The 140,548-nt window shown below is 39.7% G+C and overlaps 12 protein-coding genes across 25 annotated transcripts in view; 5 read left to right on the forward strand and 7 right to left on the reverse strand.

Moving 5' to 3' along the window:
• Positions 1-493: 493 nt before the first annotated feature.
• On the reverse strand, positions 494-10,354 carry LOC137136168 (TBC1 domain family member 10A-like). The gene is made up of 9 exons (XM_067521301.1): positions 9,624-10,354; positions 8,178-8,277; positions 6,288-6,395; positions 5,827-5,933; positions 5,607-5,721; positions 5,081-5,146; positions 4,336-4,525; positions 4,081-4,235; positions 494-3,387 (listed from the first exon to the last, which is right to left on the reverse strand). The coding sequence occupies exons 1-9, from the start codon at positions 9,803-9,805 to the stop codon at positions 2,905-2,907; spliced, it is 1,506 nt and encodes a 501-aa protein (XP_067377402.1). The 5' UTR covers positions 9,806-10,354; the 3' UTR covers positions 494-2,904.
• A 331-nt stretch (positions 10,355-10,685) lies between these two features.
• sf3a1 (splicing factor 3a, subunit 1) lies at positions 10,686-15,650 on the reverse strand. The gene is made up of 16 exons (XM_067521293.1): positions 15,512-15,650; positions 15,322-15,404; positions 14,639-14,748; positions 14,341-14,548; positions 13,989-14,246; positions 13,816-13,890; positions 13,575-13,725; positions 13,288-13,484; positions 12,963-13,080; positions 12,564-12,871; positions 12,191-12,439; positions 11,894-12,101; positions 11,602-11,756; positions 11,323-11,424; positions 11,159-11,230; positions 10,686-11,060 (listed from the first exon to the last, which is right to left on the reverse strand). Exons 2-16 carry the CDS (start codon positions 15,367-15,369, stop codon positions 10,959-10,961), a joined length of 2,361 nt encoding a protein of 786 aa, XP_067377394.1. The 5' UTR covers positions 15,370-15,404; positions 15,512-15,650; the 3' UTR covers positions 10,686-10,958.
• ccdc157 (coiled-coil domain containing 157) lies at positions 15,538-20,321 on the forward strand. Of its 4 annotated transcripts, XM_067521294.1 has the most exons (10): positions 15,538-15,936; positions 16,034-16,184; positions 16,275-16,923; positions 17,000-17,077; positions 17,186-17,358; positions 17,484-17,660; positions 17,747-17,915; positions 18,175-18,311; positions 18,453-18,547; positions 18,672-20,321. In XM_067521294.1, the coding sequence occupies exons 1-10, from the start codon at positions 15,689-15,691 to the stop codon at positions 18,919-18,921; spliced, it is 2,127 nt and encodes a 708-aa protein (XP_067377395.1). In that variant the 5' UTR covers positions 15,538-15,688; the 3' UTR covers positions 18,922-20,321. The 4 variants fall into 4 exon arrangements, 3 of the variants coding, with proteins under 3 accessions (XP_067377395.1, XP_067377396.1, XP_067377397.1); XR_010915554.1 differs by lacking the exon at positions 18,175-18,311 and having other exon boundaries at positions 18,672-18,810; XM_067521295.1 differs by lacking the exon at positions 18,672-20,321 and having other exon boundaries at positions 17,747-17,919; positions 18,453-18,548.
• Positions 20,322-20,595: 274 nt separating this feature from the next.
• On the reverse strand, positions 20,596-26,804 carry slc7a4 (solute carrier family 7 member 4). The gene is made up of 5 exons (XM_067521297.1): positions 26,651-26,804; positions 24,469-25,527; positions 23,639-24,345; positions 23,330-23,438; positions 20,596-22,645 (listed from the first exon to the last, which is right to left on the reverse strand). The coding sequence occupies exons 2-5, from the start codon at positions 25,448-25,450 to the stop codon at positions 22,428-22,430; spliced, it is 2,016 nt and encodes a 671-aa protein (XP_067377398.1). The 5' UTR covers positions 25,451-25,527; positions 26,651-26,804; the 3' UTR covers positions 20,596-22,427.
• A 533-nt stretch (positions 26,805-27,337) lies between these two features.
• On the reverse strand, positions 27,338-30,387 carry dgcr6 (DiGeorge syndrome critical region gene 6). Its single transcript, XM_067521303.1, has 5 exons — positions 30,103-30,387; positions 29,812-29,972; positions 29,035-29,135; positions 28,799-28,939; positions 27,338-28,677 (listed from the first exon to the last, which is right to left on the reverse strand). The coding sequence occupies exons 1-5, from the start codon at positions 30,204-30,206 to the stop codon at positions 28,600-28,602; spliced, it is 585 nt and encodes a 194-aa protein (XP_067377404.1). The 5' UTR covers positions 30,207-30,387; the 3' UTR covers positions 27,338-28,599.
• Positions 30,388-30,570: 183 nt separating this feature from the next.
• LOC137136160 (rasGAP-activating-like protein 1) lies at positions 30,571-45,588 on the forward strand. Of its 2 annotated transcripts, XM_067521291.1 has the most exons (21): positions 30,571-30,959; positions 31,239-31,295; positions 32,707-32,820; positions 33,109-33,170; positions 34,243-34,372; positions 34,962-35,043; positions 35,224-35,364; positions 35,487-35,578; positions 36,146-36,263; positions 36,410-36,563; positions 38,166-38,230; positions 38,511-38,623; positions 39,376-39,568; positions 39,751-39,888; positions 40,760-40,904; positions 41,545-41,717; positions 42,558-42,695; positions 42,925-43,060; positions 43,583-43,703; positions 43,915-43,991; positions 44,103-45,588. In XM_067521291.1, the coding sequence occupies exons 1-21, from the start codon at positions 30,895-30,897 to the stop codon at positions 44,249-44,251; spliced, it is 2,463 nt and encodes an 820-aa protein (XP_067377392.1). In that variant the 5' UTR covers positions 30,571-30,894; the 3' UTR covers positions 44,252-45,588. The 2 variants fall into 2 exon arrangements, with proteins under 2 accessions (XP_067377392.1, XP_067377393.1); XM_067521292.1 differs by lacking the exons at positions 40,760-40,904; positions 41,545-41,717.
• A 1,854-nt stretch (positions 45,589-47,442) lies between these two features.
• dtx1 (deltex 1, E3 ubiquitin ligase) lies at positions 47,443-83,156 on the reverse strand. Of its 2 annotated transcripts, none has more exons than XM_067521299.1 (10): positions 82,689-83,156; positions 81,656-82,287; positions 62,961-63,708; positions 56,229-56,290; positions 55,908-56,039; positions 54,384-54,445; positions 54,072-54,230; positions 52,693-52,854; positions 51,843-51,932; positions 47,443-51,236 (listed from the first exon to the last, which is right to left on the reverse strand). In XM_067521299.1, exons 2-10 carry the CDS (start codon positions 81,912-81,914, stop codon positions 51,012-51,014), a joined length of 1,899 nt encoding a protein of 632 aa, XP_067377400.1. In that variant the 5' UTR covers positions 81,915-82,287; positions 82,689-83,156; the 3' UTR covers positions 47,443-51,011. The 2 variants fall into 2 exon arrangements, with proteins under 2 accessions (XP_067377400.1, XP_067377399.1); XM_067521298.1 differs by having other exon boundaries at positions 55,908-56,069; positions 82,689-83,154.
• Positions 83,157-84,815: 1,659 nt separating this feature from the next.
• slc20a1a (solute carrier family 20 member 1a) lies at positions 84,816-90,869 on the reverse strand. Its single transcript, XM_067521300.1, has 11 exons — positions 90,700-90,869; positions 89,353-89,947; positions 89,114-89,254; positions 88,910-88,995; positions 88,290-88,386; positions 86,923-87,042; positions 86,490-86,699; positions 85,883-86,354; positions 85,608-85,793; positions 85,441-85,525; positions 84,816-85,287 (listed from the first exon to the last, which is right to left on the reverse strand). The coding sequence occupies exons 2-11, from the start codon at positions 89,699-89,701 to the stop codon at positions 85,132-85,134; spliced, it is 1,902 nt and encodes a 633-aa protein (XP_067377401.1). The 5' UTR covers positions 89,702-89,947; positions 90,700-90,869; the 3' UTR covers positions 84,816-85,131.
• Positions 90,870-94,417: 3,548 nt separating this feature from the next.
• vgll4l (vestigial like 4 like) lies at positions 94,418-98,386 on the reverse strand. The gene is made up of 5 exons (XM_067521626.1): positions 98,193-98,386; positions 96,380-96,503; positions 96,017-96,260; positions 95,351-95,432; positions 94,418-95,202 (listed from the first exon to the last, which is right to left on the reverse strand). Exons 1-5 carry the CDS (start codon positions 98,257-98,259, stop codon positions 94,901-94,903), a joined length of 819 nt encoding a protein of 272 aa, XP_067377727.1. The 5' UTR covers positions 98,260-98,386; the 3' UTR covers positions 94,418-94,900.
• Positions 98,387-100,419: 2,033 nt separating this feature from the next.
• On the forward strand, positions 100,420-110,494 carry syn1 (synapsin I). Of its 2 annotated transcripts, none has more exons than XM_067521624.1 (14): positions 100,420-100,686; positions 100,991-101,372; positions 102,269-102,326; positions 103,362-103,453; positions 103,621-103,777; positions 103,885-103,974; positions 104,451-104,513; positions 104,596-104,738; positions 104,878-104,952; positions 105,054-105,156; positions 105,263-105,412; positions 105,978-106,047; positions 106,174-106,672; positions 107,381-110,494. In XM_067521624.1, exons 2-14 carry the CDS (start codon positions 101,059-101,061, stop codon positions 107,514-107,516), a joined length of 1,950 nt encoding a protein of 649 aa, XP_067377725.1. In that variant the 5' UTR covers positions 100,420-100,686; positions 100,991-101,058; the 3' UTR covers positions 107,517-110,494. The 2 variants fall into 2 exon arrangements, with proteins under 2 accessions (XP_067377725.1, XP_067377726.1); XM_067521625.1 differs by having other exon boundaries at positions 107,419-110,494.
• A 4,920-nt stretch (positions 110,495-115,414) lies between these two features.
• On the forward strand, positions 115,415-123,210 carry unm_hu7912 (un-named hu7912). 3 transcript variants are annotated; one of them, XM_067520534.1, is made up of 3 exons: positions 115,415-115,872; positions 116,001-116,096; positions 118,570-123,210. In XM_067520534.1, the coding sequence occupies exon 3, from the start codon at positions 118,622-118,624 to the stop codon at positions 121,832-121,834; it is 3,213 nt and encodes a 1,070-aa protein (XP_067376635.1). In that variant the 5' UTR covers positions 115,415-115,872; positions 116,001-116,096; positions 118,570-118,621; the 3' UTR covers positions 121,835-123,210. The 3 variants fall into 3 exon arrangements, with proteins under 3 accessions (XP_067376635.1, XP_067376636.1, XP_067376634.1); XM_067520535.1 differs by having other exon boundaries at positions 116,001-116,086; XM_067520533.1 differs by lacking the exon at positions 116,001-116,096 and having other exon boundaries at positions 115,416-115,872.
• A 1,453-nt stretch (positions 123,211-124,663) lies between these two features.
• Positions 124,664-140,548, forward strand: part of gapvd1 (GTPase activating protein and VPS9 domains 1) — a 25,640-nt gene continuing 9,755 nt past the window's right edge. Inside the window, exons 1-14 of one of the 6 annotated variants that reach the window (XM_067520526.1) lie at positions 124,664-124,830; positions 129,869-130,087; positions 130,639-130,906; positions 131,010-131,582; positions 131,665-131,748; positions 131,831-131,965; positions 132,894-133,086; positions 133,680-133,760; positions 135,413-135,570; positions 135,895-136,024; positions 136,303-136,428; positions 136,559-136,732; positions 138,966-139,103; positions 140,292-140,426. In XM_067520526.1, the coding sequence (XP_067376627.1) occupies positions 129,903-130,087; positions 130,639-130,906; positions 131,010-131,582; positions 131,665-131,748; positions 131,831-131,965; positions 132,894-133,086; positions 133,680-133,760; positions 135,413-135,570; positions 135,895-136,024; positions 136,303-136,428; positions 136,559-136,732; positions 138,966-139,103; positions 140,292-140,426 (2,380 nt within the window). In that variant the 5' untranslated portion in view covers positions 124,664-124,830; positions 129,869-129,902. The remainder of the gene's footprint in view (positions 124,831-129,868; positions 130,088-130,638; positions 130,907-131,009; positions 131,583-131,664; positions 131,749-131,830; positions 131,966-132,893; positions 133,087-133,679; positions 133,761-135,412; positions 135,571-135,894; positions 136,025-136,302; positions 136,429-136,558; positions 136,733-138,965; positions 139,104-140,291; positions 140,427-140,548) is intronic. The other 5 variants (XM_067520527.1, XM_067520528.1, XM_067520530.1 and 2 more) reach the window with 5 other exon arrangements.

Below are 140,548 nucleotides of genomic sequence, written 5' to 3' on the forward strand. Positions count from 1 at the left end.
TATGTGCTGGGCCCACTAATTAGGACCACAAAATAGTCCATCACATGGGGTAACCTGTGGTTTTTTTCGATTACAAATGAGATAACTTATAAGATGCTGAAGAAACTTCAAATCCAACTCTCCAAATGTGAATAAGCCAATTTGCCCAAATACCAAAACCTTATGTCTACCTACACAAAAAGTGGGTCTTCAATGCTAAATAAATTCCCTAAAACAAAGGCAGTAAACGAGTAAATAAGGTTAAGCTGTCACCTTGCAAATAAAGATTGAACTTTGAAAAACCCTTACTTCTTCAATATGTTAATTGATTAAATGTATTTCTGGTATTGAAGAAATGCGAAAGAAAAAACATTTGACAGTCAAGGCTGTTTGAGAACCATGGGTTCATTTTAAAGTGACTGTTGCGCCATCTAGTGGTAAACAAGTGAGACTGCACATAGACAGCACAACATTTATACTAAAGGTTTACAGTATACAAAAAACATGTTTCAAGTTTGATTAAACACATTTTTATTTGTAAAATTTAAACTCATGATTATGAATAGTGCCCATGGATGTTGACCATCTTTTTAACCCTTATTGTAAGTTGTAGAATAATACCAATCTGACTTTAAAGTAAGAAAACCATTCTGTGGCCGAAGTTACCCTGAAATTTAAAAGGAACATTTGTCTAGTGTTACAAATATTAGTCTAATATACATTGTCCTGAACTGCAGATTGTTTAAAGATGTTGCCTCTGCAGTTTCTTTAACTGCTCAATAAAATATAGCACTATACATTGAAAAATAAATTTCATTACAAAACAAATTGTTATTTTACAAGTCATATCTACACAAAGAGCATTAAATTAAAATATAACACCAGTGAAATATGAGGTGGCCTATACAAGCACCCAAAAAGCTATTGCATACAGGTGAGTCATTGCTTGGAAAAGTATCCTTATGACGCTCACAGCTTTTTTAACTATATATTTAGAAATACTTAGAAAAAGTATTACACATTTTACATATGTGCTTATGCTTGTTAAAACTCCCATGGCTGTAGTAGTTAGACTTGTACTGTCAGAAAACAAAAGATTGTCCAGCATGTTTTGAAAATTAGCCTCAGCCCCTGCATGTCTTCATATTTCCCAAAAAGAAACAAGGCTGGTATGAGTAAAAGGCTATCAATATCCCAATAAATCTTAAAATCCCATAAACTTAACTAAATAAAAAACAGACTTGTCACAGGTAGCAGTCATAGATCATCTACAACAACAGTATTGGTTTGCTTTGGAAATTCTAACAACAACATACAACCAATACGATGTTCTTGGCCCCAACAGGATATTTGAGCAATACGAAGAAGGTCGGCACCATTAAGTTATGTGCAGGTAAAGGAACAGGAAAGACATGCACAGACTAACACACAGCCTACAGAGTTACATTTGGCAAGAGACAGTCTTTAGACTGTAGCTTTTACTAAGGCAGGAATCTGTCAGAGTGAGGAATTTTCAAGGGTCCCTCCCCTCTGTGGACCATAACATGAATTACTGCTGCTCTAAAGTGGGTGGAAATGCCTGGCACAGCAAGTACTGTAGTCAAACCACATTCATTCACCCAAGTTGAAAAAAGTGATCATTTGTGCACTAGTAGGCCATCCACAAGCTCTGTGTTTAAAATTTTTTTTCAAATAAATAGCGCCTGTAGAAAAGGACAGTTCAGAAAAAATAAAGGGCAACATAACAACTTTCTCTATAGAGCTTTCATTTAGGGTGTAAATGTACAGTAATGCTTTTCACTTCCCCTAACCTCTTTATTCTAAAGTATTATTTCTGCTTCCAGCTTAAAAACTCCTCCACACATTTTGTTATTTGACATTTTGATGATGTCATCTGGGGAAAGGGGCCTGGTTGCCTGTAGAGCATTGGGTCGGGAAACAGAAGGCTGAATCAAATCAACACCTTCTGCTGTGGTGACCCCCAAGTGATCATTAGATGATGTCATCTGGTTGACCATGATTACAAACTCCATAGTTCAAGCAACGAGATGACATAATCTAAACTGAAGGTTCCTCCAACTGATGCCATCTGAAGGCAATTTTCAGCTAGACGTAGAGAGATATATTCTTATAGGGAAGTCAATGGGAAGCTTAATGGCATTTGTGTACATGTACTACCGAAACTATAACCAAAAGAAGAAGTTCAAAATCAGAGAAGGGGACCTTTAAGTAGAAAACAAGGAATGCACAAGTTACCCTACAAAAAAAAAAAAAAAAAAAAAAAAAAAAAGGCTGTCAGAACAATATTTCTGAAACATAAGAAACCTATTAGCCTATTATCTGTGTTGTGATCAGCTTTACTAAAAAGGTTATTTAATAGGACTTATGATTGGAACCATCTGAAAGGCTGCCCTCTAGTGAATAAAACCTGACTGAAATATAGTAATGCCTCAAACTGAGAAGCACTGCATTTGTCTCAGGAGTTCCATCCACTGCTGCAAAGACTTACCAGTGAACAAAATAGTGTTGAAATTAAGAGGAATTGTACATAATGACTGCATACACTCTGGCATTATTCTCCAAGTGCTGTTTACACCACACTTGTCTGAAAAAATGACTTTGTTCCCAGTAAGTCAGTAACATGTCTCCCTTGCACACGGACAACTAAGACTTACAGTGAATTAAAAATACAAAAAAGGAATCACCAGGTTGATTCACATGAAGAAATGGTTTACACTTAGCAATGATGCTTTAGTGTATACCAATAGTATCACAAGCAAAGTTGTATCGAAAACGAATGCAAAAATGTCCAATGTTAGTATAAGAGTGATGCTGGTGAGTCAGAAACCTTGGCAAGGCTGATTTGTTGCTGGCTGCAGGGTGCACAAATGCACATTTATGCACAATGCACACACTGCTGTACATTTACAGATATGTATCCTGCTCTGTGCTGCTAAGGCTCTGTGTAGATTGCTGAAGAGGAGATTCTTTGGCAGGGGGAAGGTCAGGAAGAGGGGCTTGCTGGTGGTTAAGGGAGTCCATTTGTGGCATGGTGGCTGGCATATTGCTGTAGTTGAATGGACGCGAGGCAGCTCGATCTGAGTGTGAAGGTGAAGTGTCATTTAGGAGTGGGTATGGGTTGGGGATTTCCACAGGGGGTTGAGATTTCTTCACGCTCTTCTTCTTGCTCTTTTTCAGCTGCGGGGTGGGCTGAGGCACCTCTAGCACAATAGTGGGGTTCTGCTGCAGGTCCTGACGCCTGGGTGGCTCGGCCAACATGATGAGGCGTGCGCCATGCATTCTAGGAGGCGATTTGAAATTGAGATCTCCACGATTCTTCTTCCAGCGCTTTAGCTGGGTGTGATGCTCTCTTTCCACATCTCGTGCTGTCACTGGCACCTCCACAATCTGCAACAGGAAAAGATCCATCAGCAGGTCACAGCTGCAGTCATTCATATTGAAAAGAAAAAATGTGAAACAAGGACAGCACTCGCTGGCAAATGTGTCTCACAGTTTTCAAATGTGAACTTTGTTAGTAAAGGCCAAAAGGGCGTTGGGGTTGCTGTGGATGCACCCTTATCAACAGTAAATACAGCCCTGCTTATAACACAGGGTATTGTATCATGGAGAAATGCTCACTCACAAAAGACTCAGACACAGGAACCAGACATTGGCCAGCAAGCAATCTGGCAAATTTATCTCTGTATTGCTTCAATTCTCTTCACTCTCTCAGATTCTCTGCTGTTCCCTCGGTGACATTTCAGAATACTTTTTTCCCTCTGTCCATACTATATCCACTGCTTCACTTCCTCCTCAGCAAACTATGCCACATTGTTGCACTAGCATTGCAGAGTGTCAGACCACTTCTAACTGGACTCTACAATTTCTCATAAATTTAGATTTACACTGTATTGGTAGCATATAGCATTAGCAATGTACATCCAGGTACATTGTTACCCTTTAACAGCAAGACAGCAAATCAGTAGATTGACACAGTTAACCAGCTTGGCTATATAAAAAGGGGCTAGTGAAACGCAAGCATTCTGTTCAAAGGATTGTCTATCAAATCTCTGTACTATATTGCTGCTCCTCTGCTCTTACCTCATGGACAAGGAAGCCCTCCTGCATGTATCGTGGCTCTATGGCTTTGAGAAGCTCCATGGTCTCATACTGGCCCTGGCAGGACTTTAGCTTCTCCCGGGTCCCCAGCATGCACTTAAGCAGCACCAATCCCACACGGAAGATTATCTTTACTCCTAACAAAGGGAGAATAATCAAGTCTGTGTCAAGATTTTCTGATGTATCACTTGAAAAAATTCTTTAAAATGTTTTTATATTATTGTTAACCATAGTTACCATCACAGAGGAACATGTCCCAGACACGCAGCACTGAGGCCCAAGGCAGTGTTCTGGAGAAGGCACACATAAACCATTCAGTCATGTAAAGGATAGGGTCGATCTTGTGTCTCTCCAGATGGCGGAAGGCTAGGGGGGAGATGCGTCGCAACAAAGCAAACAGGATCTCTCCATCTAACTGTATGGCTTCCTGAAGGTGAAACACAGGTAGAAAAGCACAGAGTGATCAAAAGCTATTGTATTCTGTGATGTCAGAGCCAAAACCTGATATGAATGTGATTGTCAATCAAATGCAAATGCTTAGTGTTTCTCCAAGCTTAACCCGTTTCCCACAATGCATGATTCCCCAGGTTCATAATGACTCCTTTTGTAGCTCCATGCTATACTTTAATGAGGCAACATATCACTAGCAAATCTTAGTTCCATTAAAATGAATTCTATAAAGTTGAGCCCCCAGGCAAATTAATTTCCTTTGAGGCAAAGTTTACCACTATTTCTGCAAGTAAATTACTCAGTGTTAAACTGTGGTTTGGCAACGCCTCATTGGTTTCATCAGTAACTTATACCCACAGAATTCCTGTGCCTGCAAAAACAAAACTGCATACCAGTTTTGCTGTAATTGTGGTGAAACCCCAGTTTCTTACTGTAGATTATAGTTTTTGTAACATCGAAGTCAGATAAAGTCTCTACGTATTTCCAGACCTAGTGATGTCATCATGCATGCTTTCATGTGTTTCAGTCTCACCAGACCAGGGCTGTAGTAGCCAGGAAGATATTTCTCACAAATCTGGACAAGCACCCAGAAAGCCTCCTGTGCAAACAAATACAGATGATGTCAGAAAATGTCATGTGTTCATTTTACCGCACACTTCCACTGCTTAGATGGAATTGAGATAATAACGTGAAGGTTGCCTTTTATAGCACAGATAATTGAGATGTATTTTTTGGAACATCTGTTGTCTAGTGTCTTGCTCTAATTGAATTTAGCAACTGAGACTGCTCCGTGTTTCATTTGAATACGTGTCTTACAGCTATGAAATTTGCATACACCTGAATAAAGTCACCATTATTATAATAACTTTTTATTTGACTTTTTGAAGGTTGACTTTTTGAAGGTTGCAACTTAAATTTGAGCTAACAGTACGAGAATTCTATCTTAAAGACAAAAATAATAACAAGCATTCAGAAATTTGTTTTTTAACAAGTCATCTAAAACAAACAACATTTTTAGTTTTTATGGTGTTTGTGGTAGAAAGAAAAGTTTACTGTACCTCAGCAGGCATGTGCATGAGCAATACAGCAGCAATGGGAGCCTGAGCCTGGCAGTACCCCTCTTCTGGTCTGTATAGAGTGTAGGCCTTAAGAACACGAAACAGGTCCTGCTGCCTGTGAACGACAAAAATACGGATACACACAATAATCCAACAAATTGAATTTCAAACTATTCATGGTTATTTGTTTAGTGATGTCACATAATATCAGACAGCTTACCCGTGTCCTCCCCGTAACACAAACATCTCATGGAAAGGAAACTGTCGATGGAGGTCTTTCTCAATCACATCAACCCATTTTGTATCGCCTGGCTGGCTATCCAGCTCCTAATCAAAAACAATGAAAAGATGTAGAGGTTTTTTTAAAAACAGTAACAGCAATGTGGCGTTTCAAGTAAAAACAATTCAGAAAGTAGATACGAGCACAAGAATGCTTGAAAGAGTTATATTTCATTATCCTAAAAAATGCAAGTTAAATCATTAGCTATTCAACAACAATACATTTTTAACCGTAAACTGACTGAACTTAAAGTGAACTGGCTCCAGACCTGTGCACAAAACAAAGCTTAAGAAAAGCAACAGCAGCAGTAACAATTTCAAATGAAATTCATAAATGGAATAAGCCCAAAATACAACATGAAAACAGTGGTGAGGAGGAAGTGGAAGAAGAATCTGTCAGACCTGAAACTTTTCTGGGTTCTGCTCTTTCTTCACCTTTCCCCCTGACAGGTAGAGCCACGCACGGCCTCGGAGAGAAGGTGGGATTCCTTTCTGGCAACGCAGCCTCACCTAAGCCACAGGGAAATGGGGATTTACAAAGTACGGCATTACACACAGTGAAAAAGTGTGAAAAAGACTTGGCACAAGACACACATCAGTGGACCCGTCACTTGGTATTAGTTCCTTTTTCTTGGACACATGTGCAAGCAGTTATCTGTTTAAACTACTAACAACCGACATTTTAGAGGAAATGTGGATATATCATCGCGAGTCTACAGAGTTCTTCCACTAAAGGCTGCTTTAAATCATTACCAGCCAAAACATTCACGTGGCCTGAAGTAAAGTTAGCGCAAATGATATTCAGTTTGCAGAACACGGTTTAATAAGAATTTTACCATAGAGAAACATTACCGGTAAGGTGCTAGATCACATATAATTCAGTAGGTAGATAGAACGAAAACACCTTTGGCCAAAGACACCAAACTATCTACACTAATATGCTTTTGCTTAGTTTTCTTTTTTTGCCATGAAAACCAAATGCAAGAAGAATAATGTGACTTTAATGTAATGCAGATATATTAAAATTAGCCACCTTGAAATAGCATAACTCTCTTGATGTTTCCAAAATGTATCTTGGTATATTCACACTGATGTTGGCTATAACTAAGCCACTTTCTAGAATGCTCTGGTTGACATTAACCTGATGGCAAATGAACAGGTTGACTTCAGATCTTAATGACCACCCTGGTCACTTTTTGATAAAAGTTGCAACCGCTAATGTTACAAGGCTCTGTTTCAACAAGGGAGAAGTCTGAATGCCATGCAGTCGCATTAACAGTAGGCAACAAGGTTATTCACAGTCTGTTTGTTTCCTGTCACTTTAGGGTTAACAGTCTCTGTGGTGTAGAATTTGAAGAGAAAGTCCCACAAACCATAAAGTAACCTTTTACAGTCTGTGTAATAAGTGGCTTTTCCTAGGCACAAACAAATTGGGCCTATTGTTCATTTTACTGAAGTTTAACGATGAAATATTGACTAATAAACATAAAAAAATAGATTAATAAACAGAAAATAAAATAATGTTGCATTTATTTTAATATAAATTTTGATGAAGGCAGCAACGTTACACATGCAATGTCTGTAACAGACTTCAAATTACTATTGCTGTACACTTTAGTAAGTTTTTCTGATATGAAGCTGGCACACTTTGCTGAGGAGGGGACACTTTTTTGGAAAGTTATTATAAAAAAGCTTTTAAAAAGGAAGCTCTGCTTCACTGTCTAACTTTTAAACCTACCCGAACAACAAGCAAATGAAAACTGCCTCGCTCCAAAAAGCTATCAAAAACGTATGCTTCAGTAGACCCACTTTTTATATTCGCAGCACATTCATTACAGTTACTTCACAGGAAGTAAACATAGCCCCACCCTGAATATGAGACTGTCAATTTCTCACATGGTTTATATCGTGATTAAGAGATGGGTTGTGACCTGTCTTACTCCTGACGCATGGAAATGAGAAAAGTTGCACGTCTGTGCTAAATCCCTGACAGCATTTCCAAAAGAACCAGCTAGACAAGTGAAGCTGCAAACAATGTGTCCACACAACTCACGTCTTTGTGCAATCAAATAGTTCAGCCACACTATTTACTTTGTCTGATCATGTGTACAAAATTACTCAGGGCTGCAAAAGTGTTGCCTGAAGACAGTGGTGTCAAAGCTCAGATACCAGCGTATGACAAACACACACAAAAAAAAACCGAACCAATTTAGATATGAACAAACCATATAGCCACTAATGCAATCAAACCACCTGCCTTTTTTTTTAATGCATTAAACACTTTAGGCTGACCTTATCAAATCTCTTGAGCATCCACTTGTCCCAGTGAGTGAGCATATCTAGCCACTTCACCTCCCTTTGTCTGAGCACCTCTGGACGCACATCTTGAGCTCTGGAGACACCAGGAACAAGGATAGAAAAGAACAAGTTCATTTATTCCAGTTTAAAAACACACAAAAAGTACTTTTTTTTTTTAAATTTAGTTGGAAATAAACTTTAATATTAGATTAACAGTTGTAAGCAACAGACTCTTGTATGCTGGACGCCCTCGGATTAAGATGTGTGGACTCTTGCTCATATGGCGTCAGTACACTGTACACAAAGAGCCAAAGACAACACCTACTAGACTGTTTTGAAGAGATTGTGAAGAGATACAAATTCAGATGTAGCTCATTTAAAAGCAAGAAGATGCAGGCAGGATTTGTCGGTTATTATGGTTTAATTTTTATGCGAAATATTCGCAAGCAAAAACCCTTCAAGTCTTCAGGTTACATTCTCCAACTGAAAATGAAAACATAAGCAAGTCTACCCTACATTATGAAGGACGTCTGATGTTTTTCAAAGCTATGTAATTATCTCTTCAGCACAACCCTGTAATTGAAGGTTTTACACATCTTCAAAAAAAAACACCACTTTATAAACTGTGGACTGCCTTCTTTCTCTGTAAGCTATATGTTGCAGATCAGTACAACAATCTGATATTTAATTTTGAGTTTCCAAGGACCGTAAACAATGATTAGTTACTTTGGCTGCCATACAGTGTAAGTTTAACTCAGAATTTGAGACTACATGTAAAATTCTAGGCCAAAAGAGGCCCTCTAGTAACAGGGCACCAGATCTGTGGCTCCCAGTCTGCCAAAACTACAGAAAACAGGAAGCATGCCAATGCTTGGCACAGCTTTCTTTTACTTATTTCTTTAATTCTGTCTTTTACAACTATTTCTGTGCTGTAAAGTAGGATCAGGCGCTGATGGAAATGGAAAGAAAGGAGGACGATCTTAGGGGAAAGAAAACATTGCAACTTGCCGCAAAGGCATTAATTCAAATCGAAATGTGACCAAAAAAAGGCATGACAAAGTTATTTTTTTTCCGCCTATCCCTACAAAAAGTTTGTGTGATGAATCACTTCAAGATAAGAAATGTTTAACCTGGCAGAATCAGAAAGAGTGACTTTAGCTGTTTTTAACAGCCAACTAATACTTTTATTTTAACAATGTTGAGTAAGGCAAAAAGTGGGTGTTATACTATGCCACGCAGCTGGTTGGGAGCACTAGCTGCGCATAGGCTCCCACACAACAACACTAACATGTGACAAAATTATACCATAAAACATAGATTAGCTAGTTCCCTGCTACACTACAACCAATTTGACGTGGATTACAGGCTTACTGCTCACAGTTTAGTTAGTCCAAGCTGAAGTCGATACAAATGAAGAACCGAGAGTTGAAACAAACTTACGAGTCCTCAGAGTACTGCTGCGCCCCACCAATAAATCCATATTTATCGGCTGCTCTGTCACTGGTGAAGCCGTTAATCTCTGAGTCGGATCCGAAAGAGCTTTCATCGTCGATGTGGCTGCTGCTGACAGTCCGGATACTCCTTGTGTCCACTGTTTGACGGCCGTTCTCTATTTTGGCCATGTTAGCAAGGAGGCTAACTGGCTAGCCCGAACAGCTAACGTCAGCGAGCTTGTTGACAGCCCGAAGTCAAAACTGCTTTTTTGCATATGTTGTCGAGTCAAACAGTATCGACGCCATGATTTCTAAAACTAACGAAAACTTTAGAACCAGTTACTGTTACCTAAATGTTATCTAACGTTACGCAACAACTGTGAGGCCACATCAAATATGTTATGCTTCAGCTAGAAAGATTCCATTTAATTCTTAATCGCGCATAACCTTTGCTGGCCAGCGGTGGGTTGCTAACATTAAGTTAGCCTTTACCTTTCGTCACAACGCTTCAAACCGATTTCTACCTTTCAAAACACTAAGGTTACATTATCCTTTTTTACATATTTATAGTAAATAACTATCTTTGTTAGCTTGCTGATATTCTAGTCCATTATGATCTCAGTAATGGTGTCCCGCTTCGCTGTCCTGTCATCCCGAGTGCGCTGGACTGATTTTTTTCACCTCGAGCAGCAACTAAGCGTCTGTCCTTGGTTGGTTTTAGCGTCTTCATGTTACTGCTACTCCTAGTGACGATCTGACGAAGTACATCTGATGTCAGGGTAGAATAAAACTGCTTGTTGTGTCTCTTGCACTGCAACGAATCTGAGTCATCTACTACAGAGCAGGTTTCATTAGTAAATTACCTATTTCATCTAGACTAACAACTCCCTGTCCTATTTTGTCTGCATAATACTACTGGGCAAAGTCCCAGTTTCTCATGTGCAAAAACACACATGACAAAAAAGGCCTATTCTACTCAATTTAGCATTCATCATGTGGCCTGTAAAAACCCACATTACATTAACTAGTTTCTAAACTTACACATCAAAATAAAACAACAAAAGAGAGATTTACATTTAAAATGTCTTTATTTTAATGAAAGAACATCATAGTGATCAACGTGGTCTTACAGGTTACCAAATAAATCATGAACAAACTAAGAGCTGAACCAAAAGTGAGAGATGTCATGCCTGCAACCCAGTGCATAAGTCATTTAGCATTCCGAGTAACAGAGTTGACATTCAAAAACATGCTCTTCCCCCAAATAACAATTCTAAATACGATCATGATTGAGTGTCAAAATAACTACAAGTTAAAATTTTGTCCTTCTTGCTGCCATGGCTCACTTCTTTCTTCCACCTCTTTCCTTTAGGGCCAAGTGAATGACTGAACCATTGCTCATGTTGTAATAAGCCAGGGAGTTGGAATCCTTGATGAAAATGCCCTGAAAGGAACATAAATAGGTACACAATGTTAATCCAACATTTATATTTATACAGATGACATGTCACATGTTGTAACAGGTTTAAAAGAAGAGCTTACCTCATATTGTAACTTCTGCTTTCCAGCTGGCATGCCCGTGGCTTCATGGATTTTGACTTTAATAACAGACACCTGTGTAGAAATCGCATTTGCAAAGTCTTATGAACAAGGTGCACCAAAATATTCACTAGAAAGGGGCAAACAATGTGTCAACATTCGGATACCTGGTCTGTGAGTGGAACAGTGAAATTCAGCACTTGGCCATTCAGCTTCCATTCAGTCTTGTCCTGCATGTTGGGGACCTGCACTTTAACAGCAACTGGGCCCTGGAATTGGGGGAAAAAAAAGGTTAAGACAAAGCAGCTTACAGCAAGAGAGAAGCAAAAGTTGAGATGTATATACATTTACAAACATTAAACTGGAAAGACTTCCTACATCTATAACTATTATTGGGCTATTCTCTATTAGAAACAAACCGATGACATTTCAATGCACTAACAAACCTTATTTCTACGAAGGAACTCCTCCTCTGGAATAAGGTTGTCCTCTGTTTTCATCTTCTTGCTGACTGGCTCATCGTCATGAGGTGGGGGTGGGTGGGACGGTGGTGCAGGAGCAGCACTTGGTGGTTGTGGTACTGGAGGAGCTGGGACAAATGCTGGAAGATAAAGCAGGATAGATGTATTTAAAAGGATAAAATAAGAAAGGCTAAATGAAAAGTTCAGTTAACAACTATGCACAACTTTGACATTCATTTAAGCAAATTAAATAAAATGATGCAAACATTTCCCTTACCAGTTGGAACAACCATGGGTGGTGGTCTTGGGGCCACAATGTGTGGTGCTGATGGAGGCATAGGAACAACATTGATACGTGGAGCAGGAATCATAGGAGGCATTGATGTTATAACTTGTCCAGGGGAAAGGCGCACCACAGGAGCCACAGGGGGCCTTGGTATTACAGGTACAGCAGACAGGAGTGTGGTGCGTACTGGAGGTGCCACCTGTTTAACACGTTATTGGATTATTACTTATATATGTACTTTGAAATTCTAAATTTGGAATATACTCTTTTTTTAATTTGAAGACTCACAGAGGAAGGCAGCCGAGGAACTGCAGTGACCGGAGGACTGGGCTTAGGCAAACTGGACATAGAAGACGAGATGGGAGGCTGGTGATGAATTTCACTTGGCTTGCTTGGACCAATTTTTTCCTTAGTATCATCCTCTCCCACCAATCCTTTAGCCTTGTGAATGGCTTCGATCTGCTCTTGCAGGGTGATGTTTGCCTGTGCTGCCTGCTGTGTACGAGCCATACTTCCAGAGTGGCCATCCCACGTAACCTGGTAGGGAGGGAGGAACACAAAATGTATTTAAAACAAACCAAGTTATGTGTAATCTTTACTTCTTTCACTTAATTTTATTCACCTGCGCACCTTTGTAAATTAAACTGTAAACTGTTCTCACCTTTTCTTCTGGCTTCTGGATTTCTTCTTCGCCGATCTTCTTACCGATGGCCGTCTCTTCCACACCAAAGATATCTGTACGTCTCTCAGCAAGCTGTTTCAGGCTGCTTTCGATATCCAAACCAGGAGCATAGACTTCGTCCTCTATCTGCCTCTCTTTGATGATGCGGTCTCTTTGCTCCAGCCAGCGCGGATCCAGCAGGCCAATACGCATGTGCTCTTGCATCTTACTAGCTGGGATTTTCTCACCAGTAATTGGTGAGATGAGGTACTCATCTGGAGCTGCAACTGAGGTCTGAGGCTTGGAGGCTGTGAGGACAAGTAAACAAAAGGTCAGAATACATTCTACCTAGTCATTTTATGCAGTAGGGATTACCATATCCAAGAGAGCATGAGTTACCTTTGGGGTCATAGTCTTTGCGAATAATAACCTGGTCTGGAGTCGGGGGCAGTGGTGGTGGCATAGGTCGGTCTGGTGGCAGGGGAGCCTTCATGCCCTCATCTTCTTCATCAGATCCCTGAATAAAGAAGGAATGAAAGAATTATATATCAACCCTTAAAAATGGTTGTTTCTTTTATCACCAAACATAGGTTTAATGTTTTATGTAAAATAAAGAGAGAGAGGCAAAGTAAAGATATCCCCATTAATAAAAATAAAACACCATAGCAACCCACAGTTAGTGAAGAGAAGACAAGGCGCAAAGTTAAATTACTTTGTTTCTTACCTCATCCATATCCTGCACTTGTGTGTCTTGATCAGGCTGTGAGGGCTGGCCTTCATCCCGATTCTCCCTTCCATCCTCTTCATCCTCACTCTCTACCTCCATCTCCACCTCCTCACTCTCTCCATACTTCTCGTAACGTTCCTGGATTAGGATGCGAGCACCAAGCTCCTCTGGTGTAGTGGGTGGGGGGAAGTGCCCTGGAAAAACAGAGATGATAATTATAAATTATTTTAAATACATTAAGGGTTTTACACATTTACATGTTGTAATATCTGTGCTTTTATTACCTTGTTCATTAGGCTGGAAATCCACCGTCTCAACCACTACGAAGTCATGCCAATCAATTTGGGCATATGCAACTCTTTCCTTCTCTCTTTCCTCCTCCTCCTTTTTTCTTTCACGCTCCTGGAATTTAGCCCACTCAACACGGTACCTCACCTGGTGATTTTGCAGTAGGACAGATGATTAACATGCAACGCATGCCATTAAATGTTTGCTATGACAAAACGTCACCGTTAAAAACGTTACCTGGTCCATTACTTCTTTTGGATTCTCAGCCTCTTTTTTTAGCTTGATCAGCAGGCCTTTGGGAGGAATCAGAATCTGAAAAGACATGATCAAGATACAGTTTACAGTTTTTAGCATCACCCTACAAAATAAAAATAAAAATAACATCAGCGAGCAACATTCCATCATCCTACCTTAGTGTACTGCTCAACCAGTTTGGTGAAGTAGTTGAAAAGGCTGTGCTGGGGCCGCAAAAAGTCAAACTGGTAGTTCCTCTGTTCTTTCTGCATGAGCTGAGTAAGAAACTGGCGACCATTACGAGCAACAAACTGGGCAGTAAGTTTAACAACATCCAGGTCAAATGCTGAGATTGACGGGGGATCTGCGATGAACTCAAACTCAGGAGGGGGTTCTTTGGGGACAACTGTCTCCTGAATCACCTGTGACTGCACCTATTGACAAACGTAAAATATTAGTTGTTGTATAAATACTACCAATTACAAGCAGTTATAAAAGCAAAGATTAGACTGAAATGCAGTGTCTCACTTTTTGAGGGAGCTGCTGGGATTGTTGCATTGCCTGCTGCTGCATGACCTTAGGCACTGCTGCAGATGGTTCCTGTGCTTTGCCCTCCTTAAACTCATTGACCTTGTGACGATAGTAGGCATGGTAGGGATCATTGGGGTTGAGGAAATTAAACTTTGGATTGTTGATCTCATTTTGACGGATTCGTGCTTCAAACTCCGGCCCATTCCTGTGAAATAACAAGAAATTGACTAAGGAATTGACACCGACTAACATGGCAGCAGTACAGAAGATTGTAAAACTGAAAAAAGAAACCAACCTGGCAACAAAGCTGGCTGTCTTGTCAACTATGTTTCGAACCTCAGGAGGTGGATATATGATACCAACGATGGGTTTTGTTGCAGGGGTTTCTTCAGCCACTGTGTCATTCTGTTGAGAAAATTTACTTTGTTAAACCCTAAAATATGACAATATTAGGAAAAAAACGTAGTGACTAAATATAATATAGACCATGGGTGCCGATTTTGAGGTATTATTCTTGACACACAACGCCACTGTGTCTTATTCAAAAGTCAGTGAATCTTAACAAAAGAAAGAAAATCCTGCCGATACTGGAGAAGCCACACATTTCTTAGTAAATAACATTAGACCCCACGAGCAAATATTGCAAAATTATTTTAAAAGTTTGAATTATTCCATGTAACCAAAACAGTGTTTTGGGAAAGAAGATAGCATCAGCTTGTGCCTCTCAAAGAAGAGTAAGCAAACGTCTCATCGGCCGGTAACATGGGTGAATTTACGCCCCCGGGACTAACAACAGCCACATAAGATTTACGACTTAATGTGATTATCCCATATAGATGTAAAGTTAGCTAATCTAAAATTGACATTAAAATGGAGATTTCCAAGGGAAAGTTTATGTAACTAGTTCATTGGTTTCGTTACAGCAAGAATGCGCTAGCAACATTGCTAACGTTAGCTAACTTGTAGCTTCATCGTTACCTTGGTGTTGGTCTCCGGCTGCACAATTTGAACAGGCCCAGGCGGCATGGCTGTGTCTTTTTTTGTTTTGTTTTTATAACGACCTGCGAACACCCAACCAACACGGGGATTAGATGTACACTTACTAAAATGTATTATTACGTTATAACATAACCTGAATCAGGTAAAAGGCCGCATTTGCTGTACTTACTGCGTCGCGCTTTCGTTGACCCAATGGAGGCGTATTACTTCCGGAAAGACGCCGCAAAGCATTATGGCACTTGCAGTTCTTCTTCAAGTTGCCATGGAGGTGAAACGTCAACAAGTCATACTTACTCCGCGTGTTTGCTGTGACATCCAGAAAACAGTATAAGCAAGATTATCAGACATGAGTCACTTCTTGGGTCGTCAGGAATGTATCGAAAGCCTCCGAAAAGACCTGGTCGACCTTCAGGGGGCCATTCTGGATGTCTTTTCAAGAACCGGACCGGTCCGTTTTTCCTCCTGGAAGTTTCCCGATAAACTCTCCTGTAATCTGGACATGGTAGCTTTACTGGAGCAGTATGACTTTGTGGATGGGGAGGATACATTTAATCAGCATTCCCACGTCGTCTTACTGGAGCTGGTGGTTGACAGGTAATAGCGCAACAATGCGTCACAATAATGATGTAAAATAGTCCTTCTAAGACTAAACAATATTACATTATACATTTTTTTTTTATCCCTGAACAAGACTACTGCTTCTCCTACAAAGCTCCAACTGTTATGTTGAGCAACTGACAAGCAGCCACCGCAGAGAACAAACCCAGCAGAGAGGATGTCAGTCAGTTGGTCTTGTAGTCCGACACTATTGGAGTAACTTGGTTCAGTTTGCCAAACATAAGGTAGGCTTATTGCTGTATTTCAGTGGGTTAAAAGGAATGCTAAAGTCGAAACAGAAATCTCATTATTTTTGTTGCTTTCTTTCCGAACAGTCTAAACCTAAGAAATTCGACAGCGATGAGACAGAGACAGTGTCATCTGTTTCTCCTCAAATGAGTTCAAGGAGTGAAGGCTGCAGACATTGTTTAGCTCCCAATTCGTCAACAAGGTCTTTTAAGTTGTCCCCTCACAGCACCTCGTGTGATACTAAAGATGACAGACGCAGTACAAGCTGCCAGACAGTAGAATCATCCCTCATTCCTTGCAATGCATGTCATCAAGTTCAGTCAATTTTGAGAAAGACAGGAGATGCTTTGGTGGATTTGTTTCAGAGTGAAGGCCTGCCCTGCTCCCTGCAGCCTCTTTTGGCTGCTGTAGAAGACACTTTAGACCTGGGACACATGACAGCAGGTGATGTTGCTCAGTGGGCCAATGAGCAGCTTCGGGACATGCGCCGGCTGGCAAAACATCTACAAGATGTGCGGGGTACAGTAAAACCTCTTGAAGATAGACTGGCAACAGCAGAAACTGAGCGGGAAAATTTCAGGTCTCAGTTAGACAGAACACAGAAAGAGTTCAAGCAAGAGGTGGAAAAACACCAAGCAAACATAGTCCAGCTGGAATTTTCACTGCGGAAAGCGGAGAGATCCATGAAAGTAACTGAACAAAGGCTACAGGACGAGAAGCAACAACTGAAGAAAGGTGCAGTAAACTAATTAATAGGCATCATGGGTTCTCACTGAAATCTAATTTACCAATATATTCAAATTTTTTTTAGAAATTGTGTCCTTGGAGGAGGGTAAGTCGAGACTGGAAGAGAAAGTAGCAGTGCAACAAGATATGTTGCAAGCACTTGGTAAGGACAAATATATTCATAATGTATGAAAATATTATATGAAGTATTCTTGTTTTAGTTACAAGTTATGAAATAAACTCTGTGATGCATCATTTTCTTTTGTGGCAGAGTGTGAAAAGCATGTACTGCAAGAGAAAGTGAGGGTTGTGCACAGGCTTGAGGAAGAAGCCTGTAGTAAACTTCAACAAAGAATCCAGGAGTTACAGAACCAAGTCTCTGAAATGCAAGTACTTCTTCACAAGGAGAATGCCAAGTTTCATAGTGCTTGTCGTCAGCAAGAGGTCTGTATCACAGCCAACGCCAGACTGTTTGTCACTCTGTCACATTAGTCACACACATTATTATTCCAGCAGATTTTTACAGATGTCGATTCTATGATATATCTTTGTTGCTGTTGTGTGTCAAGTCAATGCAGGCTAAGCAGAAATCATTATTGGGGAGAGTGGATGCTCTTGACAAAGAGTGTGAAGAGCTACAGAGGCAGTTGGTAGAGTCAGAGGAGAGACAGATAGACCTGGACAATGAGCTCCAACAGATGTCAAAGGAGAAGGAACAACAGCAGGCCCAGCTTACTCAAGAGCAGGTCCTAACTCTACATCTCAAGTCACCATTCCCATAATATAAACTCACTGACTTATTAGTTCATGGTGTTTTGTTTTTCCTAAACAGAACCTTTCTTTAGAGCTGCAGAAGGAGAAAGAGACACTAGAAAAACACATAGCTGAGCTGAAGCACAATGCGGCAGAGCTAAAAGAATATGTACAAGCTTCAAGGGAGAGGGAGAGAATGCTGGTGGCCTTCCCAGAGCTCAGCCCTCTGGCTCAGGTCCAACCACAGAGTAGGTACTCATTTAATATTTGTTTATCATGCATGAATTACCTACTGACATTACCTGTATGTACATAAAACTTGCTCTGTGCTTTTTACATTACATTACACTAACTGCTTGTGGCTATTCTTCCTTTGGAATATATACATTTTACAATGTACAAGTGTAACAAATAAGACTCAATGCATAGTATCCCTAAATACATAGCTATGCACATCATGTCACATCCGGTTGACTTTATACATGTTGTTGGTTGGATCCCTAAAAGCTACAGGAAATGTACTTTTGGATATGGAGCAGCAATTGCAGGCGAACAGTATTCGTATAAAAGTTCTGGAGCAGGAAAACACCACCCTACACAGCAGCCTTGAGAAAATGAGGGAAAGAGCACAAAATATCACCAGGGTAGGACAGATAAAAATGTGCAGTGTTGTAAAATACAGATATAGTATTTATATCTCTAGAATAAAGCATATTGCATATTCTGGTTTTGTCTGTATTAAGATGTTTAAAAATTATATTTAAATGATGCTGTCCTATCAACAGAATGGCTCACCTCAGCAGACATGGAGCCCTTCTCTAGCTAGCACACCGGCAGAAAAACAGCAAAATCACCTGACACTAATGCAAAAGAGTGCATTGTAAGTTTTTGCTCTTTGGATTAGTTAGCGTATATAATAAAATATCAATTGCATTGAGCAGCACATTACTAATGGAACAGTCATAATAATGTGTTTCCGTTGTGTGTTTTTCTTTGTTTCACAGGCAGAGCAGCAGTGAAGTACGAGCGGGATACAATAACCGAGGGAAGGAAGCAAGAGGTGGAGAGAATGGTTTTGAGTCGGCCACGTCAGAGGGTCTTGTGTCTGCTGCCACTGCCTCCCCATTGTCCCCGCAAATTCACTTACAAATACTACACCTCAGCACAGGCTCCTCTGCTACTAAAAGCCACACAAAAACACAAAATCCTTCTCTACTCTCCTATGCCAGAGCTTTGAACCGTAGGAGAAAATGAAACCTATGTGTACCCTATGTGGCTTATAAAATTAATATGATATTGTCCATATTACTACACTGATGCTTTACATTGTTACTGTGTACAGTTCACACTGGTGTTCTAGTGTTAACACTACATCTCTCTCATTATGTATTAAAAATCTATTAAGGACTCCTTACTGCTATTAAAGTTAAGTGTTGAAGACTAGTTCATATTAGGTTTCTGGATATGTTACATGCCTCTCAAATCCATCTAAAATGGGCAGACTTGACAACAGAGACGTTACATGGTTTTAAGGAAATGTGCAGTTTGTACAACTTTAAATGTCACATTTATAATGGGAGAAGCAGATGTTTTGTTAGCTTTTAACTTCCATCTGACAAAGGTGGGAAGTGACAGACTCTATGGAAACACGAGACATTCAGGAATCACAGGATTCATGCTCCGCTGAATGTCCACAGACCTTTATCCCAGTCCCACCCAAATGATTAGTAAGTCATTAGTCTACTGGGATCAAGACCACACACAATGTTGATCACTGTGAGTTATGCCTTTTGCTGTTTTTGTATTTCATTGAAAACCATGAATCTTGCTTGCAATAAGCTCTGTTGTGTAATTAAAGTTTAATGTGGAGCCTATGAGACTCATTGTGTCAATGCTTTGAAGTCAAAAACATTTTGTAATTGTTGCTTAATGTTTGTTTTTATAAACTTGACAGGTAGAGAAAACAAGCAGACACCTGATTGACATTACTAATCATCTTGACAACACTGATCTCTTGCAGTACTACCTGAATAAACACTGAGCCATTATTACGCTCACTGTTGTGCTTCTCCCTCTGTCTCCCTCTCTCTGTCTCTTTCTGCAGGTGTACCGAGCTTTGGAGCTGTGTGTCTCATGTGCAGCTACTGGTCCAACCAACCTGTCCAGTGTTTTGTTGTTGCTCCTTTTTGCGCTTTTCTTTCCTCTCTCCACTTTGCACTCCAACCTGGTCAAGGCAGGTGACCGCACACCCTGAGCATGGTTCTGCTGGAGGGTTCTTCCGTTAAAGGGAGTTTTTCCTCCAGTGTTGCCTATAGGCTTGCTCATGGGGGATTTGGGAAGTTTTATTTACATATCTGTATAGTCTTGACTTTATTGTGTAAAGTGCCTTGAGATGACTTTGTTGTGAATAGGCGCTATATAAATAAAGTTGAATTGAATTGAACTGAACTTAAGAGAGCTTGTGAACTGAGAGTTAGTCATTATATTAGGTTAACTACAGTGTCATCAAGCATGTTAAAGTCAGTCTTAAGCTGTTTAACCAAACACTATACATGCCAATTATTATATCAAATCAAAATAATTACAATAATAATAAGTAATAAAATTACTACAGACAGCTTGACAGAGGGAACAATTCATATTAACCATAAAGTCATTATCTATTACTAGTACCAAGTATCGGCTGCAGGTTTATAACTCAACCTAAATAGGTTCAGTGTTTATCAGCAGGCCAGCTGTATAAATATATAAATGGTGAACAAACAGATTATTTACTGCATGTTCTAGAGGAAAGTATAATAGTACAAATAAAACCTGAGGTTTAAAGTTTGAATTCATCAATCTTCTTTTTGACTCTGAGATGAGACTGCAGTCACAATATTCTACCTTTTAGATTTTTCTAAATGCTGCTTCAAAACATTTATTTTTATTCTTTTGCATTTTATACAGAGATAGATTATAACAGAAAGACCAGAGACTGTAATGTGAAAGTACAGAATACAATACTATTCAGCAGTAAAAAAAAAGAAATTTACTAATAACTGTGCTTTCTGGCACAAAAAAGAGGTTGAGAGAATGTCCATCTTGGAAAAGCACCAAAGTAGTAATATTTGTCACTGGTATCATTAACATCAAAAGCATAACTGTGCCACAATAACCAAACGGTAGCTTTCAATCAGGGTGCAGAATTGTATGAAATTGTCTTTAGCCAGAAATCCATTTTGTGACTATGCCAAAATGCCTCCTACTTTATATTCTCTTCTATGTCTGTGTTTTGGTATGAAGTCCCCAGTCTTTGTCTAACAGACAAATAAACCAAACAATCAAACCATATAGACTGATCATTTTGGAAATCAGTCTGCATTGATTACAATGTATTTAAGGCCATTTGGTTTCTTATATCAAACATGCAAACACAAACTAGAATGAATAAATAGAGGAACAACATATAATTTATATTAGGAATTTTAAAAACCCATGTGTTCATTTATCAACACTGTGTAGGCTGTGGGAATGTTATCAGTATAATTGAGCGTTCTCACTTTTGTGTCTTTCTCCAATGTAGGTCAAACCGCAAACTGGTGACAATGATTGGTCAAATCTGCTGGGATTATGGAGGCCCAGCCCAGGTTTAAAATGAACAATTTCTGCCTACTTGCCAATATTCTACCATGTGCATAATTTCCATTAGGTAGGTTTGTGCCTGACTTAAATCTCCAATAATCTTTTTTCAGGTGACTGTCTAAATTAGTCTTCTCCTATAACAATAAGAATAATCTGTGCTTTAAATTCTCGTAATCTCATACCAACAGGGAGAGAGAGAGAGCGAAGAGCTGCATGAGGAAAAACACATACCAGTGCAAGAGAACAGGGCTATGGGATGGGATTTAGAAGATTAAGTGAAGCGGTGAATGTTTGGGTCAACCAATTAAATTACCTTTTCATAGACATGAAAGAAGACAAAAACAAAACAAAGTTAATAAGATCTGCATAAATACAATTTCAAATGCAAGGAATATAGATAATATAGATTAATATATAGAAATAAATAATTGGTCAGAAGCTAGTATGGGAAGGAAAATCCATAAGCATCAAAAGATGGACTAAAAAATCCACCAATAGAGCCGGTAGTTTCTCCTGAGGCTTTGGGAAGAAGTTAGAAATTCAGAGAAAGTTATCACATCTTTGCATTCCTTTGTTTAACGAAAAAAAACTTGCGTCAAATAAAAATCTATACTCAAGATGATATCTGAAAAAATGCAATGGAATGTTTTGAACTGTACCTTGTTAATAACACAATGTAATTTTTGATGAATATTGATTTTCCTGCTTGAGATACATGTTAAAATAATAAATAAATAAATAAATGAATGAATGATACAGAACTAAAAGTACAGTCACAAAGAAAGCACCACATATAACCTACAACCACATAAATTCAAAGAACTGGCAAGGTTGCAAGAACTGTGCTGGTCTTTAAGGATAGACAACATTGTTGATAATAGAAATGTGCAGAACAGTAATAAAGCTTGGTAATGTACATTGAAGTATTACAACATATACATTGCTTTACAACAAGACAGAAAGCGTGCATTTCACCTTTGGTGTGCTTACGTTTTCAGAGCAATAAGTACAGATTGTGGCAGGCCATTCAGACGCTAAAGGGCGTTGAGATACAGAGAGTGCACTAGTAACAGAACAGCACGTGTGGGAAACAGGAGATACCAGGCAGTAGTAATGATGATATGTTTGATCCCATATCATCTCTTTCCTGTATACTCCTCAGCTGTCGAGGAGGTGGAAGCATTGATTTGATGCACCGAGGTGTCCACTCGTCCATCAGGCTGGACAGACTGCACCGTTTCTACCAGGCTGCCACTGGGTAGCACTACGTACCGCGCAGCCATGTCTTTGGGCTGGAGCTCCCGCATGCCCTCCTTACTGTGCCAGATGCCATAGCCAAAATACACAAAGAGACCTGCAAAAAGAGGCAGCAGAAAACATGTGTAACTGTAATGATTTAACATTAAAGTCAGAGCCAAGTACACAGAATCAGAAGAATGACAAGATTTGAGTTTTTCTTTCTACATTTAGGGAATGTATTTATATTTCTTTAACTCTTCTTAGGCAAAATATATTTATTACTGTCATAGAAAACACATGCATCTTCATAGCTTTGGTACAATTTTCAAATTCACCTAAACCTTCCAAGATATCTGCAAGACTGGTTTACAGCCATGCTAGTGGCTAGTTAGTATTTCCTAATTAATACTAATTACAGCTGGGGCTGATGGGAATATTATTAATATAAAATCAACATAATATTTATGGACAATAAATTGGAATGGCATAGGAAAAAAAATTCCCAGCTGTACATCTTCAGAGGGTTGCTGAAAAATATAGAGTATAAAAAATGTTTGTTTAGTCTGATGTTGTATAGCTTAAGTACACTGTTGACTAGCAACAGATGGAAGGCGTTTTAGGACAGTATATTTACTTACTGAGATAACATTTATTTCATGTCATTTGTGAACTGTGGATTGCAGAAAGAAGGTTACCGTTTGTTTGATTTAGCCACGTTTTAAACTGAAGAATTAAAAGTAGTTTTGTGAGAAACCTCGGACAGGAAAGAAATGTTTCTTTGAACACTATTTCTTCTTACCTATGGCGATCCATATAGTGAATCGAATCCAAGTGAGGGAGCTTAGCTTCATCATGAGGAATACATTAATGAGGATACTGACGCCTGGGGTAAATGGAACCAGAGGTACCTACAAAACAATAACATTCACTCCAATCATGTAAATGGCTTAAGAAGTTTCCATTTTAATTGAGACAAATGTTTTAGATGATCATATTTCAACTTTGTTGCACCAACCCACAAGAAAAAGATGGTGACATTAAATCCTCATATTACACAGAGTAAAACCATTCACAAAAGAAAAATTAAAAAATCCTCAAAGGAGCTCACCTGGAATGTTTTGCTGTTGGTCTGTGGCTCATGAATCCAGATGAGTCCCAGGCTAAGCAAAAAAGCTAAGCTAAAAATTACTAGCAGAATTGTGAAACTCCAGACCGGCAGGTGCAGCTGTTTAGTTCCAAATTCCAGCACAGCACAGAGGGAAACTGAGCTCACTATCAGAGTGAGGACACAGAAGGCCACCACTTCGCCAGGCTCACAGTTGCCCAGCACCCTGCCAAGGTACGGCTCCCAGAAGGCCTTTAGTTGCCCTACCCCACGTCGCTCCCTTGTTTTCTGCCTTTCCACCAACTGTAGTTTGTCAGAGAATGATTCATACTGCTTCAGCTCCCCACTTTCTTCAGTTATGGTCTGGGACTCTGAGGGGGCAGGGGAAGTCTCAGCATTGGGGTTGGGAGATGAGGAAGCAGTTCCCTTGGAGCTGGTTTTCTCAGGCTGGAAACGCAAAACAATAACACTTGCTGCCACAAAGCTGTATGCCAGGAGGGTTCCGATGGAAAGGAACTGAACCAAGGCCTCCAGGTCAAAGATGAGAGCCATGGTGGCCATAAGGATTCCAAAAACCAGAATAGCATTAACAGGAACTTTAGTGATGGGATTGACACGTGCAAATATAGAGAAGAACAAACCATCCTCTGCCATGGCGTAGACAATCCGAGGTAGGGAGAAAAGATTACAGAGCAGCACAGTGTTCATGGCTAGACATGGGAACAGAGAGTCATTTTTAGAACACAAGACAAAAAAATAAAATAATGATGAAAGATTTTTAACACATTAACAGCTTTTCCAACTAGATTTCTTAACAGGATGTTGACACTCACCACAGATGGAGCCTACTGCCACGATAATTCCAGCCCAACTGTAACCACGGCGGAAGAAAGCGTCTGCAAGAGCGGAGTTTGGGTCCAGTGTATGCCAGGGTACGATTAGTGTGAGCACTGTGGAGACCAGGATATAAGCTGTTGCCGCCAGTGCAAGGGAGATTGCAGTGGCAATGGGAACCGCTTTCTGTGGATTCTTTGCCTCCTCACTTGAGGATGCAATCACATCAAAGCCCACAAATGCGTAGAAGCATGTGGCAGAGCCAGCCAGTATTCCAGACAGTCCAAAAGGTGCAAAGCCTCCTTCTTTCTGGCTCCAATTGGCTGGTTCAGCCAACATAAACCCAAAGACCAGAATGAAAGCGATAACACCCATACTAATAGTGGAGAAAATATGGTTGAGGTAAGATGACACTTGGACTCCAAATGAAATAAAGAATGAGGCAACTACTAATATCCCTGCTGCAAGTAGGTCAGGATAATGGGCAAGGAAGGGCACGTTCCACTGCATAATATGTGTCTCAGTGAAGTTCTGAATGGCATGGTTAAATATGGAGTCCAGGTAGCCACTCCAGGCACGTGCAACAGCAGCGCCACCAATCATGTTCTCCAGAACCACGTTCCATCCAATGAGAAAAGCCCAGATCTCTCCCACAGAGACATAGGTAAACATGTAGGCAGATCCTGTTTTAGGAATGCGTGCTCCAAACTCAGCATAACAAAAGGCAGCCAATAAAGAAGCAAAACCTGCAAAAAGGAAGGATATGATGACAGCAGGCCCAACCATGTCTTTAGCCACTGTTCCTGTCAGAACGTAAAGCCCGGAGCCCACCATGCCACCAACACCCATCAGAGTCAGGTCCAAGGTGGAGAGGCAACGCTTTAGTGATGTGGCCATCATGTCATCATCCAGTGTCTTGAGTCGGTTCAGTTTCTGACAAAGGTGCACCACTGGTGCACATCCTTGCTGGCAAGTTGCCATAGTTACAGAGTCAGACAGGCCAGCAGATTAGTGGTATAACTTTCACACTGGATCCATGACCTGCTTATAAAGCTGACCTGCAAGACAGAGCACAAATACAATGACAAACAATGGTGTGTATTAAAACAGGAAAAGCCAGTATGGTGGGACTTTAACCTCCGCATTAACTTATTTTACTTTGCTATATTTTAGCTGTTTAGCTGAACATACATCTGCAGGCTAGGGTCTGGAATTTGGATCAACGCATTTTTTTTTTTAAATGAACACATTCTGTAGATCTATGTGAAGCCAATAAGACACTCTGGACTCTTATACTTAGACATTAATTAAGGACATTTTTTCTCTTCATCCTTGCAGTCTGTCTCACAAAACTGTAAATTGTATTTTGTAATACAAGTATTTTGAAGTGCTCATATAAATAAAAGAAATACAAGTTGGTTTAATAACATCTCCTGCACTCATTGACACAGTGCACTCAAATGTTGTACATCATTGTCATGCAATTGTTTGGCTTCTATTGGGATTGTGATAAGGTAATATTGTAAGAAATACAGTCATCAAGCTCATTTAGGATGTAGTGAGGTTGTTCCCACTGAAAGTGCATATTTTATCTGGGGTTGCGATGAGGCCTTTAAACGTGTTGACACTAGATGTCCACGTCATCTAAAAGGCATCGCTGCTGTGTAAAATAATATTTTGTAATACAGCCTAGGAACGGTAGGAGATGGATATGAATTTTTTCCATTTGTTGGACTGCAAACAGGTGTCGTGTTTTCATTAGAAAAAGGTCCAGTATTCATCCCCAAGGCGCTGCAAGATCTGATTTCTGCCATCAATAGTATGGCGACAAGATGCCTCATATAATTACGTAACGCTTTATTTATTTTCCTCTACCAATTACTGCTCAACTAAAATATAACCTCATACGTATTAATCATCATTAAATATATCGACGACCACACTTTTCCGTGTGAAATATTACATAAATGTCGTTTTAAATTATTAAATTAAAAATTTATAACAAAATGGAAACGGACGCAACGAGACGATCGGCAGTGCCTTAGTCTTTCTCCCCGCTGGGTGGACTGGAGCTACATCGCGTTTGTCTTTCGGGAACCGATGTCATTATTTCGTGGGACACAATTTCTAACCACACAGGGAGATAAATCATCAAATACAAGACGCCAGCATTCAGTTTACCGTAGTTGTTCAAGGTCTCTCATCTGTGCTGCAAGTCCAGTGCTGAGACAAGTTGCCGGAGCGCATAGTCAGATGATGGAGCAGGAGGTGCGCCGACCATGGATGTATTATGAGAACTGACTGCTCTCCTTAAAGGCACAGTCACCTGCTGAAAGGCTTGACCCACTGAGCCCCACCCAGAGTATGTAATCTGAGGCGTGGGTGGGGTTGTGGTGGAGTGAAACCAGTAACAACTACTAAGAGATATGTACGTATGTGATACTGAACTCCATAGTTATCCCTAAAATCTGCTACTTGCTTGTAAGTCTTAAGATTCAAGCGTGTGCTAAATGACTAATTGTACACAGTAAAATAATATATAATACAAAATGTCCATAAAGAGGTATGAAGGCACTCACAAGATGCCACCAAGGATGTCACAGGCAATGTGGACACAATAGATGCTGTCAGATGAGTAGGTAATCCCAAACATCTTGCATTTGGTCTGTAGCAAGAGTGGTTGTATTTAATATGGGAGGCCTAGCAGTAGTGCTTTGGTCTACTTATATATAGATGCAGTATATCTTAAGGAGATAGATATTAGGGAATGTAGACTGTGTGGGACAAACACAGTGTAATTTGTATTAGTTTTTTTAAGACCATAATAGGCCTATATTTGAGCATCTGAAAAAAAAAACACACTGCTAATTTCAAGTATTAACCAAATTTAGTCAAAGAAACCACTTAAATTGCTACAGCAATGTCTTACAAATAAGGACACAAATAATACTGTATGGGAACAAGTTCTGTTCAGCTGCCAAATGAGTTCATATTCCATATCCAGCCAAGCTGCCCATAAATAGGTGCAAATTACAACTGACTTTACATGGAGTGATAAGCAGTACCAGTGCCAGTGTCCTGGGGGGGCGGGGGACCCTACAAAGGACTGCACTGAAAAAAAAAATCAGTCTAAACATTAGCCAACTCAAAATTATACACAAAACATGAAACCATTTAGAGAATAAAAAAAAGTTTCTAAAAAAAAGTCACAGAAAATCAATTCACAGTACTATAATGCAATGCTATTTTCTATATTAGTTTTTTGTTCATTGTTTAAATTATTATTCATGTCAGAAAGTGAACATGAACACGGACATTAAAAATATCACTGTAAAGGGAAAATTTGCACTATTATTAGCAACATAAGCAAAACAAACTGAACAGTTAAAAAAATACACAATAAAATAGCAAAAGTGCCAAAAAATGGAAGGAAAAAAGTGTCAGAAACGTATAGACATTTCAATACTGTATGTTCAGAATATATAATTTACATTGAAACTAACATTTCCTGCTTTGTTCCTACTTATACACAACATACCAAAGCAACCTTTATTGATGCAGAAAGCAATAACATGTGGAAAGTTATAGATTTAAGCTATCATTTTGACGTCAGTACACTGCCGCAGCTGTGAGTTTGTGACAATAAACCTCTTCTTCCACTTAAAATATTGCTTGCTGCTCAAAGGGCATCATGTGGCACTTATGATGAGATAATCTCATTGCAGGCTGATCACAGGAATTCCAGTTACAACCAACATTGTTTGTGTTCTTTGTGTCCTCAAATGAATTTCACAAAAATACCTTCCTATTTTACATGTAACATGGCATTTAAGCGCTATGAGCTTGTAACAGCCTGCTACTGCTTTTCTCCTGGGCTTCAAATATCTTACTTGAACACTTGAGAAGCACAAGTCCCCTGCTTGTTTAGGATAGAGATGGTACTTACACTAAGAACAACAAGTGTTCAACCTTTTTCTGACCTTGTTTCTTCTTAGAGATAGCAATGTTGCATGTTGATGAACACATGCATTGGAAATTTCTGTTACTAGGACGAGAGCATAAACCATGTGTTGGCATAGCATCTTTTTAAAGTATTTTTGTGGCACAATAAGTCTCTTGGTCATCTTTTATCATTGTATTCCAGATTGTGACTCCTTCTGTTGAAGCTTAAGGATCAGTTCAAGTAGGTTCATCTGCATTGTGAGCTCCTGAAACACACAGGGGGGTTATAAGTGAGGACAAGCATCTCCATCTGCTGGACTTTTGTCTGTGCATAGTTTCTACAGCGTGCATTTTAACTACAGCAAGTTGACATGTGTAGACTTGTACCTGAGGATTAGTAGTGATATAAAACCCAGGGACTCCAGCCTTCTCTAGGGTGTTCTGCTGGTCTATCACTTTTTGATCCATTTCAACGACAATCTTCTTATCCATCATTCTTTGTTCTTCTCGTACCCGAATTTCCAGAGCCTGGTATCAAAACATTCGATAAACCAAAAACAAAAAACAAAAAAAACAATAACCTCGCTGTTTTAGTGATCCCAGGTATTAATTTAATGCCTTACCTCTAGTTCTGCTTGTTGGTTTGATTTGAGGAGTGCAAGGTTGTGAGACTTGCATGACTGCAGAGCATCTTTGTGTTTTCTTGCAAGATCTTGTTTAAGTGCTGCACATTAGGGAAATATTCAGTCAAGCTTAATAACATTAACACTTGAAAATGCAACCTCAAACTAAAAGCCTGTTCCAAGAAGCACATTTGGTAATAGATATATACTGGCAAGAAAAGGTTTGGAAACACCTATGCACTTATGCATTTTTTTAAATATCCTTTATTAATTTTATTTAATCAAATGTTTGTAGAAATTCAAGTGTGGATGCTCTTAAATGTAGCATTTGTTTTCCTTACAGGTTTTAAAATATCAAAATAAGTTAATGTCCATTAAACCAATAACATAAACTTATATTTGGCTCTTTCTCTATAATTAGAGTGATCTGTCATTTTCAATGTGCTTTAAGCATCCACACTTGAATTTCTGGAAAAATTGATCATTAGAATGCCACAGATTTGTCAGGGACTTTTAGCTGAAAGTAAACTTTAACTTGGAAATTTAATTTGAATATTATTCTTTGCTCATATATGCTGAAACATTAGTAAATTTTTGTGTTTTGTGATCTTTCTACAAACATTTGAGTGTAGAAAAGTGTGTACGTGTTTCCAAAATTTTCCTTGCAAGTGCAGGGCTTGAGTTTTGAGAGACAATTATCAAGGTAACAGAAATCAGCTTTGTTCTTGGAACTGGCCCGGTTAGTCCCTGCATGTTTCCTATGAGCAGAGCACCGACCTTGGTGTTCACAGTGCAGCTTTTGCCTCTGGTTGTACAGATTCTTCTCTGTCAGATGCTGAATATCCAGGAGCCCCTGTACAATCTCATAGACTGTCCCATCTATGAGTGCTAGAGCCAGGTCACTCAGCATGTTGTAGGACAGGCGTTGCTGGAAGGAGCTAATCATGGAGAAAAACCAAAATAAACATAACCACCCATTTACTGTTATAAATTGACCCTACAACTTAATTTGAGACATTTACTAGGCAGTTCTCTGAATTTTCTTGCCTTAAGGTGAAGTGATATTACCTTGGTAAATCTTTGACTAAAGTCTGCAGTTCAGATAACAGGTAGTAATGTCTTTCTTGCTGTTTTGTGGGATCACCGCCAATCACTCCGGAATAACCATCCATCTCAACTGGGGAAATGAGTAACGTTACAGCAACAAAACGCTGGCCAACACATTCACATAGCTAACTGCACAAGGTCGGGCGAAATTACGAAAACTGAGATAAACAAACTTGGAATTAGACAAATAATTTATCAGGAGGGAACTGAATGTTTTCAACCGAATAGCTTCCATGCACTTCAACGAGGACCCCAAGTTTCTGGCTGTGAAGATGCCTGATTGAAATACAGCGTGCAGTAGCTTAATATTTTCGCACAGTGGCGCACTATATCAAAGAAGATACGCTCCTCGTCCAGACAGGCGTTTTTTCGTGTATGAAAACTACACGTTTACTGCACTTGTATAACGTATTTACACACAGGTTGTGAACCACCGATATTAAATAATTTCCAGTGTTATGAATAAAATGTATCCTATAATTCTAATTTCTGAAAGGCTAATGGTGGAATAAGTCTAAAAAAGGCCTGAGCTCAGTTCTGTTTCTCTCTGTGGCCCACATTATTTAAACTGGTCAACTGGCTGCCCTGGATGCGCGCCTGTGTCGCGCGCTTCTGGTGGGCTGCGCGTTGTCACGCGCTGAAGGTGCCATCAAATGAAGAAAACTCACTTGCGAAGGGAGAGAGAGCATTATTTTTTTAACAGCGCGTATGGGAATATAGCAGAAACTGGATTAATAGCTTACTCGACTGAAAATGGCCAAAAATACATCTCTTTATTTTCGTATTGTCGAGGGAAGGAACCTCCCGGCCAAGGACGTGTAAGTATTCTCTGAATGGCATGTGTCTCCGTGCTCAAGTCTTAGCTCAAAGGGATATGATGTAGCTGCAGTCTCAGCATTGTTTATTAGCTACTTATAAGGTTCATTAGACGAGGAAAAAAAAAACTTCAGGACAAATTTAAAACGCCAATTTCTGTCGCGTCTGTTATTTAACTTGAGCTCATTAAAGGTGAGGTCAGATCTATGCATATTGAAGTCCAAACAAGTGAAGGTGAGCACATTTGACACATTGCCTGTTTCATTTATTTTCATCCTCAGCTCTGGAACCAGTGACCCTTACTGCATAGTAAAAGTTGACAACGAAGTTGTGGCCAGGTGAGTTCTTTAAATCCAAAGGAAGATCTGCATTGAGCTGCTCATAGAAAGTGTCTTGTTTTATTTAGAGGTGCAGCTGAAGGATATCTGTTGCATAAATACTACTCAGATTTGAATATATCCCTCATTAAAGTTCTGATTTTATTTTTCTGCTATACCTACTACTGTGCACATTTAAACCAAGGTGAACTGATCAGGGAGGCGGTGCCCGTAGTGTGGCCCCTCCAACACAGAGAACCTGATACTGGTCTGGCCTTTAAAACACCCGCAGGTAACCATGGAGAAGGTGCATCTATTATTGCAGGGAGCTCCTAGTGTAAGCAGGAAGAATGCTGCAAGCAAATATCACTATTTCAGATGTTAGATATGAGGGTTAAAAATACAGACGACTTCAACCAAAGTGTCCCCATTAAAGATGCTTAGTTATGAGAGTAGCTGTAATATTCAAAGACTATATTATTTATATCTGGTGCATTTTGACAGCAACGCAGCTTCCGTTAGAAAACAAGTTTATTGTGGGCTTTAACAAGAGCATGGGATGAATTCAGAGGCTTTTCTTCCATCTGACGTGTTAAGGGAAAATGGCACAATGATTCACTGCAGTCACTCACACTAATTATCGTGTACTTGTAGTGTTGGCCAGCTGACTTGTCGAATGTGATGTTCATGGATGATGTGGCTGCTAGATTGTTGTTGGAAATAATGGGTATAGTTAGAGGAACACACACACACACACAAAAACAAAACAAAACAGAGTAATAAAATTCCCTAGTTTATCTATTGGTTGAATTCAATTTCTCCTATTGAAAATAGAGGTGAGTATTAATGCAACAATATAACCTTTTGATACTCAACTTCAAGGATTGTAAACTTGTTTTCTATAAAAGTCATAGATGTTTTCTAAACACACCAGTCACAGAAAAACATGAATAACAAAAATTTTGCAAATCTGAAAAACCTTTAACTACAGATCATAATAAACACAACTACTAATTTCAATATGCATTTAAAGTATTTTTAACAGTTTAATGCTACATTTTCAATTGGCATCAAAAAGTACTGACATACAGCTCTGGCTGTCCTCTTAAGACATCGATTTCTCTGTATTAGCTTTAACAAAATCCTTGATAATCCTAGCTTGTCAGATCTTACATAGGGAGTGTTTTTCACCTGGACACTTTGACTTGCTGTAGAGCAGGGATATTTCATCATTTCTGTCAATATGATCTCCAAAAACAATGTCTTTTCACCACACTGTATGTTAAGAAGTTGCCACCAGTTACAATGATAACTAACTCCTGTCAATACTGTGGTGGTTTCAAGTGCTGCTTTCATGATATGAGATGACATGATATGTGATATGATTCTCTGTGAGGTCTGGTCAGCAAGCATGATAAACATGTAATTTCAGGACTGCCACAGTATGGAAGAACCTTAATCCTTTCTGGGGTGAAGAGTACACACTACACCTCCCAATGGGTTTCCATTCACTCTCCTTTCATGTTATGGATGAGGACACCATTGGGTAAGGCAATCATCCAAAGCCCCTTTAGAAAAAGTCCATACTCAGCCATTACATTTTACTGACAGAGCTTGATAGTCGATTAAATGTGCTTTATAACTTGGCTAATGGATTTATGTATTTGACCTTATGTACAGTGTAAATGTTTTGGGAATGTTTTGGGCTTTGGTTGTTTTTCTTTTGTACTTATTCTCATGACCACCAATACTCTGGTTCACCAGTTATCTGTCTTCAAATGTCATTCTAGCATCAAACAACATTGATAATATTTCCAATTTCCTTTTTCTACAGCCATGATGATGTTATTGGAAAGATTGCTCTCAGCAAAGACGCCATTGGATCCCAAGCGAAAGGTAAGACTGAGCAAATCTGTATCAGTCTGCAACAAGATGGGTGCATGACTAGAGATCAGAGGTTGGACATACATGGATTTTCAGTACTGAGTCAAAGGTCTAAGTGATTGAGTAGAGATGCCTTTTTTAGATACAGACTCTGGGAATTTTTCCCAATGTATTTTCTCACATTTATTATTCTGCTTACATTTATATGGATGTCTGTTGGTCTTTCTTACAGAGAGTTTCACATTTAAGAAATTAGTCACAGTGTTTACTTCAGCATCATATACTCACTTTCACAGCACTTTCTATGCTGTCTTGGCCAGACACGGGGTATTTAAAATATGGTATAGTGTGATGATTTCATTTTATGAAATTGCTTAAAGTGTTTGTCAGCGTATGTTTCCTGCATATTGATTCCCTCTTGAAAGCCACCTGGCGCGGCTTCACTCCTGTGAATCATCACTACACGGTGGTACTGAGTCAATTACATTTTCGCAAAAATCTTCTCCCACTTTTGCAGATTTCTTCTCCCAGTCTGGCCTTGGTATTGTACCATTGCTCAAATATCATAATTCTGGAAAAACAGAGTAAAACACTTTGAATTTTAAACATCTATACTATAAATTAAACTAAACATTTAGACTAGAAAGAACTATGTACCTTCATCCTGTTTTCTATGTTATAACATATAGTCTTTCCACAAACCTTGCATTTTTTAAATGTGTACTTACTCAAATTTATATTTTCAATCAAATGATGACCATAAAATGCCAGTAAATAGTTAATAAATAGGCCATAACAACTTTCTAAAATTGAAGATGGTGTTATCAATCTGCTTGTTTTGCTGCCATCCACACTCCAAAAAATATTCCGTTTGAATATTTGGCATATTTTGCTTGAAAATAATTTAAAACAATTAATGGGTGGTTTCATAATCAACTCATTTTGTAAAGCCCTAAATTATCCTGCCACAGGATATCTTCAAGATTTCTTGTTAATCTCTTTTTAGTTCTATTTATTGTTAAGTGATATCCATGTTCATATCAGTGTTGTGTTGATTGATAAAATCTCTGTGCTCTATAATCAGGGCTAGATTGTTGGCTGAACCTGACAAGGGTTGACCCTGATGAAGAAGTCCAGGGAGAGATCTACCTGAGCCTGGAGTTACTGAAAGATACAGAAAAGATCAGTCTGCGATGTCAAGTCACTGAAGCCAGGTAACATTACTGTGGACTCACATAACTGTAGATACTGCCACAGCTCAGGAACTGTGAGTAGCTAATCTAGAGATAACAATGCACGATGATGGCCGAAACATTAAAAGTGCAGGCTTGTAATCAGAAGGGTAAGTAGACTCTAAAAGCATGTGTAAATGTACAGTAGTTCCAAGGGATGAAACTATCATACTATTGTGTATTTCTAAGATAATCAGTGTTCTCTTTATGACACTATCGTAAATATTTCTGAGCCGAAAATGTATCACCATCACCCTGCAGGCCTCCACACTCCCCTCATGAGTCATACTGCTACTCCCACACCACTCACTACCCCATCTGTGTGTCTCAGACTACACTCCTTCCCTCTCAGGAAGGGGACTAATGGGCATGTCAATCAGAGCTTGACACTACTTTGATGAATGTGAATTAAGTTTGAAAGAATAAGGTCAATTGGGAAATAGTGACTTGCCAGTTTTCCCCCACAGGACCTCACTGATTAATTTAATTTGTCCACAAGGCATTGGGAGTTTGCTTAGCATTTTATTGTCATGATCAGTTGTGTTGTCTTTTGGTCTCGTGATACCCACAGAGACTTGGCTCCCAGAGACATCTCTGGTACCTCGGATCCATTTGCGAGAGTTATTTTCAACAACCACAGTGCAGAGACATCGGTAAGCTCCATGTCTGAGCATGTACAGTATATACCAAAGTACATGTTCCTCCACTGTATTGTATAGTTGATTGATATTCTGAAAGTCTGTGATTTTATTTAGTCATACCCTACAAATGAGGGAATTTAGATGAGAAGAACCGGTTGAGGAATTCCTAAAACCCTGTATTTTTGAACATAGATTATCAAGAAGACTCGTTTCCCTCACTGGGGAGAAACCCTGGAGCTGGAGTTGGACCCAGAGGAGCTGAGTGAGGAGGGAACTGTCATCTTGGAAGTCTGGGACTGGGACATGGTGGGCAAAAATGACTTTCTGGGGAAGGTGAGAATACAAAAACACAAAGCATAATTGCTTTAAAATAGAAGGTTTTCCCACCTTAGAATTCCTACATAATTAATTATTATTCATTCATTCTTTTTCTTGTTTGCACATTCTTTGTACAGGTGGAAATACCTTTTGCTTGTTTGCACAAGACACCACTGTTACAAGGCTGGTTTCGTTTGTTACCCTTGAGAAACAATGAGGTTGATGCTGGGTGAGAATTATCAGTGTACTTGTTTGTACAATGTGGTCACGCTGTGTGTTTGTAAGTATTTTTCATTTGGTAACCTGAAAACTGAAACTGAGTAGCAATCACTTTCTTAGAAAGCACTCCCAAGCCATATATGCTCCCCTCTATTCGCTTTTTCATCCACTTAGATGAATACTGTCAGATATATAGTCAAGTCTCTGACAGCATCTGTTCCTGGAGATAATTTTAGAACAAAGAAGTTTGAGCAAACTGCAAAAGAAAAAGTGTCAACCCAGTGAAAGTAAATCTCACACAGTTAAAGCAGTCTTATTGAGGTTTGTGTCTTGCTAAGTAAGAGTTAGTAAGAGTTTTTGTTTTTTAGGACATTTTTCAAACAGTCTCCTACACAAAACATGAAGATGCACAACAGTCCTGTAACAATATAAGATAATTGTTTGTACAAAAATGCCCTGGTTACTGTCAAAGACACCTGTCCTTGTTTTTCAGCATATTTTAATAGAGGCTTTCCTCAGTGTACAGTACAATCAAGGTGGGCTTAAAAGGTTCTCTGGTACTTTCCTTTGTTTCCAGTGGAAAGTTGGGGGCATTGCGTCTGAAGGTGCGTTTAGTAGAGGATCGGATTCTGCCGTCTGTGTACTATCAGCCACTTATTGACATTCTGGTTGAGTCAGTCATCTCCCCTACAGAGGTTAGCAAGTCCACCTTAGTTTGGATATGAATGTGCTCATGAGTATGATAACTAATGTTCTGTCAATTGACTGGTGTTTGTATATCTTACTTTTTCTCTGAGTGAAATTCTTTCACAATGACACAAGTCCTTATCTCCTATATCAGGTGGAGGACAGCAGTGCTCTGACCATGCTGGAGGAGGTGACCACAGTTGAGAGTCGACAGGATGTGGCAATGACCCTGGTGAAGATTTACCTGGGCCAGGGTCTGGTGGTGCCTTTCCTGGATTATCTTAACACACGCGAAGTCAACCACACAAGTAAGATTAAGGAAATAACATTTCAAGATGTTAAAATAACATTTTAACATCTTTAGTAAACTAAGATATGCAGATTTTATTATGTACTGTAGCTTGTAGTTTAGAAGGCCTAATCATAATTTCATGTGTCAACAATGATGTGTTTAACAGTCTGCATTTAAATTACTAAGTGTTTATGTTGTCTAACATTTTATTTCCATTTTTTCATTGAAAAAATACTTAAAATAACACTTATTACTTACTTGTCCATTGTATCATTGGTGCCTAGATATGTTAGGTTTGAAAATCTTCTGCAATACACAGTGTTTATGTATGAGACCTAAGTATATCTTAATTAGTCATTATTTTTATTAGTCAGAGTTGCGTACATGCCAGTTTGATGTTATTGCTCTACTCTCTAGATACCCTCTGAGGGCTGCTTCTATTAAACTCTGATCTGACTGTGTGTGGGCCGTAAAAACCTACCAGCACTATATTTACTACCCCGTTGCCAATTATTTACTCATCCAACAGTCTTTTCATTGCTTCTCTGTAGTCTGGATTAGTCATGTTTTTGCCTCCGCACCACATCCCCATGATAATTCACAGAGTTGTGCACTGGTCTTTGGGTTCTGTTGGTGTAGTTTGAGATAATAAGCATAGTGCCTAAGTTTCCATAGCAACTCCACATGATCCAAATGGTAACTGCTTGATCAAGAATAGATGCCGTGAGCAGCCACATATTAAAGTTGGGTACAGGGGCAAGGGAAGGAAAATGTAGTGTACACCAACTGGGCTGCAATGAAACCCCAGCCTTTCTCATTTATCACCAAAATATTTTAGCTGGCAACCCTTTCCTGTCACCATGGATATTTTAGGATCATCATCTTGTAGGAACTCGAGGTCAACCTGCCCTTAGTTACGACTGTGCGGTCTGCGTTTCTGAAGCAGAGTAATTTCTCACTGATAAATATATATGAAAAAGAAGAGTAAAAAAGCAGGGGCATATAAAATGTAAAGTGTACCCCATCTACCAGAGCAATGGTCTGAACTGAGAGGAGAAAGTTCGGCTTCCAATGAATTAAATGAGGCATTGTATCAATCTCAGTGATGTTCATCAAGCATAATCATGTGCCATATGCCTCCTGGGGGTCTCTGTGAAGTTTAAGATTTGCTTCCTTACATTCAGTTGGATCCATTAATAAAGTGATGTAGTTTCTGTTTCTATCCTAAGATATACATGTTTTATAGATGCATTTTTGGACATTATATAAACTTATTAGCTAGAAATCAAAGGAGAGAAGACCCAAAGTGAGGACGGACATATAAGGGGAATGACATGCAACAAAGGCCAAACCAGGGACATTGTGCATTGTGGTTAATTTTCAGCCCTGTTTTTTGATCTGAAGATTGTTTGAAGAGAAAGTCCTTTGTGATATATGTAGAAAACACACTTTCCTTGTTTTTCTCTTAGTTGATCATGTGTATGATTGTTTAAAATCCATGCTGTTGCATAAATGTTAGGATTCAATATGTATCATATAATGCTGTATTATATGATGTGTGTTCAGTTAAAATATGTTATTATTTACTGGAAACCTTATTTTTCTTTTTCTCTTACAGCTGATCCAAACACTTTATTTCGCTCCAACTCACTTGCCTCCAAGGCTATGGAACAATTCATGAAGGTGCGTCAGCATATTCATTGTTTTATTTTACCAGTAATAGATTTTTCTGTCTCTACAGTGAATGAAAGCAAGATTTTTCTCTCAATCTTGGTCTATTCATTTTTTTCTTAAAAACATCTCAAATCTCTATTAAATGTACATTGAATTAATTATGTAATGCTGTTCTCTGCTGCTTTATACTGTATCTTGCCTACTCTTTTATCTGTGTAGATTTACACTTAAAAATCCTGTGACATAGATGCAAATGCCATCTCAACATTTGGTATTGTTTTCCTGTTAGGCAGTTGGCATGCTTTATCTGCATGACGTCCTCAAGCCCATCATTAACCGTATCTTTGATGAGAAGAAATACATTGAGCTGGACCCATGTAAGATTGATCTGAACCGCACAAGGTAAAATGGGCCTAAAACACAACAACATGATCATATTGTGACCTAATAATAGTCAAGATCTGTTTCACATGTTCTTGCAAAACCCAAGTGTGGATGTACAATTTTAGGTTCATGTGTGTCATTTCTTCATTTGTGTTAAAATGGTCAAATGTAAAAGCTGCCATGGGAGACTGCCCACTTCATTTACACGTCATGGCTCAATAAAATGAAAATGTGAGAAAATGGGAAAAAAAAAAATGTAAGAAGGGGGAAGGCTGTTGCTTGGCAACTGCCGTGCACCCCCTGAGATCTCTTTCTCTAATTTCATAGAGGGAGATCCAGGATCTTACACTTAGTACATTTGCAGTAAATCTGCCTGCCATCAGTTTATTTATTGTCTATACACATCTACAGTTCAGTCACTATCTGTGTCCATATGTCCAGGAGATAACAACAGTAACAGAGATTTTTACTTTCATGTGTAATTGTCAGAATATTTGATATATGGTTAATAAAGAATGACTAAATATACAGTATATATAAAATAACTGGTGCTTTGATTTAAGAGTGTATTTTCATGAGAGAAAATGAGAAAGGCTCCCTCTGGGGGCAGCTCATATCACCTGTAACACTACTTAATGTAAATGAGACTCGAGACATCTGAGTGATTCGGATCGATTATCACCTGCTGTGGGATTTAATGTATAGATCCCATACAGAACTCGGGAGTTAAACCTTCATTTCAACTTAAAATATCTTATTTTCTCTTGAAGGCGAATTTCATTTAAAGGTGCCATGTCAGAGGCAGAGGTGCGGGACAGCAGTGTGGAGATGCTACAGAGCTACCTAACCAGCATTATTGAATCAATCGTGGGCTCAGTTGATCAGTGTCCTCCTGTGATGAGAGTGGCCTTCAAACAGCTGCACAAGAGAGTAGAGGAACAATTTTCTGAACCTGAGAATGAGGTCAGTGTGGAGCAGAACACACTGAGAAAAAAAAGGTGGAAACACCTTTGCAAGTGTTTTCAGCTTTATTTGTAGATCTTGTATATTTTTTTATTTTCTATATTCCAGTTTATCTTTATGTTTAAAATACAGCTTTTATTCTGAAACATTTTTTTTCCTGTCAAAATAATGTCTTGTCACAGGATGTGAAGTATTTGGCTATCAGTGGATTCTTCTTCCTAAGGTTTTTTGCTCCAGCAATCCTCACACCTAAATTGTTCCAGCTGAGGGACCAGCACGCTGACACACGCACAAGTAGAACACTGTTACTACTGGCCAAGGTACATTTCACAACACAGAATACACACAGATACTGCAGTGATTAATTTATTCATGTCCAGACATCACACTTACGTGCAGAAAAAACAACACGAAAGAGGTGGTTGCATTCTGTCTGCCAACAGTGAAGAATTTAAGCTTGCAGGCGTTAAAGAAATGCATACAAAGCAGGGATACAAATTACAATTCTTATACTTTGTGTGCAGGAAGAAGAAGATTTATTGCAACTCAAGACGATACACAACATAAAAAGTTTTCAGTAGCATTGTTAGGGTGTAAATCCTTCAAGAATACCTTCTCACAATATGCCCTGCTCAAACATCCTCAAACAACTTTAAGTAAAAATACTTTGTAGATAAATTGGAAAATAAAGACACAACAGTTTCAGCACTTCATTGTGACTACAACAAAGCCATATTGTGGATTATGACTGAAAGCTTGGCAATCCAACTAAAACAAAACAAAGCAAAAAATAAACAAAACACCCTGTATATCATTAAAAATAGGAATCACATGTTAGGAGAAAAGTTAAACCTCCTTCCTCTTCTGTGAGTTTCTTATACTGTTGCTGTCCATGGTGCTGAAGTGCTGTTGCCATGGGTCCTCCACAGAGAAAGGCAACAGGCTATTTTTACCTCTGTGTGTGCTGTGACCAACCTACAGTTCAAAGCCAAGCATCAGAGAGGGACTTCCTCCTCGCCCTAGGCCAGGTGTGGGCCGGACAAAGGGCTTCACAGCATGCTTGGCCTCAGAGACCCTTTTGATCTCCAACTTTGACATATGCAGTCACTCACACCTAGTTGTGTTATTAATTGGAGATGATGTGCTAAATATGTGAGTGTTAAGTGGACATTATCTCTTTATGCTGACCAGGCATTACAAAGTGTTGGGAACTTGGGCCTTCAACTAGGTCATGGAAAGGAGCAGTGGATGGCGCCTCTTCATCCCATCATCCTCCGTAGCGTAGCGTCAGTCAAAGACTTCCTTGACAAGTTGATCGACATTGACCATGATATTGGTAAGACTCATTGCACTAATAAATTTGTAATGAAAACAAAGTTCAGAGGTCATGCTGTTGATATAATCAGCCAAAGGCCAGCTGTTAGCAGCTCTCAGCTGATATCAAGATTAAGCGAAGCAATGTAGTGGCTTCATGGTGAAATATTCATAAGTAGCTGGAAGCTTATTAAAGAGATGATATGGTTAAAGGGCTGGCAGGGAGCTGGAGTGAGAAGCTTCAGGTTATTATTAATGCCACACTGGTTATCTGACATGACTTGGCTGCTTTCTTACCATCATGTTTCAGTAAGGCTGCTGTTGTGAAACATCTTCCCCCACTGACATATCATGTTTCAGCCTCCTTCTGCGCATCACACCCACTCTTTTCTCTTAAAGGCCAGTTTGACATTTAATGCTCTTCAGGGGGATTTGTTGGACAGAGGTGGATGCTTGTTATGCCTCTTTGAAAGCTGTCCTTTATGTGGTAATGGAAGGAGGTCGATGCACCAACAACACCAAAGTGCTGAAAGTCGTGCAGTAAAGATATGCACTTTAGTTGAACAATTGAATATATTCTGGTTGCTTATTGTCACAGCACCACCTTGTGTCTATATGAATGAACATGTACACTACCAATTCAGTTTCCCTTCTCCATGCAGTGTCTGAGATGCCTCAGAGGGCTGTTTTCATGCCCTCAGTCACTGTTAAAGAGGGTTACCTCCTGAAATACAAGACAGAGGGACCCCAACTGCTATCCCGCTTTGCCTTTAAGAAACGCTACTTCCGCTTGACTAGTGAGACGTTGTCCTATGCTAAGACTCCTGATTGGCAGGTTGGTACTGAACCAGCAAGGTATAGTTTTATGTTTTCCAATGTTTTGTTTTGATCATCTGGCTAGGTAGCTAGGTAGTGCTCTTTAATCAGTCTACTTTTGTAATGTTTTGATTAAAACATTACAAAACATTGTATACTCTTACAAGGAGTATACAAATTAAAAATCTAATCAAATTGAATGTCAAATTGAAGTCATGAATGTGACTCATCCATTAAAAGGTGAATTAATGGTGAATTAGTCACTGTTTACAAAAAGAGGAATGTCTTAGATGTTCTCAATTTACTTTGTACTGTGTATTTTTGTTGATCTTCGTGTGTGAACATCATTAGTGTTGTTACTATGTGGTGCCTAACCTCGTGATAATGATCTCCTTTCTTTGACCAACCAGAGACTGAGAATGAGAGTAAGACAGAGAGAGGAGCAGGCTCTCTCTATCCCAGTACAAACCTCTCTCTTTGAGCTGGTCTCTGCTTTGTGTGATTGGAATAAAGGCGAGGGTTAATTTAAGGCTGAGGATATTCATGCTAACATTGCAAATTAGATTGCACACAATGTCCTGGCTCTTTTCCTCCCTGTTGAAGCACTACACTCTCAGTTAGTCAAGCTCCCATTGGAAGTGGCTAATTTACACTTTAAAGTCGCCCTTGCTGCCATTCTGATCACATCTTTGCTTGCTCTTTATCTCAGACTGTTCCTTCAACCCTAATGTGCAAAATATTTCACTTTCAGACACAACTCTGTTATTTGCCTGTGATCAAATGTATTTTAACTAAAACATAATCTGTCAGTGCCGTTTTGTGTTAATAGGTTGTTTGGTTTGTGGCTGAATTGTTGCAGGTGTGCTCCTCAATCCCTATTCAATGTGTGTGTGCCGTGGAAAGGGTGGATGAAAATGCCTTTCAGCAGCAGAATGTAATGCAGATCATCACCCAGGACAATGACGGGCAGACGCACATCATGTACATTCAGTGCAAGGTGCATTGGTACTAACAACAGCCAGTCACCAAGAAAACAAATTTTTTCTAATTATTTAATTGATTCATAATTTTGTTCACTTCTTGCTGTAAAATACTTAATTTAATTCTTAAAATGCTAAATTGAATGCTAAATAAAAATTTTAATACAATTTAATACTAAATTTAATATGTCTTCATCGTGAATGGTGTTTTTTTAATTTTATGTATTTATTTTTTTATCTGAACAGAATGTTAATGAGCTGAACCAGTGGTTATCAGCAATCAGGAAAATCAGCATTTACAATGAGCGCATGCTGCCCTCTTTCCACCCAGGGGCTCATCGTAGTGGCAAGTGGACCTGTTGCCTTCAGGCAGACCGTGCTGGTAATCCTGTTTTTACTACTTCTTGTGCTACATGAATTTTGATGACTCAGGATACAGTGTATACATCTCTCTTTTTGTGTTAAATTACATCCAACAAAAGACAACCAAAAGAGCCTACAGGAATTAACAGCATGCCTGCATTTGTTTTACAACATTATGTTTTTTACTTCGTTTTTCGCTGGAGTGTAGCTACTTTGAAAAAAGCAAATGAGCTCCTGGACGTTTGTTTCATGAATAAAACCAGTAATTAGTATCTTTGTGTTGCTTAAGTGGAGAACAGGCTCTGAGAATCATAAGGCAATTCTCTCTAACCATTACATTTAGTCTGAAAGCTACAGTATATTAGATTACATTTCATCTCAAAAGTCACTGTTCTTATGATGCTTTCCATGTTGGTTAACTATAGGTAGTGTCAGGATTTGAAGCTATTCACACTTAAAATGTACTGTGATACTTCCATCATGTTACCTGAGTGACATTCGTATGTCGAGCAGCACTGTTCAATATAGGGCCGATTCTCAGTTACAGGGTGTAGTAGAACTCACTCTGCTGTGACTCTGGGGGACTGGAGTGACCCCTTGGATCCCGATGTGGAAACCCAGACCATATACAAGCAGCTTCTCCAGGGCAGAGACAAACTCAGGTTGGTGGAAAAAAAATAGTCAGTCTAGTCTAGACGTAGTTCACTTACTAGACACTAGAGGTCTATGTTGTTACATGGGATTTCACAGCTGCTGCCACGGCTGCTTCTTGACATCACAATCAAATATTTAAGTGTAACTCTGTGAAAAGCCCAAGCGGATCTAAAGAATAGTCAGTGAGTATATTATTAATTCTTGTGGCTCATACTGCAGGAAAAAATATTTGGAGATTCCAGGGGCTGATCAGACGGCCAGCCATAAAGAACAAATCAACTCTGATGTTCACCCAGGTGACTTAGTTGCTGATTGTAAATTATACATTTTCTGCCATTGTAAGATGAGTTATACGGATGTAATTGTCAGTAAAATAAGGATAACACCATACACTTTCTGTCTCATAGATGGTGCAGAATGCAATGCACAGCTAATAAAGCCAGGTCAGAGTGTTGCTGCTCGGCTGTTGGCAGTGATAGAGGATCTGGAGCAGGCTCATGCTACTTTCCAGTACAGAGAAAAGGAGGACGCCACCAGTGTCATCCTGAATCCCTAGACTCAGCATAGACTGGGATCTACTAATGCTCGAGGGGGGGAGGGCAGCATCCTGTACCAACACAAGTGAGCATCAGATATTCGCTCTCATGATTGTCAGAGAGAAAAAGTGGCAACAGGTTGCAACTTCTACCAGCCTTTTAGTAAATTCCCTGCTGTAGAGAGCAAGCGGAATTCTGCCACTTTGAGTCTTTTTGTATTCTCTGGGTGCCACTGACTTCAACAGCGCCAAGGAGAGATTATGATACTTGACGATAAACAGGGCCGCGGGACTTTAAAACATGATCTTACTTAATATTTTTTTATGTAGATAACAAGCAATCTGTTGCATGGCCTGCATCCACTTGTTGTGAAATGTGAAGAAAAGCTTTTATATTTTGAGATGATGTTCAAGATGTACAAGGTCACACATTTTATGCAAAAAGCTTGTTGTAGTGTAATCTACTGTAACTGAATGTAACATGTCTTGATATTGCTTTTATAACGTTTTGTATTTTATTGAGATCATTTATCACCATGGGCGTAATGTAGCAGTGTAATTAACATTGTAGGTTGGATCATACCTGCTACAGTATTCTGCCTTTACAGTGAGCAAAATTAATATTACATATTCAAGTAGTTGCTTTGCTCCCTTTATAAATGTGCTTTTGTTTGGTGCTATGGCCTGTAAAGCTAAATGTTTGTCTCTGATGTAATTTGCATATTTAAAATGATGTAGCCAAACTTAAAAGTTATATGGGTAATATTTACCTTTAACTGATATGTCAGTTCATAAAAAAATCGACATTAATTGAGACAGAGACATTACCATAATGAGAGACACTCCCATTAAGTTTACAATTGAGAATATGGTGCCACAATATGGTGTGCCTCACAAGTGTCAGGATGTTTTCAATGCCAAATTTGATTTTAGAAATTGGGGGGAAAAAGTCATTTTGAAGCACTTAACACTTAATTTACCTGCAAGGAAATGGAGACTGGGATTTCTCATATCGCATCGGCACTATGCCTATGGAGTGGTTCATATTTTATTGTGTGGCGTAAAAGATTCTTCCTACCTTTGATATAACTGTATACTACACAGACACACAAAAGACAATCAATTGACTACATTTGATACAGGGTTGTTTTGTAGATATTTTGCTATTTGCAGCTTTTCAAAATTATATTGGTTGACTAAAACATAATTCCTTTATGTCCTCTTATTATGAAAGAAAAATGAAAAACACTACTGTCTGTACTTTATTTTGCAAACCCACTATGATGGTTTAAAGTGGATTGTTACTGTGAACTAAACACAACTGTGTTATTCAGTAAACTCCTTTCTCAACTAATAAATCCAGTGTCAAATTTGTATCGAGGAAAAACTTAATAAATACACTTTTTCCTATTCTAGTTAACTTGGGTTTAATTAAGTTCATAAATGATCAATACCAAGTATGTAATTTGTTATTTTATGTCTATTTTGCTGCAGGCAATGACATTCATTAATTCATGGTATTCCAGGAAATGTAATTACAAAACTGGCTGATCTCAGAGCAGCCTGACAGTGTCGTGGTTACCACTTCTCCCCTTTGTTCAAATGGCTAATTTAATCAAAACACCATAAACACACACTTTAGATCCTGACTCCTGTTGGATTGTAATGTCAAATTATGCCACACAAACATATTTGCAGCTGTTCTCCTCCTGGCCTTGGTAATGAGAGCAGAGCTTCCTGCAGTGATGCAGCAGATTCTTGCTGCTAGCTCATTAGGCCTGAGAGGTGAGCAATAAAATGAGGCAGGGCAGGAAGTTAAGGTACCAGAACTCGGAGGTAGCTGACCCGTGAGTTGCTGGGTCAGTGCTGGAGGGAAAAGTGGCATCGAAGCAGATCTGCAGGCCCTTGAATGGCCTGTTTTAGTATGCGCCAAGCTCTTCACCACACCACCAAAATACAGCAACCAGTGATGGGAAAATAACTATAAAGGAAATTTACTGCCAGCAAAAACTGTTTTTGCTGCACTCACAGCACTAGAAAAGCTCATTTATAACTATATAACGAGGTGTAGAACACAGCTGCCTGGGGACCAGGAAATGGTGAAGTTACCATGTGGGAGACATGCAACAGAGTGGGGAGAGATAAGGGAGCCAAGGTGACAAAAGGTCAAACAAACCCTCCTGTTGAGGGCACATTTATTTTTACACAAGAAACACACAAACATGCAACAAGGTCATCACAATTCAATAAAGACTGATAGATTAAGAAGCCCTTTATAATTTAATCATTGTCTTTCTATACCTTGCTTTATGTTTATTTCAGTTGCTCTTGATGAACCATTTAAAATAGCCATATGTAAGGACACCACTTAAGAGAAATCAAACCACAAAAACTATGATTTGAAAATGTCAATTAAAATGGGCACTTAAAATGCAAAACACCCCGATGTTTTACATGTTGTCAAAAGAGTGAGGAGAGCAGCCAAACGCTGTCTCAACTCCATCTGTGTAAATCAAATCCAACAAATGAAACAATCTTTCTAACTGGAGTAAGATGCAAAACCACAGTGCTAAATCACCAGAAGACCTGTGTGATTCCTAAAGAAGCTATGATGTTTTCATATGCAAAAAGCTATGCATTGTCAATAAACTTGCTCACAGTTTGATTAACATGCACCTCTAGGAGAACATTACTGTATCTTTGAAGGACATGAATCTAAGCTTTGCTTACCAGATGCACACTTGGCGCATACTCACACACACACACACACACACACACACACACACACACACACACACACACAAACAGATGCAAACATACAGTATATCCACACAAAATATTATATTTTAAAGAGAGAAGTGGACACTAGGAGAGAGTACAAATGTAAATACTTCATAGCTAGGATAAAGTAAAATTTCATCCCTTCGCCCACTTATGATCAAATGGAAAATAGTATGAAATGAATCCTAATAAGAGTAATAACAGCAATACAATGTTTTGCAATAGTTCTTTAGAGACAATCTTCATTCAAAAAAGACATAAAAAATATATGTTTTCTAATACATAGCATGTGAACATCTTCAAATCTCAACCCCTTTGTTTTGAACCCTGGAGGTAGGCACCCCATAAATAAAACATCCATTGTCATTCAAACCAACAATTAGCCTTCTTGCTACACATAAATCATGTATTAGAAAAAATAGTAAATTGCATAAACACCATCTCCTTCGTCCTTTATTAAATACCAAACCACATCTTATTCATCATATAATTCTGTACACACCTGAAAAGTCTAAAGGTCCTGCGTCGTTCATACTAAAAGAGCAACACATGGAAAGTAAAAATCAAAGAAGCCAAAACTTGGAGTTCTCTTAAGGATTTCTTTAGTAAATGAACCTTTACTCAACATGAAAAAAATCCCTGATTCATTGGAACCACCCCCCTCTACTGTCCCATTTTATAAAGTGGTCTAAATGTTGTCTAGGACAAAATAGAACAAACCACAAACAATGATTGTTTTCAGTGTCTGGGTCCAAATCATGCAAGTATCTTTAGTGGTTTGCTTTAGCTCATAAAGGTGCCAGGGAGTTGGAATTCAACCATTACAAAGTCAAATTAATATTTATTTGGGGGTTTCTTCTGGCCATGTGACCGGTATATGCACAATATAACATCCCGAGTTTTTTAGTTTTGTCTCTATCTTGAGCAGCGCCACTATGTTCAACAGATAGTTGCAAATGGTGTGTTCTGCTAGGTGCTGGGTAGGTAATGTACAGTGGGTTTGTGGGTTTTTTCTTTTTTTGCTGACTGAATGTATTTATGAGAGAGCTAGACAATAAGTGGAAGCTCAGTGTAAACCAAGGAGAGCTGCAGATTCAAATGATAATGCTCTGTAAGTTAATCACATTGTTGCACTGTTTTCACATTGTCAAAATTGACTTTTCGTGACTAAATAAGAAGCAATCAAGGCTATTGTTTGACATGCATGTAGCACATTGCTTGGTAGCTACAGAAATTGATTTTTTTTTTTTTTATGTCCTTTCATCTAATCCCGTGAGTTCAGGGTCGCCACAGTGGATCATTGTCCGCATGTTGATTTGGCACAGTTTTTATGTCGGATGCCCTTCCTGACTCAACCCTCCCAAATTTCTACCGGGCTTGGACCGGCACTGCACAGCTGGGGAGGGGAATGGGCTGTTAGGGGTTCAGTGTCTTGCCCAGGGACACTTTGAAATATAGCCACGGCTGGGGATCGAACCACTGACCCTGTGGTCCATGGAGGACTGCCTTTACTAGCTACAGAAATTGATACATTGAGATAAATCATATGAATCGAATGGCCCTGAATGTACAGTGGGGAAATTTGCAGAAATAACTGGCTTTGCTTTTTGTCTGGACACACCTGAAGAAAAGCATAAAAGAAAATCACACACTAAGTTACAGCTACAGCTAAGTTACAACATTGGGAGAAAACCTACTTTCATTAATGTCTAGGAAGAAAATACATGCTAACAAATATTTCGGGGGTTTAAGCAAATGCAATAAATGTATCTCTGACAAATGATGTGCCTCTCACCAACCTGTTGCTTCAGTTTGCTAAAACAAACCACCACACAAATATTTGCACCTGATATTCAACCCATTTTTAACCTATAACTGAACAAAATGGCCAACTGCATAATTTTTTGTTTCTGGACAAATACAAAAGAGTTAATTAGAGGGGGACAGCAATCTTCATGCTGCTAAATAACCCCCACTAATAACAAAGACACATTTTCCTATTTTTATTGGAGTCCCACCAGGGATCAACTACACAGCTTCGACACAGCAGCATTTGCTACGACTACTTGTAATATAAGACGTCCATAAAATGTGTTACATATTTCAACAGTCCCTGACATACTGACAAATTCTGTCAGATTTTATATATTCATGTTAATTTGTGCCCGTGTGTGTGTTTGTGTGTGTGTATATATACACACACACAAACACACACACACACATATATAGGTGTGTGTGTGTGTGTGTGGGCGAGCTTTATTATTTGCTTTATGGGAGATATTTAATTAATATAATACATTATAATATAATAATACACCTTAGACCACTCACCCAAACTGAGCTTGAATATAAAGGTAAATGATATCTGCACATGTATATTAAATATATTTTTTCAAGCATCTCAAGCCACTTTATGAACAACTTAAAAAAAGATAGATTTAGTCACAATTTAAGACATTTTTCTAAAAATTTTACAACAGAATAAACAAAATTGTTGCATCAAAGTGCTATGGAAGACTAGGATTTACGCCAAACTTAAGCCCACAGCCCATGTGGTATACAATAATGCCCCCACTCATTAAAATTGATTAGATAGATTTATGGAGAATTATGCAGCAATGGGTTATCTTTTATCTCAGGATGCAGAAACATAACAAGGAAGAAACGGCTCTAATAATTTAGAGGAGCTCACGCAGGGAATGAAATGTTGCTGCTTTCTATACAAGCAGTGGAGCCCAGTGAACTGCCTAAGAGCAAAAAACCTCACACAAGACTTATAGATGGCAGGAGAGCAAGAGCACTGCCTGAGAGTGATCTCCAAGAGAAAACTGATGGTGTCTGAAAGAGGATTGTCCATCTAAGTGTGTCTCCCCTTTCTCCTCAAGGACTTAAAGCCTCAGAGCACGCAGTCACACACTCACCCCTCATGTATGGTCAGCATGATGGATCGTGCCAACTCCTAGGTTTGCTCCAACAGGGAGAATAATAATGCAGGATTTATATTCACAGGGGTCAGCGTCATCAATGTGTCAAAAAAACAAATGAGTTTAACCTTGGAGGGTAGCACTTCCCACTCCACAACATCAGCCTTTCAAGTTACGCTACGCTACAAGCATCAGACTGACTGGTAAGATGCTTGTTTCATCACAACCCACAAGGTTACTCTACAAAATACATACATTAATATTTCACAAGCTTCAGCGCTCTGGTATTCAACTCGTGCACTAAAGAACAAACTTCCATGTTACAGAACAACCAATGTGTAATATCAGATGCGGAATTTGTCAGAAATGCCCTGCCCAATGCTAAACGATCACTAGAGTCTCTATCTTCTTTAAATCACAAAACCAAGTTTTACCAGTCGTTACAGAACAATAATTAATTATTATATCAAAAAAAGGGAAACAAATAATTAATTTAAATTCATTTATAAAGCTGAAATTCTCTTAAATGTATCTTCACAACATCAAGAAAAACTGATCCAGTGAGACCTCATCCCACTGCAGATATTCGCTTAACATTCATTATGCAGCGTTAGTCTGGGCCATGCATCTGGATTTTACAAATATTTCTTTGTATAGTTTGGGCCCCTTGTTATTTTATTTTAAGTGCAGAGGAACAGCTTCAGTTTGAATCTAAAAGCAGTTACATATCATTTACCTGCTGCTACCAGCAACACGACAGATATTTCACTTTGTCTCTCACTTTGTCTCACTCTCTCTTTGTCTTTTCTTCTAAGAAAACCTTCTGAGAAAATTTGGCATAAAGACAATATGCTCAAAGGATGGATCAAGGACAGCACAGAGGACATTTTAGGTTACAGAAATCAAAATATTGATAATAACCATGTCATTTATTTTGCTCCTGTTGGTCTTGTTCCACCACTTCTGTTGGATATTTTTTTTGTCGGCTGAATTTTGGCATTCATGCATTGTCCCTGGTCCTGGGGAAATGGCGGTGCATGGTGGGTTGAGGTTCGGTGTACCAGCTTAGCTGGCCATCAATCCTTCAGGTTGTCCTCACCAACGCCCTGGGCCGACAGTTCTGTCAAGACATTATCCAGGTAGTTGGGGTCAGGATAGCCATGGCCTGTCAGGTTGGAGCCAAATTCTGTCTTGTGGTGAATCTCGTTCCACACCACTGTGTCCGACTCGCCTGTGGTGCTAGACGTGCCAATGGTGAAGATGAGGCGCCGGTCCCAGGCTGTGATCAGCAACTTTAGGACCTGACATACACAAAAAATAGTGCATGGGTTAGAATTATCGCCAATACGAGACGGAGAAAGGAACAAACCAAATGCAGGATTTGTGCATTTAAACATTTGTGCCCACAGCACATTTTGTAGAGTTGTGGGTACTGTAGTGATTTACAGTAATGTAATTCTTCTTTCAGTATTTGTTTTTATGTTACACTGTGGTTTGGATTTTACTAATACTAGTCATGAGAGTCAAAATGACGTATAAATCTTTTTCTAGTAAAATAAACAAGTTACTAGGAAAAAGTTCTAGTAAAAGTGTAACATGAATAGCATGTAGCATGAATAATGCCGATCTTTAAAATTGCTCAGAGTTAGTACCAAACAGTTATAGCATCCTAATACATTTATTCACACAATAAATATCATGGTCCAGTCATTTCAAAAACAATTTTGATCAGAAGATCACTAGGTTCCCAATCTATTAAAGTTGAACACACAGAAAAATATAGAATAGGTATACAAATGCAAACTAAAGAGCAGGCGTATGTGAGAGTATGTAGTTTCCTCTCAAAATAATATTATTTAGACATGTAGTAAAGGACACTGTTTTCTGGTACCAGTGTCAGATCTTACCTTCCTGCCTTTCTCGTTGTCAGGGAGGTAGCAGTGTCGAGGGAACCCTCTTGCACTGAACTTCTTCCCGGGGTTGGGGTGCTCATTGGTCTGGTGGAAAAAAAATTGAAGTTTCCATGTGGTGGCAAATTGGTCATGTTATTTTCTCCTTTTTGGTAATTTCTACTAAACAGTCAGCAGAGAAATACTTCCTTTATAGGCGGGTGTATGAATGCAGTATCTGTGATAATACTCACGCATTTTGTAGGTAAACTACTAATGCCACCTAATGATCTCCTTTAAGCCCTTTACCTTATTATACATTACATTTCTAAACCTAAGTGAAAGTGTCAGGATGTGCAGACCAAGGATTGGGAGGAGAAAGAGAAGCAGGAGACCTACAGAAATGCTCACTGGCAATAGTTTTGCTGTGCTGAACTGAGTGGTCAGATGACCCCCTTTGTATTGTCTTTCCCCCTGGGAGACTAAGCCTGCTCCTTTGGTGGAAAAAGGTCAGTTTATTGACTCTCTTAAAGCTCATCTCAGCAAGCAGGATAAAAAACGCAGCCCCCTGAGCTCCACGAACCTACCAACACAAATCCACGCTGCAAAGCACCCGCCGCTTACTCTGACTGTCATGGGATTAAGCTTTTTATATTTATATCTACTACTCAAAAGGTTATGAAATGAATAGAATATAATAAATGGGGCTTTACACAACTGTAGTCATCATTAACATACTTAAATTGATTCTGAACTGTTACATGTCCAGTAAGCAGCATTTGTAAGAAGGTCAGATTTCATGAGGAGAGACAGTGGATCAATGCACAAAAGCAGGACGGTGGATTTAGTGACGTGAGACAGCTCTGACCTGGATCCCAGCCGGAATGTCGTAGACGATGCGGATGGTCTTACAGTCTGGGTAACCGGGGAGGCAGTGGGGGATGACGTGGTACTCCATCTTCCCAGGAGGCTGGGTGCCCGTCTTCTCTCCATAGATGGTTTTGCATGTTGGGCACTGAAGACTGCCATCCTGGTTTAAAAATAAATTAATTGGTATTAATGATATCAACTATTATTACTCTACTATGACCATTTTAGATTGCTATAAGAAATCCTACCCAAATTCCATAAAAGCTTCACTCAATCGTTTTCACTTACCTCTAGTGGAATCCAACTATGCAAACAGATCCTTTTGTATGAGGATGAAACTTAGTTTTCTTAAAACTAATAAAAATGTAAAGCTGCACTAAACACAAAATGCATACGAAGTCAAACGAGTATGTGTGAAGTGAAAGGTGGTGCTCATACAGACAAACCCACAGGAAATGATGACTAAAATCTGCTTTTTCAGCTTTACAAAGTTTCAGCTCATCATTATTGTAGCTGTCTGTCGTGCAGTCTCACTGCTCTCATAGGGATGTTTTTGGACACAGCAGGTAGTTGTTTTCAGTGACTAAGCTCAAAATAAACCCATTGTAAGCTAACTGGCCTATACCAAGCAGCAGAAAGACAAAGTTGCTTGCTAGTCAACTTAGTGGTGAATTTAGCTGACTCCAACCCAGATATTTCCCTCAGGAATTGGTGGTGACAAAACCAAGGGAATAGTGGACATGGAGTCATCAAAAGCAGGATGAGAAGATAATGCTTCTATTCCTCTGAGCCTGACAGGTAACAGTTTGCTCCTCGTATATCATCGTAAAGACTACTCTACAAATTAACAATGCAAAACACTGCCAGACTGAATGAAAACCATTCAACAAAACTGCTCTGTACCATAAAAGATAATATTCATCCACATTAAAATTAAACGTAACATTTAATTTTATTGTAATTTAATTTTGTGATACAATGCTTGTTTTTTTTAATTCTATATTTTCTCCTGAGAGTAGTATAAGCTACAAACCTTCATAACATGCAAAAAAGTCAACATACTGTGATATACTGTGAAACCATTAGAATCTAATTTATACAAGTTTTTGGTCATTAAACCCAGCCACTTGAAATGTGCTTGTTTCCACCTCTTCTCTCTCAGCAAGCAGAATATTTGTATTTCGTGAAGTGAGCAGAATTTAGAATGACTTTAATGCGCTGTCAGGCCTGCTGTATACAAAATCTCTATGTGTGTACAACAATAATCAGGAAGGATCCTCTGCCAGGGCTGTGCCACCTAGTCTGGCTTTTAAGACATTGCACGTTTATAATTTGAGTGTAGAGTGACACCTGGCTGGCTCACATTCTTTTACCCACCTTATTGCCATTGTTGTACATAGCCACCAGGCACAGCAGATGGTACATGTGCCCACATTTGCCAAGTTTGCCCACCAGCTCTGGCTTGACGCCTTTGTGCTGCAGGACGCCTTCATAGCCTGATGACATGAGCAGCCTTTCCATGCAGATGGTGCAGTCCTGGAATAGCCAACCAAAATACTTCAGCTACCATTCCACGTGCTTGTGTATGTATGAGACTTTCACACTTTGTTGCAATCCAACGATAACAGAATGCATCTCCTGGTGGGCACAAAACTTTTAGATACTGTGGTATTTAGTGACTTTTCTTACCTCATCTGGCGCCACTTTGATTTTCTCAGTGTATCTTCGCACTACATCCTCTGGGTTTTTCCCTTGTCATAAAGTAAAACATGAGAGGGATGAGATGGCCATCAAAGATAAGACAAAGTTGCCCCTTCTTTACACCCACATACCACAAATAAATATAAAACTGAATAGATGGACCACTGGATGGCACTGGCTTGTCATCTAAACACAAGAGAATACCAGCTTGATCTTGATGGATGACAAACTTTCAGCGGCCACTCAGGCCACATCTTTGCAATAAAAGAGTGTGTGTGCATGTGAATATAGAACACTTGTTTGAGATGTGGAATCGGAGGTCACCTTCAAACCAGCCCCCAACAATAAGCCATCCCCACACTTTCTGATAATCCCTGTGTGCAACCGGGCTGGCATTTCCGAGAGCACACCCGCAGCTTACACCCCTAATACGCTTACAGGCAACCTCTTTTTCCCCCAGAGCTTTGTTTGTTCATTTGAGTGACAACCCGGAGAGCGAGGGCGAACCGTGGAAAGAGACAGTGAATTTAACAGTATAAATGGCAGGGAGGACAAAGAAGGCAGAGAGCTATGAAGAGAGGGCGAAGAACAAACAGCAAAAAGGAGAAAAAGGACAGAAGCGACCCAATTAGGCATTTTTGGACTACTTGATGGCTTCGTTAGTCGGATCAAAAGCTTCTTTGACCTTTGTTCTGTACAGAAAACAGAGGAGCAGCCTAAATCTCACTGCACATGAAAGTCCACAGCCCTCCAGTGTGTCTGAATTCATGCACATTCTCCACGAAGCATGAACAGAGGGCATTCAGCTGCTGTCTGGCTTCTCAATCTACAATCTCTTTGGTAACACATTTAATTTCACAGTTTCATAATTTTCTAATAATTTCAAAGGAACTTCCCCAGAGAGACATACACAATTTCGTTCTGATTAAATGGGGCAAATTGAGATGAAGCAAATTTTAGCATGCACACCAAACTAAGATGTCAACCATGATTAGCATCGCTTCCTATAAAAAACGTATATAAAACTACTTATATAAAAAATATATATTTTTTTGTGTTTGCCTGTGTATTGTTTTTGCTTACAATGGCAGTTAACTGAAATTGTAAGTAGACACATTCTCCCGATAATTAGCACCAAATTACATTGTGTTTTGAAGGAACCTTTCTACAAATTCACAGTCACATATGTTCTTGGGAAATTCTAGGAAAGTATGGGAACTGTGAAGTGTTACCACATAATTTCCACGGGACTAATGTTTGATAATGCAACTAAAATGGGAGGCACACATAAGTCACACAACAACAACAGCAACAAAAAACAGCTTTGGTTTTGTTTGCACTCTAAGCACAACAGACGTACACACAGACGAATCCTGCAAAACTTGGCTTGAGAGAGTCTGCCGATTGTCAGTGGTTGGTCTATTCCTCTCCTCAGTGCATTTCCTGTTTATTCACTGACACACTATAAAAATACAACGTTTGCACTTGATTTACATTTCATTTCCGTCTCACCTCTCCTCAGATGCTTTTTCTTTGTTTTGCGCCGCATGCCATTGATTCCTGGCACTGGCTTCATGTCACTCTTGTTGATAGGTGGGGGGTGCAGTATAGGTTTGGGGGCTCGAGTCAGGCAAACCGGCAGACCTGCAGCACACATCAGGATACCTGTCATACCTGATGCATATGTACAGGCACACACACATACACACAAACCCACACACACACAATGAAAAGTGGAAAAAGATTTTAAAAATATATATTTTGATTACTCTAAGCAATCTTCTTAACATAAATTGATTTGCAGGAAGAAGATCACCAAAGATGTTGTCTAACCTGCTAACGCTGGGTGTACAGGTCCGGATCCAGTCAGGTTCTTTACCGGAAGGGCAGGAACACTGCACAAGGAAAGAGACAAAGAGTGAAAAAATAAAATAAAATAGAAGCAAAAATATACACTTTTTACTGACCACAGCAAGTGACTTGCTCACATCACACATTCATTCGGGGTCATATTACTGTAATAAATTTTGAGACAGGTTTTCTGAAAAAGAGATTCTTTAGAAACATGTCCTCTGTGCAACTGAGATCTATTGTTGTTCGTTTTGTTAAATACAGCCCTAGTGATCTCTAAAATATAGAGTAAGTTGTCCTGATCGGGCACCATGGCCTATTTTGCCTTAGCTGAGAAAACTGCAGCTACAGTAGTTCTGTTCTGCGTGCCATGAAAAACACCCAAGTTAAAAGGTCACATGTGCTTCACCACAGAGACAGAGACAGCTGCAATGGGGTAGACAGCTTGACTCACGTACAAAGAGCCTGATTCAGGATGGCATTTAGGGAGCCTGGAGTTCCTAGCATAAACAGAAAACAAAGACAGTGGATCTGCACACTCTCAAGATCTGGAGCAGAGCGGACAAAAGCTCTTGAGGCATTATACTGTACGAACATGCAAGTCAGTGAGTCTCCTTTCAGAGAACCGGAGTCTCAGCATCCACACAGCAGGAACTGCCACATAGCTCAAGAGCAAGTTTCCTTCCCTGAGGTTAAAAGTCATTCTCAGCATGGTAAACCACATTACTGCAATAACAGCAAGTTACGCAATTTTACGTCAATTTATGGGAAAATCATGTTAATTAACTTTGACTGCAATCAACATCAATCAAAGTTTGAAAGAGTTTGAAATCTTACTCAAGAAAAGAACAACACACACGCAAAAAAAAAATCACACAAAATCAAAAAAAAAAAAAAAGTTAGATAAAAGTGAAAAGATGGGGGATTTGCTCACTGAGTCACAACTAATCTCTGTTCATCAGTCACACAGACTATTGCACAAATACTTTTAAATCTTTCTGCTCTGCTCTTTATTCCTCTTTGACCATAAAATAACTGAAATCTTTGGCCTTGCAGCTCCTAGGTGTTTCACGGATCTGCAACAAGAGACTGCTTTGATATTAGTGAGAGGCTCTGTTCCTGTGCCAGGGGAAGCCCTTCAATAAGCTGAGTGCAGTAACAAAAAGGGATGGGAGGCCTGCCTGGGGCTGATGCACTGATGCGATTGTGTCTCCCACTACTGAACCAGAAACTAGAAACTGACTCTTGTTTCAAGTAAGATTGAAGTGAGTCCAAATTAGTGATGCGCAGTTATTATGAACAACATGCGTTATATTGTTGAATGCTTGGAATTGAAACCATGACGGATTTGATTTTGGTTGCCCTGAAGAACGTATTACAGGGAGTGATTTCACACCTTCAACCGCAGCCGAGCAATTGAACTGAGAGAGGGACCTCACCTGCTGCAGTTTGGGCTTGTAAGAAAAACTAATCAGTCGATACCTCACGGCACCCAGCTGTCTATCACTTATGTCAGTAAGTTTGGGTCAGTGGTTGATGGGCTATTCTGTCTGAAACATTAAAATATGTAGGAGGCAGAAAACACAAACATCAAAAGACAAAATGTATCAGCTAAAGCAGAGTCTGATAACAAATTAGGCATTCCCCTGGGGGGAGCTCCCCCTTCATTTAAACACTTGCAATTAGGCTTAAATTAAATCAGAACACAAGGTGAACAAGCCTCCCTTTATGAGCGCATTAATAGTTTAGATAGTTCACAGAGAGCTCTGTCAACAAACAGATCATTTTCATTAGCAGAAAAAAATATGACAGCATACATCGAGAGCTCTTAACACCATCTCACTGTGCCACGTCTGCACATTTTACACAAACTGCACACTCAGTGCACAGGACATTAATTTTAAAAAATCTTTTCAGCTTCACGTATTTCTTCCAAATCCTGACAGTCTGTTGCGTAATAAATGTCTTGACAAAACAGCTGCACATTGCATGGTTCCACAGCCACCATAGAAAATAAATAAATAAATAAAAACAATGCTAAACAAAATAAAATACTACCAGCAGCTGTTACTGATGATCATTATCTGGTGAACTGAAGAAAAGCCAGCACACACTTATCTACACTGTGTTTATGGTTACATTCACAAAAAACTCATTAATGCACATATTGAAAACAATTTCCTATCGCTATTTCTTATTAATTTTATAAACTTTACCTAGAGTATGCAGAAACCTTTCTGTGGCCTTGACCAGTCACCTTTCAGTTTGTGCACACCCTGCCACCCTCCATCTGCTTTAATCTCCATCTACTTCTAAGCTCTTTCCACTGGACTTTTTAGAAATGTGTACCTCCGGAGGCACTGACCCTGTCTACCCTGGCTGCGCCTCGAGCGTTGGGGTTTAAGACACATGCACCTCCTCACACTCTGCTGACCATCCCTAAGAATGGATGACTTTGGATGATTTTAACTCCTTTAACTCAACATCACATTTGTCTTAACTGTTTTAATCACACAACTCCTTCTTATTGTGAAATACTCTTTCTTGCTATGCTGATGAAACCTAAATTTCTACACAACAGAGGTCTCATCTCAGTGTCAAAGAATTTTCTTTGTCCTGTCAGCTCAAGGACTGTTCCAACCCCCCCACCTCATTTCCCATTTTTATTTACGGCTCTTCAGTCTATATTTCCCTCCATACAAAAAGTCTTGTGAGCATAATTAATAATATAATGTAATAAAATGTAATACATAATATTATTAATTATGCTCATAATACAATAATAAAGCACATGATAATAAAACACTATTGATACGATTGTAAAAAATATAAGACAACATTCAAATCCACTAACATCACTAATCTCTTATCTCTTTGTTCAAATATTAATGCTGAAATTATTTAATGATACTTATGATGGCTCATAATTTTGTGAGCAATTACATCTCATCATGGGTGTAAACAAGCACAGACCTTTCTCCTTTTTGCCACAGCTGCTGTAGCACTCCAGTTTTGATGGGGCACATTCAGGGAACCAGACTGAACCTTCCACCTCTGCATTTCTTTCACCCTGCCAACTCTAATTTTTCTCTTCAGCCTGACCTGTGATTGCTTCTTCACTCCCTTCTGTCCATTTCCTCTGCAGGACAAATAGCCAGCTACACCCAAACCTTTGATAAAGGACAGAAATATATCATTCAAAAATACTGCAGAATTTCCAAAGGTGACATTTTTCATGTCTTATGGTCTCATTTTTCACCTAAAACCATTGCTATTAGGTGATAAAATCCTGCCCAAACATACAGTATATAACCTATTAAGTGTGGCCCCTTTCAGAAAAGGGCACAAGCATTACCATCCCTCTTTTGTTTCCTGTATTGTACTTTTCCTGGGGGAATCTCCAGCCCGCCTTGAGGGCTTAATCCAACCGAGAGCGATGTGATTCCCTAAATAGAGAGACTACATTAGGCCTAGTTAGGAAAGTGCTGACAGAAGACTAATAATGCTTCATCTGTGTATTATGCACCATAAAGACAGTGAGAAGGATGTTGGAGGAAAGAACTCTACGAGTTCTTAATTGCATAATAATGTTGGCAGTGGGGGGCAGAGGCAAGCCCTACCCCCTGCTACAATGCAACTGAAATGCCTTAAAAATAACTAGTAATGACGGCAAGAATTCCCAAAATGTATCAGTTTGGTCCAAATAGCACCATGGCAAAACAGCGCAGCAACCCTCTGAGAGATAATGATTCTCCACTCATGAGACACAGCCCTCCAATCAAAACTCTGATCTTAAAATAAGGAGCTGGTCAACACAGTCAGTAGCAGTGTGCAACTGCAAATAAAGGTGCAAAAAAAGGACTGGCACTGTTTGCAATTCCCTGATGTGTTGCATTAATTGGTTGTGAAATGTGATCTGATCATCAGCAAAGTCATAAACATCAACAAACAGAATATTTAAAGCAGTTAAGATTTTATGTCTTTATTTGACACGTGTTTATTGCCGTTAAAAAAGAAACCGCATCAAACAGTGAAGTACAGTGGAGGAGCATCATAATTTGGGGTCTTTTGCCACCTCTAGACCTGGACCCTTTGCAATAGTGGAGGGAGAAATAAATTCCACAAAATAATTCCCCATTTCTGGTTATTGCTGCAAAAGGTTGTTGCCATTACTTTTCCCACTATGGGTGTGTTCAATACATTACTTTTTGTGCCTTTAACAGCCTATAAATATTGTGTTTGTTGTAATTTGTGACTTTGGTGAAGATCAGATCATTGTTCATTACAAACATTACTTTTATGCCTAAACATTAACTTTCAGCTGTATGTGGAATAATTCTTTCTTTCACCGCGCACCAAGTAATATGATGCACTAATTTTGTCAAAAGACAAACAGGGCAGATGATTGCAACTCTCTGAAAAATTGATGTACACCGAGAAAGTAGACAGGAGGAAGTGGTCTGACTGACAAAAGAAGCCAGACATGTTGTGAAATCCTTCCTCTGTTAATTCCACTTTGAAACATCATAAAACATCAGAATTAACATCACATGTTAATGTTATTGTCAAGAAATCTCATATGAGAGACTGTGTGTTAAATGTCAGGCATAGTATCAGGAAATTAGATTTTAAATAAATTTGTCACAAGCTAAATATTCATGTTTACTTACATTGTATAACACATTGTAGTGTGTTATACAGTACATTTATTTGTTTATTTACTGCTTATGATTGATACAGTATAATGAAGATGACCTTTTGCATAAAGTAGCCCTTTACTTCTTTATTCTGACATGCATTTGTGGATGCAATCATAAATGAATGAATGAATGAATAAATAAATAATTAGCAGCCTGTTTCTGCCAGACTTCTACGTAACCATAGCAGTTTACAGGTAACATGTGTAAGAGGGTGGTGATAGGGTTGTGTGTACCCGGTAATAAACTGATGTGTTGACAAAAACCAGCAGGTGGTGCTACTTTAAATGTCTGTGAACGCAAGAAAGATGCATGAAGCAACACAACCCCCCATTTCTCCACCCACTTTACAGCCCACAACCAGTAGTTTGATAAGACCATGACAAGATCAATATCTGAAATATAGCCTTAATCATGAATGACACACAAATCCTAACACATACACTATGCTTTGTTAGCTTATGTAAAATTAAAGCCAATCATAGGAAAACTTAGCTTTTGAAAATGTATTTTTATATTATTCTTGCACAGAAAGAGACCCACAGTTGTTTGTATATGTGAAGCAGCAACATCAACTCATGTAAACAGGACACAGCGTGCCAAACACCTTTGTTGCACCCAACACCAGTTATATTAAGGTGTGGGTGTGTGAAAAACAGATCTGATGTTTTACTTTCTGTGTGGGTTCATCTGATATCTGTCTGTAGCACGCTTGTGGGAATGTGCGAGGGAGTTTGCAATACAATTTGTGTTTATGTGTGTGTGTGTGTAAGCTTTCATGTCCTGGTGTGTGTATCTTAACCACACTCATCCTGTATGTCGAGCCACTCGCCTGGGAACCAGCATACTCTACTTCAGCCCCTTTCTCTTCCTCTCTCACGCTCAAGAAAAAAAAAACAAAAAAAAAACACTTGTGCTTTGAGGTGAAAAAGTCACATATCATCCACAGTTCTGTGCACACCTGAGCTTTAATGCAGAAGCTGAAATACAGAAGAAATGTCTCTGAGTAGGTCATCCTACACTGGCTTTCTCTGTCTCATATACCCTAGCACAAAGACACATTGTTCTCACCTGCTGGGAGCATGAATAAAGGCAGTGGCCTACTATGATGAGCAAAAAGCATATATGCATCTCCTATCAGTGACCCGGAAGTAGGCTACAGAAAGTAAAAGCTTGTGTGCCTAGGTGAATGATGGTATTATTCAAACATGCAATAACTGTGTCTCTCCCCATGAGTGGCAAGAACAAAATGGAATCAAATTAGATCAGGAGAGGGCTTATTTTAGTAAAAGAAAGCAGGATATGGGACCAAAGTATCACTTACAACACTAGACACACTTATTTTCCTCGGCTCCTTTTCGCTGAATCGCTCTGAGGCCAGAGCGCTCTGCTGAAGCTCCCATTTTTCCTTGATCCATTATTTATTCTTCCCCAGTGGAACCCTACCCTCGTGGCAAATAAGTTCCACATCTACACCAGAACCCTGCTTCACATGTCTGACCATGCATGCATGAACCCACACCATGAAACTAAGACGACAAGATTTACACAAATCTAGAAATCCCACATACAACGTCAGCATAGTGTTAAAGTAACAAATTAGTTTGAAGCAGCCGAATTATAGAGAAGAGCTGCAGTATTTCACGCCCGTTGGGGCCATCATAAGCTCATTATGGAGCTGAAACCATGGCAGACACATATGGAACAGACGGGTTCCTCCTTAGTAAAGTCAGGGAAAAGAGAATCACTTGGACTCAAGATACTTTCCTGCAGATCACTGCACAAATGAGAATAGTCAAATGAGAAAACACACTAGTACGCTTCACTAAAAACATGCAGGGTGAAGTCCTGTGAAGCATACAGACAGACATTAAAGGCTTTCTACAACCACCCATTGCCTCAGCTGAAATGTAAATTAAACGGAATCTGAGCATTATTTCTGACTAATTCTCTGCTGCAGACTCCAGAAAACCCTAATTAGAAAACTGGGGGAACACATGTTTCCAAACATGATTACCCTGGTGGAATGGCTCCTCTGGCAGTGCCCATGGAAATTCGCTGGGTGCCCGGCCGGTTCAGGTTGTTCTGTCCATTGATGGTGAGAGCATGGTGGGGATGAGCGGATGAAAGAGATGGCATCACAGGGGAACAGGGGAAGTTGGCAGTGGACTGTGGCAACTGCACCTGTTCAGCTTTGGCTTGCCCACCTCCAACACTTATGTTATTGTTGTTGGTCCCAGAGGAAGTGGATGTCGGAGACCAGAGGGAGGTCCCAGCAAAAGTATTGCTCTGCCGCACTACAGTGAGGGTTCCTGCAGCGCCTGAGTTGCCTGCTGTCCCGCCATAAACTTTACGCCGCTGAGAGGCTAGAATAGCATTAGAGGCAGCTCTTGTACTGTTGACCAAGATGCACTGCTGGCAGGAGCAGGGCTGGCCAGAGCTGGCTCCCACTGGCCAAGACTGTGACTTGGGAATGGAACCCATGATAAGTGGGTAGGCGAGGTCCATGCGTCTCCGCAGGCGTCGCTTGCGCTGGCTCTGCCTGTTGGTTTGAGACATGCTGTTAAAGTCGATGAGGTAGCAGAAGCCAAGAGAGGTCAGGTCCAGCCAGGGGTGCTGCTTCTCATAGGCATTCTGGATGGTCACGCAGATCTCCATGTCATAAGGTGTCCACGAGCCGTTGTCGTTCTCCCACTCCCACACCACACCTTTCCCTGGGGCAGATGACGGCTCATAGAAGTTCCTCTGCACTGGCCTCATGGTGCCTAAAACCAAATGACAGAGCAGAGAAGGAACATGAGTGCAATCACTCCTGATGTCTGCAGCGTTTGAATTATATTTACCTGTTTAATCATCAGTCTTGATTATTAAAACATTTGAAAGCTCCCTCCATAACAACAGAACACATTATACATCTGATTTAACAAGCTGAGTAGTACTCCTCATGACTGAATGCCATGTGTAAACTTGGTGGAGGGCCCCTAATTTATTAGCGATTACTTATGGTAGAAATGTATTTCCCTTTTATTAAATAAAAACACAGATTTCAACACAATTTTCAGTGTGAAGCTTTTACAAATGCAATTGAATTGTTCTACTTATTAAAACACTTAACGTTTGTCATCCCAGTATATTTGACAATGCAGTAAAGTAATTATTGTGTACTGTAAATGATCAATAGGAAAAAGCACCATTAGATTGTGTAAACCAATGCCAAAAGGCTCTTGTGATTCTGTTCTAAGCTCATCAAATCAGCTAACAAGTGTTGAGGCTGAAACTAAACCAACTGATGGAGATTAGGTGTAACGCTTCACTACACGCCTGAGGGAATTTGGTTGCAAAGCGTAGCATTAAAGTAGTTGCTCAAGAGTGATACAAACATAAATCGTTACAAGCTGTTTTCTGCACATGCTAGTAAAATGCCTTGCCTCAACAAGCTCTGACTGTGGATTAAACCGCAAACGTGGCCTTTCAGGGACAGACATCATACACACAATCCCCTGCTGTCTCAGTATACACTCTGCTGCTCTCTACGGTGACAGAAAGGATGGGGACATGAAGCCAGTAGCTTTGGACTTCTCTAGCTCTACTGATGGCCACTCGGCTCCCACCTCCATTATAACACAATTACTGTAGCCACATGGGAAATCAGGACACCTTAGCTTATCCATCTCCCCACTGTACGTCAGCAAGGGTATCCAGGCATCCTCCTTCCCCCACTTAATTTAACGGGTAAATGCACACTCTCCTGCTAAGGAGGAATGGGGTGATAATGGAAGCAGTGTGTGGAGAGGATGAGTGGGTGTTGGAATGAGGGAATGAGTAGAGCGGTTGGTGGGCAGCGGTAACCCCTCATCCAGCAGCCTGGTGTTAGATGCGGAGAATAAAATGCATCAGCAGAATCAGCAAGTTTGACCTTGAGTCGCTTCTGCAGACTGCTGCTAAAGGACTCTGCTTGACGGCTAATTTCATTTGGAGCTGCTGAGAACCAGACACACACACACACACACACACACACAGCCACAGATGACTGCTCAGTGAGCCAGCTGCCTGTGTCTCTCACATCTTCAGTCAGTCAACCGTGCACAACTTTCTCTGCCAGTTGCATCCATGCCTGCTCAAAGCTTGCTTCCTTACAAAGATAATATTGAAAATATTAATGATTTCCCTCAGTGGATTTTAAAATAAAACATTCATTGATTTCCTGAAAGAAATTTTGCACTTCAGGCGTAGCAGGGGAAGGCTGTGTGATGGGGAGCCATGTGTCTGAACCCTTTGCCCATTGCTGTGTGTCCTCAGGGATGCATTAGATTTGACACTTTCACCATGGCTGCCTGTTTCTGGCCATGATCAATATGGGGAGAGCTCCACAGAGTTTTACTCAGCAGTGAGCTTAACACAAGCTTTATAAATATTTGAACATGTGGAGATTTATTCCCAGGCATCAGTTTAAATGTCTAAACTTTAGCAAGGAAAGATAAACATTAACTCTTTTTGAGATCCTATTAGTACTGTTAATTGTTCCTGAGAGCTCTGATGGTGCATGATGCGTGAAATGTACTCCACTGAAAGATTTTCTATAAAGAGTTCAGTGGGCTCTGAGGGGTGTTTGGCAGTCCAATTTTAAGTTAGCAGGGCCAGATCCAGATCTTATAAAAAGACTCACTGCTCCTCAGAATGTATTTACACACTCAAACACGATCTGACCGTCGGGATAAAAAATACATCTGCTGCACAATGAAAAGTAGAAATTGAACCAGTCTCTCAGGCTTCTCAAAGATCACACATTTCTTTGTCAGAAATCTGAAGCCACAAAGGGAGGCTAACATGGACAGTCGACTATAATGTTAAATACTGTCACATACAGTATTTATGAGCTAACTCAATTACAAAATGTCCAGGTATGTCTGGAAGTCAATCTGCTCATCATCCAACTTTGCTGGATGTTTCTGATGTTTAGACCAATTGTGTTTTAGCAGATTTTGGTCATAGTTTTACTGTTCGTCTTTGTTTCTCTACGAAATGCACTTCTTTAAGACCTGTATGAATAAGCAGACTTTTATTACAATAGGGGCCGTATACAGGGACAGACACGCTTGTTAATTAGGAACCTTGATGGGAAAGAGCATAGAACAACACACTCAAGGCCTCATGTAGGAAGTTAAATTCCAGTGTCTGCTCACTGTCTCCTCTTTGCTGTAATTTACTGCTGCGTGTATTCCTGTCTCTGTCAAAAAAGCAGAGGCTGACTTGTTGTTGTTCTCCCTCTGTGACCCCCTCACGCTCTTCCGAACAGGAAACTAAGCAACTTCCTGTCTGACCCTTCACCTTTGGCAGCCATCTTTTTTCCTCTCCCTTGTCCTCCCTCCTACGATGTTCTCCAGCTGTCTTTTCGCCACACTGCTGAGGTTGCCCTTGGGAAAACTGTAGCTGCGTGATATATTGCTGCATTAGGCTTCACTGTGGGATTATAACCCCAGTGTCACACAGGACAAGGTGAGTTCATGGTGAGCTTGGCTGTGCTTTCAGATCTCAGCCGGTGGTAAAACATTCTGCAGTGTCCTCACCATGTAAGGCCATGCTAGTCTTCCTCCCTAATAGCTTTGTCTTCCTCTCAACGGTCTATCTGAATCACTCTTTTAAAAGGACATGCAGATTGGAAAACTTGCTGTATTTTTTGCAGTTCACTTTAGTAAATAGTTTTATCAGAGCTTTTACCATTGTTTTGAAAATGTGATTACATCCACTCTACATGTAAATAGTCAAACAACTGGCAAGAAATTGTGGCTTTGACACTGTAGGACCACATCTACTTCTCCTTTGGCAAAGCTCATTCAGGGAGAGAACTGCTCGACTTCACACAGGCACTAAATCCCATCTAAATCGGTCACTGAGGTTATTGACGTATGTTCCCTCTACGCCCAAACCTCTGTACACTAAAAACACACATTATGGAAACTGTCAGTGACATACAGTATAGCTCATATGATACCCACAGGTAACACCAGAACAGCTGCTGCAGAATGCATGAGGTTGGAGCTCTGTTGTCACAGAAACACTAAGGTTTTGTTGTCATGGAAGCCATCGCTGGGACTGAAAGGAGAAGGAGTGGGAGGGAGGGTTGCCCATATACAGTATGAATGTTCCTACTATTGCTTTCCCTGAGCGCAGCGCCAACAGAGTGAACTCCTCCTCCACTCGCTCATCTCTTCTGCTGCTGATGCCAGCTTTCCCCTTTGCTCTTCGCTGTCTCTCCTGGCTCCTCACCAGCACTGTCACGCTGAGCCATTCTTCACATTTTTCCACTCTGTCACTCACTGGACCCCATCCTGCTTTCTCACACAGTGTTCAACACTTGGACAGAGAGTAGGAATCTGTGTCATTGAATTAGAGCCCGCATCACCTTGTAGTTCATACTCTTCCTGGCGCTGCTGCTGTCAGAGGTAAGGCAGACCAGAAGCAACCAAATCAAGCTCTATAATATATCCTTATAATTGACAAGCCTCTCCAATTTCCCTGGGGCTGTGTTGCCTATTAAAACATTGTGCTTCATGTTTCCGTTTAACTACAGAAAAGAGAGAGGCCAGTAACAGGTCCAGCGTCATACGGCCCAATGCTGTCTGAGAGTTATTTAAAGCCAACTAATCTATGAGCAGGCCTCTGTCAGAGAGACACTGTACATAAAAACCCGAGTAAATGTCTTGTGAACAATGACATCACATTGAAAAACATAACACTGATAAAGAATTACCAGTCAGGAAGGGTTTATTGACAAATGCTAGAGAGTTGCATTTTGTTAAATGCACAAAATTTTCTGAAGGATAACAGACAATCATGCTTTAAATGTACTTTAGTTGCTCATCTGTGTACCTCCATTGTTGTCCAAAACTGGTTTAAAGGACATCAGCCAACAACAATGTGTCAGACTAATTTGCAACAGTTCTCAAACACACTTTGTGACAGGCTAGGAACACAGGAAGGTCAATTTTAAGCCAAAGAGATGTTAAAACCAAAGAGATGTGAAACATACATGTTTCACAAACATGCACGTGTGAAACATGCATGTGTCACACATGCAACAAGGGCATGATCAAAACAGCTTTTTTGTTGTTGGGTTGTTACTGTTCTCAAGCTACATAAAGAACAGAGGCCTAACATCTCTGAAGGGAAATAGAGAAAATTATGTTATGTAGAAGTGAGGAGACTGATGAAGGAAAAAAAGAGTATATACTGTATATGTATACAGAAATAAATTTGTTAAGGGGGATGCAAACTTTTGCACTGATATAATTTTCATTGTTTTACTATACCTTTCTTTTTGTACACCTTTTGACCATTTCTTTTACTTCTGATGATAAAAGAACAATGGTACTAGCCGAATGTGGCTATTCATTTATTATATTTAGGGTTAGGTTTGCATCCCCCTTAATAAATGAATTTAATGTATTTTTTTATTTCTGACAAAGGAATATTTGTACAAACTAAATGTCCAGCAAACAACATGTTGATGAAAAACCATATTCATTTTCATCTATTTGACATTTCAAAATAGAGGAATGAAAAATTTTGCAACCAATTGCATTCAGCAAAAATGATGTAGATAGATACTTTATTTAACCAGGTAAGAAACTCACTGAGATTTCAAATCTCATTTTCAAGAGAGACTTGGCCAAGAAAGCAGCATTAACAATATAGCAACAAACCAGTGCAGAACACACTCATACATTCACTCAGTTTTCAGTAAGTGAAACAGCTGTTTCAATACATTGAAAGATGCCAATCTGCAGTTAAAAACAATACCACCTCTGTTTGTAGATATTATGATACCATGCTATCTAGAAGACATTCTCATCCCAATGCATTAGATAATGACGCTTCCTGAGGCATTAAATTACACTGCTTTACACAACCTTTGGCGTAACATATTTCTTCTGTGGGAAGAAAACTGGAGAACCCTGAAGAAAACCCATGCAAGCACAGAGAGAACATGCAAACTCCTTGAAGAAAGGCCAAAGAAGGTAGGTTGATTGAATAGGATAAGCAGTTGAAGATAATGGATGAATGGATGATAATGTTGCATTTAGCTCAAAGCACTACTGGTGGCCATACACAGACTGCAGAGCTGCTGGTATATCTATAAACTATTTGCTTTAAAATAGTTACACCTTCTATAAAACATCATAACACACAAATGCTCTATCTAAACTATTACTTAGTTTGATTGTCACTTATTTTACCAACTTTTGTTCAAACAAAAGACTGTAAGCAGCACAGAATCACTGCAGGCAGACCCATAGGTTATCACCATACTATCAGCATATGAATAGTGAACACATGATGAATATGCTAATAAAGGCAATAAAATAATTGAAGCACGTTTGATGTTTTCACATAAACACCCCAAAGCACAGCTTGAACAAAAAAAAAAGACTTTCATCTCCCAAAAAAAGACATTGACAAACAATAAACCCAAACTGGCTATTAGAGAAGATAAAGAGACAGAATACTGCAGAGCCGTTAAAAATGCATCACATGCTGAAAGAAAACATCTGGCTCAAAAATGTCTGATCCTACAATATGAATTCAAAGTCAACCTCATTTAAATACATGTATCAGTAGGACTTTAGATATAAAAACTCGTGCTCAAAAGGGATTGCCATACCTGTACATCAAAGTTATAAAGATCTGTGAGAGCATTATCTGCTCATTAAGAAATATGCAGAGATCACAGACCATAATAATGAGGATGACAGTCTGGTATTAAGCTGGTTTAACAGTATTATATGTTACAATATCATAGCTCCTCTACACTCCTTACAAAATCACATGTGAAAGCTAATTTTCTATACTGAGATGACACTTTCATTCTCCCAGAATGCAGTTCTTTATAATGAACTACTGTAGGAAATAGTGACTTAGATTCCCTTAAGCGTCCTCATCTCTTTGTTGGCAAATGTGATGGATGAACAAAAGCAGAGGAGCAGCCGCTGGCTTGGGAGGCAGTGGTGAGGAGGAGGGGCAGCAAGGAAGGAGGAGTAAAAGAAAAGAGGAAAGCAAAAAAAGAGAACAGAAAGGAAAAGGAGAACTTAAAAGAGGAAGGAGAGGAAGAACAGCAGGAATGGAGAAGGGAATGAAGACAGAGGAGGTAGGTGGATGAAGAAAGGCCAGAGAGAACGCTAGGTGAGTGTATAAAGAGAGAGTGCTGTAGATACTGAAGAAAGCTTGTGATAAGTGGAGACTTTCTGCCAAAGAACACACACAGAAAAAAGAGGATGTCTCACTTGTGCCCGAGCTTAAAAAGTGAACACTGCAGTAAAACCGGCCCCACTAATATAGTGTTGCTGCCAGCAAGACAAAGTGGTGAGGAAAAGTGGCTTAACTCCCACTGCAACTGTCCTCACCCTCTCCCACACTAAGGCCTGTGGAGCTGGCCAGTTACCATGCACTTGTGCATAGTTTGCAATTACTGGGATGATAAAAAAAAAATATATTGGATAAAAAATGGATGTGGTTGACAAAAAAATCTTGAGAAAATGAAGTAATAGTCCTGTCCACCTGCCAGCTCCTGTACTGCAGTGAAGCAACAAACCCTGAAACAACCTTCTGACTCTGTGAATGTCGTGACCGTCCTCAGAAACTTTGGCTCTGCCAAGGATGCTCTCTGACTCACTTTGTGTGTGCACAGCTAACAGTCTGCGCACATGAAAGTGTGCATATGTGTGTATGTGGTACACACGCTAGAGGTACTTGTGTGTTTCCCTGCACAACCACTTCCACTTCACACCACTTCAGCCTCATCACATCCAGCAGGAATCTCGTTAACGTGTCAGCACCATGCTGTCACGTCACTTGAGCAAGGGAGTAGGAGGCACAGCTCCAGGCATGATTTTACACATGGACACACACACACACAACACAGGTCACCACTGCCAAGGTGCAGTGTCAGAGTTAGAGTAAAACAGATTTCTTCTTAGCAAAGACGAGTCACTTTAACACATGGAAAGCAAAATCGTGCTGTTAACTTGACCAGTACAGCAGATCTGGTTTCCAGACAGCCAAACTGAAAACAAAGTCAACTTGTTTGGTCGATGCAGCTTTTGACAACATTTCAACATTAAAGGTACGACATTTGATCATTTTCTGGAATTCTTGCCTGCGTATCTCCTGTGCTCTACTGAGGCTCATTATTTTATCGCATTTCTTCCCATCCCAGACAGCTGCCAACGATGACTTCTTATCCTTGGGTGCTACAGAGCTTGTTTAATATCGCCAACAGTCCAATTTGAGCACAGTGCTGCCAAGTAACAGTAGACAACATGTTAAAAAAAAAAGAATAAAAAAATCTGCATTGTGAAATGTTCCAGACGTCTGAATAATGTGCAGCATTGAAAATACTGAATAAAAACTAATGTTAACCACTACATACTGTGGTTTTAAAATGTATTTAGCCAGTATTAAAGAAAAACTTTTAGATGGTAGATCTACTTAAAAACATTCATAGTGCATTAGAAGTTTCTAAATGCATAAAAATTTGAACAAATTGACAACAAATTTATGGAATTTAACACTAAATAACGAGATAATGTCTATTGTTGAGGCTGGACTTTGATATGACAGTGGTTTAACCTAAAGGCTAATTAGCATATCAAGTAGACTGCCACTGAGGTAAATGTCATTAGTTCCGTATGTATTTGATCATTACTCAAAGTATTGAACATTTGAAGCTTTGACCAGATGTTGGCACTTCACAGAAAGTGAGAAGATCTGTTGGCATCATAAATGTCTGTAAAATTTTTAGGGAATCCAACTTAAAGTTATGGAGATTATTATAGGCCGACAGCCAACAATAAAACAGAGTAGGTTATTCCAAAGCTGCAATCTGCATGTAAAAAAAGACCAAATTAATTACAGTATATATGTTTTATTTGCTATTACATAATAGTATATTATAATATATAATATGATTTTACTATTATATAGTATAAAATATCTTGATATAGTTTTTTCAGCCAATTACAACTAAGACATCCCAAAGATTGACAGTTGACACTGAAACAAGATATCATTTGTGTATAGTACTTTATATACAGTACAAGATAATATTTGAAATATTGTATTTTGACATTCATGGATCAATATTAATACAATATTGTTTGTGAATGAGTTCAAACATATCACTTAACCCTGCAGCCTAACATCAGACCGAACTGCACTCAGTGCTGGCTATTGTTGAGGCTGGACCACTGTCTTAGCAGTAGCAGCATCATATGATCTCGGCAGCACATTTGTATCCAATAGTAAAATGGGGAGAGGGATCTGAGCCACCTTTGAATCACCACATATGTTAGAATCATCACAAAAGAAATGACAATGTCCTACATGCTTCGCACATGGTTCATGATGAGAATGAACATACCACAACCGAGAGGAATGATCTCATGTGGTTCTTCTTCAGACGACCTCTGCCACACTGTACATGCAACACTACATGCTATATGACTGGATCAAGAACTAATCACATTTAATAAGATCCATCAGAACTTAGCAAACAGCAGCAGTAGTCAAATTCTATAAAGAGTAAGTTTCCCACATGATCCCCACTTTATTTCTCATCGTGTGGTCAGCGTTTCAGGCTTGACTCACTTGTGAGTCACCTCCATATTCACACAAACGTCTATGCAAGCTACAGTATAAACTTATCAAGTACAAAATGAGTAAAAACATTTAAAAAAAAATTTATGCCAACGATGCCAAACCCAATTTTTTAGTTTTGGTTGTAATATTAACTTCTAAGAAATGGCATCATGACATCAAGAGGTTGAGGTGCACTAGGAAGGAAACACTTGCTTAGAATTTTTGACAAATACAGGGAGACTGAAATGAACAGTGTGCAGTGAATCTGTTCAAAGAGACAGGCTTTTATTTCCCTTTTCATGGCTGCCACATGCAGTGCGGTCTCATCAGAGAAAAAAAGACCAGTTACATTAAAAGCAATTGTCATTGTGGCAGACTATGCAGGTCAGCTTTGATCAGCTGGCTTTGAATGAGGTCAGAGGGCATTAAAAAACCTGCGGGCAAATGAATGTTTTATATACTGTACACTGTGATGGATTTACCAATCACAACTTCACCCTAAGTATGTTCTACTTACCCAAGGAGTTTATATTAATAGGCTTTTCCCTGCTGACTCACAAGTGTAACCACTCTCTTTTCTGTTTATACCTCAAAATTAATGGAGAGACTTTTTCAGTTCATCTCAGTAGTTCAAATATTTTAATGGTCATGTTTCTAATTTTGACTGCTAAGTTTAATTAAAGAAACTAGGGACACTCAGGGAGCCAACATGGGCTTGTTGATGTTAAAGTCAGTGGCTTAGGGGTCGTATCCTCATTGCAAAGTTGCCGTTGGATCACTAAAAGCTTTTATCAAGTGCCTGAGCACAGGTCCGTTGGGCTTTATCTACAGAGGTTTAAAAGTGTCACATTGACTTTGGGGCCCAAAGCCTGTAGAGAATTTCATTTCGCAAATGCAGTTTGCAGAAGTCATCAGTCCTGTTGTAGTGAACAAAGAGGGGGAAGGAAGCTGTCTGAATATTAATTATGTGGTTTTGGAAAATTGTGTAATGTAGGCAGCCCCTTACTTTTCGACACTAATGAAAGGTTGTTTAAAGTGCAGTATCAGTTCAAGCAGATGACTTTATGCTCTCTAGGCTCTAATAGCTGCAGGAAATGTACATAATATATCTGTAAGTAAAATGACTAAATCATTCATGATTTTCTGGAAGAGCCTAATTACTGTAGAACAGATGAGGGTCAACTCTGAAATTCAATTCATGTTACAGTCATAGTGAGTGTGTGTGTGAGTGTGTGAGTGTGTGTGTGTGTGTGTGCGGGGGGGGGGGGGGGGGGGGGGGGGTTATTTTGGGGCTTAGAGTGAAACACATTGCCCATAATCCAATGTTTTTCTGTTGCATCATTGCCCAACTCAGAAGAACCAAGTGCTGGCTTTAGCTGCATTTTTGTAAATGGGGACTTTTTTTATACCGGACTAGCCACACAGTTGTACAGTAGAGAAATAGATGTAGATGCTTCAGGAGCATACTTTAACTTCCGCTGTGCAGAATGATGTATGTGCAGAGGTTAAGGCTAAAAGGTTGTTCCTACATTCATCTTCTGAAAAGACAAATATTCTCTGTGCTCACTTTAAATCTTTCTGCATGTGTATTGTGCGATTTTCGTGCTTCACACAAAAGGTCTCACTTATAATCAAGACCTTTGATTTTCCACCTTTTGAAAAGCTGAAAGCAGAATTTTTCCAACATGCATAATACTGTCCACCTGCTGTGTTTTCTTGTGCACTTGAATCTCTGATGACAGCAGCTGAGCTATAAAACAGAACACAGAGACAAGAAAGACTAGAGACTGATGAAGCACATACAGTGGTAAAATGTCCTTTATGCCTTTTTTTAAGCTTGCTTCTCAACTCCATTAGCATTCAAGCTTTGAGTAAGGTGTGCACATCACCTGGATGTTCCAGATCTGATTTAAAATGTTTCCTTGTGAGCAATGCTATATATATATATTGGTGCATTTTATTTTATTATGACAATCTGAAGAAAGAAAGGAACAATTTGAAACACATCCATAAGGTGTAGATTAGATCAAAATATCGTTTTCAGCCTGAAAACCACTGTGGCCATTTCTTTGTGTAATGACAAATGTACCCCTTAATGGATGAGTCCAGAGTTGAAGCAAACACCATTTAACTCACCTTATGGCACCAGTGATATAAGTCCCTGGAGTATTTACAACTACTCATTAACAATAAAATGTCTGAAAAACTGATGGTGTGTGAGATGATCCTTTGAGAAGAAGCACTGGAGGTTGGATGCGTCTCTGCCATGAGCACCTGGCAAACATTATTCACATCACATGCTACTGCAGGACGTTCCTCAAAGTGACATTTACATTTATATTTATATTTAGTCATTTAGCAGACACTTTTATCCAAAGCGACTTACAAGTGAGGTACAAGGCAAGAAAGAATCTAAGTCACAGGTTTTGGACTCTCGCCAGGGTGATTTGGAAGCACTTACAGATGACACAGAGAAAGAAGGAGACGGGAAGAGGGTGAGAGACAGACACTCAGATTGATATTCTACTGACCGCCTATGCAGCAAACAATAAAACACAAGTTAAGGTTTTTGTTTTGCTGAGAAGAAGGAGTGTGTGGGAATGTGCATGTGCTCATCCCATGTCATGCTGCAGCAAATTCTACTCTTGTTTAAAATAGTTCAGACTGAACATTCAGAACACGGACAATCCAATACGAAACCTTGAACTACAACAATGCATCCAACCAAGCATGGTGTTATGGATCACAAGGCTGGATTACCAATCAGTCAAACACACACTCTGAAAATCTAGTTTTACAGCCTTGTTTTATAAGCCCCTTTTACAGGAAAGTTGTGGGACTTTTCTGTAAAAGGGGCTTGAAGTTTATATTGTGCTTATTTTTTTAAGTTGTTTTTTAAGTTGTTTTTTTCATTATCATTATTTTCATGTCATTATACATCTGACAATTTTTTCTTTCCATGATTCAGTGGTCTAATTGTATTGTTTTTAAAATGTCAGTAGTGAACAGGGATTGTTTGGAAACATCTTATACCTGATATATTTTAGAAACATATAATTTTACATCATTTTTTAAATTTTTTGGTTGTTTTTATTTTACTAAAGGATAGTTTAGAATAGTTTAAAAAAGAAAGTACAGAGTGTTTGTGTAGTGTTTGAGACTTCATATGGAGAGGCTGCTGGCTTCGTGATCAGACTTGAGATGTTTTTGTTTACAGCTTATGCTGGAACATTAATAACTGTGTTACCACTGAGGTGCTTTTGACAAAGTCATCCAAGTTTCAGCTTTAGCGATTTGTTATGCCTCGACTGTGTTCAAGTGGGGAAGAAGTGCATTTATTGTAAGATGAGAGAAAATGCTGAGACTAAACGAAAAAGTCCCGCACTTTGCGTTCACTGGGACTGATCAATTGTGCTTTGAGCTCGGCTCATTGCAACCACTGGAAAACTGAGTTGCATCAGCGCAGCTCTGGTCTTAGTCAAAAGATGTTTTCAGTAGCTAGACCACATAGACCTGCAGATCAAAGACAACCCATTTGTTACAGCAGGCACACTCTGTCCCTAAGCAACAAGACAGCTCACTAACATCTGTTTTTTTAAGACTTAGTGTGCATGTAAAGTTTATGTAATTATATATAATACTTTTAAAACGACAGTTGGATCGACATGCATTTTACTTATCGCTCTTTGTAACAGCAATGTTGATATCATTGACAATGAGATATTTTTGAAGGACAATGACAGGCTGACAATAACTTCTTGTGCGAGAGTGAGGATATTTAAAGAAACTGGCTTAACCTCCTAGAGGATAAAACAGATTTCAACAGCAGATCTGTCAATACATGTAGGACGGAGATTGACGATCTTTTGTCCAAACAGTGCTGAGAGAATGCTCATTCCTATTCCAGCAGTGGCAGGGTGTTTGACTTCCAATATGGGTGACCTACCACACCGGCCTGATAAGAAGGAGCGGCTTTAAAGCTGCTTCTCTGATGAAAGAGTAAGATATCTGCTTTAGAAGTTAAAAGTGGTGACTCACTGGATTAGAAGTTAAAAGCAGATATGAGGAGACACTTGTGCTAAAAATGCCAGCGGCTTCTTCACAGCCTGCTTATCACAGTAATGCAGTAAGGATGTAGACAGAGAAGACCAAACTGGTAGACCATAAAAAAAGGCCACTCTGAAAGGGAACAACATGAAACCAACTGTATATCATATTGCAGCCCCCCACCCTGCTCTTCCTCGACAGTGTCACCACAGTCCCTTTCCTGCTGACATCCCAGTGGAGTTCAGCCAGCTGCTTCGGACTCTAATGGACCCGAATACAATGACACCTTAGCACCACCTTGGCTAAGCACCATGTTGATTCCGCTAAAGACCTTCACTAACCAATTATGATAATTGTAAACAGCTATAGAGAGAAAGACTGTGGTCATTATGTCATGTCTGTTTATTGTTAGCCCACATAACTGAGGATGTGGTCTGAATGTGACTTGCTGGGTTTTTGCAGAGCTTCATAAAGTCCTTCTCTACCACTACAAAACAAAATGTCATACGTCGTCTTGCCCATTTGAAAAACAACGCTGCTACAAACCGCAGTGTTTCTGGCAACATCACAGTGCAGATGAGCACATACCTATACTCCGATTGTAGACAAGTTAAAATATAAAAGCACAAACACTACTGTACTACCTGAGATATTGTTTCTATTTCTACTAATTTCTTGATGCTTTTGTTCTAAATGTTTAGTTTGGAGCCTCAGGGCTACATCACTCATTCTATTTTCTTCTGACGCAAGTGGGATCTTACAGTCAGTGCTGATGCATACAGCACCTGACCTTTAGTACGAACATAGCGGGAATCCTTTTTACATCTTCCTCCCACAGACCACCAAAACTGTTCCCACACGCATTTACTACATACTAAACTACGTTGAAAAAGCAAAAACTTAAGGCATGTTCCTCTTTCACAAACTGCAACATTACACATACTCAGCAAGCTTACAGCAGGTATTCAGACCCTGAGCACATACTGCAGTTTGTCAGCTTAACACAACACAGACATGAGAAAATGACCACCTCTTTTTTGTCTACTGGCTGTTTTCCCCATAATTAGTCAGGAGGGGGCACTAAGAAAAGGGAAACGGTCCAGAGGAGAGGAGGTTCCCACGCCTGTGGAACCAAAACAAAGACACACAGCAGCCGGCAGCCGCTGATAGTGGTTATCTCAACAATCACACATGGACCATCTCACAACAGTGAGCACAAAGCAACTGTAGCAGACCATATTTATAAAATTGAACTGAAAGTTTGTTTTGTATGAAATGTATCATATCTGTGATATAATGCAGGTTGGTGTGGCTACAGGCGTAACACAGTCAACTTCTATGTGAAGCATGTCAGCCCATGAAGTGTTGATATAGTCTATAATAGAAACAAGCTGTTAACACCTGACATATTATATATAGTGAACTGGATTTTGTGCTGATACTGCAGATTTTTACTAATTGTCTGTGTTTTAGCTTAAATCTTTCATCAATACAGACAAACTGTTTTTCCTGTTTTTTCCCATCTCTCAGTCCAAGCAGAAAACAGTAGTAAAGGCTTAAAAGCAAAGGAAGCAGAAGAAAAAGCTGCAGTGGGAAATCTATCAAATAGGCCACGAGTGTTGGTATGAGATGGACATGGCACATAAGCTCGTGTGTTTTACTATGGGAGTGGGTGTAGTGAAAGGGGATCAGTCCACAGCAGTGTTTAGTGGTCCAAACACCCCTCTAGGGAGAAGACTGGATCGATCTGCCTTGGCTGGGAGCCAGTTCTGTCCCCGCCTTCAGCCAGATATTCATCTAGAATGTACAGAGTATAAGCCTCTATGGCTTCACTGATAGTGAACGTATCAAAGCACAGAGGTCAGGGCTTCACCACTGGTGAAACTGTATTACGATGAGTTTGACCACCAGCTAAATAAAGATGTTTAAAGCGGTTCTCCACAGAGAGGGGCCCTGCCACACTGTCTATAGTGTGTTTGCTTTCGTCATGGTGCACTGATTAAAGGGAGTCGTGAATAGAAACTATAGCCACTGTCTCATTAGTTGGAGTAACTCTGCCTGGTTCCCAACCACAGCAACTCCTCCCAAACCCACAGGAGAACAGGACATCCCTACGCCCGCAACCTCCAGGGGCAAGACACAAACACCACACCTGGCACAGTGCACCATTACATACACAGCAAACTCACCCACCTACAAACTCAAAGACATAAACACAAACAAGGACACCAAGCAAACTGTTTTTCCATGCCTCCACAAAGACACACTAAAAAAATAACAACAACAAATAGGGCTTGAGAGGATAAGATCACTGGCTACGAGATAAAATGGGGTTTCCCCACAGGGACACTCCACAAGCCTGTCACAGAGTAAGTGGCTGTGGGTGACTGAGCTACAAATATAGTGAACATCTCATGTGAAGCAGATGCATCACATTCTACATTAGAACAAGCTCGCTAAGGTCCTTTGTGCAAGCAGTGGTGCAGCAACATCACAGCAGCCTTGGAGCTAGGACTTATGAGAGCTCAGATCGATGGTTGTGGCCTGGCAGAGCACAGAGAGGTTTAGGAAAGAGGAGGGAGAGAAAGCAGCAGGTGTCCAGCCTGCTGTCCATCAGGCCCTGCTCTGACAGGTTTATTCCAGCCGAGGGAGAAGGTAACACACAGGAACAGCGCAATGAGGAGCGATAAATGTCAGACCTATCCCCAGTGCCGAGGTAATGGCTGACAAATGGCTCAGGGACCCCAGATCCATGTGACGCTCTGTGTTATGTTCTATCACAGAGGGAAACACCAACAAAAACAGCAGCAAACCAATGGGACGACCAGTCCCACTGTCATGCTCCTTTAATCAGCATTTTAAACATAAAGAATAATATCATATATCAGCGGCTTTCAGCTTGTCCCTTCAGGGGTCGCCCACAGCGGAACGTGTTTGGTATTGTTTTTATGCCCTTCCTGCCACAACCCTCCCATTTCTTATCTGGGCTCAGGACCAGAACCAAGATGGCCCTTGGTGGCTGGGTGGGGCCACACCTGGTGGGTTGGGATTCGAGCCTGCGGCCTTCTGCATCTCAACCTGATGCACTACCACTGAGCCAGGAGGCCCCCATAAAAAATAATAACATATAAAACATAAAAACATATCGTGTGTTATATACTTACTACATGCTGTATATAGCCAATACAAAAAGTGCTTATTCAAAATGTTCACATTTTCATATGGGGCTTTAGGACATTGTTATTCCTTCAGCAGCTTTAAGACTGACTTTTAATTTTTTATGTTGCTCTTCTGCTCTATTCTATTATGTACCGAGTTGTAATAAACATGTCATCATAAGTGATGTCAACAGAAGATAATAACTTTATTTATTTTGTCTCATCCTGTGCCGAATGTTTTGTTTTGATGGGATTTTGATGTTCAAAAACAAATACGCAGCTTAAACTAGTGCCACATACCACAAAATGTAAAGTCTATGATAGTTTGTATGACGTTCAAGTTTTTATGGAAATGCACATCTAATAGCTGCTCAATTCGTTACACAAACAGGCAGTTGTTAAACTGATTGTTATTCAGGACCTTATGAATTTGAGCTACATGAATGTTCTGTTTACTCTGTGTTTTTAATTACATGGAATAATATTCAGTAATGCAAATATAAATGGGCTATGGCAACTTAATGACAGGTGACATAATGCAGATCCATGCAGAGTGAGGTCGCCCTCTGTACATCCCACGTAAATCTCCCTGTACCTCTTGTGAGGATCGTGTTACATTACAAAATAAGAGACTAGTCTTTTACTTGAAGTGAAGGGAGTTTTACTTTTCATGCTTCACCTCCTCTATGAGGTGGAAAAAGGTTGTCTTTTTCATTGCCGACATGACCTGTCGGTACAAAAAGAAAACATAATCACAGTCAGTGGCTTCGTTTTGAAAGAGGATAATATGGCGATATTGAGCTGAATCAAATGTGAAGAATGATCAGAAAGCTGAGATTTGTTCAAGGCTTGTTCTAACAGATGTCTAAATCTCCCAAGTATGTTTGCTTCAAACACCGGGGCAGCAGGAAGGTGAATCCACAGACAGAGACAAACACACAGAGTATGTTGAGTCTCGGTGGAGTACAGTGAAAACATCTGGTAGCAGGCTTCAAGAGAGAATTACAGTCACCCAAACAGTCAGGTAGATTTAATGCTAGGGTTTTTTAACAAGAGCATTTACTGTTCTGAGCATGTCAGTTCCCCTAATCATAGTAATGCTAGTGCCTTAACAACAAAACCCAAATAAAACTTTTTGTTCTGTGTCATCACTTTGAGCATAATAGGCAATTTATTAAATATCTAATATGTAACCAGATTTTCCCACACCTGCATATTCTTTCCACCCCGTGCAGTGAAATGAAATAAATTGAGGCAATGAGGCAGAAACAAGGAGCACTTTCACAGAAACTGTGTACATTAACCAAAGCCAGCATTGCAATCACCATTCTTAACACACTTGATGAGCACAATAAGCTGAGAAGCGTTAGGAACATTGCACTAAGCTACTGCACTCATGTTCCTGATGGATGCACAGCCCCTCCAATGTGGTGACCTTTGGCAAGGTCGTGGCATTCCAGGAGCGGCATGAAGTGCTGTGCTGAACGAATAAATTATGTCTACACTTTTGCCATCTGGGTGCTTTGTCATCGTGTCATATTCGTTGAAGATCCTCTCAGCTCGACCTGTGGCTAAACTCCATGACTCCCAAAGCAGCCAGAACATTCAAGACTCTCAATTATTCCCATGAAAGTTACATAAGATTTGTGTACCGACAACATGGAGGTTGGCTCTGCTTTTAATAGGTCCCTATGTGACAGTGTGATATCACTTGTAGTGAGGAAACATTATGTATTTTAGACATAGATCAATGACTGTAGTTCATTACTAATGTAATGCTGTGTTTACTGTGCATTTACAGTACAGTGAGTACTTTCCCTGACACCTTCTGTGTCTTCTGGGTACATAGACAGGAAACCGCCCCATCTCTTACCTGTGTCTTGCCGAAACTGATGCATGGACTGCAGGTCAATGACGTAAGGAGAGAGCTGGGCATCCACCTGCCCCAGAACAACAGTACCTCGGGCATCCCCCTTCAGCACATTCTCAATATGATGGCAAACCGCTGCGCTGTAGGGCCTCCACCTTCCATGTTCATTCAACCACTCCCAGACCACCACCCTGGCCAGGTTCTGAGGGGGGTACCCGAGCCCATTGACTGGCACCAGCAACCCAGATCCTGAACGAGCCATTTCCTACGTGGTGTCTGCACGTCAGCTGCTGGCTACGTCCCAGGCTTGAACACCACTGCAAGCGTGTCAGTCAACTGACACACAGTAACATTTTTCATCAGCACCAAACAGAAACAGCTCAAATCTGCGTTTTAGTTTGATCCTCAATTAGCTCATGATGATTTTAGACAAGCGGCTTTTCTAGAGTCATTGTCTACATGTACTTTCTGAATGCTGGTGCTTTGATCAGCCAGACAGAAACCTCTGTCCTCTTGAGTCTCGTGGTGTTTGAAGTGTAAGATGTTTTGATGATGATTAGGAGATTTGGAGCTGTAGCAGTCTCAGTCCTCCTCAGCCGACCACAGCAGATCAGCTGCCAGACAGGAGACACGCTCTAAATAAAGGACAAAGACCAGAAAACATACTAGTAAACAAATGCTCTCATTGATCCTATGAGTTAATTCTTAACAATCAGGTTCTGTTTCAGAGTAGACGAAAAAAACATAACCACTTATGTCCCATTAGTCCCATCAGTAATTTGGTTATTATATGATTTTGTTTTTAACCTTAATCAGCCTGTGAACTGTTTCAGTGGGGAAAATTGTAAATGACATCAGGTCTGTGAGCACAAACAGCCAAATGCTGTCATCATCGTAGCATTTCCAAATAGAAAGCTGCCCAGGTGCAAGGGACGTTGTCTCTGTTGCTGATATGGTTTCTCAATAGTATTAAATCGTGTATGGCTCATACTGAATGGTTTTCGTGGCATGCACAATTAATTCTGGCGATACAGACCTGTAGGCTGCAGTTGTGGTGCCACACATCTGTCAGGTAAAGGCTGCATTCATTCGCTTAGAAAATATCGGCCTGCCTTTTCACATCTGTTACTGTACGGTCATCCTTGTCCTCAGAACTGAAATCTTCCCTCAAAACCACCTCCTGCAGCTTTTGTAATCCACTGTTACTGCAGAAAACCACAGCGTCGTTTTATTCCCGATAATCTGCTACAGACTTCACCAGCTTGTTGGTCTACTGTGTTAAGAGTGAATGTTTTCCCCACTCGCACGGTTTTCAGTGTGAGGGGTGTGGGGAGCCAGTCCACTGTAGAAGCGTATTTCTCTCAGTTAAAAAAAAAAAAAGAAAAGAAAATTATAACGCAAATATGTAAACACGCAAATCTCGGCGACCACAAATTACGCACAGACGTCCAGGCGCACATGTATGGACAAGCGTTCAAAACCATAAAAAATGCCAAGTAAAACAACAATACTTTACCACATCCGGCGTTACGTTTCAAAATAAAATCCTGTTAATACTGTTACGCTGAGGACAGGGTGAGAAATAGGAGATAGCAAGAGATGCAAAAACACTTTTTTTTAACACTTTTTTTCATACATACATTTTGTCCAACACCAAAATACAGAAAACCTGTGTTTTTGAAATGTAACTTTGATAGACCACGGGACTCGAGAGGCTATTTGTGCTCTATAAACAACGCTGCTGTATCATAGTGGGAAGCTGAGAGGAAGGAGATGGATAACTACTGGATACATACTTGGAGCCAATCTTTTTCATCCTAAAATGTTTTTAGGATGAAAAAACTTTTTTCAAGCTAATTCAAGCTAAATTTAAAGTAAGAAAATATGTTTAATGTGTGGATGTTTGAAATGGACATTGCAGAATGTTTTACACATTTAACTTATGTCAAGGGGTTTACAGTATGTTTCACACAGTTGAGTTTTATGTACAATCCTGTGAAATGGAACAGCGGTGCCACCTGCTGCTAAAATAATGCATCTGCAATTATTAAGAAAAACAAGCAACTCTATTGAAAACCTAGAGGAAATGATGGCCCTGATCTCCCTCTGGTTGGATAAATTGTATTATCTTATAAAGAACATTTAACCTCTTTCTTTTGCCAAAACCATCACACACAGATTGTTTTAGATGCAGCTGTTGACACAACCTGGAATGAAGTTGCTTGTTAGAAAACGACATTAGATCTTTCACGTCACTAAAAGATTTGAGTTACTCACTTATTACTAATGTTTATTTTATATAATTTTAAATATAAGAACGTTAGGAAATAAAACAAATATTTTATTGCCAGTATTGCCTTGTTTCTTTTTACTTCTTTAACAATTGTACTTCTACATGTAGCTCTAGAAATGTTTCAGACCTCTATGAAGTACATACTAATTGCATAAATTGCACAAATTGTGTATTTACCAAAATTATAAATAAAGAACACAGCATCAACCAGTCACACAACAACAACATTTTAGGTAGAAGGTAAACCTGTTTGTACATAAGATGTGATATCCCACCCACAGGTTTCTAAGGAGAACGTGCTATATTGCTAATCTCTTTTCCTCCATCCACCCAATATCTTAACCTTTTATCTTTAATCTCAGGGCCAACACAGAGGGACATACAGACAAGCATTCACATTCACACCTACGGGCAAGCTCCACACAGAAATGCCACCGCTGGCTGGGGATTTAAACTGGGGACCTTCTAGCTCTGAGGCAGCACCACTAACCACTCAACCACTGTGCTGCTTCATACAGTTCATGCAATTACTGCAATAAAGAATACACTGGAACACAAATAGGCACCCCTCCCCTTTGAAAAGAGTTCATAATAAGAGTTCAGACCAAGCTGGGAATACATTGGCGTGTAAAACAGTGACATCTTCTTTTTTAAAGTCACCCTGGATAAGAAACCAGCTCTGTGCATGAAAGCACGGAGTAAGGAGGGTCTAAACCATATGTTTAATTCATTAATTATTTCCTTGTAAGAAATCAACATTATGTATTTGTAGCGTGTACATTTGTATTTAAAGAAAATTATCCACACATCCCTACCACTTCCCCACACGAAATATGCGTCATAATAGTGAGTAAACTACATTGAAATCCATTCAAATTAAGCTTGTATTTATTATATTCAAATACAAAAACAAAGAATATAACATTCACTTGCATTCACTCACAAAATTGAACTACATTATACATAACACTGTATTGTATTTATACAAATATACAAGATATACAGGACACAGACTTCTGGATATTTAGACAGTGTTTTTAGATCCTACATCATTCATGGACACATTCCAGTGAGATTTCATAAACTTGACCTTAAGAATGATCATAAACATAGAACAAATAGGGTCCATCAAACAGCAGTGATTGGTAGCAGTCTGTCAGTTGAAGAAAATTGGACAGTGGGAGGCTCAAAGAATAACGTATATGAAGAGAGCCATGATGGCAGCACTGATAAGTCCGGAGACAGGGACTGTAACGAACCAGGCAATGAAGATGTTTCTGAACAGATGCCAGTCTACTGATTTCCTGGAGCGCAGCCATCCCACAGCAACCACAGATCCTACCTGTGCTTCCATGATACGAGAAATAATTAGCAAATGTGATCACAGTGTAAATGTGTTAAAATTATTCATTACGTTCAAAACACAAGGTCAAAGCTGAACCGGCTTTTAATCGTTACATACTGTACATCTACTGGGGTTTCAGAGTTCCATTACCTTGCAGTGGGTTGTGCTGACAGGAAGACCAATATTAGACGCCACAACAACTGTGATGGCTGAAGCTAGCTCAATGCTGAACCCACTAAAGTGAAGTCACATATGTTAGTGAGCATTATCTATGCATCTGAATTGTTGGTGTTATACAAAATAAATATGCAACATACCTGGAGGGTGTAATAGGCGTAAGGTCTTTGCCCATGGTTTGGATCACCCTCTGGCCCCATAACCAAAGACCTGTGCAGATGCCCACTCCCCCATACAGAAGCAACCAGATGGGTGTGGGTGCACTGGACACCACAGAGCCACTCTCATACAAAAGCCAGAGAGCCACCAGTGGGCCGATTGCATTGCTAATAATAAAAATAGCTCAGGTAAATTCTCTGAAGGAACAGGATGTGCATAAATCCCTCACAAGAAGAAAAACCTACAACTTGCCTACCTGACATCATTCCCTCCATGAGCAAAGGAGCCGAAGCATGCTGTGAGTATCTGTAGGAACTGGAAAAGCATGGAAACAGCTGGTTGGTCAACCTCCAGCACATCCTCCTCCAGCGCCAGGTCCCTGTTAGCTTCCAGACTCACTGTACAGTCCTGGACTGCACTCCCATTGGTCACTGCTGAGCCAGAGCTGCTACAACTGTCCACCCTGAATCTACTCTGCTGGCCAACATCTGCATCTTTGTATTTTGGATCTCCATGGATGCCATAAATGGCCATGGTGTAGGAGGTGTAGCTATTGTTCCTCCGCATGGGCCGCTCTTCTGTGTCACTGTCACCAATGCAGTCACCGACCTTGGCCATGTGGAGCTTGTGTAGTAGGTCTTTGTAAAGGCCAGAATCTTTGTGGATCGTGTGGGACCGTCCACTGTGAGGATCAGTGATTACCATGGGGCCGACAGTGCTGCTCAGACCTATGAAAATAAATGTTTACTGTAGTTGAAAACAGGAATTTCTTATTATTCTATCTCCCGCATGAACCACTGAGGTCAAATTTTGTGAGACCTGCAAAGTCAGATAAAGCAGAAATTAAGTCATTCATTTCTCACCACTGCTGATGTCCATGTCTTTGGTTTCCACATCACTGTGGTCCAAATCAGTCTCTTCTGAGCCTCCAAGTTTGAAAGCCACCTTGTGATTACCTGCTGGGGGGGTCTTGGATTGAGGGTCACAAGGTTTCGAGGGCTGCTCTGCCAGTGCAGGATATCTGGAGTTCTTTTCCATTAGCGGAGTTTCACAGAGAGCAGCAGCTGTTTCTCCTGAAGCATATTACAATATTCAACTGTCAGTCACATTGTTTTCTAGGCAAGGCATCAACAAGCGTGTTTGTGCAAGACAAAGTAGTCTATGCTACTAACCATATAAATCTTCAGACAATAGAATTTTGTCTGCAGTTCTAGCCGGATAACAATGTTTTTCACTATGAGCAATAATGATAATGCTTTTATGGATTTGTGAATGGACAGTGTAAGCTCCACTCACGTTTGATTTTCTTTTTGAGGCGTGGACAGACAACGAACCAAACGATCAAAGCTGTGATGAAGCCAAAGCTGAGCGTAATGCCCAGTGTGCCCCACCATGGCACTCTGTCAAAACCCAGCACTGTGCAAAAAGAGGCATGGACATAAGAGAAAACTCTCAGCTAAGGAGAACCAAACAACTTTAACTGCTTTTTAAAAATTTGATCACAACTTATATGAGTCTCTTCAACCCCATAAACTTTTAATTAGAAACATATGCATTACTACGCACTGCCTAAGAAAAGCACGATCATTCTTCTGAGGTAGCTACACTTTTTTTTATCTAATGACCTGTCATGTAATTTGTTCAAAACTGTACAAAATGTCTCAGCAACCCACTCCAGTGTATTAGTATGTTATTACAGACAACAGTATCAGAAAGAGTACACACTGCTCCAATCAGATAGCGTGAAAAAGACCCGGCGTGCAGCACAGAGATAAAGTAGTGTACACTCTGTTAAGAATTCTTCTAGTTAATTTTTTTTTTTTTCATGCTTCCTAGAAAGACAAAACCGGTGCTCCTGTACCTGCTAGAAATAAACGGTTTAATGCAGGTTAGTGAGAGAAGGCTGAAATGTTCCCTTACAGAAAAAACTTACCTGACTGCATTTGAGGCCGAACAAACTAAAAGTCTGTGGATGTGAAGCCATAGCCACAAACCTTAATGTATAAACTGTTTTCTTTTTGTTTTTTTGTTTTTTTTTAATGAAGATAATAGCCAAATAAGATTTTTTTGTGTCAAGTAATAAAATGTTGGGACTGGAACATGTGTTGACTATGAGAAGTGCACTCTGCTGTATGACGCTGTAATTTTGCATAGCAGGAGTTATGGTGTGTTATTGACCAGCACACACCGGCCTACAGCCTTCAGTGAAGGGCCCAGGCCAGCTGACCTCTTGATAAGTTCAATCCTGCAAATGAAACAAAAAGCAATGGAAATTTTCCACTTATTAGTTGTATCTTTTTCAGATTCTGACTTGGTTTGTTTTAATTTATTCTTGTTGTGTTTGCTGGTTTTAATCCGATTTTCAATTTGTATTTGGCCCTTTGGTTTTTGGTTAAGATCACCAGACAAAAATACCATTAATGTGTTGTCCAAGATAACTGCAAATTAGCTGATGTGTTTAATTATTTAAAAATAGTCAATAATTATTGACACTGACTTTTGTCCTATAGGAAGACGTTCATCAGCTCTCTTTTGTGTCTCCTCTGACACATTTATTCAGACCTCATCTTGCTCCAACAATTTCAACAGCGGCTGTGTTAGTGCACTGTGGTAAGTGATTATCAAAAAAAAGCATTGTGGTAGTGTGGGGACATTGTACTCACATGGTGCTCCTGTAAACATGATGGAGAAAAGGTTGATGCCCATAGTGATAGCGTAGAAAATCGGGAGAGCTCTAAGACCATTTGGTACAGGGTCAGCCTGTGGAAATTCGTGTGTGAGTGCTCACCAAGACTTATGTGGCCATGTGTCACATCTACGTAAATACTGTACTTTAAGGTGCACAGGTGGATTATGTTAAAACCAAAAAGGTACCGGTATGATTTTACATAAAGAAAGCACAATATGTCCCCCCCCCCCTTTTTTTTTCTGAATCATCTCACAACACTTGAAGTTTATCTTTTGTGTCTTTGAGGGGCCCAACCCTACATTTTCTACTTTATAGATAGTACTTTATATATATTGCCTTTACTACTATAGTACTACAGAAATATAATACTGTTTTTTTTTATTTGTTTGATTGTTTTTTCGTCCTTTCGGCTTATCCTGTGAGTTCAGGGTCGCCACAGGGGATCATTCATCAGCATGTTGATTTGGCACAGTTTTTACACCGAACTATTACTTTTACTTGTTGTGCTTATGAGAAAAATCAGAGTACTTCTTCCTTCATGGGTGATTTCAGACTACACTTACTAACAATGTACATGAAAAAGCAATCGCTTACCTTGCTCAGAATGAACTTGCGAACAAAGTAGAAGAGAACTCCAGACATGATGCCTGACAGCACAGGTGAGAGGAACCAAGATGCCACTTTGGATAGTAAAAAGACATTTCAAAGAAAAGTTGATAAATGAGCTTTGACCTACACTTTTATTTCAGATTCAAACTCACTTGTTTAAAATGTATTTAAGAAACAACATATACTCACCAATGCGGAGAAGCTCCATCCATTTGACCCCCTGGTGACCTCTGGCTACTATGGAGAAGCCAATTGTGGCTCCGACAATACAGTGTGTTCCAGAAATAGGGAGCTTTAGGAATGATGCAACCAGCTGCCACACAGCAGAGCCTGTATGACAAAAACATGAGCTCATCACCTAAAGCTTCACTAGCTGTCAAGCAAAAAAAAAAAAGAATTTCTAATGTGTACTGTATGTGAATACATACCACACATAGCACTTATTGATCCTGCCATCAGGACATGTTCTGAGCCGTTGTACATCTGGACATCGATGATCCCCTGTCGGATGGTCTCGCTGACTTTGGCTCCTAGTAGCACTGACCCCACTGTCTCAAATATAGTAGCCAGAATGCAGGCCTGCCGCAGGGTGACCACCCTAGACCCCACGGCTGTACCGAAGGAGTTGGCCACATCATTAGCCCCGACAGAAAAGGCCAGGATGAAGGCAATGATGAAGCCTAACACCAACAGCCACAAGTAGCCAGACATGTCAGAGTGAGAGGCCAGCGCCACAATAGTGGCAGTGGCCAGGGTCGCTAGTGTAGTTGTATCCATCACTAGATCAAGTTACACTAATTTATTGTTGTTAGACAAGGGCTTAGGAGGTGATATGTATATATAAATAGATTTATACCGTTACAATATAACCTCTTAGTTGAGATTTAAAAGTGCTAATGAGGGGGAACTATAATTTATTGCTAGCTAGGTATATAGGGTTTGTCTGTAGGCTGCATCATAAAATGACAGGGTATAGAAATGGAAGCCACCTCCATTGTGACAGTGAGCCTCTGATGATACACACTGCAAACACACATAAGTACATGAGTTAGTGGGTAATATTCTGTATACACTGGTTCACATACAAAGGCTAAGTTGAGTTGCATTTTAACAAACCCCAAAACTAGGTGACAAGATCAAATATAAAGCATCATTTGTTCTGTGGGCTTGACTTAATGAGCATTGGCAGAAGGAAGTGTTTTATATCAGTGATAAGTCATTACTGGTTTAAAGTATGGCATAAAATATGCTGAAGCTTATCATTACTGAAGAGTTATCTGTTTGAGACTGGGGAGGATGTGTGAACTCTCCACGTTAGAGTGCAGGACATTTTCCTAAGTTCTTCCAAAAAAGTTCCTGACAAAAACAACAGAAAGACGATGGATTATGCTGATGACTATATTTGTCTGCTATTGATACGTATAAGCATCTCTATCCCCCGAATTGAAAGTCACATTTATTAGTTAATTGAATCGTCTCGTTACAGATTGCTATATTTTGCCCAACGTGCCGTATAAAAACACAAAACCTTCACTAAACACGCAGCAGGTGCACGGTGAGCCTAAATGTCGTCTGCACAGACAAAAATCACATCTGATTACAACTTCAAATGGAGACTTTGGAGCTGCGAACAAACTCACCCTCATTACAGAAAACAGTATGGTAATCTCCTAATCTGCTCTTGCATAATTCACTTGGAGCGACGACGCAACATGGAAAGCAAACCAAAATAAAACTGAGGCAGGAGATCGAGAAAGAAAATCGTTTATACTCACATGTGTGACCAAAGTACAACTTTTCTGCTGCGCCCTCTGCGTAAAGTGCACCGCCACCAGCTTGGATCGACCCTCAGTGAGCTTTACGCAGAGCCAAGGATGTTCTGCTGTCAGACGAAGGGGCGTGGGGGTGGGGTGGGGGGACCCTGCGGCTGCCTGTAATGTCTGGAGGCTCCTGTTGGAGGCTGGTTTATATATTAAGCTCGTTGAAGTACACGCCTTTCCAGTCCGGTCATGAGACCTCTGCTGCCTAAAGCTAATGTTTAGCTGCTGTGTTGACAGTGGAAAAATAATTACGGCTGCCTTTGAGTAAATTGCTTTAGCATATACCAGAAATCCCCAAATGATGTTTACCCCTAACCACCACGGGGAAACACAAATGTCTATTGTGTTGGCTAAATATATCTACTTCCAGCTCCTAAAGAAAACATATTTCAGGCTAAAGTGTGTTTATGGTGATATGGGTTTATTATTTGTATATAACTAGTGTAACGTTCCTGGATACTATGAATAGTTATGAATAGTTTATTTGTACTTATAAGTACAAATAAAGAGTGAGATGCGCCGTTTACAGTGATGACCTAAATGTGTCAATGAGCTGAGATGGAGGCTATTATAATAGTATATATCAATATAATACATTTACTTTTGGCACGATCTTCACTCTGGTGCCACCCACTGGCCACTGTCAACATTTTAGGTCTGGTAAGGTTACAAGATTGTTTTGTTTTTATCCATGTAAAACCCTTATATAGAAATGTTTGCATTAACACCTGGTTCGTGGTCAACTATAGGACTTTTCAGTCAATTTCTCTCTGGTTTTATAGATTTGAATATTAAAGAACTCCCACCCCAGATACATGTATTTTTCCACAATGTAAACCCCCAGAACTATAGTTTAGACTATGGAGGATCACCCGTAGTATATCTTATTCTGAAAGTTAGGCTAAGCAAGACATCAAGCAACTGTCACAAACTGCATCACTGATCAACCTGTTATCCACCATTCACAGAAAAATTCCACCTGTGTGTCTAGCCGTCAGCAGTCTGAAACTGTCTGAAATGCTACAGTGCCTCTAAATGTGCTGATAAGTTCCTGTTCATTACTCATTTATTTCGTGCCCGCTGGATCATATAGCCTGGGTCTGTGACATCCTAACAAGTCAACCCATGAACACAAATGCTTTCCCTGTGGAATATTTTGACCTCCCTGAAGCATGTGACAAGTTCAAGTGGAAGTGACTAACAACAACAGAAATAAAATGCTCATATGTTGGAAGTAGCCGGCTCATGTACTACACTATTCCTATGTGTACTGTGCTCAATGGATATGTGCCATTTCAATACATACATGCATACAGTAATTTACTACTGTATGTAATTTATATACAACATATATACAACACTATTCACGGTTTATGAAGTATATTACATACATGTATAGCTCATTAAGAAGGGGCCAAATGCATATGCTCACCTTCAGTGAGTACATACATTCATACATTCAAAAGATATTATTATTATTATTACAACAAATCAAAAATGAATGACAGCTTCTGCAACGAGCTTAGTGCACCTCAGATAAATGCCCATTATCCACCCACAACTTGGGTCACGGTACAATTTTGCATACCAATCTGGCAGCTTCTTTAGCTGCTTTACATAAGCTATAAACAGTCTATTATGATATTTATCTGGTATCTGCTCTGCAGCTGTAGTAGAGACATGATTTTTCTTCAATGTTAAATAAGAGGGTTTATCAGTCATAGTCATTGCTGTGGTTTTCTTTTGAAATAACACAATAATGCAAACGATTTTAGCAGTTAGGGCATCCAGAGAAATGAATGTGTTACAAAGAACGCAGACCTGAAGGCTAAAGGTTAAATAGTGTAGTACGCTGTTTGTGAGGATTTGTTTGTGAGGTTTGTGACAAAAAAGTGTTCACTTGATGGTTAAATGAAGCTGCCAGATCTGAAACAATTTAAACAATTATCCTAGGTGTACCCTAGATTTCTTTGATCGTTTAAATAAGCAAGAGGTTGAACAAGAACTCTGACAATGAATCATTGCCACAGTCATTCCATGCAATCATGTTCTCAGTGGATTAGATCTGTAATTTATTTACAAAATGCTCCTGATTTGTTGACAGTGATCTAACTTTTGAAAGACCAGACAACGTACAAGAACTTTCCCAGATGATTTGGCCAATCTTCTGTATTGTTGTGCATACTTAATTACTACTGCCAAGGTAAAACTGAGTTAAATGTTGTTTTCTATCTATGTTTGAGGTTTACAGGATTGTAATTATATGTGATTGTTGTCTCAAACAACAATGTGCATTTGTTTTGCAGCCACGTGAGAAGCTTTTCTCTGAACATTCTCATGGCCATTCGTTTGGATATTACAGCTGCCATTTACTGCTTAGTTATGCTGAACAATTCTTTTATTTTCTTTAACTTTCTCTGGTGCAAAATATTTGATAATACGGACTCCACAAAGAATTGTACTCTGTATTATTTTGTTTAGCAGTGTCAGACACATAAACTTGACATTTTGAATTAGAGATACAGTCTAGCTACATTTTAAAATCATTTTTTAAATAATATGTCAAGTGGGTGAAACAAAGTGTAATTGGCAGCTGCACTCACCTATTGTGCGTGAGCTAGTACTAAGCTGAGCAAAGTATTGCCTCTGTATTTCTCCTTCTCTTTCTTTTCTAAAGGTCAAGCGAGATCACTCACTCGACAACAAGTTTACCTGCAGAACTATGTTTTTAGTCGTTTGGGCTGTTTAACGTGTAACGTGAGACGTTTGTCATTGAAAAGTTGGCTCCTTACTTTTACCTAAGGGCCTCTAGGTGGCATCAATGCCCCTGTTCAGATTACACTGGACAATAATTCCACTCCATGTGGAAATACCAGTTTAAACACTTAACAAAGAAAATAAATAATATGCCGTCTCGTCACTATTTGCTCCTGTGTGCATGGACTTGATGCAAAATCTGTTTGAATGTGAACTTTATTCTGCCATACAGTGGATTTTAATAGTTGCTGCAGATGCCTTAACTCATACAACCAGAGGACACTGCCTTATACTTTTTAGTTGTTTGGTTATTTTGAAATTACAGCACATTCAGGTTCTTTAAAGTTGACCAACTCTGTAATATCAAAGACAGAGGCTTTGGGATTTTTTAATGTTGCATATTACGTTTAAAGCATGACAAGATAGGGCATGCAAATAAGTAACTGAAGAGTTCTCATGCTCAGGCCTATTTTAGCCCAACCCTTCCTTCCCCACTTCCCTCCCTCCTATCCCTTGCCAAACAGGATCTGTAGGATCTTATAGAGTCTTTTTCTCAGGAGACAGGAATGTCAGAACACAAGGCCTGGTGCCTGCTAGAACATGCACCCTCACATTCCCTCACATTTACAGGAAAAGTCTTCAATGTGTTGCTCATACAGCCATTTAATTTCCAGTCAGCGCGTGTGGCAACAGTTAAATGTAAAATGTAGTGTGGGGACCAGACACATTGCAGACACATACTGACTCACTATGTCTGGTTCAGCACCCTGCCCAGTTTTACCAAGGTGTCCAGGAATTCAAAACCTTTGAATTTAAAAAGAGCGTTATTCATTTTGTGAGATGCATAGCTTATTTTTACATTATAAAAAAATTATACAGCTGTGATGCTTTTGCATAGAAATGACAACTACACAAAGCGTTTTAAGAATTTTTAATTTATTGTTTTCTTTTTAAACTTGATTTTGTGTACAGCATATGCACATAATGTTACGCAGCATATAGGCTAGTCGTTTAGACTACAAGAAACCCAGGTGTGTCTGAATATAAATATAATACAATGAAATTGTGGCATTCGGGCTGCATTAAAACAATGGCACAAAATTACAGGAAATGTAAAGGATTGTTTGGTTGATTTTTCAATCATCCCACATCACTATCTACTGTATCCTAGTTATTCAGATGTTATTGACAAGCAGGGTATAGAAATGTAACAATAAAGGATTATTGATACATTTGTCTGCATCATTGTGTCTTAAGTCTGGACACACAGAGGTCCAAAGTGACAGCACTCGAGAATCTGTTGGCTCGCTCTCTCAACGCTAGTCCTGGCATTTCCAGTCAAGTAGAGCCGCATGCAGTGAAATGTTAGAAGTCCAGTTTCCTCCAAAATCAGAGGTCATTAATTAACAGACCAGTGGCTGGAAGTTGGCGATGAGCTGCTGGTGGATTCTTTGTGGGTCTGATTAGGGCTGTGACTGTAAGTGGGAGAATGAGTAACACTCGGACTGCTGGGGGGAGTAGAAGAACAGGAGGAAGATTTGGACTTAATCTGCAGCCACTGGTCTCCCAAAGCCTTGGCGAAGTGGTCATCGACAGACACGCTGATGGAAAGCTGCTGAGAGTGAGCTTTCTGGTAGTTTATGCCAAGGCTCCTCTGGAAATGCTCCTCAACCACGTGATCGTAGTTGGATTTGGAAACCACTAAAAGAGAAAGGATGGATGACAAACATCAAATACACACCTAAGTGACTCAGTAGAGACAATCAGATATCTATAATATGATGCGAGTGTGACAAGTAGGGAGTGACCGTCTGGTGAGTGAGCTCATTCACCAGAGTGTGGGACTTACCTGATGAGTGGCTTCTGTGGACCACAGATCTGGATGAGGGGTTTCTTAGTGAGGAGACACAAGTGATCACAGAGGGACGCATCTGAAAAATAAAGAAAAAAGTTGGGTCTTTAATTAAATTTAAAAGATTAAAAGAACAAAGAAAAATTACATTTAATACTACATTAGCTCTACTTTGTGCTTTCTCTTCATCCCACCATTTTACGCAGCTTTGCATTTCCCATTAAAAAAAAACAAAACAGTGCACAACATTCAGTTTGAAAACAAAATGATTTGAAAACTGATTAAACTGGTTGGGTTTGGTCATGAGAATCAGCTCACTCCCAGTGTGGTGGCATAAACAGGTCAAAGACAGAGCAGTCTGTTTGGTCTTGTTGATGACATTCCTCCCTCCATTGCTCAAATTTTCAACCTGAATCCGGCTGGATTGCATAGCTCGGGCAAGCTCAGGCCTGTCTACACTCTCGGAAGTAGAATGGATTCACTGACTACAGATGGGAGATATAGCACTGCTGTAGGTAGCCTGGAGCTACTATGACACTACTAGGGAACATACAGTGCAGCGCTGCAAATTTTCAGGAGTTATCTCGGCCTACAGTCCTTAATATGTGAGAGAATCCCTTTGAACTTGTGGAAGCCACAAGCTTTGTTGTTGTGGTAAATTACCTGGATTTGAGCTGTGCTTTTAGTCTTTTCCTGTGTGTTTTCAGGCTCCTTTCTTGGTTTTTTGATGAGGGCAAGGGGTTCATCCATGACTGGTGTGTAGTACACATGGGTGGGTGGAGGGCTGGTAGGGCTGGGTGTGGGACTGCATGCTGATGAGGGACTCTGTGGGCTATTGAACACAACTGGTGCTGGTACTGCTCTCTGGGCAGCTCTACCAATGCATCTGCTCAGGGCCCGCTCACGTCTGAAACAAATAGACAGTGGAAAATGTAACATCTCTTTGAGAGAATTTGCATTAAGTAATAATATACTGTATTTAGAATTAAATTATTGTTGGTAACATGAATAATCAGTTTCACCCACCTTTCCTCCAATGTCAGGCCTCTTTCAAGACTGCGCTTGCGTTTGATTGGATACACTGTTGGGGCTCGAACCCGGTCATTTGTGATATGCCTGTATCTGTCTTCACTTCTGAGATGGGGCTGACCTAAATGAAAAAAATCAAAGAGCAGAATTAGAATTAGATGTTTTAAAATAATGAAATCATGGAACAGATGTTTTGACAATGGCTTATTTATGTAGAACAAGTGAGTGTATACTGGCACTGATAAGTTTACTACATCAATAATGGTGTGTGTCACACAGCGATGAGTAACTGCTTGTTTTGATGCATGACATCAACCTGCATGACAGCTATTCGTGGGAAAACGTTTTTTTGTCACCGTTAATTGTAAACTCCGTTAAGCTGTAGAACTCGATATACCTGATCAGTGAGGGTTACAAAACTGCACAACTAATTCAGTGCTAACGGTAAATGTTGTTTTTCTGCATAATGTTGGCATTCCGCCCTATCAGTCAAAATGGCACAACGAACACGTGTTGTTATGATGAGATGCCATGCCCATGCAACTGATAGCTTTTGGTCTTTAAGGACCCTGATTTGGGCGGCACCCCTTTTTTGAAAGGCCAATTAATGTGAATTCACATGCACACGCTGGATTTTTGCAACTACACAAGTTGAGACACATCAACAACGAGCTGCTGATGTCACAGACATGTTGAATAAATGGAGAGCCAGCTGTAAAGGGATTGTAAAGTTAATCTCCCAAAATGATTTTGGTGTCCCAGTTTTCTCATAAATTGAGGTTTACCAAGGACAACCAATAAGGACAAGTACAACAGCCGGAGTCACATTTAGTCAAAGCAGCCTGTTCTTGTCTCAATGAGTTCAAACTGTCACACATACAGTCAAACCACAAACCATTGTTTGAAAATGTGATGATAGCATAATTACACTGCGACTCATTGTTTGACTGTATGAACAGTTTACACTTGAAAATCCACATTGATGTGAGAGCGGGAGTCCTTTAAGTATATTCAAATTAATCAGTCAGTCTTTTAAAAGGAAACTGCCGATCCACAATACCTTATACCACCCTATTGTGCTAACACAATAGGTGATTATCTGTTTGCATGTAAAGCAAGAAACAAAAAAGCAGTTAAGTGTCACACAGACTACTTGCTTCAATACGCATTTTTAACAGGCTACACACTCCAACACCTGTGAGCTACTCCTTCACACACAGTGCCATTGTGGAGGGGGGCAGGTATAACCACACCTATGCTGATTTTCTAATGCCTCAGGCATAGTTATTTCTTCCTTATTAGCAGAGGGAATAAGCTGCCTGACCTTCTCTTTCATTCTGTGTAATCAGATTTTATGGAGATACAAAAGAAACATAGTTGGGAGTGACTATGGTTAGTTCAATCTTGAGGATCTTTAACACCAGCAAATATAAATAGAGAATCCTTTATTTTGTTCTGTTCTTTTCCCCAGTAAATTAACCAGAAAGAAATTAACTCACTATATGAAAATATCTTTTCTTTTTACCAAAAACTAAAACAATGCATACTACAATGTATATATATATATAGTATATAGTTTAAAATTAGTCTTCCTTTAGACTGCCATTACATTTTTTATTTGATACAGTATTTACATAAATGTCACGCTGTTACAATATCATGTAGAAATATAACATGACATAAGATCTAAACATATGGACATTTCACACTCAAATGTTAAGACATAACCATACAGAGACAGAGTTAACACAAGCATTCACTGTCATCAAGCAACACGGTGCAATAATGAAATAGTGATAATTAAACATACCTTCTAAAATGTAGACCTTAAAGCCACTGCTCATCCGAGTAATGTATTGGAAATTAGCCACAGCCATGACTCCTTGTTTTTGTTTGACTGGAGCCAAAATCAGAGGAGCACCTTGACTGCTGGAGCTTACGGAGACAATGTGCTTCAGTTATGGATTGTATTGGAAAGGTAATGAGATTCTGGATCTGAGCTCAGCCAGGTAAAGTATCAGGTGAGGGCAGATAGGTGCAGTGGCTTCCTTGTGACTCATTCCCTGCACTGACATTGGTTGTTATCTGACCAATGAAGAGCCCTCATTCACTTAGTGTTGTTATTGTGCTACAGGCGGAGTGTGCTTACAGGTAGGCCTGTCTCACAAAGTGAAGCTGCAAATGTCAAATAGTACCCCTTTATTTTGCTTTACTCAACATATTCCATTGCAGATGATAATTTAACAAAAACACCTCTTTGATCAAAAATCCGTGTTCTGACACAAGTTTCTAGATTTTTCTCTAAAGAAAATGAAGTGTGGCTTTTGTTTCCCCCCATAGAGTCAGCACCTGTCCCACCCCCTCACCCCCTTTCCTTCTAATCTGCAATCTCACCAAACTGCATTTTTTCCTAGTGCTTAGCCCACCGGAGCTCCAGTCATTCCACTGACCTGCCCATACACGTACACAGCTGTACTGTGAGCCTGCCACACCAGTAATCCAAAGGCTTTTGTTGATGGCAGACAAAGACTCCTAAGTCCTGGAAATGCTGCTTCCATGAGAACACTCTTGCCTCAGCACACTGAGGAGTTTGACCACACTTAGAAAATCTTTGGAGGTTACTTGTTCATATACTTGTTCATATGAGAAACTGGTGTTGCTGAATATGTACCACAAGTGTAATATGTTTTGATATATCTGTGAGAAACAATAAAAATATTATTGAGATAAAATCAGTAACAACGTGTACCATGTTTCCCCTTTGGACTTAAATAGGGTACAAACCTGTTGGAATGTATTTAATACTACAAGTGATTACTGTCTTAACAGGGCTGTAGCTGCTAGTGAGAAATATTGGTAGAACAATGAAAAGAGCTCTACAGGTAAAGGCTCTGCTGGGATCATACATAAAAATTTATTTGAGGTTAAATTAAGCTCAACACTGCCCCCTTTAAGTCAAACTCTGCCATAACATCAGAACCTAGTTTAATGAGATTTTGTTTTCACGCACAGCAGTAACTACTAGGTTGTGTTGATAACTGAATAAATCCCTACAATTGCATTAGATGGAAGTTTGTTCTGAACTTTAATCAAATCAATAAATACATTCACAAGGTGATAAACTGACACATTAAATACCGTTTTCACCAGTTGTCTTCTTACAACACCTTGATGTGATTTACAGCTACGTTTGGGCACAAATATGCTACACAAAGCTACCAGCGGTAACAAGCAAACAAACCAAACAAAAGCAACAACAGAAACATTTTGTAAACAAATGATCTGTTTCACCACACAAAGGACCAAAATGCACAATTTATTTAGTCTTTCTTTTATTTACGGCAGATTAAAAGATGGTGTTAAGTAATAGAGACCTTAGCCCCAATCTACACCAGACATTTATGATAAGGTGAACTCAGTGATGTATAACAGAGCCACATCACTGTTCAGTTACCATCACGGTTTAGTTTCCATAGTAGACCTGTCCCAGGGGGTCTGGATCTGGGGATCAGTGTATCACCAACAGACGGCGCATCTCTCACAGCATGTGGTGCCTGTTAAAAATCAAAAGTGACACCCTGTGTCAGAAGCTGAAAGGCAAAAAAGAAATGGGCCACTTCTGATGAACACAACGGGATGACATGTCACATCAATGCCCATATGCACCCCGTGGACCCAACAGCTGGTCCATTTCAAACATAGAGCGCCGCCGCTGTCACTGCTCTCATCAGCACCACCCTCCCATCCCAACACAGAGCTCCGTCAACCGGACAAACACAGGATGAACAATACAATACAATGTTCCGGCCAATTTTCTGTCAAAAAAGAGAATAGAAAACAGAATTAACTTAATTAAATTCCGACTTGTTAGGCTAGAAATAATAGCGCATTTAGAATAAATTAAGCTTTCGATATGATCGCTACATTCACCTCGTGCTATTACTTTTCTAATAATAAACCCCTAACAACCCTATTTAACTTAAGTTTATTTTGAAAGGAACTTTCGGAAGCCCTATTCTGCACACTATGTAACTTGACGCTGGTCCATCCTGGCAGGCTCCTTTCCCTCAGGATGACTGGGAGTGACGCAGGGCAGACGGAAAAAACTGGTCTCGAGGGTGAGGACAGGGAGAAGGGCTGTGAGACAAGAAGGACAGTATCTTTAATTTTGCAGGGTCAAGCCTCGATGCACGGCCTGCCTGTCTGCACAGAGGATATGAGAATCGCTTTCCTGTGAGAATCAGGCTAATAATAAGGAATCAACACCTCCTCGTCGGGGCGGATCAGTTTGGATACACTCCCAGGTAGGTTTCATCATGCCATGTTATGACTCTTACTACAAATGACTACAGTTACTTTGATTGGTGGGTTTAATAGCTAAATTTAATAGCTAAGCTCTTCATTTTACAAAAGTGAAAATGAATCATTTTATTGATGCCAGCCTAATGTACTCAATTTGTATCGTATTGGGGCTATTAACTATGGCTGTGTAATGGATTTGCTTTACATTAGCCCAATCCTTAATCCACAGTCACGATTTCTCAACCAACTCAAACAGATATTTAAAATCTGTTCTTAATTAATAACATAAGACGTGTTTCACCTTAGGATCACCGAGTTGTAAGACGCATTCAGTTGGAGGACCCCTCTCTCCGTCGTTTTAATAAGTCTCCATCATGAACTATCTACGTCGACGACTCTCGGACAGCAATTTTATGTCCAACCTCCCCAATGGCTACATGACTGATCTCCAACGCCCTGAGCCGCCGCAGCAAAGCCCTGCAGTGTCGCCCGGGCCGTCGGAGAGGCGCCAGTCCACCAGCCAGCAGCAGTCAGGGGGTGGAGGCTCCAGCTTCTTTTCATCCATATCCAATGCTGTCAAACAGACCACAGCTGCTGCTGCTGCGACCTTATCCGAGGCAGCGGACAGGGCAGGAGTCTCCAGCAGTGCCAAGATTCTCCTGGTTATTGATGACCAGCAGACCGACTGGTAAGAGTATAGTGCGTTTCGGCAGCACGCCTGCATCGTCTAGACAGAAATGTGTGCCAGGCCGTGGGTTGCAGTGGTCTAACATCTAGAAGGTCATATGATTCATCCAGTGCTGTGAGATGCATCACGTGCAACAGCTCGTAGGCTTCATGCTCAGATCAGAAACACCTTGCAGATGTCTTTGTGCAATAATAGTCCCATGGAAAAGGCGCATCACGCAGAAAGCAGAGAAGCCATTTTCAGTTGACGATCAGTTAGTGCTTGTGACGAATTCATATTGCAATCTGCCACTGACATACTGAAAACTGGCCCAACACCACCGTGACCATGCAGGCACTTTTAACTCGAGGGCAAATTTTGCGCACAACAGAAATGCACCACGTTAGTCAAGCTTCTTCACAGGTGCGCGTTATGTACGTAGTGTTGTGCAGTAACACTTTTATCTCAAAATAACACCCTGCGTGATAATAAACGAGGCACGTCAGAGTATCCTCATCACATCAAAATCCATGCATTCCACGGTGCAGAGGCAATGTGGTTCCACTGTGTAACAAGTAGGAGATGTGGATATTTATACTTCATATGGTGGATGGAGAAGACAAGGGCCAGTATGTTCTGTAATAATAATACATTACTATTATTATTAATAATAATACTAATGTCCTTATGTCAAACACATATATTATGTGCCAAGAAAATTGAAATTATGGTAGGGATTTTATTCCACTGGAATCTGCAGAGACATGGGATCACATTTTCATCAGACACGTACCTGCATACTCAGAATTTAAAATCCCTACGAATGCTGAATGAAACGTCAGTCATCAATCACTATTTGTGTGAAGACAAATTCATGTTTTACCTACAAACAACTGGCTTTCTTGTTTCACATTCAGGTTGAAGGTTTTCAGAGGAAGGAAAGTGCAAGGTGAATTTGACATCAAGGTTGAACAGGTGGGTTTTACATATGTAACATTTCGCTTCTTACTATGTTCCACTGTGCTTAGCAGGAAGGGAAACTTGTGACAAAAGAACTAATTTCACCTTTTGAACAGTAATATCATGGCGTTACCCGATTCCTTCATAAGACATTATACTGTATGTATTGTGTGTTTGTTAATTAATTGATGACACATCTATTTGTGCCATGACCTGGCAACCGCAATGCAAATAGCATATGGTTTACTTTTCTCTTGATGAAGGCATTGCTTTCATCATTAAGATGAGCTATGTTATTATGTGTGTTTATTAGAATTAAGTATTTATTCTACCTAAAAGCACAAGTCTATAAAACGTACACCTCTGCCCATCTTACACATTCCGTTTTCACTTTGGTTCTATTTTGGTTTCATGTCCTTATTTGTCGAGACGGTGCTGTCTCTAAGACATATAGATAAAGCCTACTTATTTGTCTACTTGAATGTTTGGTGCACTGATCAACAACTGGCTTGAGACTTGCATAAAATAATTCATGATTTATTCAATAAAAAACACATAAAACACCAAGTGAGCCTATAAAATGATAAGAACATCTCATAAGGGGAAACATATTTCTTACAAACATAGGTCAAACAACTGTGTAGCCCAAAAACTATTAATAATTTAATAAATTTGCGGATAGTAATGTGTAGTGTTATATGAATATTTCATCATACCCTATGTGTTGATCCCTATTTATGCTGTAGTCCACTTCAATCACCTTATAAGCAGAGAAGATCCTTAAAGTTTTAATATAATTTTCTCTGCCTCCATCATTTATCTTTCCCTCTATTTTTGTCCTTTTAGTTAATGTTGCACTAATGTTTCCATAATTTCATTTGTGGTCTTTTAACTGGAGAAACACACAGATAAAATTAGCCATCGTACAGTATCTCATTCAATTTGCCTCACATAGACAAATAGTCGCTCTCTCTGTCCTCCTGCTCTGATCAGGATCACAGTGACTTCTGTTTTTGTTTCGAGTAACGTTGGGTGATACTGTCTTTTTAGGCCGAATTCTCTGAAATCAACCTGGTAGCAAACGCCACAGGCACATACAATGTGAACATTGATGCAATCAGGAATGGACATAAGGTTTCTAAGTAAGTATTCAGAGAAATGTTTTGTCTTCTCAGTTTCATATAATGCAGCTGGTGCTCGTGAGATAGAATTTGAGTGTATGTGAAAACCTTTTTTCCTTAAATGCCTAGTAATTGATTATTTTGTCTTTCCCTGCAGTTTAATATTTTGCTAATGTCCCCTATCCCAGATCCTTTAAGCCAGACTTTGTACTGATCAGACAGCATGCCTTCAGCATGGACAAAAATGGAGACCATCGGAACATAGTGATCGGTTTGCAATATGCTGGACTGCCAAGTGCGAACTCTTTGCACTCAGTCTACAATTTCTGTGACAAACCTTGGGTGGTAAATAGAAATTAATGAATTTATTTGTTCATTTGAATCACACATTGTATTCATTTCAGCTAAATAGACACATAAAGTTGCATCACAAGCATTTGTGTTTGCTTCAGTTTGCTCAGATGTCCAGAATCTACAAGCAACTGGGCCCCGAGGATTTCCCACTGATTGAGCAGGTTTATTATCCTAACCACAAGGAAATGGTGAGTTCGTTGCCATCTGCTCTCTTCCCTTCCCGCATCCCCCTTTCCACTTGTGCTAATGGGTATGTCTTCATGCTAAGCAACCCTTAAAGAGACATACACACACACACAAGAACACTCAGACATGTCATCCCTCTGAACGGGTCACACATTATGAGCGTAATTCATTTTATGTCGTAACTGAGGCCAAAATAGATTCTCTGGTTAGTGTCTTGTTGTTTGTTCTTTTCTTGAGTTTTGGATTATTTCTGTGCCAAGTCAGTGTCAGTACAGTTAAAGTGACTATGTTGCTGCAGAGGAGTCATCCCCACCCCTGCAGTCACTGGCTGACAACACGGGACTGGCTTTCAAAGCATCAGTATGAATCAGAACTTCTTGCATATATAGAGGAGGGATGTTATGTGTGTCACTTTGGACTGATGGAAATGGATTATGAAGGTGAGAAATCTGAGTATGTGATAACGCTCTTGTTACAGATTACCTCCCCTCGATTCCCTGTGGTGGTAAAGATGGGCCACGCTCATTCAGGAATGGGAAAGGTAGTGCCAGTATCCTTAGATTTTTACTGATTTAACATGAATACCATATTTCTGAAACCTGATTTTTGAATTTTGACTCCAGGTGAAAGTGGACAATCAATATGATTTTCAAGATATTGCCAGTGTCGTGGCACTGACCAAGACTTATGCCACATCGGAGCCTTTTATAGATGCTAAGTACGATGTCCGCATCCAGAAGATTGGGAACAATTACAAGGCTTACATGTGAGTTTATTTAGCATATAGTCCTTGGTTCTTAGCATTTTACTCAAATGAATTAGCACAATTTTGCCAAAGAACCGACAATGGCATGCAGTGGCTGATGAAAATGGTAAAATGTGTGACATTTTGATTCTAATAACAGGAGGACGTCTATTTCTGGAAACTGGAAAACTAACACTGGCTCATCTATGCTTGAGCAGGTGGCCATGTCAGACAAGTAAGAACACATACAGTAAACGTAGATATGATGAAACTGTAAATCATATAGTCTGATGCCTCACTGTACTATTATAGTTTTGTTTAAACATGTTCTTACAGGTACAAAATGTGGGTGGACTCTTGTGCTGACATTTTTGGAGGGTTAGATATCTGTGCTGTGGAGGCTCTACATGGTAAAGATGGCAACGACTACATTATAGAGGTACTAGGAAGTGCTAGAATATTAAAAAGGGGGGAAATTCATCGCTGGTGATGAAGAAAATATATGAAATCCATCACGTTACGGTTTCCATCATGTTGTGTTTTAGGTTGATGACTGTTCAATGCCACTGATTGGAGACCAGCAGGATGAGGATCGTGTTCAGATCGCAGAACTGGTGGTTTCTAAGATGAACGAGACTGTTCCACGCACTTCAAGCTCTTCCACAGTCCGTGCAGCATCTGGACAGCCAGCACAGGTTATCTTACCTCAGAGACTTTATTTTAGCAGCAGGAACCTCTTCCCTCTCTTTATTTTCACCACTGTCTATTTTATTTAACATGTGAACAAAGCACACTAATACAATATGAATTAGAACCAGACTGATAAACGGTTTTAAGGCTAAAGCTTTTGATTAAAGCTTTCCATTATTTTAGTTTTTGATTCATTTTTTAGCTGTTAGAAACATAGATACTGATTAATCTACAAGTAGCTTAAATCAGATTATAAACCTATCACTGATGTATTGACATTATTTCGTAATGATATTTGGTTCAGATTATATTTGTACATATACAGTATATAAATACAAAATATACAGAACAACACATGTCCAGATTTACACAGTGCCTGTTCATACAAGCCTTTATATATCAAAGGACCTTTAAGGCCATAGTTGGCATAGAATCTTTAGAAAATATATACAAAATAACACAATTATTACAGTGACAAGGTTTGAACATTTTCTTTCCCCACTTATTGGGTTCTATCATTATCATTTTTTTGATTTTACCATCTGTCCATTTAACTCATGTGTTTTGTAGAAAGCAGTATCTCCTCAGCCTGTCTCACAGCCGAGAGTACCACAGGCTCAACAGCGCCCCTCTCCTCAGGGTAAGATCTTTTTCATATATACAAAAAAAATTAAATGTACATTGGCTTTTGTTTACAAATAGCTTTTCTTCACTTATCATTTGGAAAATATTTAAATATGATTAATGTTCTTGTTTTTGTCTGAAGGTGGTCCTCAGCAAAGTCCCCCATCTCAGCAGCGCCCACAGCCTCAAGGACAACCACCTGCACAGGCCCAACAGTCAGTTGCCAACCCTGCCACGGGTGACTCCAGTGCCCAGCCACGGCCACCAAGTCAGAGAGCTCCTCAAGGCCAGAGACCTACTTCTGGCCAGGGCTCTTCTCAGCAAAGCCCAGGGGGTTCCCCACAAGCTCAGAGACAACAGTCTAAACCCTCTGCAGGAGGCCCCAGCCAGAAACCTTCTGGGGGGCAATCCCAGCAGCAGAGGCCTGCCCAGCCCACTAGGCAACAGTCACAGGGGGGTGCACAGCAGCAGAGGGCTCCTGGCCAGCAAAGTACCCCAGGAGCACCTACAACCCAGCAACCCCGACCTGCTGCTCAGGGCCAAGGGGGCCCAGGAGGACGACCCCTGCTTCAGCAAAAGCCTCAACCCCCACAGAAACCAAGTCAGGACAACACGGCTATGGGCGGCTCTCCACAGCTAAAGTAGGTAACTTTATATTATAAATGACGTGGGATAAGTTTCCTCTCATTTTTCATAAAGTGAGCTTTACAGAAGCTCTGAACAGGCCTTGACTTTCTGCCTACACTGAGATTTGCATGTCACATGGAACGACTAGTCTTTAATGACAAATTATCCACCTGAATGTGCATGATGTATGGACTTTTATTTTTGTCTTTTACATTCTTTAGACCTTCAGCAACAGTTTCAAAAAACATAACGTCTCAGAGGTTGTGATACATAAAAACTCATTAAAAACAACAATCAGAAGTTGGCTTGTAGTTGAGAATCATATTTCGTCATTACATCACTCATAACCCAACTTTTTTAAATCCTACTTTTACATTAGGTTTCTATATGTTGCAGGCACGAGCAGGTAAACATTAATAATTAAAAATGACTTTAATTATTTTAATTAAATTACACTGAGCACCGACATAACATAAAATCTGTTATCAGTTACTTTTTAAACATGCATCACTTTGCATTCAGAAAAGTCATTCACTCTGCATATCATATCAAAGCTTACTTGAAATGATAAGGCAATACTGAATGATCATATCATCTTTACTGAGCCTTGCCTCTCCTGTCTCTCTCTCTCTTGTCGTGCTCCGGTCTTTTCATTCCATGGGGTTCCTGCATGACTTTAATAGCTTTTCCTCTGCTCTATTACCACTTTCCTCTCTTTATAGCAAGTCCCAGTCTCTTACCAATACCTTCAACATTCCAGAAACCCCAGCTCCACGAGCCAGCCTTAGCCAGGACGAGGTGAAGGCTGAAACCATACGCAATCTACGCAAATCTTTTGCCGGTCTCTTCTCAGACTGAGACGGCGTAAGTCCCCCCCCCTGCACACACACCTCCTCCTACATACATAGTGATGGACAGGCTAACTGAAGGACAGATTGCTTCTTCCCCCAATGAACAAGGACCAGCAGGATCATGTCTGCAGTTCATGTACATTGACCCTTGAAGATGTACACACTGACACCCACTGCCTAAATAATAAAAATGTTTTAAATCGAACAAAATGTAGAATACACAGTAAATTTAGGTATTAATGTCTGAAACATTCCTTACCTTGCCTCAAGCTTAAGTAAGCCATTTGCTCATTGTGTCACATGAACTAAGAACATAGACAACCGCTTATACATGCTACACAAAAGCCTGTATATGCATGAGCACACATACAGAAAAATATGATACAAAACAACTAAATACTGCTCCCACTTGTTTGTTGGTGGTGTAATGTCATTGTGGTCTTTATGTTCTAATCTTGGTCATAGTTTAGCCAAACAAGCAAATGACTTTTGGGACTGTGTGAAAATTATCGCTGTGTGGAGGAGTGCTAAATGTTGTATAAAATTTTACTGAAAAGCAAAGTCCTTCCAACTTTGTTATTTAGTCTCAGAATAACAGAGGGAACATAAAAAATAGTTTATTTTTGAATAAAGAGCTCCTAACTATTATAGCGTAACTATTTACAGTAATTTCTTTAAAAAAAAATACATATCACAACATAAATTATGAAACAAACTAAGACATGAGATGACTCCGACTTCAACTGATAATTTCTATACAGTCCTTAACAGCACAGCTGCACACAGTGTTAGCTAATGCTAGATCCGTTTGAGTTGTTGACCGCTCATAGTGATGTTTTAGCTGCATGTCAACAGGAGGCAATGGTTGCATTTTACAACCCCCTGACATTGGCGCTCGTAACTCTGTTGTCACATGTAGTTAAATTACTTAGTACAGTAGCCTAGTAGGTGTTGTGAGTATGTTGTTGCTGCCACTTTTCTTCCAGTTTTTTGTCGCACAAGAACAAATGCTCGAAAGTTCTCCACCTTTAAAGCATGCCTTACACAGACAAGAAAGTCAGATCAAATGGAGCTGTCTCAGGGATGTCCATTTGATTGTGACACTTGTATGTGGGTGAGGGTCTTCCATTACCATGTTATTGTGGTTGTACCAGTGATGAAGGAAAAGCATGCATTTTAATGAAGTAGAATGTTTTTTTTTTTATTATTTCAAATGTATTTGCACAGAGTATACTGCAAAATTATACTTGAATACAGCGACACAGACACAGAATGATGTGTAAAGTCTATATTTTCAGGTTAACTCATCTGCCACTTGACAAAGCAACAACTCACCCACTCTGGGGTGCTACTGTAACATGTCTGTGACAGGTGTGGTACAGTAAGATGCAGCATAGGCAGGGTTGGCAACTGTTCAGGGACAGTTAGTGAAAAATTAGATTATTAACCGTTTCATTTCAGATTCCATTTATGTTTAAGGAATGTAATGAGAAAACCTTATGACTATAAACCAGCCATTGACTGGATGCACAGTAGGTCAGGGAATTATGTCAGGGTGATTTTAGGGTTAAGCAGTAGGTAAGTGCACTTCGCACTTAAGTAAGTCTGATCTTGAGCCTGTGTGGTACAGTGCAGCAGAGTTTCTGCTCCAATATATAACTCAGTTTTCAACGGGTTCATAGTCTATAAGGACAGACCATACTCCAAAGGATACTCAGCCAAGGAATGTTACAAACTGTATATGTGCTTCATCTCTACAATAATAAATAAAGAAAAATAATATAAAAATATAGGAATGTCAACTGTGGGATGCAGTTCCCACCCCTCCTTTGGATGGACGGCCGTTTCTTTGATCACTAGTCTGAAAATCTGAGCTGCCACTGGAAAATGATTCAGGTTCCAGGCACTAAAAATGTCTTCCAGAAGGAGTGCTTTCTATTCTAATGTTGACGTAGTATGGCAATATCATGCTTTATATAGAAGACCCGATAGCCAAATATATAAAAGAGTCTTGGTTCCCCTGCAGATTCTCCATGCTGCCTGTGTTTATCAGTCTCTTTGTGCAGCCACAGTGACCCCTTGTGCTCAATAGTGCATAAACGTGTGAATGTTGTTCTTTGACCAGTCAAACCAAACAGATGTGTTGTACAGAACTCTGAGTGATGCGGATTGTCACATTTATCCCCTGCTGCTATTTGTGCTTCTTGATATTATGTGTGTCTCTGATTTATTTATTTGTATTTTTCATTTGTGTTTTTTTTTCCAGTTACTTGCTGTACATGCTTCAGTTCTTTCTCTGATAGTGAATTGGCTCTTTATTTAAAATTTTACAGCAACTCGGTGTCCGTACACGATTGTCAAATTTGTTGTGGCACAGCCTACTGCCAAGAGAAACAGTAAGAGAAGCCTTGTGCAATTGTTACACTGAGTGTGTAATTTATGAAAATGAGCCATCAGAATTAGCATGGACGAATAACTTTGTATAATGTCGTTCTGTCACTCAGAGGCCTCTTAACCATATTAAGACATACCATTTGCTATGGCACAGACATGATAAACTGTGACAGCATTGTGAAAAAAGTGTATGTACTTACAGTATGTTTTTTATATTCTTCGAGTTTTTTTTCCATTTTGAAGGTTTACCTTAATTATGGTGGTATATTTATCTGTGAATGTACATGTTTTCTTTGTTATAGCTAGTTCAATTGGTTTTTAAATGCACTGTATGACCATTGTGAAAAGAGTGAAACCTTACAAATTTGAACTGATCATCAGTCAATGCCTGCCAGATTTAAAACTCATAAATGTAAGTGCAAAAATAAAGCTAAGGTTTGTGTTAATCAAAACATAAGATACTGCATATTGTAAATCATGGTGGATTATTAAGTGTAAAATTTGATGTTATATGCAATGTAGCTAAATAATGTGAAAATGAGTATGTTATTTAACATGCACATGTCTAATAAAGTCTATGATCAACAATGACTTTTTGTTTTGTTTTGTTGTTAATACTGATTGACCAGCTTGGACAAATGATGTCGGTGAATTTATGTTGCAAACTGTAAACTGTGCATTTGTGTCTTGCACAAGTTCTAATTGCAGTCACACTAATGTGACCACAAGGTGGTGTGAGTTTACAGTCTGACAAGATTAACCAGGGTTATGTAATTCTTTTCACACTTGTGAAATGAGCATCTCTGTGTTTGAGCAATGCTATTTATTACATTTGTATAAAATGTATTGTTTTGCTTGGGCAAATGCTTTGGTCGTAAGATAACACATGTACAAATGTGCAATGACATTTGATTAGAAAAAATATTATTCCTGCTGATTAAAAAAAAAAATTAGAGTAGATTTACATTAAAACAGTTTCTCTGCAGAAACAGATTTGGGTTTTTTCTTTTACTGTGTTTTGGAAAGCTATGATAACTTTACAATTTGAGTTGGACTCACAAAAAAAAACACAAATGCTAATGCTTGCATAATCCTATTAAATTAAACTAATTCTGGCACATATGAACAAGCAGCTCCCTGAAGACCACTCATCATAGTTTAGCCTATCTTTTCTTAGAATAATGGCCTAATTCATGGTGTCTGAGGAAAAACACATGTATTATGTTCCAGTATCTTTTGGTCTTTAATTAGGGCTACACATGTGAATGTAGCAGCTGCAGTTGAGGGAGGCCACTATTATTATGCACACCCCCTGTCAAAAAGGACAACCGCATTTCATTCTTGTTTTGCACATACACTGATTTCATCTTCAGCTGAAACAAATACATTAAGGCTGAGATATTTAACTTTCTCACCTAACTATAAAATTACTCGCCCTATCTAAATATTTTGGCTGGCAAGCACTATGCAGCAGCACAGGGTTCAATTTTAATCACCAAACGGATCAATTTCCTTTTCCCTTGAATGATTTCATTGCAGACAAAAGTGTTTGGTGGGCAACTTGCAGGCGGGATGTTATATACTGTAGCTGCTTGCTCGTGAAAGGTCAGTGGGATTTTTAAAGCCCTGTCTGCTTGATTGCATTTCTTATCTTATGGTGCCCAGAAGGCCGTACCGTTCTCTCCAAACAGAGCTAGGTTTAGTTAGCAGCCGAGAGGCTTGATTCACACAAATCAAATAGTCAACAGGTTATTGGACAAAATTGGTCTGGCTACCAAACAACAAGAAAGCACAAAATTGTGATCTTCTCCCTCCACAGTCAAAGACCAGAGATTTCCTGTATAATCCTTCTGATGCAACTTTTATGACTCAGCACATCATAAATAAAGGATTTCCAGTGACAGTGTTGTTCTCTTAGTGAAGAAAAAATGGGAGGGGCACTCATGACTTCTTTGAGCCAGGATATTTCTAGATCTGACCTATTTAAATGGCCCAGAGAAGCTACGAACACAGGTGCATCTGGATGGTTGCAACTGCCAGCCAGAATGTGAAACTACATACATTAAGATGCTATTAAATCCCAAATTGCATCAAGTGTCAAAACTGATTTGCCTATAAAGTTTGATGGGAGAATGGACAAATTACACAGGAGTCAAATGGGAACTTTGCCAGGAATGGGGGAGGAGGACCAGTTACATTTGTTTCATTAATTTCAATTACATATGAAATAAATGTTCATTCTTTTATGGAGAGAAAAAAGTCCACAATTCAGTTGTATTATTCAGCAATCAGAGGATAGTCTTTGAAAGGGAAAGTGAGTGGCTGTTACAGCTATTATACATGGCCTGCAGCATTGCACAATTAGTGCAACTCAGTACTGCTTTGCATTGTGCTGCTGTGGGATGGAGGGCAAATGATATCCATATTTAGAAAGACCTCATTGATTCTTCCTAAGCGAGGCACAAAAGACTTGTTGTCTGTCCAGACTTGAATAGCAGGACCTTAATGATAACCCAGCATTCTAAAACCTGCTGCTGACCTCAAGCTGCGTTTGCAAAACTGGTGAAAGTCCGAGTCAGAGCAGTTTTCTTCAATTGTAATAAAACTGCATTTTGTTTCCATGTTGTTACGTAACGATATCATGGTGACAGTGCACAAACACAAATAATTCACACCATCAGGAGCCCTCATAAAGAAGCTGCACCCACCAAGAGGCCCGTCTATTCCATCCAAATGTGTTTCCCCTTTAATAAACTTGCACACATGACTGAATGATTCCTTAGCCAAAATGGCAGATGATGAAGAATGAGAGAGGGGTGTGTAGTAAAGATTTAATTAAGCCTCACCATGGGATGTCTTACTGTGACTCCAGAGACCAGGACATAGCAGTTTGTGTTTGCTCAGTGCATCTGTGAATAATATCTACACTATTTTTGCTTTGACCTATATGTACTGAGAAGAGGATCTGAGAATATGCCCACGTGAGTGCAGGTCTTTCTTCCTGCCTTCTTTTCACCATGAATCTGCTAAAGGAGCTCTACTCAATTGAGATTTAAATTGTCACACTCTGCTAGAGTTAATGTGAGACATGAGGGACATCTGCACTGTATGTTTCTGCTAAATGCACAGTGGATATGAGGCTGCACTGCTGAATCCCTCCTGAGGTGCATTTGCAGATTGTTGCAGGCTTACAAGCAATTTTCACCTCCCCTACGTTTTATGTTCGTGACGTAGATTTTATGGTCTCCATGGAAGATTCCCATCAGCACTTTACTTCATTCCCTTTTAAATCAAGTCAGTCTCTTTTGCTCCTACTCAGTGAGGGTTGCCATGGATACCGCTCCCAAATGATCTTGCTTGTACATGAATTTGTTTATGAGTTTTACTTGGAATAGATTGGAATTTTATTCTTTCCTTGTAGTCAAAGTAACATTATTTACTAATCATGCAGGTTTTCTTTTATGTTTTAATGCTTATTCTATTCTGAATTCTTCTTTTCTAACAACATAAAGATACAGAGCACTTACATTAATTGTGTTTTTTTAGGGAGTGATCATGAAATATCTTCTACTTCTTTTGCCACTTGTACAACATGTTGTATCGGCTACCAGAGGACACCAGCAACCGCATCTCTAGCAACTTTACTCAAGCCTAGCAATCCACTAAAGATAATCTAGTCTGATCTTTGGGGAATCAAAACTATGCCAATGTGGATTCTATACTTCCCTGCTGAGCATCCAAGTACTTTATTTGGAGGCTTCTAAATCCTCATAAAAACATTTGGTTTGAGTGGCCAGCACCCTATATGGCCAACCACTACTGTAAATTATGTCTGAAGCAGGAAAGATGAGAAGAGAGGATTGAGTGGTTTAATTTGTTGGGGACTTAATCAGAGTTCTTTTGGAATTAAGGGAAGATTCCCAGTGAGTGTTCAGATTCACCACTGGCGTACTTCACTTTCCTCAAAGTCCAAAAAACTGGGCAAACTACATACTTTATACCTGCATTTAAAGGTCCCATAAAATGTCAAAGCATATGTCTAATAGAGCTTATTTTCAACTGTGTGAAATATCCACTATACTGTAGTGACCGTAGACAACATTCCAAGCTACCCTGGGGTTGTCTTGTGTCACAGTCAAGCTGAAATGTATTTGCATTAACATCTCTGTGTAATGTGCTTCCTTGTCCAAAATAACTGAAGCTGAGAGATGCTTTGTAATAGCCTGCCACACTTGCTATTTTGGGCTGGACTTTGTAAGCAACAGGGCCTGGCTGTGTGCATCCCCACATCTCTTATGTAACTACCTTCGATGGGAACACAAAAATCCGAAATAAGGTTTTGTAGAGAGTCATTTAATCTCACATAGAGTTAAACTGGGACAGCTGGAGAAATGAACGTTGTTTAAAGTGCCAGTATAAGCAGAGAACAGAGTAGGAACGAAGCTGAATGTCCAGATTCTTCCTTATGGCTCATTATGGCTGTGTCAGAGCAGCATGAATGCTTGTTTGTGGCTGAGTGAAGCAGCACCCTGCTTTAAAGTTGTTACTTTGTGGTGGTGTAAGGTTGATTGATCTCTGTCAGAGAAACCTCTAATCAACTGAGAACCATTGATTTCCTCTCCTCACACCCTACAAGGTGCCTGAAAGACACCTGCTAGCAGCCAGCTGACAGACTCTTATGCCTGCTAACCAACAGCTGACATGAACTGGTGCCAATGCACTGTGCTGGAGAGGGTGACTCACACACGCTCAGAGAGATCCCACTCTCAGAGATGCTGGATGTAGCACAATGTGAGATGCACTGTACTGTCATTTTCAATCGCATCTCATACACATGGGATGTCACAGGTGAAATCTCGATTAGCTGTGGTGTTTTGTAACCAGGATACAGGCAGGAAAAGTATTGATAATCAAAAAAAGAAAGGTTATCACCCACAGTAAGAAAGCAGTCTTTCTTTCCTGTAATGAGTTCTCTCAAAGCTAAGTATCATTGCTTCTGCCTGATCAGCACAGTGTGTCTGAAGTGATTTCTATCCACTGTGAGAGTGCTTCACTAAGCAGTTTTCCTGCAGCAGTCACATGCCCTGCACTGGGATTCACTGCCAGCTGTCCCCATCATCAGTTTAGGCAATGCAGAAATCTACTTTGGGGCAGGTGTTTGGGGATTGGGGTGAGCCAGGAGGGCATAATGTAGGAGAGTTTTAACTTTGCAAGATTACAAACACAAAATGTTTTGTAGTATTAAAACCATAGTGTACACCACAGGGAACATTGTCTAGGTGCCAGTCTTGCCAGTGACATAAAAGTTTCATATTGGCACAAAATTTTCTTCATCACTATGACTAAGAATGCATGGCTAATAGTAGGAGTCGGAACACCACCAGCACAAGTCAAGTGTAGGACAGCCCCAATTTTGCATTCAATGTTTTAGTCTATGCCAACATTCTATAAATGTAATTGTCAAATCTGCTTTGTTTCAAAAGGGAGAAAATGATTACAAAACACACTGCAGGATGACCAAACTACCAACAGTCCCCCGGAACTGTCCATGCAGTTGTCCTTTGGGTTTTATATTCAGGGATGAACGCGGAGACCGCATTGCTGCTCTGAGACTCAATACCCACCCACCTGCACCCTCGCCAGCCTTCTCCGAACCCCCTCCCCAACCGGCCCAGCTCTGCCCCTCCCTCCTCATAAAAACACGCACAACCACGCCTCCAGAGGCACGCACACAAGCGCAGACACACCCCCTCCTATCCCTCCATCACACACAACCACGCAAACACACACACACGAAGACATAAGCTAGTCTGAGGGCATTGCTGGGTGAAGTAGACAACATGTCAGGCTGCGTGAAGGACGAGTGCTCGGCTCCGGGAGACTCACAGCAGGTGCGGTAGGGTTGAGGCTGCACCTCACGTATTCTCTGCACCATGTCCACCGCATCCGATCAGCTCACTGGCCAGACGGTAAGGCCCCTCGTTCACTTGCAAAATCTTAAATTTCCAACTTAGTCAAACTCATCCGCTCTTGCTTTCTGGGTCCCGTTCTGATTGGAACCCGATTCTTTTTTTTTTTTCCTTTCTCCGCAAATTAGGTTAATCAGGGCTCAAAGGCATTAGGTCAGCCGCAAAGGATGGAGGGCCGTCCGTGCCGCAGCATCAAAATAAAACGGGTGCCCAAGTGCGTTAAAGCAAGTATTTGGTAACGCTTCAAGGCTGAATGCGCCTTGGAATGGCCCTGTGGGGTGGTTTTAGGGAATTTGCATCACATTTGTTATTGTATGAGGAAAAAGGGAGTAGAATAGCCTACAGTCCTCGAAGTTGTTGTTTCATGTTAAATAATAACTAGGAAATGAATATCAGCCCAACTAATATATGACAACATGTAGGACCACAACAGAAACCCACTGCCTTTTGCTCTATGAGTATAAACTGTAGTTTTAATTGATGAATTTTGTCCCAACTGGGAATTTTAAAGCAATTCAGTTTGATTATGAGTCATTTTTTTCAGACTGAGATTTGGTCCTCAGTGTGCAAGTCCAGCAATGCTTCATGGTTTCTTTGCTGTGTGCTGTAGCCATGGAGACAGTATGTGGCATGTGGCTTACTTGTGGTAGAAAGTGTCCCTCTACTGAAGAAACAAGCCAGACCACAAAGATGTGTAGAGTGAATATTGCAAGGTAGTCTAAGTATCCCCCCCAAAAACAAAAAAACATTACCTATACTCTTTTCTATTGACGGAGTTATCAGTCATTAAACACATAATCTTTATACAGTTCAGGTAATTGGAATGTTAGAGATCTACATTTTAAATTCTGACATCTATCATCTAGCAACAGTATTCAGTAGAATTTCAGTAGCTTTACATCGCTTATTTTACTGTATCTTGTCTTCTTTAATAACATCATTTCTTATAACTTGAAGGGGAGCGGATTGTTCCTGTTCATTAATGTAAAGATGGCTTTCAGTGTTGGAGACAGATACATTGTAGAACTACTCAGTAACAATTCACCCTTTAAATACTGCACTTTCACAGTCCTATTTTAATACTGTGTAATAGTATTAACTCTCATGAAGACTGGCTTTCTGATTCTTCCCCTTATTTATCTATAAGGATAGGTACTGTATGTACCTATATTAAATCTCAGTTCCCATCTGTTTTTCTGAATTCATCACTAGAGGCTATAAATAAAAACATCTTTCAGCTACATTTGCACAAATAACACAAAATTAGTCCATATTGAATTAACATTATATTGACATTCATTTATCAATCATACATTAGTGACCATTGTCCAAACATAACCTGTATTTTTCCAGAACAGCAGATTCAGGAAAATATATTTTTTATGGCATTTGAAAAGGTGATGCTTTTGCTCTTGAACCATGCATTTCCTCACAACATTGCCACACAGAGTAATACTTCAAATTATATTAAATACTTTTTTAATTTAAACACTGACAATATAATATTATTGTAATGTATCTCCTGTAGAATTCTGCAAAATTTGACAAAATGCCTGTATTTACAAGGAGAAGTAAATGCTACATTCACACTGCATATATACATTGTATAAACCAAAACATTTAGTTGTCCAGGTGTTCAATAATTAAATTTTTTTTCAATTCATTCCCTTTCATATAAATGCAAAAAAGTAAAATGTTTACATACAACAAATCATTCTTGTATTTGGTCGCTAACATACAAAATATCTGTGAATCAAAACATTCTAACAAACTAAACTAATCACTGAATAAGGTTTGTCTGTCGAGGTTGGTCATGTGTGAACAGACGTGATATTGAGGTGTGCCGTGGAGACATGACAGGGAGATGGCTGGTCAGTTCATCCTCATCACGATGAACAGATGGTAACTCAGGGTTAGCTTGTGGGCGAGTGCCAACAAGAAAGCCCATGTGTGTTTGACACATACAAATCCGTTGTTAAAATGGAATTGTTTTATCCATAATATGTGGATTATAAAAGTAGAGTTTGACAGTTGTCTAAATATTATTTATTGATAAATTATAAATATGTTATTTCTATATTATTTCTTAAATAACTTTTTATAGCAATTTTGTTTACATAGTGAGCTCGCTGATATAGCATATAAATGATCTGAATTTATAGTAATTCATATATGCTGCAATATTTACAATAATTACTTTAAAATTGCTTTAGATCATTATATATCAAAAACAGTATTGTTGCATACAACCATGTTTAACATCTTTATTGGATTACCTTATACATTATATTCTGATGTTTTATATATTATGTTTTAACAAAACACACAAACCTAATTGGCAATGCAAGATTAAAGTATGTGTCTTATGTTAATCTAGTGTAATTAGGTACAAACTGCCTACTCAAATTTGCTAAATTAACTTAAGATTTTAAAATAGTGATGGTCCTCATGCTGCTGGCCGTTGCGGCAAGGAATATCAGTCCAGCAAAGTTGCTGCATAGTTCGGTTTAGATAAATATAAAAGGATTTCTTAAAATGACTACAATATAGAAAAAGAAAATAACAGACTAAGCAAATATTACCTGTTCCTAGAGTTATCTGTATACAGTTTACTGGCCACATTAAACCTTGAAACTGAAATGATTGAAAATACATTCAAGTATTGGTTTTATCTGTTTCTTCTTTTTTCTTCTACAGGCTGTGTTGATCTTGAATCACACTGAATGGAAAGCATTGAAGTTCCTTTAAGATGACACGGACGCATCCTCCTGATATACTGGCATCGACTTTATATCAGGACATTACTCCAAATCACATTACTGACCACTCAATTTCTCTCCACTCATTCCGGCAATGTGACTTGAAAATGATCGATAAACCAGAAATAATCAACAAAAGACACTGCCGTAGCTTTGATTTCATTGAATCACTGGATGACCCGCAGTCCTTCTCTACCTCAATGGAGGATCCTTACAAGAGGGCTGAGCATCAGACGTTAAACAAAGAACTGATGTGGAATGGACTAGATCAACCGGGGCACCTTCGCTTTTCATCTCCTGATGTGTTTAATACCAGGCAGTTTCAACAGCACACTACACAAGACAAAACAAGCTATCTCACATGGTCGGATTCTAAAAAGAGAACAAGATCTAAAAGCACTCCAAGAATCAAGGCCACCCTCACTCCTGTTCCCATCTCAGTGTCTCCTCCAGGAACGAGGAAAGGGAGAGATGTACCTCCAGCTCCATCGGATACCTTGAGGACTTCTGAAACACACAGAGAAGCCTATTCCTCAAACAAGGCTTTATTGAATGAGGTGCATCCTATCAAACTACAGCCCCATGCTCCCCTCTATGTCTCAGACTGTTTTGAGGAGGACAAACCAGATAAACCAGCCATAACTCCACATGTCAGGTGCCGTGTGGACATTAAGCCTGATGCTTCTGTACTGCAGCACACTTCTAGGCAGGTTCCTAATGCACGGACTGAACATCTTTGGCAGAGATACTCACAGGCCAGTAGCAGTAGAGGTTTATATGTACCACAGCAGATTGTCTCCTCACCAACGCCCACTCCAAGCGAATGCTACAGTGGAGATTTTAGACAAGGATACCACTATACCACCAGCATGTCTCCCATCTCTTATCAGCATTTAGACATACACAGAATGCCATCACCAACAGCACCTTATCTAAGTCAAGAACAAAGAGCTTATTCAAATCCAAACATACCAACCAAGTTTTTCTATACAGAGGACCCTGTCCGTTATCCGGTCCACCCTTATTCTAGAGCATATTTTCAGGATGATCGATCCAGTTTAACTAGCCATGGTAGTACAGTGACTAGCCAGTATGATCCAAGGACTCGATGGGTGCACACACTTCCTGTCAGGTCATATTACACAGACCACCTGTCTAACAGAGAGCCTGCACACTCTGTATATAGTAGGCCCTACTCCACAAGTGAGGCAGGATCATACTTTTCTCAGACTCCACTGTCTAGATCATACTATGGAGAGGACAGCCGGTTCAATCCTTACCATATGAGCAACTCGAGGTTGTTTTATTCCAAACCATTCAGCTCTCCTGAGGATCAGTACTTTCCATCACGACCATATCACACAGAGGGTCGTCGACGCCCTCGAATGTCCCAGGCCTTTTCAGATGACTGGTATCGCTCAAGTATATCTGGTTACTCTAACCAGTCTTCTCAGCACACACCACCAAGAGTAACACAAGACCCCAGTATACCTCCATGGTTTACTAGCGGTGGTGTTGAGGCAAGTAGACTAGGAGCAGAGGTCAAAAACCACTCCAAATCTTGGGACAACATTCTATATCCACGGCATGACAGAGAGCAGTCAGTACCTCGTGGACGCAGCTATGAGAACCTGTTTCATCAAGCAAGGCATGGACCATCCTCTGAAGTGACATCTCAACCTGTTATACTTAACCTCTCAAGCTCACCAAGGCGCTACGCTGCCCTGTCACTCTCTGAAAACTCGTTAGAGAGGGGCTCAAATAACGCGTGGAGAAATACCAAAAGTGGGCACTGGTTTGTAACGCCTGAGATCACCATAACAGACAATGACATATGTGCAGGCAACAGTAAGAGGCGTGATGGACATTCTGTCAGCTGGGATACATTGGATGATGAAAAAACACCATCACCTGGAGTAATGCATCAGAAGCAGCCATTCAGCACAACAGATGCAACCAAAGACAGGAAACACAACAACTTTTCCCTCCAGCAAAGTCTAGAGCAACTGGATGAACTTTTAGCTGATTTAGTTGTTGATTACAAACCACCAACTGGCAGAAAATCAAGTGAAAACCTTTTGGACCAGATAAAACAACTTATTACTAAAGATGATGTCAAAGACAAAGCATCTTCTGGACTTGAGAATGTAGGATGTTTGAACACACAGCTTCCGTCCTCTAAATCCAGCCCTGACACAAACAAAGACCCTGATAGTGGGTGTGATGCTTTACAAAAGAGTGCAGAAGAAGTTTCCCCAGATCACAGCACAGATGAAGACGACACTATGGTGTGCGCTAACAAAAAGTGCAACCGGATGGAGAGCATGTTCAACGCCTGCTTGTACTTCAAATCATGTCACAGCTGCTACACCTTTTACTGCTCCAGAAACTGTCGCAGGGACGACTGGGAGACCCATAAAGAAACCTGTCTGTATGGTCGTGTCAGCAGTGTATGTCGACACACTCTTAAATTCTGCAGAGAGAATTCAGAGATCCACAAAGCCTTCTCTCGCGTTGCTAAAGCTGGCTACCTCTCCAGAGGGAGAGGCATTCTCTTTTTGGGTTTTGCTAATCCAGAGACAGCTGACAACTTCCTGCAAGTTGGACTTGAGAGCCTCCTCATGTCTCCTACATACTTATCTCTCAGAGAGCTGGATGGCTTCAAGGACAATCTAGGTGAATACTGCAAGGAACTGCAGCAAGCAGGCAATGAGTATGACCCCAGTGAATGCTTCCTTCTGAATGTATCCATAGCTGTTGGTGAACTAGTGCCTAACAGACCGTCCCCAAGGGTCCAAACACCAACAGTTCGAAAATATGCAAAGGTGTCCTTGGCCTCCTCAAGCCCTGACAAAAAGGTACTCAAGAAGGATAGTGAAATGGAAACGCTTATCCTCACTCCACCTCCAGGCACACCGGACATTGACAAGGAGGGCGAGGAGGGAAGAAAAGCAAGGGAGGTGTGCTTTGTCAATATACAGCGTGAGCTCAGGACCAGGGGAGTCTTCCTTCGTCATGAGTACCCCAAAATCTATAACCAGTTGTGTGAGTTTGTGGAGACCAACAAAAGGTTCACTCCTACTACAATTTACCCAATAGATAAGAGAACAGGGAAACAGTTTATGTGTATGATCATGGCTGCATCTGAGCCAAGAACACTCGACTGGGTGGGTACCCCCCATCTCCTGGATGATATTATATAATAGAATACTAAATAGTAATGATAATGATGTCAATATACTATGTACACACTGTAAATATATGATGTGATTTAGCAAATTCAACATTGAAATGGAAAAATGTGTAGATACGTGACCAATCTCTCTTTCTCTGTTTCTGTTATTTCTTTCTGTCTCTCTTCTTTTTCTCTGTTGCAACACAAATGCACCGACACAAAAACTACTTCTTCTTTTACACACACACGTACAGTTTACACACAGTTTTAAAGGTAACCGTATGGTCTTTTGTCTTGTTTTGATCCTGTTGCACTCAGAAGAATTAATAGCCTGCATGTAGACTAGGCACAAACCCAGTTATCCAGGTGTTTAAGATGTGAAAATGTATGATCTGTGCAGTTTCTGCAGACAATGTACGAAGCACACAATTTTATCTCAGCCTCCTTCTCTTAGTGTCTCCACATTATAGTAGGTACTTCTGTGTCTCATGTTGTAACAGTCACCTACTATTGATTTCTCCAACAAATACTATATCAGAAATTACACCTCGTTACCGTGGTTGTATTATTACAACTGTTTATTAGTACCTACGTATTATTTTCCAAGTAGAATGTATTTGTGTGGGTATTTTTTAAATTAATATTATTGCTATATTAGATATTGTTTGATAGATAAAGAAGTACAATCAAACCATCTATTTGTTGCCCCACTTTATTAAGAATTTAAGTTATTTCATTTGGTGATAAGATTTGATGTCATTCTTGTATAACTTGCTTTGTTTGAAAGTGGCCTTCAGTCGAAAAAAAAAAAATGCATTTGACACAAAGCAATGTATAGATTTAGCTTTTCCAAAGGCTTGACAGCTGTTGACTTAGGTTGTTTGAACTACCATTGTAAATGAACAATTATTTTGCTCAAAGCATGTTATTTATATTCAGGTATTTTAATATTGATATTGCTTATGATTAAATTGATTATGTTAATGAAAGACCATTTGATGCTTAGAAATGTAAGAGGTATATATATTGAATATTAGATTATTTGATCACCATGACCTTGAGACTTGTAACTAAAAACACAGTATGTTGTCAAACAATATGCAATAAAAGAGCAACCTTAATATCTATATTGTAAACTCCTATTTTATTATTAGTATTGAATATTTCCTTGGAGCCAAGAGCTGCAAAGAACTTGTTTGCACTGAAACTTAAATGATAAAATAAGAATGTTTGTTAAATAGCTGCAGCACTATGCCTGCTTCCATTGCCATTGCTGACTAATCTAAGGTTGCTCTTTTACTTGAGTTATCAAGATATCTTTGTGCAAGACCTTCCTTAACTTTATATTTTGTGATGTTTATAACCTATACATAAATATATAATAAATGGAATTTAACAAGTGTCCTCATGGCTTTGCATTTCCTTTCAAACTACTATTTATCAGATATTTGAAAAGAAGGGTGAAATACAGATTTATAAACATAACGATCAACACGTCAGAAGATATTTGTCCTTTTGGGTCTTTAGCAGGGATGTCAAATATGTTTTATAGTGCACATGCAGAGGTATCCAAACTAATAAACAAATCCACCATCTCACTTAGCAAAGTAGCAACTGACTGTTTATTTAACTTTGTATTAAGGGCAAACAATGTGTCAGACACAAAATCACAGTCATATTGTCATATCTTAATATTATACTTATCAAGTGCCAGTACTTTGATTCTTCTATCTTGATCTACCTCTCTTAATGTTAAGGTACTGCTACTCCACTTTAATACAAGGGTCTTCTACAGAAAATAAATCAGTGACACCAACATACTGTTATCATCTTTCCCAGTAAATACATTTTAAATCTTAAGATACATGGTATAAGTTATGGAGCACAATTGTTACAAGTAAATTTACTCTAACGCGGATCCACTGTGATGGAAAAATATCGGTTAGGCTTAACCAGTAGATGTGTGCTCTAACCCTTATTTCTCCATGTGATGCCTTTTTGTCCTTTCTGTTGAGGAACTTGCAGATGCTTGGAGACCCTCCCAATATTTCATACTCTAAATGTACATAAACATTGTTAAACAGTGCTGACATTTCTTAAGTGTTTTTTTTTCTGTTACTAGACCACCACCTAGTGGAATATGCATTTCACCACAAATGCTTAAAAGCTAGTAGAACAGAACCCTTTTCTCCATGTTCATCTGTCTAAAACACACTGTATTATTCAAACGCTGTGTCAGGGGAAGAAGTTTAAGGAAGTGTATAGAGAATGTAAAAAGAAACTGGAAAATATTGTAATGGATTAGCACTATAATATGTCAATTCAAAAAATAAAGACCTAAGACAAGTAATACGATAAACTTATTAAATACACAAAACACAAAAAACAAAACATGACAAATTCTAAAACCATATGGATATGAATTAATTCCAGTCAGATGTAAAATCTAGAGGGAGGATGAGCAAAGATTATTTTCAGTGTTTCAAATGGGAGCCCAAGAGTTGGCATTTAAAGCAGAAAAGTTTGACAATAATGGTTGTCAGTATCTTTAGGCTGAGGAAGACTGGTATTAATAAATGATATGCCCATTTCCAAATTACAAAATGCCATTCAGTGCCACAATGTTTGTTAAATGTAATGCAGACAGATTCTGATATTTTGTTTTTATTAAAAAAAAATAGAGAGAGAGATTGATATTTCACAAAGAATATAAAAAACACAATGTTATATAACAATGATGACAAAAATTACAATTACAGTAATTACATATTATTATATGTAGAGTATGTAAGGTATGCCTGTATTACACACTCGGTTGTGTGAAATCTCCCTTTAACATGTGTTTGCGCAAGCGTGTTGCGCAGGTCTCCTCGTGATGACAGCAAATGACAGCAACTGTCCGCTTCTGCAGAAGCCAATGTGAGACGGCTAACCGCCAACAAACAATTCCCTTGACTCGAGAGATCTTATGATCAGCGGTGTTTAGAGAAACCCTCAACAACCATTACACGCTAGTTACGCTTGGTAAGTTGCTGAATGTTTGTTAGCATGAATTGTTGATCACAATTGGTCACTCAGGAGCTTGCAGCTCAGGCTAAGCTAATGTAGCTAACTAGCTTGTCATTAGCTTACCCTGCTTGACTAGCAAACGTTAGCCGCGTATGACTTGGTTAACGTTCGCAGGCTACAGCTAGGTTAGCCAGCTCACCGGTTTGCTATCTGTTCTCGTACTCCCAATTGGTGCAAACACAAACACTTATCGACTGTCACAAGTGTAACATCTTTAGTCTCAATTTCCTTCATAGCCGACCAGATGTTAATGATGAGTATAAAGATAACATTAACTTTCATTTGGTAGAACTCAGTTCGTCTCGAGGTAATACAAGCCACACCAACCAAGCGCTAATAGACGTTACCTTACCTGACCTCTCCCATCTTGGTTTGTTGTTTGCTTCGCCAAATCTCGGCTGACGAGTTACACTATCAAATCAGCGACACCTTAAACTCGAAACTTAACGTTAGGAGCACATTGAGATGTTTCAGCTTGTTATGGCAAATGTGCCTCCGCCCACCAGCTCAGCTTGTGAAAGAGACGTTGTTGGCTAAATAACACAGCATTTAGACGGGATAAGGTGCTGCAAGGCCTGGGGACTGGTAGCATACTGTCATGAATGTTTAAACACCGGATGGTAGCATAGATGAAGCAATTCCTCACTTTGTGCAGTAATAAATGTAGACAAATAGTCATTATCTTTGTTAAGTGAACTACTAAATAAATACTAGACTAAATACTAGGTTACCACTTGTAAAATGCGAGGTTTGGGGATTTATATCTATCTATCTATGTAAATCTATCTATCTATCTATTTTTTTATTTGTTTTGTTTCATGTCATTATAAATTACTTTGTGCTTTTTGTTGTTTGTGAGATAAAATGACAATTAATTATTCAATAAACTTGAAAAATTAAGTTAAAAAAATGTAAAATATTTTATTTGTGATTTTTATTAGTGACTTTAAAAACAGCTGACATATTTCCCCAGAGTTTAGCCAGTGCTACTGTATCCCAACAAATCAAGGCTTCACATTGAAGTTTTAGAAGTGAGTTTTGGTAAGTCCCTTCTAAAGAAATTTTCCAAAACTCACTTCTGTATCTATGATGGAAGGGAGTTTTAATCAGCCCGGCTTTAAGCTCAGTCAGTTGGACTTTTCTTCCTCTGTGGTGGTGACTGTATTGTCTGAAAAATGGGGTCAGTCTACTTTATGGTTAGAGAGTGGAATGGCTTTATAATTCATGTGTGACCAATATATCCCATGCTTTTTGCTTTGACTTTAGGACAATTCCTAGACCTTAAGGCTACTCAGAAATGGGTCCACAGTTTTTTTTGGTAGGATTTATAACGTCAAAGTTTTCGCTGATAACTGATTAAGCAGTGGTTATTTCTGTTGGTAGTATTGATGAAAACCTAAGCATTCTGCATATGTCAATCAGCAATTCCATGAAATGCATTTACTGGTAAAAGGGGGTCAAAGATCAGCATCACTTAGCACAGTGCATCACAGCTTGATGCATAAGGGGCTGTGGAGCCATAGACCCATCAGAGTGCCCTTGCTAACCCCTGTGCACTACAGCATTAAAATCAGCATGAGCTTTTAATATTGTGTACTTGGCATAGCATCACCTGTCTGTAGAGGATGTAGTTTAAGTATCTGTTCCTTTATTGACACATGGCAGATCCGGTGTATTCATTATCTATCTATCTATCTATCTATTCTATCTATCTTTTCTAACTATCTATTCTATCTATTCTATCTACCTATTCTACCATCCATTATTTATTTATTTATTTGGAAATTGAATATCTTGGTTGACAAAACATGGTTCCACTTACACTTTTTTTTTTACATATTTTAAGGCTGTATTTATACCAACTCCAAAGATGAGACAGTATACACCAACTGAAACTAAAGTCTATGGAGCACATTGGTGTTCCTCTTCATTAGGCCACACTCAAATGTCTAATTGTAGGATGTTTCCCTTGAGGCAGCAGACAAGTTGACATTGCTGCTAAACTGAGTTAAATTCTACTATACTTGATTTTAAATTTCAACACATTTAACTTGTCAAATTTAAAATAAGTTTCATGTCACTTATGCATGTTTTATGTTTGTCTGTTTTTTTGCCAAGGCTATAACTGTTTGTGTCAGTGACAGTGTACATTGTCAGACATTTGTTTGGGCTGGTGGTTTTGTACCCTGAAGTTTGCTTTTTTTGATCCCCCAGGTGGGCAAGATAAATATGGATGGTAAAAATTACCTCTCCCAACTGACAACCATTCAACTTGCTTTATCTTGTGGCAGTTTCTGATAACTTGTTTTCCACATTCATTAAGGCCGTTACACTGAAAAGTTAAGAAGTTCAGTGTCCAGTCCTAGAGGTTGGAATGGTCACTGATTAAACTTGTCCACATAGGCACATAGTATTTGGTTGCTGAGAAGTGTGTTAGAAATTACCTGAAAGGGAACTGTGAAGAGGATGTTTGTTCATAACCACGAATACCTTTTGCAGAAAGTGAAATCCTTTGAATGTCTATAAAAAGCACTTTGTTCCAGTGGTTGCTGTGTGTGTGATAGAGATCATGCAGTGGGGAGAGTGGGCTGTGTTCCAAATGCCTTGTGCAACTCTGGTGCTATGATGTTTACCTACATATTTTTATGAAGTATTGTTGTTTTATGCTTTGCATTTCAAAAATATTTTTAGACTTTTTCATTAAAAAAACTCAGCACTTGGTCTTGCCATGAAATTTAAATTATCTGATTTACCTTTGCCCAGCCGCTTGTGTCTTATGCTACCATGTTGTTTTAATGATGATGCTTACACAGATGTTATGGTTAAATAGTTAGTTTTCCTGTCAGTCACATTAACAGCATCCAGCCACAATGACAGTTTTCTCTCATTCTCACGTAACCAAGAAGGCTGCAGCTCATGCCTCCCCTCACACTGTCTCTTGTTTGGTTTCTCTTCTGCTTTAGAGTTCCTCAGTGCTCTCCATGACTGACTCACCAGGTAGCTGTGTGCAGTGGATTGTATTGGAGCTGATGGGCACTGAAGGCTGTGACAAATGGCAGTTAACCTCTCAGCTAGCCATTTAATAGCAATGTTGCCTTTTCACTTTCGTCCGAGTATATGAGGAGCATGCTCAATCCAGAACATGCGTGCATACGCATTGTGGGAGTGCTTGTCTGTTACCTGCCAGTTCATTCAGGTGAAACATGGAAATTAAAGTAACCAAGAAAATAAAAGTGCATTTCTTATTTACAGTTTTTATGACAGTTATTTAAAGTCCTTATTAAGTGGTACAATACTTGATTTGAATAATTTCTGTCCTGCGATGTACGATGATATTAGCATGTAGACATTACAATCGGACGGAGGAGATTCAAGAAATTTGGGAGAACCCAAGAAATGAAAGATTCACATTGCCACAACTTTTATAGTCTTTGCTGTTAATGTAGTACAGAAACAACATGAAACAATAATGAATTAAATGATCAACAGACAGTTAATCTCCAACTGTTTTTGAGGCAAAAAAACCACTTCAAAAACTGTTTTTGAGGTGTGTGATTATTTGTTGGTTTTCTTGGCCTTCTATGTTAGTAAAATGAATAATTCTGCTATTTTGACTTTTGTCTAACCATATATTAACTTGGAGATGGGTGTTAAATTAATTTCTGACAATATAGACTAAATATATTTTCTCCCAGAATGCTCCCTACTGAATGCTCCTTTATATTTTGTTTGGTTAAATTGCCTCTTTGAACATGACCTGTTTTTGTTTTTACAAAAATAATGACAATCAATAACAGCAATTGGAGATCTGTAAACAGTTTTTATTCTTTGTTTGCCAAGGGAATTCAATGTAGAGCCTATCATTATGTAAATCTGTGTAAATCTGCATAACCAATTTGATTTGTCAGGCATATCAACTCTAACATTGTGGTTGTCTATTAGCCTGCAAGCAGTGCCACTGCCTTGTAGTCATTCCTGCTTTGGGGCAGTTTTCTTCAGTCTAGTCTCATTCTCCTCCCAGAGCCCCAACTCCACAGTTTAATCTGTGTTTGCTATGTTTGCAACCAACCACAAAGAGGCTTTTGTGCAAAGGATTCACCAACAAATCATTCAAATTTCATGCACTCAGCTTGGATTGTATGTCTTGTCTCTGTTTATCTGGAAAAAGAAGAGTGATTTGCATTTTGTGCTGTGTAGCATTTTACTGAAGCTTGTGAAAAAGCATGCTTTTGCTGTTGTCGTTGGGCCAGTGTGTGTGAAGCACACTGAATGCAAATGATCACTACCCATGCAAGACATGAGAGTCATGTGAGCTAGCATTCAGCCAAACAATATAGAAGAGGGAACTATTTCATTTTTTTCCCTCTGAATATGTATTTACTTTTATTGTCTACGAGCATTAGAAAACAACAAAGATGTGAAAAACTGACAGGACAAATGCAGTTTTTCCTTTCTGATTTCTGGTGCCCATTAAAAACCAACTTGATTAGGTACTCCAGCATATTTATAATTTAGTTCCAGTAAAGCAAGCACTGATAATCATGAGTTTTAGATCTTAGAACAAGTCAGACCCAAAAACACTGGCTTTCCCTAAATGCAACCAGTAGCATCATGCCTAATAAATTCTTACTCGTTTCTTGCTCCGTGTTTTGATAGGAATTTATAGTCTCAAAACAGAACCTCATAACTCTAAGGACATTGTTTTGGGTTATTTTCTGAGCTATGAAAAAGACCTGTGTAGGACCACAGTGGGAATTACAATATTATACAAATGCTTCTTTGTGTTACTAGTAAGTAAATTGAGTTCCATATATAAAATTGGTGGAGTTCCCTTTTAACACCACTGACATGAGTAACTTTAGCCCATTTCCTGCTAATAACTTTCGTGTTGACGTTTAATATTTGAGGTCATTTGAGCTTTTGCTTAATTTCACTTCCACATATTTACTTAATTTGCCTGTTTCCATTACATCTTTTCCTTCTCCTTCTCCAGTCAGTTACCTGTCTGCCTGTGTCAGCTGGTGAAAATGGTGAAGCCAGACATCCACACTCTGGCCCACCACCTGAAGCAGGAACGGCTGTATGTGACATCGGAGAAGCAGCTGATCCAGAGGCTCAACAGTGATGTGCTGAAGACAGCAGAGAGGCTTTACCGAGCCGCATGGATTGCAAAACAGCAGAGGATCAACCTTGATCGTCTCATTCTCACCAGGTCAGACCTACTGTCATCACTTAGTCTGGTCTTAAAAGAAATTCTTCAGCCTTTTGTGCAATGTGTTTATTTGCTTTCTTTCTAAGAGCGACATGAAATGATACAAATTAGTTTAATGTCTGCTTAATAGATATGGTGCTGGAGCCATGATGTCATTAATCTAGCTTAGCATAAAACTGGAAGCAGAAGGAAATTGCTGGCCCAGACTTCAATGGGGGCTTTAAAATACACTTAGCTGTACCCCTGAAATGCACACATTTATGTGAAATTTAATCCTTAACATAGCAGAAATATAAGTATGTAATAAATGATCAGTTGCCCTAAAAAGGGAGGCTTAGAGTTTCAACAGTAACAATCACTGAGCAGGAAATCTAATGCCCCGTCACTTTATTCTGTTGTGGATACATCAGAACTAGATTGAATGAAGTACTGATGGTCATGTAAAAAATACAAGATATCTTTTAAAGCTAATGCCTTTGTATATACTAAGGTATTGTCAAATGAAAGCGTTTGAATAAGCGTGTTAACAATGAAACAATTGTCGTCTACAGTGCCGAGGCCTCTCCCTCTGAATGCTGCCAACATGCAAAAATGCTTGAAGATACGCAGTTTGTTGATGGCTACAAGACACTGGGGTTCCAGGAGACAATATATAGCGAATTTCTTGCCCGGGTGAGGGAGAACCCCAGGCTTGTGGCTTCCTGCCTAGTGGCAGGAGAGAGGCTCAACCAAGAGCACACCCAAGGAGTCATCTATACAGTCTTCACCTCACTTTATGGCAACTGTATTATGCAGGAGGATGAGAGCTACCTGCTACAGGTCTGAGGGCTCATTTCATTGTACTGTTTAAAATTTAGAAATACATCTCTTGTTATTTTTTTCTGAGTAGGCCTTAACTGCTTTCTTTCTCGTCAACGTCCAGGTTTTGAGGTACCTGGTTGAATTTGAGCTAAAGGAGAGTGACAACCCTCGGCGTCTACTGCGACGGGGCACCTGTGCCTTCAGCATCCTTTTCAAGCTCTTCTCAGAGGGCCTGTACTCAGCCAAGCTCTTCCTCACAGCCACCCTGCACGAACCCATAATGCAACTGCTTGTGGAAGATGAAGACCACCTGGAGACAGATCCGTCTAAGGTGACTGAGCGCCTCACTCCAGCACAGCGGGAACGTTTTGGAGAGAAGGGCTCTGAGGAATACAAACAGAGAGTGCAGGCAGCTGTAGAGGCCAATGAAGCCAAGCTCGTAGCCCTGGTCAACAAGTTTATTGGTTACTTAAAACAGAACACCTACTGCTTTCCCCACAGCCTGCGCTGGATTGTGTCCCAGATGTACAAGACATTGTCATGTGTGGAGAGTCTTGAGGTGGGTGAGGTGCGCACCATGTGTACAGACCTGCTGTTGACCTGCTTCATTTGCCCTGCTATAGTCAACCCAGAGCAGTATGGTATTATCTCAGATGCACCTATTAATGAAGTGGCTCGGTTCAATCTCATGCAGGTAAGTGGTACTGCGAGTTTTGTTATCCTCAGAGTTTCACATGGGAGTCATTTTTACATTTTACTCCATTTTTGTTACACAGGTTGGGCGACTTTTGCAGCAGTTAGCCATGGCTGACGATGATACAGATCCAAGACGGAAGAGCAGTTTGTCTAAATTTGATAAGGTTTGTGAACAAGTTTTGTGTCTTTCTTTCTTTCTTTCTTTCAATGAATCATGATATTGTTCTATCTGGGTCTGATTTGCAGAGTTGTGTTGCTGCCTTTCTTGATGTGGTGATTGGAGGGAGAGCAGTCGAGACCCCACCCATGTCCTCGATGAACCTTCTAGAAGGCCTCAGCAGGACTGTGGTCTATATTACGCATAATCAGCTGTTAGCACTGGTGAGCTCTTTTGCTATTGATATCCAAAAGTAACAGTGTTTGAAATTAGTAACATGAAAACAAAACTGCGAAGCTACATGGTAATAAGAGCAGGAATGCTGCAACCATTTGCATAGATAAAGAAACTATAAACATACTAGCGTTTGGTTACTGTTTTCAGTAGCGCTTACTTACCACAGATGGTTTATAGCTACATTATGTTGAGGATTTTTCTGATTTAAAAGTTACAAATTGATCTGTTACAAATCTGGTCTTTCCTTGTGCACTCATTGGCAGAACAGCCAAACACAGTTTTCTCTTTCATCAAAGGCACCGTTGGGACAGCCAGTTTTAACAACTGGCTGAATAGAGGTCGACAGGGCTCTAGTGTTGAGCCAGTGCAAAAAGTAGTGCGACTGCCAGAAAGTGGTGGCCGGACTGTTGGCTTGGTGTGTCCAGGCCCTTAAAAGGAGCTACACAAATCGCTCCTACTTGATTGCTTGATTGTAACCAACACTATGTAGGAAACCTGCAAAAAAAAAAACACCAGATAGGCCCAGATTATATTGCTAACGAATAGGCTGGTATCAGCAGAAATTTTACCGCCATAAGAGTTTATGCATCAACCTACATTTAGACCTTGAATATTACCTTAGTAATATATAATGTACTGTATGTGTATAAATGCATTGAGACTTTTAGGTGATTTGTATGCGTTTCATTAATTTTGGTAGGAAAACTGTTCGTGACTCTTCTTTTTGTTCATTCTTTCTGCTCATTTCTAATCACCTTTTTGCCATAAACTTGTGTTCTACATTTTGTACCAGGAACCAGGTACCAGTTTCAATTTATGTACAACAAGAGCTTGGCAAGTGCAGCCTTGTCTCGCTCCTTCTGTCACATCAACAGTCGCTTTCAGTGATTGATTGATCTTCCACTTCCTGCATAGGTGGACTTTGTGCGGAGTGTGATGGCAGGGGACCACCTGCGGGAAGAGGAGCACATGGCTTTGGAGAACCTGCTGGCCAACGTACCTCAGTCTCGAACCGTAAAGAGCAACAGTCTGGAGCTCACCCCTTCCAACACCCCCCAGCTCTCTCCAGCTACCACCCCTGCTAACAAGAAGAACAGGCTCCCCATAGGTACCTACATCCACAGCCTTTAAGCCTCTGCTTTCCTCTGGATTTGATGTGCTCAGTATGATGCAACCTCTTGAAATTTCCTGATGAGAGCATCTGAAGGATGGTTTGCTATAGCAATATCACAATTTTAAACGCAGAATAGAAGACAGAAGTGTTACATTTTGTCTAATGAGAAGAAAAATAAACAAGTAGAGCTGAGTGGTGATGGCTAGTGAAACGCCTGTTTTATAGGAAGCTAATGAGCTTCTTCTCAGCTTGTTATGAAGATAATTAGCATGGCCTGGATTTGGGCTCAATTACAGAAATGACAACCAATTAAATTACCAAATATAAATGAACTCATTTTAATTGGAATAGATGGAAAAGATGCATACACTACCTTCATTAGCCTTTTTCAGGACAAATGATGCTGTAGCAACACCCCCTTAATTAGAAATGAATCACTTGTGCATGCTTCTCTGAAATATGACATTTATTGTGATGTACTGTACACAGTCTTGACTTGACACTTGAATGACTTTGAATTCTGAGATATACTTTATATTCTCTCTCCAACTCCTCCTTTCCCTCCTGTGCTTCCACTGAATGACCAGGACAACATTTAGCTGCTATAACATCCTGGGACCCCACAACCACCACTCTGTCTGCTCACATTCCATTAGTAACCCCTTTTGGTGGGTAGTCTGTTAGTTTTGTTACAGCTGAAGAGATCCTAACCCATGTGTCTGTCTTTTTACCCAGTTCATGGATAATTCCGGTTTGATTCAACCTGGCATATTATTCCCCATGAACACGGCAATTGTGGCACAGTTGGCGGTGCTAATTGTGCGTTCACCACCTCGGTTTTAGAGGTTTGGGGAAAAACGTGAACAAAATGGCATATTTTGCACCAACCAGTTCAAGCAGCGTGATTTTTATGTGAATCATTTTAGGTGTTTGTGTCGGAGTTTGACCAGAAGTCAACAAAGAAAGAATCCAACTGCAACTGGCACTACAATAATTTAAACGCATATACATCAGTGGCAATTTGCTGGCTGACCGGAATTATCCTTCTCATCCTGCTCATCTACTCCATGCGCTGAGCTGCATAGTAATCTTGCCTCGTCACTGTTGTCCATTGTGCTTTCACCATGTATGTTTTGCCTTGCACAGTGCTTAAGCTCAATATTAAAACTGGATAAACTAGATTGTTAGACTTGATATGTTTATTCACACATTTAAGTTTTTCCCTTTTTGTTTCCTCATTCAGCGGAATATGGCTATTCATTACCAGGTAGAGTAGGGGAAAATTAAATTTTCTTTCTGGTATGTGCCTGAGTTGGGGTCAGAATTAGGAAGACATTTATGTAATGACTGTTCTGACAGTGCTATTATGATGGTGTCTCAAAACACATTTGGCATCCACTCCAATACCTCAAGGCTTTTGATTGATGATATTAGCCTTTATGTTTATAAATTGATTGGTGGAGATGGTGGGCACACAGTTTGAGATGTCCTAAAACATGAGAGAGAGAGGTGATGTGATTTCATTAAATTAATCACAATAACCAGGATCTTTTAACTATTCTGTCTTGTTAATTGATTCATATTGGTTTTATAGTTTGTAAAGCTGTTTGTTGTTTTGAGAAGAAAACACAACCAGGCTTAGTATGATGTAGCCACCAGTTTTGAACATATTTACATAAGTTTTTTTAATGTTTGAAGAAAGTCCGTTCCAGGATTCAATACCATCAAGGAGCTTGTACAGTAGCAGTACTTAATTTATCAATAGAGCTAAAGTTTCATTACCACAAAAAACCTAAGATTGAAATATGTCAGCCATATTTTTAGAGGGGCAAGAGTGTTGTGCTGCTTAAGTGCTTTATTTCTGTTAGGTCTTTTAATCCCAGGAACAGTACCATGTTTCAGCAAAGTCATACTAAAGAACTTCAGGAATGGACTTCATGTTTAACATTTCTAAAATCTAATTTTAAAACGGTCAGCTGTAGCTTGTCTTGTTTTCTAGCAAGCTGTCCGTATGCTTGTGTGTATTTTTTCAGCTTGTTTTTTTGGCAAGTGGTACACAATAAGAATACTATTTCCAGAGTTTATAGTTTTTTATTCGAATGACAAACACATTTGTGTGACATACCAGATAGTTTTAATCTTTGAACTAGAGCTGTTCATTTTCATTGTTTGGATGTTTTATAAAACATGAATTCCTGAATTTGTTCCCTAAATCCAACATGTTTTGGTTGAAAACATTGCAACCCATTGTTTTATTTTTGAGTTGTTATTTAAGAAATAAAACCAGTTCTCTATTTGTTCTCTCCAATCCACCTACCAGCAGCTGCTCGTAGTCGCAGTCGTACCAATATAGCCCAGGAGGGGGAGGCAGAGGCCAGCTCCCAAGAGTCCCTACAGGAGCTGATGCCAGAGGAGGTGCTAGTGATTTCACTAGGAACTGGTCCTCAGACTGTCCCTGGAATGATGTCAGAGAATGAGGTAATGTGACCTGAATTAATGCACTCATTTGCAGCAAAGATGATGATGTGATAGAATTTTATGTCATATTTTTTCCTGTCACTGAAGAGGAAGTAAGATTTCATAAAGTCTTTGCCAAATGTTTTGTAGTGCTTTGTGTGTGCTCACAGTGTTTTGCAATTGGAAGTATCCCTGTATCTCATGTAAAATTCTTAATCTTCATTAACTTGTGGCCTGCTGTATGTGAATGAGGTAATGCCTCTTGCAAGAATAACTGACAATACAATTTTTAACGAAACACAAAAGACTATTTTAGTCTAAGCGCTCTCTCTCATTGCTATCTAGGTTTTGAACTTGCAGATGGCTGATGGGGCCCAAGGGGATGGTCACACTGATGATACTAAGCTGCATGGTAAACCCGACAAAACTCTGCGCTTCTCCCTTTGCAGTGACAACTTGGAAGGCATCTCAGAGGGTCAGACTGCATTCTGATTACACATATTTGTACAGCTATATTTTTACTTTTATATTTTCTGAGTGGTATTGGTTGTGGAAAGGCTTCATAGCAAATATCCATCAGCCTTTATCTATTGCTTTGTCACACAGTTATATAAATAGATACAAATAATAAAGATCATGATGCAGTTCATTTTTACACTTGAGTACTATTTAAAGGTCAAACTGTTGTAATGGGTCTATGACCTACGAACCTGTTACCTTCTTTTTGTTTAAAATTGGATTTTGTTTGTGTAGGTCCATCCAATCGTTCCAACTCTGTGTCATCTCTGGACCTGGAGGGAGAGTCTGTGTCAGAACTGGGAGCTGGACCATCGGGCAGCAATGGGGTGGAGGCTCTACAGCTTCTGGAACATGAGCAGGGTGTGTGTGTGTGTGTGTGTTTGTGTGTGTTTCTAAATGTTGTGAATTATTATTATTTTTTTATCTTTCAACAAATTTCAATAAAAGATGTTTACTAGCATGTCCAGTCTAACATGCGCTCTCCCTTCAGCCACCACTCAGGACAACCTAGATGACAAACTTCGAAAGTTTGAGATCAGAGACATGATGGGTCTAACAGATGATCGGGACATCTCTGAGACGGTCAGCGAAACCTGGAGCACCGATGTACTTGGCAGTGACTTTGACCCCAACATGGATGAAGATCGACTCCAGGAAATAGCAGGTTGGGAGATGGATTTGTTACCTGTGTTTGTAGCCATCTAGTCCCTGTCTTGCATATTTAAAGCGATGAATTTGCTGCAGATGAAGCCTTCTTTGACTGGAAATCTCTTCACTTTGTGTTATGTAGGTGAAATAGCATCAAAGGCAGGTCTTCAGTCCAATTCAGGCGCATGGAAAGAAGTTCCCCCTGTTATATGGTTGCATGGCTCCCGCACATTTGAAATTAAATGACCTTTGTTAAATACTGTGACGAAATTTCCTGTTTCACTACTAAAACTTAGCTTTAAATCATGGTCACTGTAGGAATTAGTTTTTCAGTCTAAGAAAAAAATAGAAACACTTGGTATTGGTGTTTTAATTATATAGTTGGAGAATAAAGTTGACAAATGGTTAGAAAATTAGCCAATAGTACGTCTGATTTTATTTACATTTTACAAAATATGCAGTTGCCTTAATAATCGAGTACACAACTGAAGTAGATCCATTAAAATAGATTGTTGCAAAACAGTTTATTTTCTCCGTCGTTGGAAGCCTATCTTGAGGTGAGCTTGGGTTATCACACTGGCAGTAACTACTTTAACCACAGTCTCTGTATGCATAATTATAATATGCTGATATTTAAGATTAATATCTTTAGTAGATTGTGGTGGGAAGGTCCAGCACTTGTGACCGTAACATAGGTTCATGTAATGTGAAACCAGCTGTTGAGAGAATATTTGATTCTGGATCTTATTCAGCCCCGTCTCCTCTGCCTCAGTCTTTTTCTTCCTAGCTTTCACCCTGCCCATCTCTCTCCCCTTCGTTCTCTCTCACTCTCTGACATTCACTCAGTCCCTGCAGTCTTATTGACCTTGGTTCCTTCTCATTTGCATCCACCATTTTTCATTCTTCGGAATATGGCGTTGGGGGACTTTTCCATCATTAAGTGAATTTACAGCGATTTCCTTATGTGTTTTCTCCAAGGGATTGGGTTATGAGATGCACATTAAATATCCATTAATACCTCATTATCCCACTGATAAGATTACCATGATAATGAGGCAGAAATTCTAATTGTTTCACTTCTTGTTGTGCCACTCATTTAATCATCCACCTGAAAGACAAGTACTCGGTGCCCCTACCTTGAAGACTGTAAACATGGACAGCGGGATAGAGCTCTCCCACCGCCAATGAGAGCCCTGCCGTCGCCAACATCAGTACACACTGTTGCCCGCGTGCTGGCATGCAAATGTGCTCATGGTGTGCTTGTGCCTTGAAGTGGAAGTACAACATACTAGGGGTTGTGGAAACCACAAGTTGACTTTTTGGTCTTGAGCCTTGGCCACTGACTCCCACTCACACCTGCTCGTTCTCTCTCCTCCCCTCCTCATCTTTTCCCATCATACTTCCACCTTGTTAAGCCACGGCTTCCCACATGGAGATGTAGGGAGACTGTGAGGAGGACTTTGTGGGAGGATAGGCAGTAATTTGGTCATGAGTAATGTTAGACTTAATCAACAACTCAAAGTCATGGCCCTGGAGGCTAGGGCAGGGTGAGATATTACCATTAACATCTGACCTTTGGCACGGTGGTGTATGTGCCTGTGGGTCCCATCAAGAGATGCACGTGATCTCTAACTCTCTTTATCTCTGGATGCAAGCCTCTGTATCCCCATTCACAACAAACACTATATCTGCTTGTCTCAGACTTTTGCAAGGTGTTTTTTAAAAGTCAGACCTTTAGGCATAAAAGTGATGGAACAGTATATTTTCTAATTAATAAGATGTAATGTGACATCAGTATGTTTGGTACCATGAAGAGCTGTAGAATTATACCATTTATTGGTTGTTGGAAGGAAAATTAAATATGGATTAGGCATTTCATTCATTCAGCAAGCAAATGCAAATAGTTTTGTTTCAGCTGCTCGTGTGTTGGTATTTAGATTTTTTTTAAAATTGAAAATGTATTGGAATATATTAATTTGACATACAAACATAGCAATTTTAAAAGTAATTATTTCATTGACTAAATCATTGAATCTGAAAAAATTGTGGGCAATGGCATTAAACAGCATTAGGATTTATAGAATATTAAAATTAAATGTGAATGTAATATGGAGAACTAAAGTTGAACGTGTTACTCCAAAAATCTCTTGACCGAAAATATATTTTTGTGTAGTGCTAGTTTCACTGTTTACAGTAGTTTCACTGTTCACAGTAGTTTCACTGCTGTTTACCCTCCCCCCCGTTCTTAGGGGCAGCTGCAGAGAACATGCTCGGCAGTCTGCTGTGTCTTCCTGGCTCAGGTTCAGTGCTGTTGGACCCCTATGGCTCCACCATCTCAGAGACCACGAGTGAAGCCTGGAGCGTGGAGGTCCTACCCAGTGACTCAGGTTGGGGAACCAGGTTTTTTCTGCTGCTGTGTAAACCTTTTGACCGTGCTTTCCTTGTTTTGAATCTGACACTTTATCTCAATGACAGCCTTAAATGTAGTTCTGCATGCGTGTGTGTTCACGTGCATATTTATGTTTGTTGAACATAGTGTTGGGACACCAGGTGTGATTTCTTTGCATTCTATACCAAAAATGTGTGCATGCATCTGTCATCATATTTATATGCACTTGCTTGTCTTTCAAGACAGATCTGTCTGTGCCAGTAAAAGGCAGCTCAGGGTTTCCTTAGAGGGACCACCAGGTGTGTTTGCACCTGTGGTAGAGCATTGGGGAGAAAAGCACAAGGGCAGCAGCTGTCCTCAGTCACTTTACATGGTGTCACTTTTTGTATTTGGCTAGACATTGCATTGCTCTGACTGAGGCACATGTACATTTTGTCTTGCTAGGCCCTGCCATCGTGTGTCACTGTGCAGACAAAAAGTCCATTTTATAAAATACAGGATACGGTTTCCTTCTCTGTTCTTGCAAACTGAGCATTTGCTCCGAACATTTTATTAATAAGATTGTGTGCTTAACTCCTCCTTTTAAAAACCAGTGTTTTGTGAAAATCAATAGAGTGCTTTATTAACTGTGTTAAGTGTTTCTTTGAAAAGCCTGAGCCTTATGTTAATTGAAGTAGTACACCATTTCAATATGTGCACTGCAAAAATGACATGCATGAGTGTCTTGATTGCTTTTTGTTACGTTTGCTGCCCCTGTTCTGCTTGGTAATATCGTGATCGGAGGCTTGCTTCGAGTAGAACGCTTGTTTCATGGCTAGGCAGCAGAAAACTACACTCTGAAGAGCACTTCAGCAACACATTATTACTAACGAGCATGCAAATGAGTACTGCTGTTACTATGGAGCCTCTGGGTTCGACCCAACAGCTCCATTGGGTAGCCAAAGAATTGGCCATACTAGGTTTATGGTTTGGTTTGGCAGTTATAAGATATAATAATGTATGCTTTGTTTGATTTTGTGCATATGTGCACACTTGGTTTCCTACTTATCATAACTGAGGGGGGATGGAGGAAGAGAATGACCATCATCTGCATGCAAGAAGCTACGAGTACAGTGGAATGTGACTTTTTTTCAAATGGTACTTTATCCACATTCACAAGGTAATTGTCTTTTTGGTTCATCTGCAGAAGCCCCAGACCTAAAGCAGGAGGAGCGTCTGCAGGAGCTAGAGAGCTGTTCGGGGGTTGGCAGCACCTCAGATGACACAGAGGTCAGGGAGGTCAGCTCGAGACCCAGCACCCCAGGCCTCAGTGTTGTCTCAGGTAATAATCTGCCTACTCTACCCACACTTTAGCCACAGCTACTTTGTCTGCTTATATTTTCTCTCCCTCTTTATTTCTTTTTTCAACTTTATAGTCCTTTTTGTCTTTTACAATTTTTTTTT

This window comes from Channa argus, chromosome 11, assembly GCF_033026475.1.
Source record: "Channa argus isolate prfri chromosome 11, Channa argus male v1.0, whole genome shotgun sequence".
Lineage (NCBI taxonomy): Eukaryota > Metazoa > Chordata > Actinopteri > Anabantiformes > Channidae > Channa > Channa argus.

Coding starts and splice junctions, on each gene's coding strand:
- vgll4l (XM_067521626.1), bottom strand. CDS start 98,259: ATGGCTGTGGCTAATTTCCAATACATTACTCGGATGAGCAGTGGCTTT. Junction 96,504..98,192: donor TAAGGTCTACATTTTAGAAG/GTATGTTTAATT, acceptor TTTTTCATTTAG/GTCAGCCCCATCTCAGAAGT. Junction 95,433..96,016: donor AAAGCACAGCTCAAATCCAG/GTAATTTACCAC, acceptor TTTATTTTTCAG/ATGCGTCCCTCTGTGATCAC.
- dgcr6 (XM_067521303.1), bottom strand. CDS start 30,206: ATGGATGGTTATTCCGGAGTGATTGGCGGTGATCCCACAAAACAGCAA. Junction 29,973..30,102: donor TTAGTCAAAGATTTACCAAG/GTAATATCACTT, acceptor CTCCATGATTAG/CTCCTTCCAGCAACGCCTGT. Junction 28,940..29,034: donor ACCAACAAGCAGAACTAGAG/GTAAGGCATTAA, acceptor TTTTGATACCAG/GCTCTGGAAATTCGGGTACG.
- slc20a1a (XM_067521300.1), bottom strand. CDS start 89,701: ATGGATACAACTACACTAGCGACCCTGGCCACTGCCACTATTGTGGCG. Junction 88,996..89,113: donor GATGGAGCTTCTCCGCATTG/GTGAGTATATGT, acceptor TACTATCCAAAG/TGGCATCTTGGTTCCTCTCA. Junction 86,700..86,922: donor CCTCAAAAAGAAAATCAAAC/GTGAGTGGAGCT, acceptor AATATGCTTCAG/GAGAAACAGCTGCTGCTCTC.
- LOC137136160 (XM_067521291.1), top strand. CDS start 30,895: ATGGCCAAAAATACATCTCTTTATTTTCGTATTGTCGAGGGAAGGAAC. Junction 33,171..34,242: donor CATTGGATCCCAAGCGAAAG/GTAAGACTGAGC, acceptor CTCTATAATCAG/GGCTAGATTGTTGGCTGAAC. Junction 42,696..42,924: donor TCATGTACATTCAGTGCAAG/GTGCATTGGTAC, acceptor TTATCTGAACAG/AATGTTAATGAGCTGAACCA.
- syn1 (XM_067521624.1), top strand. CDS start 101,059: ATGAACTATCTACGTCGACGACTCTCGGACAGCAATTTTATGTCCAAC. Junction 101,373..102,268: donor GATGACCAGCAGACCGACTG/GTAAGAGTATAG, acceptor TTTCACATTCAG/GTTGAAGGTTTTCAGAGGAA. Junction 103,454..103,620: donor AATGGACATAAGGTTTCTAA/GTAAGTATTCAG, acceptor CCCCTATCCCAG/ATCCTTTAAGCCAGACTTTG.
- sf3a1 (XM_067521293.1), bottom strand. CDS start 15,369: ATGCCGCCTGGGCCTGTTCAAATTGTGCAGCCGGAGACCAACACCAAG. Junction 13,485..13,574: donor TTTCCAGCCTAATGAACAAG/GTAATAAAAGCA, acceptor CTGTTTTTCCAG/GGCACTTCCCCCCACCCACT. Junction 12,872..12,962: donor CAAAGACTATGACCCCAAAG/GTAACTCATGCT, acceptor TTGTCCTCACAG/CCTCCAAGCCTCAGACCTCA.
- ccdc157 (XM_067521294.1), top strand. CDS start 15,689: ATGAGTCACTTCTTGGGTCGTCAGGAATGTATCGAAAGCCTCCGAAAA. Junction 15,937..16,033: donor CTGGAGCTGGTGGTTGACAG/GTAATAGCGCAA, acceptor TCCCTGAACAAG/ACTACTGCTTCTCCTACAAA. Junction 17,916..18,174: donor GGCTCAGGTCCAACCACAGA/GTAGGTACTCAT, acceptor GATCCCTAAAAG/CTACAGGAAATGTACTTTTG.
- LOC137136168 (XM_067521301.1), bottom strand. CDS start 9,805: ATGGCCAAAATAGAGAACGGCCGTCAAACAGTGGACACAAGGAGTATC. Junction 5,934..6,287: donor AGAACCCAGAAAAGTTTCAG/GTCTGACAGATT, acceptor GTTTTTGATTAG/GAGCTGGATAGCCAGCCAGG. Junction 5,722..5,826: donor GTGTTACGGGGAGGACACGG/GTAAGCTGTCTG, acceptor TGTCGTTCACAG/GCAGCAGGACCTGTTTCGTG.
- dtx1 (XM_067521298.1), bottom strand. CDS start 81,914: ATGGCTCGTTCAGGATCTGGGTTGCTGGTGCCAGTCAATGGGCTCGGG. Junction 54,231..54,383: donor TCAAAGTGGCGCCAGATGAG/GTAAGAAAAGTC, acceptor TGGCTATTCCAG/GACTGCACCATCTGCATGGA. Junction 52,855..54,071: donor TGTACAACAATGGCAATAAG/GTGGGTAAAAGA, acceptor TTTTTAAACCAG/GATGGCAGTCTTCAGTGCCC.
- unm_hu7912 (XM_067520534.1), top strand. CDS start 118,622: ATGACACGGACGCATCCTCCTGATATACTGGCATCGACTTTATATCAG.
- slc7a4 (XM_067521297.1), bottom strand. CDS start 25,450: ATGGCAACTTGCCAGCAAGGATGTGCACCAGTGGTGCACCTTTGTCAG. Junction 24,346..24,468: donor GGCAGTAGGCTCCATCTGTG/GTGAGTGTCAAC, acceptor TCCCATGTCTAG/CCATGAACACTGTGCTGCTC. Junction 23,439..23,638: donor CCAACAGCAAAACATTCCAG/GTGAGCTCCTTT, acceptor ATTGTTTTGTAG/GTACCTCTGGTTCCATTTAC.